Source organism: Schistocerca gregaria, chromosome 5, assembly GCF_023897955.1.
Source record: "Schistocerca gregaria isolate iqSchGreg1 chromosome 5, iqSchGreg1.2, whole genome shotgun sequence".
Classification (NCBI taxonomy): domain Eukaryota; kingdom Metazoa; phylum Arthropoda; class Insecta; order Orthoptera; family Acrididae; genus Schistocerca; species Schistocerca gregaria.
The window spans coordinates 432725639-432869817 of record NC_064924.1 but is presented as its reverse complement, the minus strand read 5'-3'; the positions used below and the strand labels follow the sequence as shown (position 1 = coordinate 432869817).

The window sequence follows — 144179 nt, the reverse complement described above, 5'->3', positions numbered from 1 at the left end:
CACAAGAGTTTTGTGGACCACGACCTTATACCATGAAAGGCTAACCAGCAGCAATGTCATACAGTCGTGAAAGCCTTCATTCTGTCAGGTATATCTTTCTTTGGGAACGTACAGTCCATGAATGGCTACAAATTGTCTCCAAGTAGCCCAGCATGACTATTTCATTTAATGAAAGGTTCGGTTGGACGAGGGGACCCAATCCTTCCCATGTAAACACAGCCCACATCATTACGGAACCGCCACCAGCTTGCAAAGTGCCTTATTGACAGTTTGTGTCCATGGCTTAGTGGAGTCTGCGCCACACTCGAACCCTACCATCAGCTCTTACAAAACTGAAATCGGGACTCATCTCACCAGTCCATGGTTTTCCAGTTGTCTGGTGTCCAACCCATATGGTCACGAACCTAGGAGTGATGGTTCAAATGGCTCTGCGCACTATGGGACTTAACTTCTGAGGTCATCAGTCCTCTAGACTTAGAACTACTTAAACCTAGCTAATCTAAGGACATCACACACATCCATGCCCGAGGCAGGACTCGAACCTGCGACCGTATAAGCAGCGTGGTTCCAGACTGAATCGCCTAGAACCGCTCGGCCACAGAGGCCATCACTAGGAAGACGCTGCACAAAATGTCGCGCTGTCAGCAAAGGCACTAGCTCCGATCGTCTGCTGCCATTGCCCATGAACTCCAAATATCGGTGACTTTCCTAAATGATAGGTTCATCGTGCGTCCCACGCTGATTTCTGCATTTATTTCACGCAGCGTTGCTTGTCTTTTAGCACTGAAAATTCTACGCAAACGCCGCTGTTCTCGGTCGTTGTCCGTGGTGAGAGGTAATGCCTGAAACAACAAAGAACAGTTCATGGCTGAGTGCCCAAGTAAACTCTCCAGAATAAGTTTAAATGAGTGCTTTTAAAACACCAGGATTTGGAGTAACGGCTGAAGGCCTTACTTTAGTAAAATTACATCTTCTCAGCTAAAGGCCGAAATAATATTTCACATCAGCTAAAGAAATTCTTTAAAAGCCAAGCATTTACAAATTCCGACTATAGGCTACATTAAGGAAAATTCAAGTTAATTCTTCAGCTGAAAACCCAATTTTTAAAAAAATTCTTTACATAATAAAAGAGAGACATTAAAGATAAGCCTTTACACAGTACAACAGAAAAACATTTTAAGAAATCTGTAAGTACCTTGTCGGCTGAAGGCCCAAGCAATTACTCAAGAATAATTAAAGACAACATTTACAGAACATGGCTGAAGGCCGTTTCAAGAATTCAAGAGAATTAAAGGGAATTTTAAATGAAACACCGCTGAAGGCCTAATCTTAAAGTTGTTATGAAGTTCGGTTGAACGCCACATACTAAAAACAAAACAGACAATATTAATACACGCCTGAAGGCCTGGCACAGTACCTGCGACCAAATAAAATGACAATCACAAACAACAAACAGTAGTGCTCAGATGTGTTCGAAGGGTCGGCATGGGGAGGAAATTCTAACCTCAGTTTAGGTGAGACAGACAGCCAAGCGTAACACTAAATAATCGGGTGGCAGCACGACCTAGGGACGGCTGGAAAACCAACCAACAACCTAATCAATTCCCCTCTCTCGCAACCGACCGACTGGCTACTCCAGTACGCAGACAGCATTCACCTGCTCAGCAGAAATCACAGAAGCTACAGACATTTCTACGTTAACACTTACACCGAGAACTCTGACAATCCTAAAACCAATCACCGTGGAACAACAAGGAGAAATGTCAAGTCACACACAGGGAGTTTCCATAAACGGTCGGAGACTAAATACACGTCCTCCAATGAGAAGACCGACCGAACAACCAACCAAGGCCGTCCCCACTCAAGTTATGAGTGTCGGCAACGGTCGGGCAAGTCTTGGATGTGCGGAGCTCACTGCAGCTCCAACCCGACTCAACTCCAAGTCCGTTCGGCGACTCGGGCGCACTGGCTCGGACCCAACCATGCAGAGCGAACACCTGCCCATTGACGACGACATTTCTGCACAAGAGAGGAACCGACCCACGTCCGGCAAGGTGACCAATTGACGAGGCCCAGAAACCGTCAAAAGACCAAATACACAGTGAGACGACCAACCGAACGACCAACCGGCGATCGTTCCCGCTCCAATCTCTGTCCGTCGGACAGTTCATGTGTGTGACCAGCTGTCGGCGAGCACTGGCTGTCCGCACCGCACCTGCGCTCCGCCCCAGCTTCACTGCTACTGCGTCCCGACTGTGTTCCCAACTCCTCGGCACACTGTTCTCACAGTGGATCTCGGAATACTGAATTCCCTAACGATTTCTGGAACGGAATGTCCCCTGTCTAGCTACATTACCTTCCCGAGTGAAAAGTCTGTTAATTCCCGTCTGGCCGCCATAATCTCGTCGGAAGCCTTTGCATGTGAATCATCTGAGAACACATGACAATTCCGCCGATGTTCAGCCCTTTTATACCTTGTGTACACATACTATCGCCATCTGTATATTTGCATATCCCTATCCCATGACTTCTGTCACTTCAAATGGTTCAAATGGCTCTGAGCACTATGGGACTTAACATCTATGGTCATCAGTCTCCTAGAACTTAGAACTACTTAAACCTAACTAACCTAAGGACATCACACAACATCTAGCCATCACGAGGCAGAGAAAATCCCTGACCCCGCCGGGAATCGAACCCGGGAACCAGGGCGTGGGAAGCGAGAACCCTACCGCACGACCACGAGATGCGGGCTCTGTCACTTCATTGTATGTCTCATTGAAAGGCGAATCTATATCCACACCATCAGCTCCTGTCAAAAGCTCAGCAAGTTCGTAGTAATTGTAATCTATGTACGGACCAACCAATTCGTTATAGTATTTTCCATTCTGATGCGTTACATATCGCTGCCTTAATACTACGTTAAATAGCTAAGCATCAGAGTTGTTATTACATGTTTAAATACATTTTTGCTATATTCACACAAGTGTTCTTCCGGTGCAACATTTTGCAGAAAACAAAATACCATAAGTAATGTAGGAGAGTGTGATCGATGTGTAAAACTAAACCAGTAACAGTTTAAGAAGGTTTTTGACAGGATTCGATGTATTAGATTCATACAATCCGTTAGATAAGATCATGGTCAGGTTAATCAGTAGAAAAATATGTTTGACAATAAACTAAAACGTATACATATATCACATACTGTCAGAAGAAACTTGACAATTGTTTAATTTATATTAAATGTTAACAAATATACCTGTTCCAAAAACGCTTTTCTTGCTAATGCCACCATGCGGTTTATATCCTCTTCACTTCGGCCATCGCCGCTTCTTTCAATGTCCAAATACTGAGACTTGCCTAATTCTCTCAGGAACGGCAGATTTAATTTCACTACAGTCTATTACCCTTGTTTTACTTTCGTTGATGTTCATCTTATAAAATCGTTTGAAGGCACCATCCATTCCTTTTAACTGCTCTTCCAAGTCCTTTGCCGTCTCTAGCAGAATTTCTGTCATTGGCAAACCTTAAAGTTTTAATTTCTTCTCCGTGAACTTCGATTCCCTTTCCTAATTTCTGAGTAATTTTGTTTTACTGCTTTCCTGTTCGGGCTGAATAAGCTCAAGGATAGTGTACAACCTCGTCTCACTCCTTTGCCATCTGCTTCTTCCCTTTCATATCCTTCGACTCCTGTAGCAGCAGTCTGGTCTATGTAGAAGTGGTAAATAACCTTTCACTTCATGTATTTTTTCTCCATTACCTTCAGAATTTAAAAGAGTGTACTCCAGTCAACGTCGTCAACAGCTCCTCCTAATCTATAAATGATACAAATGGTACAGGCTGCCTGTTTTCTAAGATTAATATCTTTTAAGATTAATCTTAGAGTCAGTATTGACATGAATGTTGCCACAGTTTCCTGAAGTCCCCCCCCCCCCCCCCCAATCCCCTCAGATTTACGAAGACTGATAAAAAATCATCTCAGCAAAAAAGAGAGCATAATATTTTAAGAAATTTAGAAAACACACCAGAAGCAGTAGTTTTTATCCTTGTAAGAAGGCAGTTGGTGGAACGTTGCCCAGTGGCTACGGGCAGTAGATCACGTGACGCTCCGCAATTAGGTCATTCTGTCGCGTCTATCTGTAGCGTATGCTTTGGGGTACGCGTAGAACATATACCGTTGATTTGCAAGTTGGTTGATGTATATTGAACGTACTTACAAAGAACCCTTTGAGTACAAGTTCGCAAAACGCCAGTGATGTTTACGGCATTCGGCACCCCAGATATTTTCTACCATGCAACCACAATGTTGTTGTTGTTGAGGTCTTCAGTATTGAGACTGGTTTGATGCAGCTCTACATGCTTCTCTATCCTGTCCAAGCTTCTTCATCTCCCAGTACCTACTGCAACCTACATCCTTCTGAATCTGCTTAGTGTATTCATCTCTTGGTCTCCCTCTACGATTTTTACCCTCCACGCTGCCCTCCAATACTAAATTGGTGATCCCTTGACGCCTCAGAACATGTCCTACCAACCGATCTCTTCTTCTGGTCAAGTTGTGCCACAAACGTCTCTTCTTCCCAGTCCTATTCAATACTTCCTCATTAGTTATGTGATCTACCCATCTAACCTATTGGCTGCTAATAGCATCGGGGCTGGACTGGAGGTATCCAATGGCCCAATGGTGAGCACAGGAGGAGGTTACGGACTGCAGTTGAACTGCTTAATCGACGAGTAAATCACAACAGTGCTACAGGGCTAGTGCCGTCTCCAGTGAAAAGTAGTGAAGGACAATTATTCTCCAAGGAGCGGGCACTAGACATGATGACGTACATAGAAGATCATCCTCATTTCCAATAAATCCGCAGCAGTATGATCGTGTAGTGCATGAGAAAAACTACAGATATTCAAGGGAGGGCAAGGCGCACTTGTTACAAAAACTGGTGTTTACGTGTTTCCAGGATGCTCGATACAACTAACAGAATGTGCATGATATTGACGTAATACGGTTGTTGTTGTGGTCTTCAGTCCTGAGACTGGTTTGATGCAGCTCTCCATGCTACTCTATCCTGTGCAAGCTTCTTCAACTCCCAGTACTTACTGCAACCTACATCCTTCTGAATCTGCATAGTGTATTCATCTCTTGGTCTCCCTCTACGATTTTTACCCTCCACGCTGCCCTCCAATACTAAATTGGTGATCCCTTGATGCCTCAAAACATGTCCTACCAACCGGTCCCTTCTTTTTGTCAAGTTATGCCACAAACTCCTCTTCTCCCCAATTGCATTCAATACCTCCTCATTAGTTATGTGATCTACCCATCGAATCTTCAGCATTCTTCTGTAGCACCACATTTCGAAAGTTTCTATTCTCTTCTTGTCCAAACTAGTTATCGTCCATGTTTTACTTCCATACATGACTACACTCCATACAAATACTTTCAGAAGCTATACTCGATATTAACAAATTTCTCTTCTTCAGAAACGCTTTCCTTGCCATTGCCAGTCTACATTTTATATCCTCTCTAATTCGACCATCATCAGTTATTTTACTTCCTAAATGGCAAAACTCCTTTACTACTTTAAGTGTCTCATTTCCTAATCTAATTCCCTCAGCATCACCCGATTTAGTTTGACTACATTCCATTATTCTCGTTTTGCTTTTGTTGATGTTCATCTTATATCCTCCTTTCAAGACACTGTCCATTCCGTTAAACTGCTCTTCCAAGTCCTATGCTGTCTCTGACAGCATTACAATGTCATCGGCGAACCTCAAAGTTTTTATTTTTTTCTCCATGAATTTTAATTCCTACTCCAAATTTTTCTTTTCTTTCCTTTACTGCTTGCTCAATATACAAATTGAATAACATTGGGGAGAGGCTATAACCCTGTCTCACTCCCTTCCCAACCACTGCTTCCCTTTCATGTCCGTCGACTCTTATAACTGCCATCTGGTTTTCGTACAAATTGTAAATAGCCTTACGCTCCCTGTATTTTACCCATACCACCTTTAGAATTTGAAAAAGAGTATTCCAGTCAACATTCTCAAAAGCTTTCTCTAAGTCTACAAATGCTAGAAACGTAGGTTTGCCTTTCCTTAATCTTTCTTCTAAGATAAGTCGTAAGGTTAGTATTGCCTCACGTGTTCCAACATTTCTGCGGAATCCAAACTGATCTTCCCCAAGGTCCGCTTCTACCAGTTTTTCCATTCGTCTGTAAGGAATTCGCGTTAGTACACTCCTGGAAATTGAAATACGAACACCGTGAATTCATTGTCCCAGGAAGGGGAAACTTTATTGACACATTCCTGGTGTCAGATACATCACATGATCACACTGACAGAACCACAGGCACATAGACACAGGCAACAGAGCATGCACAATGTCGGCACTAGTACAGCGTATATCCACCTTTCGCAGCAATGCAGGCTGCTATTCCCCCATGGAGGCGATCGTAGAGATGCTGGATGTAGTCCTGTGAAACGGCTTGCCATGCCATTTCCACCTGGCGCCTCAGTTGGACCAGGGTTCGTGCTGGACGTGCAGACCGCGTGAGACGACGCTTCATCCAGTCCCAAATATGATCAATGGGGGACAGATCCGGAGATCTTGCTGGCCAGGGTAGTTGACTTACACCTTCTAGAGCACGTTGGATGGCACGGGATACATGCGGACGTGCATTGTCCTCTTGGAACAGCAAGTTCCCTTGCCGGTCTAGGAATGGTAGAACGATGGGTTCGATGACGGTTTGGATGTACCGTGCACTATTCAGTGTCCCCTCGACGATCACCAGAGGTGTACGGCCAGTGTAGGAGATCGCTCCCCACACCATGATGCCGGGTGTTGGCCCTGTGTGCCTCGGTCGTATGCAGTCCTGATTGTGGCGCTCACCTGCATGGCGCCAAACACGCATACGACCATCATTGGCACCAAGGCAGAAGCGACTCTCATCGCTGAAGACGACACGTCTCCATTCGTCCCTCCATTCACGCCTGTCGCGACACCACTGGAGGCGGGCTGCACGATGTTGGGGCGTGAGCGGAAGACGGCCTAACGGTGTGCGGGACCGTAGCCCAGCTTCATGGAGACGGTTGCGAATGGTCCTCACCGATACCCCAGGAGCAACAGTGTCCCTAATTTGCTGGGAAGTGGCGGTGCGGTCCCCTACGGCACTGAGTAGGATCCTACGGTCTTGGCGTGCATCCGTGCGTCGCTGCGGTCCGGTCCCAGGTCGACGGGCACGTGCACCTTCCGCCGACCACTGGCGACAACATCGATGTACTGTGGAGTCCTCACGCCCCACGTGTTGAGCAATTCGGCGGTACGTCCACCGGCCTCCCGCATGCCCACTATACGCCCTCGCTCAAAGTCCGTCAACTGCACATACGGTTCACGTCCAAGCTGCCGCGGCATGCTACCAGTGTTAAAGACTGCGATGGAGCTCCGTATGCCACGGCAAACTGGCTGACACCGACGGCGGCGGTGCACAAATGCTGCGCAGCTAGCGCCATTCGACGGCCAACACCGCGGTTCCTGGTGTGTCCGCTGTGCCGTGCGTGTGATCATTACTTGTACAGCCCTCTCGAAGTGTCCGGAGCAAGTACGGTGGGTCTGACACACCTGTGTCAATGTGTTCTTTTTTCCATTTCCAGGAGTGTATTTTGCAGCTCTGACGTATTAAACTGATAGTTCGGTAATTTTCACATGTGTCAACACCTGCTTTCTTTGGGATTGGAATTATTATATTCTTCTTGAAGTCTGAGGGTATTTCGCCTGTCTCATACATCTCACCAGATGGAAGAGTTCTGTCATGACTGGCTCACCCAAGGCCGTCAGTAGTTCTAATGGAATGTTGTCTACTCCCGGGGCCTTGTTTCGACAGGTCTTTCAGTGCTCTGTCAAACTCTTCACGCAGTATCGTATCTCCCATTTCATCATCATCTGCATCCTCTTCCATTTCCAGTACATCGCCCTTGAATAGACCTCCTATATACTCCTTCCACCTTTCCGCCTTCCCTTCTTTGCGTAGGACTGGGTTTCCATCTGAGCTCTTGATAGTCATGCAAGTGGCTCTCTTTTCACCAAAGGTCTCTTTAATTTTCCTGTAGGCAGTATCTATCTTACCCCTAGTGAGATAAGCCTCTACATCCTTACATTTGTCCTCTAGCCATCCCTGCTTAGCCATTTTGCACTTCCTGTCGATCTCATTTTTGAGACGTTTGTATTCCTTTTTGCCTGCTTCATTTATTGCATTTTTATATTTTCTTCTTTCATCAATTAAGTCCAATATATCTTCTGTTACCCCCGGATTCCTATTAGCCCTCGTCTTTTTACCTACTTTATCTTCTGCTGCCTTCACTACTTCATCCCTCAGAGCTACTCATTCTTCTTCTACTGTATTTCTTTCCTCCATTCCTGTCAATTGTTCCCTTATGCTCTCCCTGAAACTCTCTACAACCTCTGGTTCTTTCAGTTTATCCAGGTCCCAGCACCTTAAATTAGCACCTTTTTGTAGTTTCTTCAGTTTTAATCTACAGGTCATAACCAATAGATTGTGGTCAGAGTTCACATCTGCCCCTGGAAATGTCTTAAAAATTTAAAACATGATTCCTAAATCTCTGTCTTACCATTATATAATCTATCTGATACCTTTTAGTATCTCCAGGATTCTTCCATGTATACAACCTTCTTTTATGATTCTTGAACCAAGTATTAGCTATGATTGAGTTATGCTCTGTGCAAAATTCTACCAGACGGCTTCCTCTTTCATTTCTTCCCCCCAATCCATATTCACCTACTATGTTTCCTTCTCTCCCTTTTCCTGCTGCCGAATTCCAGTCACCCATGACTATTAAATTTTCGTCTCCCTTCACTACTTGAATAATTTCTTTTATCTCATCATACATTTCCTCAATTTCTTCATCTTCTGCAGAGCTAGTTGGCATATAAACTTGTACTACTGTAGCAGGTGTGGGCTTTGTTTCTATCTTGGCCACAATAATGCGTTCACTATGCTGTTTGTAGTAGCTTACCCGCACTCCTATTTTTTTATTCATTATTAAACCTACTCCTGCATTACTCCTATTTGATTTTGTATTTATAACCCTGTATTCACCTGACCAAAAGTCTTGTTCCTCCTGCCATCGAACTTCACTAATTTCCACTATATCTAACTTTAACCTCTCCATTTCCGTTTTTAAATTTTCTAACCTACCTGCCCGATTAAAAGATCTGACATTCCACGCTCCGATCCGTAGAACGCCAGTTTTCTTTCTCCTGATAACGACGTCCTCTTGAGTAGTCCCCGCCCGGAGATCCGAATGGGGGACTATTTTACCTCCGGAATATTTTACCCAAGAGGACGCCATCATCATTTAATCATACAGTAAAGCTGCATGCCCTCGGGAAAAATTACGGCTGTAGTTTCGCCTTGCTTTCAGCCGTTTGTAGTGCCAGCACAGCAAGGCCGTTTTGGTTAATGTTACAAGGCAAGATCATTCAATCATCCAGACTGTTGCCCCTGCAACTACTGAAAAGGCTGCTTCCCCTCTTCAGGGACCACACGTTTGTCTGGCCTCTCAACAGATACCCCTCCGTTGTGGTTGCACCTACGGTACGGCCACCTGTATCGCTGAGGCACGCAAGCCTCGCCACCAACGGCAAGGTCCATGATTCATGGGGAGGACGTAATACGGTATGCCCATCAAACTGCGTGCTGTATAGACTACGGTTGTTTCAAGGGAAGCAGTGGATGGTTGTATAATTTCAATCAACGCTACGGAACTGGAAGACGTAAGATAAGGAACTGGACGATGCACAGCAAACTGGGGAATCGGTCCGAAAATTTGTGGATTAGATAAACAAAATTATCCGATCCTTCTGTAAGGAATTTGTGTTCAACACCGACCAATCGGGATTTGGGGAGGAAATGCATATGAGAGGAACCCTGTAAATTAGAGGTACCATGAGAGGTGTATCAAGATCAACTAACATCAATCCCTTAACGCATTCACATACAATTTTGCCGAAGGTGCTCTGGATGGTACTTTGGCTGGATACTTATTTATTGTACTGCGAGAAGTTGGACGTGCTCTGCCCCCTACGATTTTTTCTCATGTGCGTGATCTTGCAAGGGCAGTAGAGAATATTTATGTCACGTCCAGCAAGAGCGAGAAAATGGGCGTAAGAGAACTATAACTATGGCATGAGCACTGCGTTTGGCCGATAACTGGTCAAAATAACTTGCTTTTATTTTGTTACTGGTCTGCATGTAAAAATCATACTCCTTTAGAGCAAACTATCCCCCCTGAAAAGTGTGCAACATTGCAGTTCATACCACTTGGAAGCACTTGACAAATCCAGCCTTTGGATGTATGGTTTTTTCCGTGCCTATAAAACATATTGTCACTCTATCTGCATTGTAATTCTGTCAGAGAAAGCAAAGGACTTGGAAGAGCAGCTGAACGGAATGGACAGTGTCTTGAAAGGAGGGTATAAGATGAATATCAACAACAGCAAAACGAGGATAATGGAATGTAGTCGAATTAAGTAGGGTGATGCTGAGGAAATTAGACTAGGAAATAAGACACTTAAAGTAGTAAAGGAGTTTTGCTATTTGGGGAGCAAAATAACTGATGATGGTCGAAGTAGAGAGTATATAAAATGTAGACTGGCAATGGCAAGGAAAGCGTTTCTGAAGAAGAAAAATTTGTTAAACTAGAGTATAGATTTAAATGCCAGGAAGTGAGGAGAAGAGAAGTTTGTGGCACAACTTGACTAGAAGAAAGGATCGGTTGGTAGGACATGTTCTGAGACATCGAGGGATCAGCAATTTAGTATTGGAGAACAGCGTGGAGGGTAAAAATCGTAGAGGGAGACCAAGAGATGAACACACTAAGCAGATTCAGGAGGATGTAGGCTGCAGTAGGTACTGGGAGATGAAGAGGCTTGCACAGGATAGAGTAGCATGGAGAGGTGCATCAAACCAGTCTCAGGACTGAAGACTACAACAACAACAACATCTACAGCTACGCCTTAAAGGAATTCCAGTTTCACTAAAAGCTCCACGACAGACTGTTTCGCATTCGGTTGCATGTCATAACAGTCCATCATTTCTTATTACCCCATTACGCCAATATGATTCTATATGCATCCTTTATGAATGCATACCTTGCTAAACGTCCAGCACAGTTTGTAACTCCCAAGGAGGTCGCCTTCGTTCTCTATGGTGCGAAAATTTGTGGTCACTGTGCAGCGTCATTTTTCATTCGGGGTTCATGGTACAAAGTAATGGTTTGTTTTGAACGTTTCTTGAATGTCGACGATGTTCATTTTGTGAAGTGTAATACATCTCATAGAAAACTGATCTCCACATCTCACGGACATTCCATTTTTGTCGCCTCCTGCTGCACACGGTGAATCGTTGGCAGCTAACGTTTTTCTTGCCATAGTTGTTAACACAATACTTTTAAATGGGCCTTACTAATGACTGAACTTGCCCGCCCGACTAGCCGTGCGGTCTAACGCGCTTCTTCCTGAGCGGGAAGGCGTGCCGGTCCCCAGCACAAATCCTCCCGGCGTTTTAGCGTCGAGGTACGGTGTGGCGGCCAGCCTGTGGATGGTTTTTAAGGCGGTTTTCCATCTGCCTCGGCGAATGCGGGCTGGTTCCCCTTATTCCGCCTCAGTTACACTACGTCGGCGGTTGCTGCACAAAGACTGTCTCCACGTCCGCCTACACCATAATTACTCTACCATGCAAACATTGGGGTTACACTCGTCTGGTCTGAGACGTTCCTGGGAGGGGGTGTCTACTGGGGGCTGAATTTTACAATAACCCTTTGCTCGGTGTGGGGCGGCGTTTAGGTGGGTGGACTGCTGTGGCCTGTTGTGGGGTTGTGAACCACTGAAGGCTACGTCTGACTGAAGCCTCTCCGTCGTTTGTAGGTCCCCGGCTCAATATCCACACGCAAAACTGAACCTGATTTCTTGTTAACCACTCTAGTGTTGCAGGTGGCTTGAAGTTTACACGTCAACCAACCGCAATAGCTTTGCGAGCATATGAATCGTTGTAGGGACAGTCAGAAACAGAAACAAGTGACTAAGTCGAGCTCTTACCAGGTTAGACAACAGTTGGAACTTGAGACGTGGAGCAGAGGCCTGCAGCCCATTTGTTGCGCTACAGAGCATGCTCCGCCTCTGTCCGCGCAGAACTCATCGTGCACCCGCCTTCTCATTTGCACGTAACAGTGGGAAATGTATCTCTTTACCGTGCTGCCAGTTTCGAGCGACAATTTCATCAGGCTACGAAACACCTTGGAGTCTTTATGTTTAGTCTATTATGGTTCGCGAAGTTTTGGGTTCGAAAGAGCATGTATTATCGAGTAGTCAGTGGATCGATTGACTCTAGTGGAGAATTTTAAGAAACGATGTTACGTGGAGGGTTAGTGAATATAAAATATGAAATGATACGTAACCACGAGAAAGTTATGAGTGCGAGTTTCAAGTGTCCCGACAGGCTAAAGTTAACAATGGTGTGTGAATGATAAGAAACAATACTTGTCTTGTGTGTAGTTTCATCCAATGTTTGGAGATTATTATGGAGTAAATTTCAGAAAGACAAGAACCAGGCTCAGAACAATATTGTAAAAGTAATGGCAAGTGCCAGTGCACAGAATGAAGCTGTTTGGAGAAGAAATTATATCTCTGCAGTATAGTGTGCGTCGATTTGGAACTTCCTAGTATATTAAAACTGTGTGCGGGACTGTGACCCAAACTTGGCAACTTTGCCCATCGCGGGTAAACAGTGACTACAATTTCACTGTATTCGTGAACTTCCAGCATGCTGGAATAATTGTAGGTCAACAACTTCTGATAATCAGTACAACGAAAAACCAGCCAGAGTTGCAAATTTCACTATTTTCGGGTCTGAACCCATTTCCAAGTCATCGTCACAGATAGTCAAAACGGTATTTCCCTCAATACAAAAACCGTTATATACGTATTATGAGGTGCAAATGAACAGTTACAGCCCATACAGATTCGTCGGAATTATTGAGGATAGACCATTTCAATTTTGTTACTTGTCCAGATTGAAAATGAATAATAATCATACTTTATTTAAATCGGACATGGGCATTTGATGGGTATTTAGCACACGGCCAAAATTTTTAACTTGTCCTTCTTTACTGGTATGGCAGTTTCTCCGCTCACCAGCTACCCCTCCTCCTCCGCCCCCGAAACGCACATGCACACACACACACAAGAAAAAAAAATCCGATTGCGACTGCTTATGTCCATTGACACGTAGAGAGTGGAAGATTTGCTTATAAATTTCACTGTTTCAAAAGTGATTTGCGTACAAAATTATAGGTGCATCGTAATGTGGACATCATAAAACAGCTTATCTCGAAGAGTCAACAACTGTTCAAATAGTTCTCTACCGTCGACAGTTGTCAGAAACTATCGAAGAACAATGTGTACATGTCGCCTGAGTAATTACTTGGAATGTCTCACTTTCATATCTAATTATCAGTTCCACAGTAATCAATCATTATTACCTTTACATCAAGTTGATGCCAGAACATGTAATGTGGATCACTGTGGCACTGATAGTGCAATTTAAACGTAGTAAGCTCCAAATACGACGCAGGTGACGTGTACACCTTATTGCTCGACAGTGGCATTCCGTGACATTAGAGATATGTTCGAGCTGAAGTTTCCTTTTCAAAATAAGCCGTTTGGTGACATCAGCCATACATATTCAACCTGTGATATTGTTCTTATGTGACATTCAAAACAGAGAAATTTAACAACATATTTGACTTCTTCTAACTTCAAACAGATGGCTCATTTTCGAGGTCACGATGGGCGATACACAGGCACAACGAAAGCGTTGTATCCCCGGACTCGTGCAAGGAGCGCTCATGAGATCCATTTGACTACATTTCTAAATAAAGAACATCCCATTTAGTAGCAGCAGAGCAGGCGACACAAAGATGAAGATATTGAATTCTTGCAGAATCTTCTGATCGAAATTCTACAAGAACGTAGCCGTACCAATACCTAAGAATTATTAACGAAGACTCTCTGACCTCGGCGTCCAAACAAAGTCCTTGAGTAAGAGCTGAGTTTTCAAGACGTTTGCGTTGCTCAGGCTACATTGGAAACAAAGAATGTTCTACCATTCATAATGATGCAGATTAGATTATAAGACTTTGGAGGACCTGGCACGAAACATGCTGAACCTTAATAACATAAATAGCAGAGTCCAGCAATGAAAAGTTGTTTATCACCTTAAATATCCCAGTCTTACTGTCTCTCTCTCTTTCTCACGTGTTTTGTAGTTACTGTTTCATAGTTTACTTACAGGCCTTTAAAAAAGGATGTGCGAAGGCTCTGACGAGACCTGCCCCACGGCCGACGCTGGCTCTCCATGACCCTTGTTGTATACACATATGGTGAGGTTACATTTTGCAGCCTGAGCATAATAAAAATATTCACATAACAACTGATGGTATTCCAGCACGATTTTTCATAAAATAGTTTAGAAATATGGAGCATCGCGTATCAACTATATTTCAAAATCAACAGTATAATCTCGTAGTCTGTGAGCACACTATAATTCGTTGGTAAAGCATTGAGAGCGCCAAACATATTTCAAAATGAACAGTGTAATCGCATATTCTGCGAAAACATCAAAATCCTGTGCGCAGAGCATTGTGGGTTGCTAACCGCTTGTCAATTCGAAGTTTCACTGCGTCACATCGACACAATCATCAGGGGAAGCAAACAAAACCAAAATTACAGGTATTGAATGAGTCTAAGATGTAATGGCAGAAGGTATTTAAAACACAAACTATTTTCCAATTGAATTATTCAAGTCTATGCAGCAACGAGTTCACGTTTATTGAGGTGGCAGAAACGTCTTATAAATAGCATCAGGTCTCACGACAAAATTATGTTGCGGCATTTTAATGGGGAAGACTAAAAAGAAGCGACTCATCAGTGGGAAACATTGGGTACGATAGACTGTAGTGCATTGGGTAAACAAAATAGTATTTTCTGAAAATGAAAATTTACCATTTTTGACATATAAGACATCGTCTTTCATTACGAAAACAATTGAAATGTAGACTGTTTCGCATCGAGGAAATGAGAGATGCTTGCTAGGATTTGAAAGCAGTGACAGAAAAAAAAAGTGATCTAAGTATTAACTGGGGGAAATGGAATAATTTAAGGGAGCCAGTCTGCGGCTGGTGTAGGGCTTCCTAATTAACATCATTTCCGCAACTTGCGCGTCATTGAAGGTTAGATGAAATAAAATAGTTACGACAATGTGAACACCCAGTAACCGAGCAAAGAAAATTTCCGACCCAACCACGCGGTACCCAATGATCTAGAGACAGCAACACTGACCACTAGACCACGAACTGCGGACAGAGCACGAGGTTATGTGTATTTATGATCGGAATGAAAACAGAATGGCAGTGAGCAGGACATGTACAGTACGTCCACATATAACAGGTACGCCTCACGCCCGAGATTCAAGTATTAATGAACTAACTAAAAAATATAATAGTAACGTTAAAAACATGTAGTTACCTGTTTACAAGAGTACCCGCAACACGCCGTAAGTCTTCAAGGGTGGTGTCGATAATTTCTCTAGTAATCTTGTATTGAGAGAGGACTATCAGCACACATTTTGCTTTTTAGAGTGCCCCACAAATAAAAATCATATGATTTTAAGTCCGGGGCCTTGGGGGCAAGAGGTCACTACTGACATTCCTGTCTTCACGGTACACTTTGGTGAAGTGGGCCATAGTTTGGCTGGACGTGTGAGCGGTTGCCCCGTCTTTTTGGAATACTGGATACAGCTTCTCTGCATCTGTTAACTGTGTATGAAAGAATCAGAGATCTCTAGTTATCTTTCACTGTTCAGCGTGTAATTGAAAAACATGGGGCCATTAATGTGCACGCCGGACAATACACCCTAAGTGCCTATCATCTTCGATGGAGCGGTTTTTCATGCAGAATATGTGTGTTGTCCTGAGACCAGAATCTACAATTCTGGGAGTATACATAACCTGTGAAATGAAGCCAGACCTCATCTGACTTGAAGAAAAGCAAAGGGTCCAAATAACCGTTAGTAATTGATGTTAACAGACAGTTAAAATAGTGGACTCTTTTCTCCTGATACGTTTCAACTCGTGCACCAAACTGACACGATAGGCTTTTAATTTCATATCTTTTGGTATACAATGACACGATATACGAGACACACCAACCAACTATGCTAACGTCCTTACCAACTTGCGGGGACTTCTCATAACTTTCATGCGAATTCTGTCTGTTGTTTCAAGGATCCTCATTGTTGGTCGCCTGTTTCTCTGCACAGTCTCAGCGGATCCTATAACCCTCTATTTCTTGTGCAGATATTGAATAGTGCTGGTTGTGGAGAGTTTCCTCCTAGCACACTTCGCAGTCCATTCCTTGTAAACATAGCCCACACCGTTATGGAGTCACCACCATTTTGCACAGTGCCTTCTTGACAACCTGGGTCCATGGCTTCATGCCACACAAGAACCGTACCATTATCTCTTACCAACTGAAATCGGGACTCACCTGACCACATCATGGTTTATCAGTCGTCTAGCGTCCAACCGATATCGTTGCGAACCCAGGATAGTAGCTGCAGGCGATATCCTGCTGTTAGCAAAGACACTAGCGTCGGTCGTCTGCTGCCATAGCCCATTAACTCCAAATGTTGGCGACTTTTCAGAAAGGATAGGTTCGTCGTGCGTCACACGTCGATTTTTGCAGTTACAGCATTTCACGCAGCGTTGCTTGTCTGTTAGCACCGACGACTCTACCCAAAAAATGCTGCTCTCAGTCGGTAAGTGGAGGCCGTGGGACACTGTGTTATCTGTGATAAGAGGTAATGCGTGAAATTTGATATTTTCAGCACACTCTTGACACTGTGGATGGCGGAATACTGAATGCCCTAACTATTTCCGAAATAGAGTGTCCCATCCATCTGGTTCCAACTACCATTCTGCATGCAAAGTCTGTCAAGTCGGCGTGTGATGCCATAATCATGTCGGAAACCTTTTCACATGAATCACCTGATTACAAATGACGGTTTCACCTCCGCACTGCCCTTTTACACCTTCCGCAAGCGATACTACCACCATTTGTATATGTGCATATCGCTATTCCATGACTTTTGCCCTCTCAGGGTAATTAGTACTTTATAGTAGTTACCCACGAAAAGTAATTTTTCCTACTTTGACACGTTAGTATCAATAAGTAAGCGCCATTGCTTTTACTTGTAAATACGAGGGTGAATCAAATGAAAACCTTAAATGTTTTTTTTAATATTATTTATTGTGCAGACGTGGTACAAAACTGTATCACTTTCCAACATAATGTCCTCCACGCTCAATGCAAAGTCTTCCAGCGCTTACAAAGTGCATAAATTCCTTTAGAAGAAAAATCCATTGGTAGTCTGTGCAACCACTCATGCACCATGTGGCGTACCTCTTCATCAGAACGGAACCTCTTTCCTCCCATTGCATCTCTGAGTGGTCCAAACATATGGAAGTTACTTGGGGCAAGGTCTGGTGAGTATGGTGGATGAGGAAGACACTCAAAATGCAGGTCTGTGATTGTTGCAACTGTTGTACGGGCAGTGTGGCGCCTTGCATTGTCGTGTTGCAAAAGGACATCTGCTGACAGCAATCCACGTCGCTTTGATTTGATTGCAGGCTGCAGATGGTTTTTTAGGAGATCTGTGTATGATGCACTGGTGACAGAGGGCCCTCTAGGCATGTAATGCTCCAAAATGACACTTTTTTCGTCCCAAAAAAGAGAGTCAATATAACCTTCCCTGCTGATGCTTCTGTTCGAAACTTCTTTGGCTCTGGTGATGAGGAATGGCGCCATTCTTTGCTCGCTCTCTTCATTTCCGTTTGGTAGAAGTGAACCCAGGTTTCGTCCCGAGTAACGGTTCTTGCAAGGAAGCCATCACCTTCTCGTTCAAAGCGCCGAAGAAGTTCTTCACAAGAATCAACACGTCGTTCTCTCATTTCAGGAGTCAGCTGCCGCGGCACCCATCTTGCAGACACTTTGTGAAACTGGAGCACATCATGCACAATGCGGTGTGCTGACCCATGACTAATCTGTAAACATGCTGCAATGTCATTCAGTGTCACTCGGCGGGTTTCCTTCACTATGGCTTCAATGCTGCAATGTTCTGTGGAGTCACAACTCGTTGTGGCTGACCTGGACGAGGAGCATCTTCCACTGAAGTCACACAATTTGCGAACTTCCTACTCCATTCGTAGACTTCCTGCTGTGACAGACATGCGTCACCGTACTGAACCTTCATTCGTCGATAAATTTGAGCAGGTTTCAGACTTTCACTATGCAAAAAACGAATAACAGTACGCTGTTCTTCCCTGGTGCATGTTGCAAGTGGGGCGGCCATCTTTATACTGATACTGCGACGGAATGTGTGCATCTGCACTATGCTGCCACCTACAGGCCATTCTGCACGCTGTTAGTAGCACGCTTACCAACTTATAGGATGAAGTCGCGAAATTTCGATTTGTTATTACAAATTTAACGTTTTCATTTCACTTACCCTCGTATATGTGTGAAAACAGAGCAAACACATGTAATATTAATTTTACGGCGTCAGCGTAAACTACAAGTAAGACCGTCATTCCAAAGCCAAATACAATTTCGGTTTAGTATTCATTGTTGTTGTTGTTGTTGTTGTTGTGGTGGTCTTCAGTTCTGAGACTGGTTTGATGCAGCCCTCCATGCTACTCTACCCTGTGCAAGCCTCTTCATCTCCCAATACCTACTGCAGCCTACGTCCTTCTTTACCCTCCACCCTGCCCTCCAGTACTAAATTGGTGATCCCTTGACGCCTCAGAACATGTCCTACCAACCGATCCCTTCTTCTAGTCAAGTTGTGCCACAAACTCCTCTTCTCCCCAATTCTGTTCAATATCTCCTCATTAGTTATGTGATATACCCATGTAATCTTCAGCATTCTTCTGTAGCATCAAATTTCGAAATCTTCTATTCTCTTCTTGTCCAAACTATTTATCGTCCATGTTTCACTTCCATACATGGCTACACACCATACAAATACATTCAGAAACGACTTCCTGACACTAAAATCAATACTCGATGTTAACAAATTTATCTTCTTCAGAAACGCTTTCCTTGCCATTGCCAGTCTACATTTTATATCCTCTCTACTTCGACCATCATCAGTTATTTTGCTCCCCAAATAGCAAAACTCCTTTACTGCTTTAAGTGTCTCGTTTCCTAATCTAATTCCCTCAGCATCACCTGACTTAATTCGACAACATTCCATTATCCTCGTTTTGCTTTTGTTGATATCCACCTTATATCCTCCCTTCAAGACACTGTCCATTCCGTTCAACTGCTCTTCCAAGTCCTTTGGAGTGTTTGACAGAATTACAATGTCATCGGCGAACAACAGAGTTTTTATTTCTTCTCCATGGATTTTAATACCTACTCCGAATTTTTCTTTTGTTTCCTTTACTGCTTGCTCAATATACAGAGTGAATAACATTGGGGAGAGGTTACAACCCTGTCTCACTCCCTTCCCAACCACTACTTCCCTTTCATGCCCCTCGACTCTAATAACTGCCATCTGGTTTCTGTACAAATTGTAAATTGGCTTTCGCTCCCTGTATTTTACCCCTGCCACCTTCAGCATCTGAAAGAGAGTAATCCAGTACTCTGTCGATGCCGCTGTGTACCACGACCGTCAGTGGAGGAAGTCGTAATCCGCTGTTGTGGAGAGCGTGCAGTGAAGCCTTGTGGGAGGGTCCGCGCGACGCCCCTTCACGGTCGTGGATGCCCACTGGTCGTGGGAAGCGGCGTCGCAGTGTCGTCTTATCTGGCGCCGCCGGCGCTGCGCTGGGCGCCTGTTCCTAATTTCGCGTCGCCAGCAGACTCGGCGCCAGTCGAGTTAAGCGACTGTCGCCGCTAGACAGGGCGGGCTCTGTGAACGGGGCGGTGCCGGGGGACACAGTGCTAGCCTCAGGCAGGGGTTCTGTGGCGCCAGAGTAAGTCACGCAGATATCTGATAATTAGTCACAGTTCACCGGGCCTGGTCACCCTTGTTGGAATTGCCCTAGAAAAACGAGTAGTAGGAAATCATACTGCCTCGTCTAGAGCAGGGATTCCCAACGTTTTCAGCTGGCGGACCCTTTCTTCAGTTGAAAATCCATGGCGGACCCCTAGCCAGTCAAGAGCACAGTAACATTAAATTTCAGAGCGAAACCCATGGGAACTGAAAGCTTCTTAATGCAAGTTCCATGTTCCCTATGACCCCCCCCCCCCCCCCTCCCGAAGTATCAATAGTCTTTGCTTTAGAGATGAATGAAAACAACTTGAAATTAACGATCCAGTTTGAATTCCCACTGTGTCCACACACTTACTAGTGGGTTTACTCCCTTTGTTCAACACGCTATAGCATGATTAAAATTACTTGGTAATTGAAATTTCACACGATGGAGCTGTCTTCCTCCAAGAGCAATCAACGTCACTTCCAAACTGTTCGCCGTTGACAAGCTGCCGCTTATGGTCTGTTCACTTCCACTATTTAGCTACTGTTGTGTAAGGAGCATGCATATTTCGTAACAGTCGTGTGTGTGTGTGTGTGTGTGTGTGTGTGTGTGTGTGTGTGTGTGTGTGTTTGTGTGTGTGTGTGGTTTTTCGTGAAATCCGAAGAAAAATGTTCAAATGGATGTAAAGTCTTCCTTTGGTCGTCCTCCCTCCTCATTCATTTCAACTGGAAACTTCCCTTGTTGTGAAGGCGATGGAGAAACTGCACCTTTCTTCAATGATCCCGACTTCAGCCACCGATCCATGTTAGAAGTAATAAAATGGTCAAAAATCGACTTACGAGATAGGTAGTGCACTGACATAAAAGTTTAACATTTAATTATGCCTGGGGCGGCATACTTGGCAGCGAGCGCTGTGATTGGTCGACACAGCTCGCTCCGCGCATGCGTAAAAGCTTTCAGCGCATCTAGCGCCGTGAGCCGGCGCACAAACGCCCCCTCCCCCCCATATTGTTGCTAAACCGTCGATCAGAGAAACCGCATTCTCCGGCACTAAATTGTGCATACGTTGTTCTCACTTAGGAACCGCCAAGGCTGCTTGGGGATACGACCTGAAGTAAAAGTACAAATATTTTTTCACACAAAAAAAATAGTGACGAATTTGATATTCACATTTTTATTCAATAATTTTACTCATTATTTCACACGGTTTGGTGAAAGGTGGCCGCGGACCCCCTAGAAAGAGCCGGCGGACCCCTAAGGGGTCCGCGGACCACAGGTTTGGAAGCCCTGGTCTAGAGTAAAGATTCCATCTTAAGTACACTCTAAGACAAAAAAAAATCGCACCTAGAAGGAACTGTCCGAATGCAACGGAAGTCGATACATGTGATGTACATGGACAGACAAACAAATGATTACAATTTTAGAAAAATTAGATTATTATTCAAGAAAAAATGGAAATGAGCGTTTGGCGTCATTGGCCTTGAGGCCCCTAAGGGGCAGGTCCGGCCGCCTTGGTGCAGGCCTTATTACAGACGAAGCCACATTGAGCGACCTGCGCGCCGGATGGGGATGAAATGTTGATGAAAACAACACAACATCCAGTCCCTGAGCGGAGAAAAACCCCGACACAGCTGGGAATAGAACCCGGGCCCCTTAGGACGGCAGTCCGTCATGCAGACTTTTTTTTTTTCTTTGTTAGTGGACCGGTGGGGTCTCGGGGGGGGGGGGGGGGCAAAATGGGCAGGGGTCGAAACCCGAGGCCAGGCCACAGTGTCCCCCTCACTATCATCGAGCCTGTAGTGCTTAGGGAAGTGGGAGACACAGGAATCAACAGTAGTGGAAGGCGTTGTTGTTATTTATTTATTTGCACGTGTTTTTGTAATATTCACTATTATCATGAAATTATGTGATCGGCGAAAGAGGAAAAGAAATATAAATTCTGTTTAAGAAAAAAAAGAAAAAGAAGAGCCAAAAAGAAAAAAATCCGCGCAATCTGCGACGCGCTCGCCCATCCGCGGAGGTCAAAAGTAGAATCGATGGTAGGCGGTTTAAACTCAGACACCGCCGGGGGAGGATGGGTAGGTGCCCTCTGAGCCAGGCACCCCCCAACTCAGTGGAGGTCTAACAAACACCGCTCGAAGATAGCAAATAATGTTCGGTAACTTGGCGTATTTTCGAGAGCTGCATGGGCTGTTCGTAAATAGGTCCAGAAGTCGAGGCGGGATTTAGGTCCCTCATGAAAGATATAAGCGACCGCCCACCCTTTGACCCACGTAATAGCATGACAATCATTCAGCTACCGGGGCGGACATGTATTCAAGAGAAAGGGCTTCACAAATTGGGCAAGTTGTAAGTAGGGTGTTTAGGTTTTCATGTTGGTAACGTCACGTAACGTCTGTATGAAAATCACTGGCTGTGCTGTGTGCAGTCTGTGGCTGGTTGGTATTGTTGAAAAATTCTCTATTGCAGTTGGCTGTTAACAGCACGTAGCGTTGCCAGTTGGAGGTGAGCCACCAGCAGTGGTGGATGTGGGGAGAGAGATGGCGGAGTTTTGAGAGCGAATGATCTGGACGTGTGTCCACCAGAGACAATAAATTTGTAAGACTGGATGTCATGAACTTTATATATTATGCCTTTTGAACACTATGAAGGTAAATACATTGTTTGCTCTCTATCAAAATCTTTCATTTGCTAACTATGCCTGTCAGTAGTTAGTGCTTTCAGTAGTTAGAATCTTTTATTTAGCTGGCAGTATTGGCGCTCGCTGTATTGCAGTAATTCTAATAACGAAGATTTTTGTGAGGTAAGTGATTCATGAAATGTATACGTTATTGTTAGTCAGGGCCATTCTTTTGTAGGGATTATTGAAAGCCAGACTGCGTTGCGCTAAAAAGATTGTGTGTCAATCTAGTGATGATCTGAATAAGTAAAGTGAGAAATGTCTGAGCACGTTCAGTTCTGCTCAGCTGGTTGAAAATCAAATAACGTAAGAGGTTTATCAGCACAGTCATTCATAAATTTTTCTAAGGGGATGTTTCAAGGTCAATAACGTGTTTAACCCGTTGGTCCACGTCTGGACCGTATGCATGCTGTTATTCGCTTGGCATTGGTTGACAGAGTTGTTCGATGTCCTCCTAAGGGAGATCGTGCTTTGATTGATAGAGTAGTTGGACGTCCTACTGGTGATATCGTACCAAATTGTGTCCAACTGGCGCGTTAGACTGTCAATACCCCGTGCTGTTTGGAGGACCCGGCCAATAATGCTCCAAGCATGCTCAGTTGGGAGAGATCGGCAGTCTTGATAGCCAAAGTAAGTTGGTAATACGGGCTCACTGCGTAGCGCTGTTCACCACTGAAGCTAATTTTATCCCAGTTAACGAGATTCCAGACCGAAGATGTGTGTGGTGAAGCCGCGGACTGCACTCATAAGTAAACCTGACTGTCCCTAGCCATACGGCCCGACAACCAGAAGTGATGGTCCAAGTTCAAAAATGGTTCAAATGGCTCTGTGCACTATGGGACTTAGCTTCTGAGGTCATCAGTCCCCTAGAACTTAGAACTACTTAAACCTAAGGACATCACACACATCTTTGCCCGAGGCAGGATTCGAACCTGCGACCGTAACGGTCGCGCGGTTCCAGACTGAAGCGCCTAGAACCGCCTGGCCGGCGATGGTCCAGGGTACCATTTCAGTTCACAGCAGGATCCGTTTGTCTGTCAATCGCGGCACCCTTACAATATAGTGGTACGTCGACGACATTCTATGCCCGTTTTGTTACCATTCATGGCAAGCCAGCTTAGGGGTACATTTCAGTAAGACAATGGCTATCCGCACACGGCGAGAGTTTTCTACTGCTTGTCTTCGTGCTCGCGAAATCCTTCCTTGGCCAGCAAGGTCGCTCGATCTGTCTCCAATTGAGAACGTTTGTAGCATTATGGACAGGGCGCTCCTACCAGCACGGAATTTTGACGATCTAACGCGCCGTTATATCAATCCATCCACTCTATCAAACAATAGAAACCGAAGAACACTTCGCGTATGGGCTAGAGGTATTTGTTTGCACATGCATATCACATTTACCGATTTCTGTTCCGTTCGGATAATTCCTTTGTGGTGCGTCTTTTTTTTCACTGTTCCTATTTTCTGTTGTTATTAACTCTAAAAATCTATCAGTATGGCAATTAAAAAATGGAGGCATTTCATGTATGTAATAGTTTCCATGAGTGCGAAATCTAACCGTGTTCATTTGAAATGGGATCAATAGAGCATCTACTAATCTACTAATAACGTAAACCCTCAGATCCGCAAGTCCCGTAATATGCTCATATTGCGGTCACTGGTTGTCCAGGGCTGCAAGTTCGGGGCGTCACCTTTCGATGTGAGTGCTTTCTAACTTTCTGAAAAAAAAGTCGTTTAATGTTCACATATTATTGTGCAGCATGGAAACAATAATACGAGTGCTATGCACTAAATATCTCGCTGCGTTAGTGTTGTCACGTTTGCACTAGGCAAAAACAATACATCATCATCTTGATAGCCTGTACATCTGTAGCTGTCAAAGACACTGCCAGCTACACCCGTTGACACAGCATCAATTCGAAATTGGAATTATATATTAATACCTTCAGCTGCTGACGGGCGTTGATATATATCAACGAGGACGGGTGAAAATGTGTGCCCCAACCGGGATTCGAACTCGAGATCTCCTGCTTACATGGCAAACGCTATATTCATGTGAGCCACCGAGGGCACAGAGGATAGTGCGACTGCAGGGACTATCTCACTTATGCCTCCCGCGAGACCGACATTCTCACCTTATATGTTCACACACTACATTCCTTTCCCCTAAAATTCTTCCATCTCTCGTCTTTTTGATCGTGATAGAGACCTTTCCATACTTAAAATGTGTGCCAAATCTGAATGGTTGCCTGCCTCTACCTCGGATCTCAAGTGATATAAGTAGGAACAAAACTCATTAGCTTATACATGTACTAGGTATTTCTGCTCCCTGTCAATGCAGTGGCAGCTGGCGACAGCGCGTCTTTGAAAAGCGAGGTTCCCCAATGCCGGCTAGCTGAACATTCACATCAGTTGAGGAAACATATTCTGCCTCTCGCTAGTATAATGGAGAAGTGTCAACATTGTAGAATAGTTTGGCAACTACGTGATTGTCGATTTACTTCCTGGTTTTGTTCAGAATTACCCTGGTAAATTCACTCAATGTTTTCTAGTCATGTGATTAAATATTTTGAATTATTCTGGCTTAAGGGATGACAGTTCGGTAGCAAATTCATGGTTTTGGGACCAGGAAGCTCGTTCCAAAGTAACTGCAGCTTACTTCGCCGCTTAAGCTGCAAATTCTCTGTTTGAGCCATCATTGGGGGGAGGAGGGAGGGCTGTTTGACAACGCTGTATGCTAGCTTAGAGGTAAAGTCAGTAAAGTGATCATCCTTAAAGCAGAAGAATGCGTTAGTTTTCGGTTATAATCTCCCTGGAGGCAAGGTTTTTACTTCTACTATGAAGGAGCCCCTAACAGTCAGACCGACAATAAATAGAGAAATCCTTCGAAAAATTCTCCCCCATAAGTTTTGACGCTACCTTGGGTCTATACCCTGTAGATCTAAAGCTGAAAAATTTGCTGGACTACACATTTATTAGTGCCTGCTTTTCTGCCTCTGTCAATCCTATTGTCATAATTGTGGATCTGAATGATTTGTTAACTGAATTTTCTTCTGTATCTAACCCTGCTTCTATGTTCACATGCTTTCATGGTAGTTCTGTAATGATGCTTCAGTATGATTGTGGGGGACAGACTATTTCTAAACCGACAGTGCGTATTATCCTTGTAATTCGTGACAGTGTGGGGTACTTTGTTTCATTAAAAGTCTCCACATTGTCCAAAACAGTGTGACAGTGTTCGAATAGTTTCTCGACTTCACGTCTGTAGACAATATGTTGATATCACTTCGTCTCCTTGAATGTTATGCTGATTTAACAGACAGTAGAGCTGTGCAGCGTAACAATGAGTAGAGGTGTCTCGCAAAATCCGTCACTGACTGTACATTGCATTAACAAGTACTTACTTCTCGTTTTTCTAGATTAAACTTCTCGAAACCTGCTCGTTCAGTCCTGAAGACGGTTTTTTGATAAAGGATCACCTTGTCTCACACCACTTTCAATTTCCTATTCCTCAATAACTTTATGAATGCTACTGGAAGCTGTAATATTGACAAGTACGGGTGTCAGACGCAAACAGGGAAACGCCGTGAGAACTGCATGTTTGAACATAAATGCAGATGCCAGACAAGTCTTCAGACGGTGCTTTTGCATTTGACCATGAACGGCACTTTCCGCAGCGATCTCAAATCCGCTGCAAGTGCCAGATGCAGTCAGAACAGAGTTCTGCATAGTTGCGAGTGCATTATATCGGAGCTAAGTGAATTCGGGCGTAGGTGCAAATTGTTGATGCTTCCATAATTAAGGTAGCCACAGTGTTTCGTGTTACCTGAGGCATTGTACTGAAGATCTATACCACAATAGGGAAAAAGGAAATACATCTTTCACTAAGACACAACACAAAAGAAAGCGTGCAGTGAGTTAGGATGACAGATGGTCATTGAAGAGGATAGTGATGAAAAATAAGAGGACGACAGCTTCAGAAGTCACTGCAGAACTGAATGTCGCATTCGCAAACCTTGTCAGCACTATAGAAACGCAAAGGGATTTCCATACATAGGGAATTCCAAAACCAATCACCAGTGATGCAAGTGCTATAAAAGGAAAACGTGGTGCCGAAGCAACAAAACCAGGACTATGGAATAATGTACCGACTTGTAAGGCAAGCTGCTGTAACACGACCTTGCTATCCTGGACGCTGGCACTGGGACGGAGTTAACATCCGAACTGGTTCCACACACGTTCTGTCGGAGAGTTCTAGGGATCTTTCTGGCCATGGGAATATCTCAACATCATGCAGACAGATCACAGGCACTCGTGCCACGTGTAGACAAGCACTGACCTGCTGAAAAATGGCACCTTGATATTGTCGCACGAGAGGAAACACTTAAAACTGCAGGATGTCCAAGACATACCGTTGTGCCATTAGAATTTTCTCAATCATTGCTAACCGAGATATGAGCTCATATCCAATGGCTGCCATACCGTGATGTTAAGAATACACCGCTGTGCTGCCCCAACATATCAGAACAGTAGGACTTTTCCCCAGGCTGCAGCCATACTCGCAAAGAATGGTTACATGAAGTAGTGCAGAACTGCAATTCATCACTGAACACAATGCAGCTCCATTCATCAGCAGCCTTCTCTTCCCAGTCAAGTGGTCACTCCAAACACTGCCATTTGTGTTGTGGCGTTAACAGCAGACTGCACATGGAATGGTAATTCCCTGGTCAGTCTACTGATAGTCTCCAACCAATGGTGCGGTAATGTTGCAGGGAGTCCGTTGCTTGTTTCGGGATGGTATGTGCAGATGTAAAAGGGTTATGAAGTGGTTAGTTCAAAATATGGTGATCCTACCTTTTGGTAGTGAGATATGGTCAACTGGAACCTTGATGACGAATTCATATTCAGTGAAATGTCTGGGTAGTCACAGCCAAATGCTTCCCAAATCTTCATACTGCACAATTCGAGCACCTGGCAAAATGAGGAACTACAATAGGGCCCATTTCAAACTCTTTGCGGTGCTGATAATACTGTATCATATGAGTATATGGCATGTGCGTCGTTCACAAGAACTATTCAAAATCTGATTGTTTTAACGCTCCTTACATGGTATACCTGCCTAGTAACCACACTAACACACTCTAGAAGCCGTCACAGAGGCCTACAAGTCCAATAATTTATATACCCACCAGTGGTGTGTAGGTGTACAGAGTGGCACTGATATTCAACCGTGTCTTCTGTGTGCTGTTTTCAACACGTAATGTAGTCGTCTGATAACATTTACTTTTCTGTAATTTATCATGTAAGCAACATTTGTGTTTCTAGAGTTCGTGTGGAGGATCTCAGATACTGTTGTTCAGGGTCAGTTGTCAGTTTACACCACACATCAGAATCTTGTTTGTGTAATTGTATAATTTGTTTTTATCGACTGGTGAGTTCACCACACCGATGAACGACATTATTATCTGCATGTGGGCTGCTCAGAACGTCTCCTAAATCGTTTATATACATTAACAATAGCAGTCAAACTATAGCACCTCCCTGGGTAATTACAGTGTCACAGATATTCAGTATACAGTTCTGAGATTTCATATATTTACATTTTACTTTAAATTTTGTGGTAGCATGTCCTTCTTGTCATCAGGTAATGTATCCCATTTGGTCATAGTTGACATTATTAATAATTTTGATTCATCTCTTGATATGCACAAACACTTACGACATCTAGAATATGGTGTGTATTGAACATGTTTTTGTCTTCTTCATACTATTCTCACGATATTTTTGTGCTTAATTCTTATATTCTCATGGAACAATATCTAAACAGTAGTCTTTTTTAGTTTAGGATATTGTCACATTGCTAACATAAACTGTTTCAAACTCTAGTCTATTTTTAAGATATCTTACACCATTTTCTATTTTTCATTTATCGTTGCCCTTGCAACATCTGCAGTTTGTGGAAGTACCTCACTTCTTTCATTGGTATGTCTACACGACCTTCATTTTCAATATATCTAACTTGTTGATTAATTTTTTATGATATAATTCACTATTATTAAATAAATTCTCATAAAGTGTGCTTTACACTTACTGCTTGATAACTTTTGTTTCCTTCCTAGCTTTCTATTTTCATTTGTACTGTACATAGTACATATTTTATTATAGCTCTCACCAGAGTTCAATATTTTAACACTTGTTGATTAATTTCACAAAAGTCACCCAGAAATACAATTGGATGACTAAACTGATTTGCTTTCTTGATCAATTCTGAATGAAGTCGAAATTGCAGAAGAAAAAATTAGTTGAGCTCTTCCTATCTGCAGTTGTCGTGTAGTATTCAGTAAAATACTTCATACAAAGTCCGAGACGTACTGAAAAAAATTACTTCCTGCTGACTGGTAAATACTATCCCAATTACTCTATTACATGGTGTGTTTTTATCACCAATCTACATTCAGTATTGCTCTATCAGTATCTCATTTACTTCCTTTGTTATATACCACAAACTCTGTTTAATGTGCACTAGCTTAGAAGCCTCGCATTGCCCAGGTATTTATTTATTCCAGTCTTATATTAGTCCATCTCCACCCCCTTCCTCTCTCTGTTCATTTCCACTTGCCCACTGTCTCTGCCCATCTCGTCCTTTCATCTCCCTCTATCCACCTCCTCCTCCCCCTCACCTTATCCACCTCCGCCTCTCTCTCTTTATTTACTTCTCCTCCCTCCTCTATCAAGTCTCCTGCTCTTTATTTACTTCTCCTCCCTCCTCTATCAAGTCTCCTGCTCTATCCATTAGCTCCACTCCTCCCTCTTTCTGTGCACCTTCACCACTCCCCCCCCCCCCCCACCCACCTACTCTGCATCCATCTTCTCCTGCCCCTCTGTGTCAATCTGCTCCTTCTCTCCATCTGTCTCCTCCCCCCACTCTAGTTCCAACTATTCCTCCCTCTCTTTGTCAATCTCCTCTCCCCATTCACCTCCTTCTCTTCCCTCTCTCTGCCCATCTCCTCTGTGTGTGTCTCATCCTTCCCCTCACTGTCTCTCCATTTCCTCAGAAAATAAACCTGTTTTTATTCAATATGACGTGCTCCCACTAATATTTAGCGACCTTTTTACAAGGTGATGATTTTACAAGTGGCATTTAGTGGGAAGCGAATTTTTTTAAAATTTATTTATGGTTAGTTTTGAGTTTAATGTCCTGTAATATCTGTTAACGACATACACTCAATCACTTGAAAATGGCATAAACATCCGAAACCTGGGTCGCAATTTAATAAACAACAACACAGTCAAAAGGCTGTGTGTTCATTTAAAAATTATTGTATGACTGTTGCTCAACAACGTCAACAACTGTTACCTTCCTCTCCATTCTCTCCCCACGTTATCCTTCTCACCCCAAAAAGAGGATGGTTGTTCTTACCCCTACTGCATTTCTATCCAGACTTTATCTAATATGTATACCAAATTAGACTAAAATTATTTCAGGCGTTTCGGAAAATCTCTTCGCCCTTGGATTTGCTTGGATAAGAACATTTCAGATATACAAGGTGCGATCCAAAAGTAACTAGAATTAATTTCGCAGTCTTGATACATCTAATTATCATTTTGTTTATCTTGTTGTCACACATATTCCTGATATATGTTTGGACTTCAGGCGTTTTGAGCATGCAGGTTACTGTTGACAGTCGTAAAAGTTATACATCTTTTCGAGTGGCCGGTGAATTTTGACTTTCGAGGAAGCTGGATCAAAGAATCAGCATTAAACATTGCTTGAAAATGGAATGAAGTGCAGCAGCGCAATCGAAATGTTGTCTGTCTCTTTTGGCCAATATACTACGAGTAAGATAAGACCTTAAGAGTAGTACAAACGTTTCAAAGAGGGTCGAGAAGATATTGAAGTCGACGATCGCCCTAGCACATCAGTTAATAACGACAGTGTGGAAGAAGTAAACAAAATGGAGCTGGAAATTCGCCGAATCACCATCAAAGATGTTGTTGATCATGTCGAAATAGCCTGTGGCTCATGCCAAGCAATTTTTTCACATGTTTTTGGCATGAAACGTATGGCAGAAATTGTTGGATTTCGACCAAAAACGACGTCGGTTAGACATTGCACAGGAATTACTGAATGAAGTCAACAACGATTCACAGCTTTTAAAAATGGCCCCCTGCAGACGGTTTCTGTACCCGAAGTTGGAGAGAACCATCAAAGGACGTCGTTTTGCCAGATATACAAACCGAATCGTTCGGAAGAGATCGACACCTTAATGAAAATTGAATTCCAGCAGTGCATCCAAGATCGGAAAAAGTGCAGACATAGGTCTATTATATCTGAAGGGAATGACTATTAAGGCCACAAAGTAGATGTTGATAAATAAAAATTCTTTAACAAAAACAACAATTCTCGTTATTTTTTTATCACACCTCGTATTTCACACATATTTAAAATATTTCACGAGTATTTGTACACATATTTCGCCTATGTGTCTAGCGAATTTCGCCCTGCAGTTTAAATTTCACGCAGCTTCATATTGTGCATTCAGCGGTATATATATACCGTCTGCAAAATTGTTGCTAGTAATGAAACAATAAATTAAAAAGTCAAGCATGATGCGGCAGTTACGCACGCATTCAGTGTTTATGTCATCACACCTCTTGAACTGCGTGTCATAAAATGATACATTACTGGCCATTAAAATTGCTACACCACGAAGATGACGTGCTACAGAAGCGAAATTTGACCGACAGGAAGAAGATGCAGCGATATGCAAATGATTAGCTTTTCAGAGCATTCACACAAGGTTGGGGCCGGTGGCGACACCTACAACGTGCTGACATGAGGAAAATTTCCAACCGATTTCTCATACACAAACAGCAGTCGCCCGGCGTTGCCTGGTGAAACGATGCTGTGATGCCTCGTGTAGGGAGGAGAAATACGTACCATCATGTTTCCGACTTTGATAAAGGTCAGATTGTGGCCTATCGCGTTGCGGTTTATAGTATCGCGACATTGATGTTCGCGTGGGTCGAGATCCAATGACTGTTAGCAGTATATGGAATCGGTGGGTTCAGGAGGGTAATACGGAACGCCGTACTCGATCCCAACGGCCTCGTATTACCAGCAGTCGAGATGACAGGCATCTTATTCGCATGACTGTAACCGATCGTACAGCCAAGTCTCGATCCCTGAGTCAACTGATGGGGACGTTTGCAAGACAACAACCATCTGCACGAGCAGTTCGACGACGCTTGCAGCAGCATGGACTATCAGCTCAGAGACCATGGCTGCGGTTACCCTTGACACTGCATCACAGACAGGAGCGCCTGGGATGGTGTATTGAACGACGAACCTGGGTGCACGAATGGCAAAAAGTCATTTTTTCGGATGCATACAGGTTGTGTTAACAACATCATGATTGTGGCATCCGTGTTTGGCGACATTACGGTGAACTCACATTGGAAGCGTGCATTCGTCATCGCCATACTGGCGTATCACCTGGCGTGATGGTATGGTGTGCCGTTGGTTACACGTCTCGGTCACCTCTTGTTCGCATTGACGGCACTTTGAACAGTGGACGTTACATTTCAGATGTGTTACGACCTGTGGCTCTACCCTTCATTCGATCCCTACGAAACCCTTAATTTCAGCAGGATAATGCACGACCACATGTTGCAGGTCCTGTATGGGCCTTTCTGGATACATAAAATGTTCGACTGCTGCCTTGACCAGCACATTCTCCAGATCTCTCACCAATTGAAAACGTCTGGTCAATGGTGGCCGAGCAACTCTGTCGTCACAATGCGCCAGTCACTACTCTTGATGAACTGTGGTATCGTGTTAAAGCTGCATGGGCAGCTGTACCTGTACACGCCATCCAAGCTCTGTTTGACTCAATGCCCAGGCTATCAAGGCCGTGATTACGGCCACAAGTGGTTGTTCTGGGTACTGATTTCTCACGATCTATGAACCCAAATTGCGTGAAAATGTAATCACATGTCAGTTCTAGTATAATACATTTGTCCAATGAATACCCGTTTATCATCTGCATTTCTTTTTGGTGTAGCAATTTTAATGGCCAGTAGTGTTTATTTTTTTTAGGTACATTCAGCAGCATATATAGATGCTGTTCGCGCAATGTACTAGGAATATTTAGTAGCAAAGAGCTAAAAATTAAAATGTCATGTATGACGTGGTAGTTCTTCACGCATTCAGTATTTATGGCGTCATACTTCGTGAACTGAGTGTTGTCGACTATGTAACTTTTCTGGTATATTTCATTGTACATAAGAATATTCCACATGTTGGTAACTTAATTGTTTTATGTGAATACCGTCTACACAATACGTCACGAATACAGATAGTATACAAGAAGAAATAAATTAAAATGTCATCCTTCGTGTAGCAGTTTTAATGTGTGAAATGCGAAAATGTAGTAAACGAGAAGTTTCGTAGGGGTTTGAAGTTGCGTGTGAAGTTTGTTTACAAGTCTCTCAATTTCTGAACAAGTAAAGTATGGGTACTCTCGCTTTATGGGCTACACTGGTTTTTCATCCCCACACCTTTGACACATGGGTGGGTTGTTACCCCACAGAGATTCTTTGGAGACAGGAAGTGATGTGCGCACCAAATTTGGTTGAAATCGGTCCAGTGGTTTAGGCCTAACCTATGGATTATAAAAATATCAGATATAAGTGAAAGTGTGTTTGATTGTGTAACAATTACAATGTTAAAATAAGATCCCACGTTCAAATCAGTTAAAATAATCTCTTCTGTGATGATGTGGGTTGATTCCTAAAACCAGACAAATTCATATAATTAACACTAGTTTCTTGGATGCATCTCAAAATCTCGATCTGATAGAGAATGTAATTCTTGTCGTGTATACATGCTTACGGCCACCTAATTTGTTCTGGAAAATACACTCCTGGAAATTGAAATAAGAACACCGTGAATTCATTGTCCCAGGAAGGGGAAACTTTATTGACACATTCCTGGGGTCAGATACATCACATGATCACACTGACAGAACCACAGGCACATAGACACAGGCAACAGAGCATGCACAATGTCGGCACTAGTACAGTGTATATCCACCTTTCGCAGCAATGCAGGCTGCTATTCTCCCATGGAGACGATCGTAGAGATGCTGGATGTAGTCCTGTGGAACGGCTTGCCATGCCATTTCCACCTGGCGCCTCAGTTGGACCAGCGTTCGTGCTGGACGTGCAGACCGCGTGAGACGACGCTTCATCCAGTCCCAAACATGCTCAATGGGGGACAGATCCGGAGATCTTGCTGGCCAGGGTAGTTGACTTACACCTTCTAGAGCACGTTGGATGGCACGGGATACATGCGGAAGTGCATTGTCCTGTTGGAACAGCAAGTTCCCTTGCCGGTCTAGGAATTTTTTCAATTGTTAGTTTACGTAAACCTTTTGTTTCTTAGACGAGTTAGAATGCAATATCAATGCACATCACCTTACAGATTGTTTATGCTTCAAGTTTCATCTGTGTTAATACGAAAGTGAAAATGTAATGCAGTATATGAAGTTATTGATTTGTTATCTCCAACAGACTACATATCTTACATTAAGAACGCTCTTATCGTCTACTCAGCTATTTTATATAAGCGATTTCCTGATGCCTTTTTTTGCCTTCATGAAGTAGTACTTCAGGATACTAGCAATATTTATTCTGTATAAATTCGGAAGTGAATTTAATAACAGAAACACACAGTACCTTGCAGAGACGACTACTACTACTCCAATATTTCCCAGCAGTCAGTAACTGTCCATTAAATGCGAGGATTGACTGAAAAGAATGCCTCCACCTTCGTAAGTCTTCAACAGTTGGCAGCATTGGTAAGTGGCAGGTACTGGCTTGTTACGTAGCCTCTGATTTACAGCTCCAGTTGGCGGGAAGCCTTAGCACTGAATGGTTGTATTGTTACAGTGTAAAGCATTGAACTCTGCGCAGACGGTCGGTCAATGCAATTTAAGCTACGTGCTGTTTGAATTCTTGACAGCAGGAGGCATCACCCCAAATGAGATTCATCAGTGAATGAAAGCAGTTTATGGTGATTGTGTTATGTGACTCGCCCAGAAAAAGAAATCCAAGACGCAGCCCTCAGCTGGAAAAATCATGGCCACAGTGTTCTGGGACGCAGATGGTGTTATCCATGTTGATTTTCTTGATCATGGAACAACAATAATTCAGAGTTATAAGAACGTAGGCTTCCGCGGCCGGTCTCATAGTGATTAAAATTCTCTGGATATTACGCCGCGTCATTGCTAAAAACTAACAACAACAATAATAAACTAAAACCGACGTTTCGGCCGAATTGCAACGGCCTTCCTCAATAATTCAGTGTTAATTCACAACGCTGCTAACTCTGAAACGACGGCTAGCAAGGGTTTGAAAGGAAAAGTGAAATGTTTTCCTGCAGTGTGACAATGCCAAACCACACACTTCACTTGCCATCACAGCAAAACTTCAGAGACTTACGGCATCCTCCATACAGTCCAGATTTAGCACCGTCTGACTTCCATCTGTTCCCGATAATGAAAGGCGATCTGTGGGGACATCATTATGCTTCTGATGAAAACATTAAGAGAGCTTTGAGACTGTGGTTGCGCAAACAATGGCTTCAGAAAACTTGTTCATCGTTGACAGAAATTTATCCAATTGGCTGGTGATTATGTGGAAAAGTGAATATTGGTAATTAAAGATCACATTCTAAGCATTATTTCTGCGTTTGATTTATTAAAATATTCCCATCCAAACCCAATTAATGAAGGTGGAGGCATTACTTTTCATGCAAACCTCTTATACTACTTTCTTTGCAGTGTCAATATTTACCTGGGATGTCTTCTGCATCTATCACTTTCCTATTTGTATCAATGTGTTAAGTCTGGTTAAATGCAGAAATATATGCACACAGTCTCCCAACACATTACTGTCAAGATGATACACGGAGTATAGGATGTGTAACTGTCCCCTTGAGATAAGGAACCAGTGGTTGGAAATAAGTAGTTCAGGTAGCACATCTAGATTGAGCAATATACCTGAGGCTTATGTTTATGAACTTTAATATTTTGTAAATGCCTACAGAACTGAGGCTGTTGGTGCTACCTAGGAAAATAATATGTACTTGTCTGAAATATTCCCACAGTGAAGGTTATCACTGTTGACGACTTACCAGAGGTGAAGCATTCCTCCTCATAAGAAGCCATTTAATGTGTAGTGCGGGCAGATATATAGGTAAACACTTTACTACAGACATCATCCTATATGGATTTATCAACATGGATAGACACATACAAGTCAATCATGACACAAAGAACTGGCAAAGTTCTAAACAATGCATATTTTACTGAGATAGACTGAATGGTGTTTGATCATTTGGGAATTTAGTAGATACTCATTAACTTGCCCATGAAAGACAAAGTGTAGCAGATACACATTTGTCATTAACAAGGCAAGAAATGGGGACAAATACTTTGAAACCAAAGTGCAAGTCTTTCATTAGATTTTCCAGTGCCATAGTGTAGTACCAAGACTTCTACCAACTGCACTCATAAAATGAGAGACCACTTTAACTGTGGTAGTGTTTCCAATTTCTGTAATGGCCATGGTAGTAATGAAGCAAAATCCATATGCTATATTCTAAGGTCAGCAGCAGCAATGACTATTACCTCGCCAGCTAAGTTGTACTGTATCATTTAATAGGACCTTATTTGAAGCCACTTCATTACCATGTTACACCACTCCACTTTCGATATTATTGTCCGTGGCAAATATACTTCTGTATAAAGAATTAAAAGTGGAGATTATTCAAACTTGGCGAGTGAAGTCAGTGGATCTCACTCATGCCACAATACATTTCTGGCTTTAGAAAGTAGCGTGTGTTTGAAATTCCAATGGAAACCAGAGGAACTGGTTGACACCAGATAGGCTGCCTCTTGCTGCACAGGTGTACATATTTGATGAGCACAGAGAATGAACTGTGTTGTATTGTAATGCATATACTGTGACTAGGAGTGATGACTGAACCTAGCTTGTCTTATAAAGTATTAATTGCTAATTTCGACTGAGCTAAATTTCCATATCCAACTATACTGAAATCCCAACATAGCTTACACTCGTCTGACAGGTACAACTTTGGCCTTAAAAGAGACTGCATTTAAAGGAAATTTTATGTATCATAGAAATGCTACACAATGCCGTATAAGTGTGGAATGCAAGTCTGAGAAGTAACATACATTTAGCCTCACCAAGAGCACTGAATTTTACTCATTCTACAGTACCTGTGTACAACTCAAAATCTTTATCAAAAAGCAGTGGTAACTAAGGAGAGCTTCAATCACTGAAGCCACGTAATTGTGTTATTGAATGTTGTATTACCTTTGCCTTTCTCCAGGCTGTTACACATCTTGTTGGTACTATGTTGTAATGGTTATAAAAATATTAATCACTGAACAGAAATTTAGTAAACTGTTCGCAGACACTCTGGCTTAGCCAAACATTTTATTCAACTTATTGATGTGCCTCTTGTTTCAATTTTGTGTTCTTTTTTCCCTGATAATAAGAAACAATTATAACTGCTTAAAACTGGTTCAGAATTCCTCAGTCAATTACTTTCACATGTGGGTTCTGCATGTGATATGCAGCATTTTGATAGTATTATCTATGCCATTTTTCTCATGAGAATATTAGTGACTTTTAATATCATCCCACTTGTGTGAAAAAATTTGATAAGAGCAGCATAAAGCATCCTTGTTTTTCCATTTCTACAAGTAATTATGATATTAACATAACTCAAAGCTGCATATACCTGAAGCACTCATTGATGATGATACAACCAACAGTATATATTTCTGTAAACTGTTTTGCCCATTGTGTTCATTTTTTTCTATAATTGATGTTTGGTTGGCATAGCTAGTAGCTCATGAGGCTATTTAATACAACCTGTCCTACACTTCCTTTCATAACTGCGAAATGAAAATATTCGTTTGAAATTGTATACCTACACAGTTAAAAATACTTTAATTTCTCTCTTGACATGTGGTGCTACCTTCATTGACGCCAGAATGTTGTCTGTGCAGAACAACAACTATTTCAAGTAATATATGCTACTTGAGGTTTTGGTTGGTAATAAAAAGAAGATTTTATAAATGGGATGGTGTGTGTACCATATATTTTTATAAACAATCTACCATACAAAATGTACATGTTATTTCAACTAATATGTATATATGAAGTATGATACATGGGCTGTTTTACAAAAATGCTTTAAGGTAAACTTTTTACACTATTTTATTATATATATGCAAAAATATTGCTAATTTTCTTTTCATAAATTATCTTTCTATGCATAATATATTTCAGTGAGGTTGTACAAAATATTCACATAACAAAAAGCACAGAAGGATCATTTAACAAAGCACTCAAATCATATAAATCAAAATAAACAAACAAACTTGTAATAAATATTTTAATTGTACAAAAAATGACAAAAGCTGTCTTAAATTGTATACAGAACATATATAACTGACTTAGAATTACGAATTGAGGTTCAAGAACCTAAGTTTTACAGCTCGAAAGCCTTAACAGAAAAAGAGTCAATGGAAAAGCAACAGTGCAAGACTGGCATACATCAGGTCAGCAGTAAAATAACTTAACGGTACTTTTGTGCATATCCGCAACTTCTGCCTTTAGTAGATGACCTCACCAAAAACATAAATGGTTTATATATATATATATTTATAAATCACATAACAATAATATAAAAACATAGGATTATAATGTACAAAAGGTGAGCAAAATACTGGGTATGACCCACTTTACAAAGGCTGCGAACTCAAACACAGAAACGTCATCTCATATTACTAATAACGCATTTTCTTCTCTTTCCCTTAAACAATTGTGACAACATTTGCAGGTCAATGCCTAATCGCTCTGCTATCACAAGTAACTCAGCTCATGTTAAGAAACAATTTTCTCCTCTCTTCATTTGGCAAACTCAACATGACAATGAAGCTTTCACTTTTCTACTGACAAGCCAGTTCACTGGACTTGTTTTCTATATGCACACATGTAAAAATGTGTTGAGAGGAACACGCGGTAATATGCAGGCTATATACTCCATCAAGAATTTTTTCATATACAACTAGAGAATTGGAAAGATGTTCCATTTAAAAAGAAATAGCACACATATTAAGATAACAGGTCAACAGGTATATACACCACATATCGTGTGTCATCATTATTAAAATACTTGTTCCACACAAAGATGAGAAAGTTCCATCAATTAAACTTTGTGCTTTTATATCTGCCTAGCTGTCTATCATACAAGTGACTATAGTTATATGTTAAAAACATGATACATAAGCATATAAGAGATTTCCCACATATGTATACCTATGATGGGGAGTTACAAAAATCATATTTGAAAACACAGGAACATTTTTACAACTTCAAAAAATCAAGTACACAGATAACCGAAAGTCCCACCTATTTATTATTCAGATACATAACCGTACTACATACATTCTTCTCTAATTATAGGTTGTTATTTGAAAGAAGAAAATATCAAAACCATGTTAACTTAAACAGTAAATCAAATATATATATATATATATATATATAGAGTCAAGGTGGCTAGTGTATCAGGAACTATCCACCACAAAGCTCTTATATACTATGCAATCTTCCAATATTGAATACACACATTCATACAAGAAAAACCCCTGACTGTGCTTTCTCAATTTTGTACACCCTCTTTTTACCTAGTTAAGTACCAATATTTTCATTTACTGTTCTGCCAATTTCAAATGCAACATGAACACAAACAGTCCATGTATGATAACGATGCTAGACTGATGAACTTATTAACGATAATGACTTATAATGACGTATCATGATATGTGAGTGTAGTTCCTGTGAACACTGAAGGTGTTCATCCGTACGGTGCACTTCCAGTTAGGCCTTATTCTTATCATACATGAGGACGAATTTCCACAAATCGCCTTTTCTTATTAGCATCTGCTTAACCTCTTTCAATTTTCACCAGTCTGAACAACAAGAAGAAAACAGATTGGTCACCCGAGACAGGTTATCACAGCCAGATAGTAGTTTTCCTCAGAGCACGTGTATTTGAGTTTGGCCTTAATATTGCCTGTGGAGCAGGTCTGCAGGCACTAACAAGGAGTAAAGACAGCAGCCAGTACCGGAACTAGACTCGATCGACATGATACACGCTTTCATAGAGATCAATGTGGACTAAGTGAAACGTACACCGAAGGGTGCAGCCGAACACATACATCAAGGTTTAAGCTTTTGTGGATGTACGTACATTACAGACAGACGCCAACACGGCGGCTACGAGGAACTCTCGGCACTCGAATGCGACATACGAAGCTTTACCCTTGAGCAATGTGTTACCGTTTACAGTCATAGTGCATAAAGACATTAAATTTACAACAAATGGGCTAGTTTAGTTCTTCCATTAAAACAGTGGAAATAACAAACAAATCCCACCATCCAGGGTATCCATACGTACGGAGTTCGCGCAGCAAGCTCACGGAGTTCAGCGTACTGTAAGCTCAAGCACAAATGTCGTAAACAGAAAAAACTGATCTATTAGATTACACTTTGTACATTAAGAATGAATACACTCTGTCGTCCAATATTAGAATTCGTATATAAAAGTAATGTTCCTAAACTAAAAAATTAGAGATGTGCCATAACATATGCACAAAGCAGTCTACTAAGAGAAAATAATATCGGTAAAAAAAGCTTAAAACCTGACGTACGTGCAGAGCTTCGCGTTACACGAATACCGTACACGTACGGTACGTAATAAACTGGCGCACAAAATGTAGGCTCGACCTCGACCGGAGAAGGAAACAAATGACAAATGCGGGCCGGCAAAAGGACGTCCCGCGCCCGCGCAACAGGGATGGTCGGTCGCGCCTACATTTTACGCATTACAGAAAGGTCGAGTGAAAGTGAGGACGAGCGTCGGTGGCGTGCCTCTGCATCGTCTAAGTAGTGGCCCACACTCCGGGAGGGCAGTGGCGACGACGGCGGCAGCGAAGGCCGACAGCTCAGCAGTAGCTGTTGTCGACCCACTCGGTGACGCCGAAGTCAGACAGCATGTCCGTCATGTCGGGCGTGCACGAGAACTCGAGGTGCGAGCCCGAGCTGGAGCTGGTCGTGTCGAAGGAATCCAGGTCGTTGGTGAAAACGTTACTAAAAGTGTCCAGGTCGACCCTGAAGTCGGGCGAGATCTGTAAGAGGTCCGTGAGCGAGTCCAGATCGGCGAGGCTCGGGTTCTCGACGGCGCCGTGCTGCTGCAGTTGCTGCTGTTGCTGTTGCTGCTGGTGGTAGTGGTGGTGGTTGTGAGACGAGGGCGCGACGTCGGCCACGTCGGGCACGGCCGGGTCACAGGACACGTCAATGGGCTCCTCCTTGATGGTTATCTCCTCGTACTCCATGGGCTCCATTTTGACGGGAGCCAGCAGGGACTTTATGTCTGGCACGACGGCCGGGGACGGCGCCGCGAGGACCAGAGAGGGCAGGCGCGCCACCGCCACGGGCGTCACGAACTTCGTGTCCAGGACGGCGACGGATGTCGTCGACGACGCCTCGTCGTACAGCGACGCGCTCTCTGGCGAGTCGGGGGTGTCGCAGGAGGGACTGGACGGCACTTTGGCGGCAGCGTTGGGCGGCTGCGGGGCGTATTGCAGCAGTGGTGGTGATGGCGGCTGCTGCTGCTGCTGCTGCTGTTGTTGCCGGGCGGCGCGCACCTCTTTGGCCTTGCGGTCGATGGCCAGCTTCACCTTGAGTGCGCTACTGCCGCTGCTGCGGCTCAGCGGAGGCAGGATCCTCACTCCGCCCCTGGAAGCCGATCCCGTCAGGCCCTCCAGACCGTTGTTGTTGGAATCGTTCCTCTGGGTGGGTACCGATGTCCCAGTCGACGTGACCCCCGCGGCAGCGGCGGCTGCTCCCGTCACCGCCACAGACGTCGCGGCGCACACTGCGGCAGCGCTCTTCTTGCTCTTCTTGGAGGGCGACGCGCTCTTGGGAGGCGGCTTCACGGCCTTCTTGCGCGGCCGGTACTTGTAGTCGGGGTATTCCTTCATGTGCAGCTGGCGCAGCCGTTCTGCCTCGTCGATGAAGGGCTGCCGCTCCTCCTCGGAGAGCATCTTCCAGCGGCGGCCCAGCCGCTTCGAAATCTCCGCGTTGTGCATGTCTGGCTGCTGCTCGCAGATCTTGCGCCGCTCGATCTGTGACCACACCATGAAGGCATTCATGGGTCGCTTGATGTGGTTCGGGTTGTTCTTTTTGGTCTGCAACAAAAAAAATAAGGAACACATAAATAAATGATCCCAACAAGAGGGGCTTGTTTTATTATGTAAATAGATTTCTGCTATTAACACCAGATATATATGGTGTTACAAAAAGGTACAGCCAAACTTTCAGGAAACATTCCTCACACACAAATAAAGAAAAGATGTTATGTGGACATGTGTCCGGAAACGCTTAATTTACATGTTAGAGCTCATTTTAGTTTCCTCAGTATGTTCTGTACTTCCTCGATTCACCGCCAGTTGGCCCAATTGAAGGAAGGTAATGTTGACTTCGGTGCTCGTGTTGACATGCGACTCATTGCTCTACAGTACTAGCATCAAGCACAATAGTATGTAGCATCAACAGGTTAGTGTTCATCAAGAACGTGGTTTTGCAGCCAGTGCAATGTTTACAAATGCGGAGTTGGCAGATGCCCGTTTGATGTATGGATTAGCACGGGGCAATAGCCGTGGCGCGGTACGTTAGTATCGAGACAGATTTCCAGGATGAAGGTGTCCCGACAGGAAGAAGTTCGAAGCAATTGATCGGCGTCTTAGGGAACACGGAACATTCCAGCCTATGACTCGCGACTGGGGTAGACCTAGAACGACGAGGACACCTGCAATGGACGAGGCAATTCTTCGTGCAGTTGACGATAACCTTAATGTCAGCGTCAGAGAAGTTGCTGCTGTACAAGGTAACGTTGACCATGTCACTGTATGGAGAGTGCTACGGGAGAACCAGTTGTTTCCGTACCATGTACGGAAAGCAGCTGATTGGCCTCCACAGGTACACTTCTGCGAATGGTTCATCCAACAATGTGTCAATCCTCATTTCAGTGCAAATGTTCTCTTTACGGATGAGGCTTCATTCCAACGTGACCAAATTGTAAATTTTCATAATCAACATGCGTGGGCTGACGAGAATCCGCACGCTATTCTGCAATCACGTCATCAACAAAGATTTTCTGTGAACGTTTGGGCAGGCATTGTTGGTGCTGTCTTGATTGGGCCCCAAGTTCTTCCACCTACGCTCAATGGAGCACGTTATCATATTTTCATACGGGATACTCCACCTGTGCTGCTAGAACATGTGCCTTTACAAGTATGTGGTTCATGCGCGATGGAGCTCCTGCACATTTCAGTTGAAGTGTTCGTACGCTTCTGAACAACAGATTCTGTGACCGATGGATTGGTAGAGGCGGACCAATTCCATGGCTTCCACGCTCTCCTGACCTCAACCCTCTTGACTTTTATTTATGGTGGCCATGTGAAAGCTCTTGTGTGTGAGGAATGTTTCCTGAAAGTTTGGCCGTACCTTTTTGTAACACTATATATATATATATAATTACAGAAGTTCAAAAATGGCCGACAGATGGTGCTTTATCTGATCAAAATAGCAATAATTAGCATACAAAGCAAAGATGATGTTTTTTGCAGGAAATGCTCAATATGTCCACCATCATTCCTCAACATTAGCTGTAGTCGGAGAATAAAGTTGTGAACAGCACTGTAAAGCATGTCCGGAGTTATGGTGAGACATTGGCGTCGGATGTTGCTTTTCAGCATCCCTAGAGATGTCGATCGATTACGATACACTTGCGACTTAAGGTGACGCCAAAGTCAATAATCGCACGGACTGAGGTCAGGGGACCTGGGAGGCCAAGCATGACGTGAGTGACCGCTGAGCACACGATCACCACCAAACGACGCGCGCAAGAGATCTTTCACTCGTCTAGCTCATCCTGCATTTTGGTTCTAATAAAACCCCATGTCATTCCAAGCATGCGTGTCAGTTTTTACCTCTCTATCTACGTTATTCCGTGGTTTATTAAGTTTTCAGATTTATATTGACTTTTTCACCCGGTATATATATATGTAAAATCATTCGTAAAAAGTGTGCTGTGTGACAGAACTTTGAAGTACTCTAATTGTCCTACGATCCAACGTGGCAATGGTTCCACCGGATAATTCTTTTAAGCGACAGTCAACACCGAAAATGTATTACACAGTGCTATATTGTAAACTTACATATCATAAATTCGTAATTATTCCGACCGCTTTCGTCTTGACCATCATCCATAAGCTATATGAACGCGGTATGAATAAAACATGTAAAAACGCACCAAAGTGACAAAACCATCTTTATTTGGTAATAGCGAAAGAAAAGCTTCATTGTTTATCTTTCGTAAGTACCAAATTACGTATAGTTTATTGCATGTGCTTTTGAGTTCGTACGTTGTTTACGTGTGAGAAGAACTGTCGATACTGGACAACCTGTTTTAAACTAGTTACCTATGAGGTAAATAATCTGCTTCAAAAAACTTAATTATCAGTGTTGACATCTGTTATTATGAAACCAAAGTAAATTATGCTTTGGATCCAGTTAAAGGATATTCATTTAACTTATGTTGCTTTAGCAAATAATTCGAAACAGAACGGTGATTTTCGGTATGATTGTTATCTATGAGGGAAGTGATTCGATTAACAGCTGTCAAAAGTATTTATAACAGCTGCAGAGCACCGTTTGTTATTAAACGTTCATCGAATGAAAAACTGTTTTATTTGGTAAAGTGAAGTTTAATTACATGCTCCACTTTATGCGCAATGGTTGTCTTTGCATGACTTGCGGGATTATTACGTAGTTTTCAGATAAAGAAAATAGTGGTAAATGTTAAAAGAGACATAGATTCAAAAACTTGCACTCCCGTTGCTTTCCCTGCATTGTCTCACGAAAAAAAATTCATGAACGACAGTCACCAGGGAACACTAGTGCAGAAAGACACTAATCTTTCCGGACAAACAGTTTGAGGAAAAATTCTCGTATTACCAGTGGGACTGCGCAACACCCAGTTCACTTCCTTATTCATTACAGACATCCGCTTAAGAGCTGCGGCTACACCAGTGCAAATGGAGCACACGCTCAATATGCATGCGGTGGCGAAACGGTGCGGCCTTCAGAAGTTCCACAGCGACTCCCTCGCCGCCTGAGTATTCAAATGTGCGTACCGCGACCTGTGCTCTTGCTTCATTAGCATCCCATTGCGTAAGACAAAACATGACCTAATTCCATGACCCAATTATTCACAGGCTTATGAAAATGTAATGAGTAGTGTATGCACGTCCTGTCCCATCCCAGCAAGTAATGCGTCTCGCGTACCAGACGTGCCGACCCCCCCCCCCCCCCCCCAAACGCGATACGACTTACGTAAGGAGGTATGGCAGAGTGCAGGACAGGCGTAGTAGCAGCTTGTCACACTTGAGCAGCCGATGGTGGCTTCGCGGGATGGGCAGTAAGAAAACAGTGCCCTGCCAAGAAAATCTCGACAGGCGAAAATCATAACATTCCAATCTAGCTGACAAGTATGAGCCATGCCGTAGGGAAGACGTTGCCTTTCCTTGATATACTCGATACGCTATCAACTGGTGTCCGATTTCCGGTTCTATTCCTGGGGATCGTAGAACACAACCACGCTCAGAACACATGCGTGTACTGGCAAAAAAACTTCTCCAGGCGAAAACGCGAAATTCTGCTACCTGCGATCAACACGTACTGAAGTGTCGTAATACAGCGGAGGTGAAATACGATCAACAGATCGTATGTCAACAACGAAACCACAGCCAATCAACGCATGCACACAGTATAGTAACAATAGACCCGTAATGTATGTAATATTCCGCCTTTTGCTCAGATTTTTTGCTTCCTACTGCATTCCTGACAATGTTCCACACACTCTATTTTTAGAACACGGTATATATATATATTCTTGCTAAATGTCTCCCGTATTGGGGTTAATACTGGAGAACTTCACAAGGAAAACTCTTCTCTAGAATCCTAGTAACACGTTCTCAACTTCTATGATACCCATACGTCTCCCTGTGGTTTGCGACCATCTACTCAAAATGTTCACCTTATGCAATTCACTGCCAGCCTGAGAATGGCAAATCAGAAATTACTTCTGTGACCTTGTAAAATGACCGGCAACATGTTTTCCTTCTGCTGTTCAATTTTTCAGCTTATTTACTACAATTTGAACCAGCAGCCTGTGGTCGACTTCAGGCCGTTAATACCAAGTGGCGGAGCACGTTTCGACAGCGCTCATAGTGCATTTCGCTGACCGCGAACTTGTTTTGCTCTCCCAGATTTATTGCGAGGCGTGTGTCAGTCGCTGAAACCTCGCCGCAGCGCTTAGTCAAGCGCAGGCGAAGGTCGCTCACCAAGCGAGCGGATAGCTATCGAAATTTCGAAAGGCCCAGGCGGGGAGATAATGCGAGATACAGACACGCAGACCGAAGTGTCAATTTCCGACAGTTTTTCCCCACGGAAAATAAACGCACCAATGACTAGCTGCCCGCGTGATCATGCAATTTCAGCTCTCGCAGCAGATTTATGTGTAAACTGATTGCAGTACGTCGGGTCGGCTGACGCTTCGTCAAACAACGAGCGCTACAAAAGTTTTCTCCTCGTATGAGAGATACCCCTCTTTCGTCAGACCACTACAGACGTGACAAAGTGATTAAGAATCAAATAACTAAATGCTAGGGTCATAGGGTCTTCTGCAACAGCCTAGCCCAGTTTCAACACACACACACACACACACACACACACACACACACACACACACACACACACACACACACACACACAATCGCTGCGAAGGCGGAGAGGTGGTTCCAACTCTCACAACGGTTCCTAGAACGACACAGTGACTAAGTAAACACTGCTCGTGACAGTCAAGAGAAGATGCAAGTTCATAGTCACTAACCATCTCCGAAAAGCCTTGATTATTTATACTAATGTACTGCATCTTTTAATACTGCCTCATGGTAGTGGAATAAAAGCAGTACTGCACAACTCTGCAGCATGTAATGACGGAAAGTAACTCACAGCTAAGGGAGATACAAAATTATTAATCTTGCGCGCAAACCGCCAAAGGAATTAATGGCACAACTTGACCAGAGGAAGTGATCGGTTAGTAGGGCTCATCCTGAGGTATCAATTAATTATCAGTTTGGCAATGGAGGGAAGTGTGAGCGTGAGTGTGTGAGCGCGTGTGTGTGTGTGTGGGGGGGGGGGGGGGGGGGGAGTTTTTATTAAGATAAGAAGAGCCATGGACAGGGTAGACCAGCGTGGGGAGCTGTGTTAAATCAGTCTTCGGAATGAAGACCACAACAACCCCAATACCACAAAACAGCTGCCGCACAGGAAATGCAGTGGAAGGGAAAGGATTTCCCTGCAAGACTCCCGTTGAGGTATCATTTTCGATCATTATTTCTCGTAACTAATGCAACTAACTTCCAGATTGATCTTTGCACTCTAGATAGGAGCGTGTGCTATGTTGAAACTACTCGTAAGTTTAAAAGTACCTATCGGTCGGGAGTGGACTTCAGAACCTTACATTACATATGCACTGCTCGTAATATCTCAGCTATTCAAGTACGATCGTAGTTTGTCAAATTTACAACGCCTTCGTGTACATACTTCTAGATGGTAGTCCAAGAAATACGCACGGAGCATCGTTTCGAAAGTGGATAATAGGAAATGGCCGACCTTAAGCTGCGAGGGTGAGTCGAGACTGAATAAGTCAGTCGGTAATGGCACGGCTTGGGAAAGGCCCGGTTCAAGGTTTGAGTTCTGGTCATGTACGACTGTCTTACTCTTCTCCACATTTCTAAAATTATCGCTTTTTTTGTATAGGTCTGACGGTATGGAGGCCAACTGAATACTATCTTCATTCCAGTGCTCTATTCTAAGAAGGAATGAAGGTAAGGGTTTCAACTACGTCGACAAGGTGGTCACTGGTGACGTGGCGCAGGCTCTGATTTGGTAACATCCAGGCATTCGCCTTAAACGATTCTGCGAAATCATGGAAAAACCTACATTTGGATGGCTTAACGGTGGTTTTGAACCGCTAACCTATGTAAGGGCACACAGTAATTTTGCATCTACTGCCAATGCTTCGTAGAGAAGTGACTCGTTACAGAGTACTAGTCTTACTGTGATAGCCTGGGAAAACAACGGATCTCTTGTAATAGATTTGAGATCGAAGAAGCGTCAAGAACCTCGCTCGTCTGCGTCGAACACGACATGCCGATGCTTCTCGCTGAGGTACATTGTCAAGGCCGATAAGACATCACGCCCAGCATTGGTAGAGCAGAACCATGTTGCTACTATTTCGTCCAGTATCTGTTGAGTTGCAACGTGACGCTGAAGGGTACTCAACGCCTCTGCCTTCGGCCTTGCCGAGGCGGCAAGCTGCCAGTGGGTTCGCCGAAAAAACCTCCCGCGCGCCAGCATTTTCTAATTTATCCTCAGTCCGCCGGCCGAGCTCCATCTAAACTGCGATGTGGTGTCAGCTCACAAGGCCAAGCACATTCTGCCTGACAGACGGCAGTGGCGCCTCGGGATAAACTACTCTCCAGAGACCCAGCACCAAAATGGTGGTACGCTTTATTTTCGGCGTATTTTAAATTAACGCGATAGCGTTAACAGCTGGCGTGACGCTGCGGGCTTTCATAAATCTGTGGAGTGGTTAGGCCCTCGCGAAAAACAGGAACACTACTCCGGGTGTGACATCATTATGTTGTAGTATTCTCTGGCAGGTCGGTTAGGTCGCAGTGGTTTATCTCACGAGCGTTGTAGTTAATCCGAATCCTAGTACACCAGCAAGTCACCAGAGTTAACGAACAGTCGAACGCCCGGTAGTCCAGGCAGTACTACTAATAAAATTGCTCTGTGATTTACATTTCACCGAGTCGAGCGGTAAGTGGCCGGCCACCATCCAATCCCAGTTCTCTCTCGAGCGCCATGTGCTGGCTGTGTTGCCTATTTTTAAGGTACGCGCAGCGCCTTGTGAAGCGTGGCTGGCTGCATGCTGTCAACAATTGCGATATATCATACACAAAGTAATTTTAATCGGAGTGTGTAAGCTGACGTCGTCGGGACATGTTCTGCTCTCTTACCAAACATACAACGAAGTATGTGGCATCAGGAAAAGAACGGTAAAAAACTGAGCGCACTGAATTTCATCCAGTGAGTGTCCACTGAAGACCACCTCAACAGAAAAATGCCTGTGGATCAAGGTCACATATAAGATGCCTTATAGTTATTCAGTTGAGGAAACTAGGTAGATATTCTAATGTGATATTGCAGAACCGATTTACACTGATAAGTTAATTCCAATCGTGGCCACCAGGTGCAAATCTGGCGCTGTGAATGCGTGGAAGACTTATAGAAATGACTCCATATGTCGTGTATTAGGTCAAACTGTGAGAAAGGTACAACGTTTATTTCATTATTAGCCACCACGTACACTATTTGTTCAACATCTGCCTGTGTTCGTAGCACTATGTTTCTTAGTATTACAACTATTCGTTCAGTTAAAAGCTCATGCTCTACTGGCAAATACCTCAATAACTGAGCAACTTCAGCAAGCGGCAGTGAAGACAATTTTTACAAGAGACATCCATCACTAAAAATCCAACCTCCACGGAATTAAATTATCTTCTCCTTGATAATAAGCAAAATGCAACGCTTCATCCAAAGGTATTAACAAAATATGGTCGGTCAAACACTTAGCGCAAATTCTAGTTGGATACGAAAGAAAAATTTCCACTGGGGCTGATAACTGGAATGTATACTCTATCTATGCGAATCACTGACAAGCGTGCAATGTATGTGCACGCATCCTTACATAAGTACACTTCTAATATACCACTGAAACGTACGTTCCAAATTTTGTCCACCTGCGGTTGAACCTGCCGTGTTTAAACATAAAAAATGGTTCAAATGGCTCTGAGCACTATGGGACTTCTGAGGTCATCAGTCCCCTAGAACTTAGAACTACTTAAACCTAAGTAACTTAAGCACATCACACACATCCATGCCCGAGGCAGGAATCGAACCTGCGACCGTAGCTGTCGCGGAGTTCCGGACTGAAGCGCCTAGAACCGCTCGGCCACTCTGGCCGGTGTTTAAACATACAATGGGGTTTTAGACATATGCTTCTGACATGGATGTCTGTAACCACTGGACAGGTTTCTGTGCAGAACAGAGCAGTTATTAAAATGTCAAGCACAAATAGTGCTAACATTCGTCGAAATTGCCGAGACAAAGCTACTTCCTTCCCATTTTTCTAATATGGCTGATAGATTTATGCTCGTTGTAATTCTACTACGGATGCACAATTCCTTCTCAAAACCTTGTCCTGCGTGAACGAAGAACAAACAGGGGAAGAGCTTTCATGTTTTCAACAAGGCGGCTGTGTTGAAAAACCGTTTCGTTACGACGAATGTCACCAAAGAAAGAAAAAGCTGTCGTGACGATGCGTTTCGTAAGGGACGAAAACTGCTAGCAGGCGAGAAGGTCGCACAAGCCACTGCAGCATCTGGGAAGGTGGGTTTCGCAGGTGAGCAAGTGACGCGGCTGAAGCGGTCGCCGAAATTTCGTACCGAGACGAGCGTCTGCGACGACCTTGGCCGCGACTTGACCTCAATAGAGGTCCTCAGCAGCGCCACTAGCACCAGACGGACGCCCACGTCTTCCGCTGCTCACGCGAAACGCCCGTCTGCAGAACCGGCCCGTTGCCACCCGCTCCCACGCGCCGAGACTACGACCACCGCACAAGGCAAGCACTAACAACTCCCCAGTTAGCAGAGGAAATCTCCACCAGGCGAAAATTGGTGCCTTCGCAAAAGGCTACAGCCCATTTCTTTCCCCAGCGTTCTCGAATCCGAGTTTGTGCTCCGCCTCTAACGACCCCACCGTCGACGTTACGTGAAGCATTTACCTTCAATAGGGATGGTCTCTCTTCTGAAAGTGGAATCTTCTAAAATGTTATCCCACATCATGCTCCTCTTCGCTTTAGACGCTTCGACCACTCTGCAGTCATCTGCTTCGGGATTTTCTCGTATAAACGGTTAGCTCTATTTACTCCCTTTCCTGGGGTATGTACGCTGGCTCTGAGCACTATGGGACTTCTGAGGCCATCAGTCCCCTAAAACTCAGAACTAGTTAAACCTAACTAACCTAAGGACATCACACACATCCATGCCCGAGGCTGGATTCAAACCTGCGACCGCAGCGGTCGCGCGGTTCCGGACTGTAGCGCTTAGAACCGATCGGCCACTCCGGCCGGCGAGATGTAGGATATCCAGAATAACAAATATGAACGTCCCTTGACTGGACGTAGTTACTCCAACAGCGACCACAAATGATCTGTTCAAGTCACTATCGAGCCGTATACTTAAATAATTTTGAGCACCAAAACCTTGTCCCTTTGACTGCCTTCCAGGTATGCAAGCTTCAAGTTGACACCATTTCGGCGGTGGCGTGTCACTGATCCTGCGTGAAGGTAAAAATAAAGAACCACAGGTCGAGTAATAATTTAATTATTTGTCTAGTTTCGATCATGAGACGCGGCATTCTCCGATAGTGACAGCGTGGCAACACGCTGTAGGTTTAAAGTATAGCTTAGCACCATCGTCGACGCAACCCTAGTTAACTTTGCCGGCCGGCGTGGCCGAGCGGTTCTCGGCGCAACAGTCTGCAAACGCGCGACCGCTACGTCGCAAGTTCGAATCCTGCCTCGGGCATGGACGTGTGTGATGTCCTTAGGTTAGTTAGGTTTAAGTAGTTCTAAGTTCTAGGGGAGACTTGATTACCTCAGAAGTTAAGTCCCAGTAAGTTAAGTGCTCAGAGCCATTTTCGAACCTAGTTAACTTTCAATCATCATATCTTGTCTAATTTACCCTTATTTTCGTTGTTTGAGGCCATTTCATATCTCCTCTCCATCTAGAAGTAAGTTCTTCGCCACAATATGGAATATCCTTTTTTCTTAATGTCCTGCCGAATATCACTATTCCCCAGAGCTGCGCTGGAACTAATATCCTTGGCGCATGTACCGGAGTTACCTATCACTGTTCAAAAATATTTATATCTTTAGCCGGATTTTACTTTTCCTTCCCCCTTGTCAAAATTTTCACTAAGTACTATCCCACACACATATACTCCGCCTTGTCCGGATTTACTGCCAGACCCCATTTGCTGTTAAAGCTTTCTTAGTAAGTATTCCTCATGCTCCTGCAGGCGTTTGTCAAAGTTGGATGTAACGTGTGTGGTGCAAGTGATAGCAATGAGTGCGTGTAGTATATGGTGAAATGTTGTGTTTGTATGGACCTCTCAGTGTCATCTAAGGGGTCGCCGAAAGTAATACGCCCATTCGACGGATGAATCAACAAGGACCTCCTGAATGTAGTAATTTAACGAGCGAGAGAGAGAGAGAGAGAGAGAGAGAGAGAGAGAGATATTTGGAACCGAACGAAGGATACTGATGGAGAATCCTGTAATCAGGAAGTTAAAGACTTTACGATTTCTCTCCTCTAACCTCTGCCGGACAAGTACTGGTGATGAAAACATTCATCTTCCACCAGGAATGGAACAGATACGCGAATCGGGCGCCAGTGCATGTAACTGACCTCCGCTGCGCAGGAGGGCACACACGCGATAAATTAACTGGTAGCTGTTTTACTTATCGGTCCCAAAACAAGCTGATATAGCGAATTTTTACCAGGACGACAGCTATCGCACAAGTGTAAACGAAAAAACCGATGCATACGCAGGCATCGTCACGTTCCAGCCCATCAGGGGGAAAGAGAGAGAAACGCGCATGCTATAGGCACGTGAGCAGCTCCCTCGCTCTCTCTCTCTCTCTCTCTCTCTCTCTCTCTCTCTCTCTCTCTCTCTCTGCCGTGTTTGTGACATCTGCGCGGGCAGCGCCAAAAGCAGCAAGTGATTGCCATCAGCGACGGAGCTGCATTATTATTTCGCCTGATTCGCCACTGGCATCATCTGCTTCTGCGCCTTCACCCCGTATATATCTCTCTGTTCTGCTTTCTGTTTGCCGCGGTAATTCGATAGTTCAGAGTAGCGATCGCAGTCATAATGGTACCCTGTATCACGCACGCTAAAGTTTTCATGAAAACTACACACGAAGCTGGTCTCTAAGTGCATCGCAATCAAACAGGAACATACAGAAACCATGAGTTCGTGTCACAAGGTAGTTTACACGCGGTATGAGCAGTGGGTTCGGTTGTCAACGATCACATTGATGAAAGAACACGACAATCACAAAATCGAAAAGCCGACATCCCGAAACTAAGACAGTGGGAGAAACATCAAGTATAACTTCAGTGTTACGCCTCAGTAGTATCAGCTCTGCCGAAGGCTATTGTTTTCGCCTACAGCAGTTAGTTCTTCTCAGTTTAAAGCTGGCAACAACAGCGCCGTGAGAAAAGGTATTCACTGCAGAAGAGAAATTGGTCCCCGTTTAACGGGATGGGTCAATGGGTGAGTGCATATTTACTCAGTGCTGTTCGACAGGCCGGGGTGCAACTTATCCTTCTTATCATGGATTCGGGACTGAAGTGTGGTCTCGTTTATTAGAACAGAGAGTAATGAAGTGCTGTGGTTTTCAAGCACATCTTCAAGTCTGCAGAGTGCCCCAGCTGAACATACTTTCAAGGGCCTGTTGCTGGTGAATCTGACGGGTTGTAAGGGTGTGGTTGATGAAAATTTTTCGTTTCAAATGTTTCGTACAGAGCTACGCTGGACATCATACGTGCGCTCGGTTCCACCTGGTCTTCCAGACACACTTGCCGAGCCCCAACGGAACCAGGAGCACCTTTGAAGATGTCCACCACAGCTCTGGACGAAACGTTATGAACAAAACAGTTCCATACAACATGACCATACAACTCGAAAGAGTCATCAGCGCTTCACTTAACTTTTAACAAGCGAATCCGTAGATCGTCAGAGACTCTTGGGTTAACTGAAAACCTAGCAGTGACCTACCTAGGGCCGTGATGCGCTGGAGGTGGATGTGTCAATGTGATGTTTGCCCTGCAGAAACGCACCTTATGCCACTTGATCCGTATTCTGCACTGCTGTGGAAGCCACGAGAAAGCCAGTGCACGAGCAGAGCTGCGCTTGCCTCGCGCTGATGGTCGTATTCTGTTATCTCCCCATCTGTTTAACTGCATTACGCCGGCGCGGTTTTTAGGGCCCCTGACTCAACTTTATATAGCAGGAAGTAAAAATTTACAACCGCACCGACGGAGACGGCGTTCTGCAGAAGTCCGCATCGGCTGTTGCAGACTCGAGGGGGTCTCAACAGCGTGTTCCAGAAACGCCGCGATGTCGATCTGCGGGCCGAAACGAGCGAGAAGATACACACGCGCGCGAGCTTTCGATAAACATCGCAGGCAACACCTGCGACTGTGCAAAGTAAAGCGTGACTAGGCGTTTTTCCTTTGGCTATGTCAATGTCGCAAACCTGGCACTGTCACCGTAAAACTTCCCGTGCTCAACAGTAAATTTGAATCTACGCAGTACTGAGACTCAAAACAGTGAGCAACATTCACCTGCTTTAGACTGTTACATCTGACAGGACAGTTTGCAGTTGAGACACCCAAATACACACATCCCTCCGTCCAAAAAGGCCGCGGAAAGGGCGAACGGTACCAACCGACCGCCTTGTCACCCCCAGCCGATGGGAGTCATTGGATGCTGATATAGAAGGGCATGTAGTCAACACACCGCTCTTACAGGCGTTAACAGTTTTCGTGACCGGAGCTCCTGCTTCTCAGACAAGTAGCTCCTCAATTAGCCTCGCAAGAGCTGAGAGCAACCCCCTTGCCAATAACGTTCGGCAAACCCAGCCAAGTGTTAGCAAAGCCCAACAGAGCTTAACTTCGATGATCTGACGGGAACCGGTCTTAATACTGTGGCAAGGCCCTTGGCACCCACATAGAGAGCACAGTACAATCTATTGGCACTATACATGAGGTAACTGTTTCTCAAACAACAAATTCGACGATCTTTAAGATATTCATGTCAGCTTTGCAAATTTTGGTCCCTTCAGGATTCACTTTTCTCATCGTGTATATTCTTCGTGAGAAACAAACCACATCAATATAGCGCAATTTCTGTTATGTTGTGCCAGGACAGGTGAGGAGCTGCATTATGATATACAGAAGTCTTAAAGGAAAAATTTCTGGGAGTCAAAGTGGCTAGATTAGTTACTTCAAGGTGAGAGCCCGTCATGAAGTGATCTGGCATACTGAAATGCACTATCGTTGCATATACCAATCAGGCATACACGATGCGGACAACGCGAATGTACATGAATACAACAGAACACTTTATCATGGCGCCCGGCAAGAAACTCGTACCTCACTGTCTTTGTATCTGGGACGGACAAGGCACCACGAGAGTTTAATATGGAGGTCATTCGCGAAGGGTAAGCCAACTGCCAACTGTCTTTCTGAACGAAACTGTACCGTCGCTCGGCAGAAACACCAAAATCACAACGACGGTGTTGTGACTAATTCCGCACCTTCCGAACGCGGATACCAACACCTTGAACACAGTGGACTTCAAGCGAAGAAGAAATGTAAAGTTTTACGCTTCCGAAATACTACCACCAAACGCCTGAATCTGATTAGCACCTTTGAAACAGCTGAGGAAGAACCTGTGACCTTGGTCGATAGTCCACCCATACTTCCGCCTTAAGAGTAAGCCAGATACAAGAAAGGACTTTTTTCTAGGGCATGAAACCGGCCGTGTTCTCCTAAGAGATACGACGAATGGTATTTGCCGTAAGTGATTTAAGGAAACCACAGAATACTGCATGGCTGGTCAGAGATCGGAAGCGCCTTTCGACCGAATGCTAATCCAGTGTCTTACAACTGCGCCATATCGCTTGTATGGCCACTGGAGGATTTACTCTGGTAAAGACGAAAAAGGTTCTAAAAATAGAAGACAAAATGGCACTACTCTAGTGATCTCACAAAGCACAGCTCGGGCGATTACACTACCCGATGTGGGGATAGAAACAACCCGTACACGGCAGAAAGGCTGTCAAACTATTTTTGAATGCAAGAAACGCGGACAACGAAAAAGCAGCTGGGCAGAAACGGTTGCTTACAGCTACAAGCTATTAAATATGATTGATAGTGCATGCTGCGGTGATGAATTTATGAGGTTTTTATCGCTTCGTATCAACATTTGTTTCCTGGCTATAGTTGGTGGCGTAATGGTCTGCTCGCTGGCCTGAAACACACATGCCGAGGCCTGGGAGAAGTCAGGTTCCAGTCTGATTTATATGAACGCCGTAACGCAGTTCCCCGTGAATTCCGGCGCCAGGCCAGAACACGTGCTTCAGGTGGCCATGGTTGCCGATCCAGACGGACTGAACCTCCCTGCGTTAGACCAACCGTGATGTGATTCTGCGGTGAGGTCCGGAATCACTCACCTGCCAAAGTGAGCGCCAATGGCGTCCCCGAACGCCAAGGCCGCTACGCTTCGTTACGTCACAAAAACGGCCAGCCGGGCTCCTTGTTATAAAGATACACGAATATGGTCGGTGCCTTCTACATGTATCTATATTATGCAAGACACTATTCACTTCTGGGTCTCCTCGATACCATCGAAGAAGTGTGGCGTCAGGCTTAAGAACAGTAAACAGTTGCAGTTGAACGAATGACGGAGACCGAGCTATGCGATGGGCTGGTCATGACACTGCATTGGTAATCTCCAAATCTACGCACGACAGTCCAAATGAATGATTTCCGCATTTCAGCAACATCATTCCAGCCAAAATTGAATCCTCCTGAGCAGGTCACAACCCATTCCTGTCTCATCCTTGTTCAAACCCTGCTTGGATTCCGTCTCTCACACGCAAATCTGACCCTCCTTCCTTCAGACGATGGGAAGGAAAAGCTATAAAATCTGTCATGTAGGTCTGTGTGAGCACGCCGGCCAGTGTGACCGTGCGGTTCTAGGCGCTTCAGTCTGAAACCGCGTGACCGATACGGTCGCAGGTTCGAATCCTGCCTCCGGCATGGATGTGTGTGATGTCCTTAGGTTAGTTAGGTTTAAGTAGTTCTAAGTTCTAGGGGACTGGTGACCACAGATGTTAAGTCCCATAGTGCTCAGAGATATTTTTTTGTCTTGTGCACGATTGTTTAAAATGGACACAGGCGGACTCTCATTACGTGAATATACGGTTATTCGTCAACACCATAGCGGCTGTCTTCAAAACTCCGCCAGCCTGTGCTACTTCACGATCAGTTACACTAGTCGACAACATGTAAAATATTTCGAGACTTTATACCATAAAAATGAATTGCAACCGCCACTGTGAACTTTACACGGAAGCACATGCATATAATTGTTAGCTTCGTATGCTCTGTCTGTGAACGCTGCACTGGGTGTAAAACAGGCACAGTCTACTCATTTCGGACACGGGGAAGAGACGTGTGTTCCGTGGACGACGATTCAGAAGCCACTGCCACAGAACTCTTTACGTTAACAAGGCAAAAACATAGATACAGAACGCTCTGAATTTACCTAAAAAAATTCTCTGATGTAAAAAATGCTCCAAACCGAAAATGCATCAGAATCCCGGATGCGCTGACGTATCTCTGGAAAGCTGCTTATGGTTTAGCAATCAAAGAGATAACACGTATAGAGCAGAGCGTGGCATAAAATACTGAAATGCCAATGGCTGCAGGGGAGGAGGGGAGGGGAAGGAAGGAGAGAGAGAGAGAGAGAGAGAGAGAGAGAGAGAGAGAGAGAGAGAGAGAGAGAGACCAGTGGCTGGATTCGACACAGAGAGCTGAGACGAGAAGAATGGGGACATGCCCGACTGTAAAACATGAGGTGTCGTTCACTTGTCAAAGAGTGATGACACGCGAACTGCTGCCAGTAATTTCCCAATTGCTGCACCGCACGTATCTCTAAAACGTCAAACAGCAATCTGGCTTAAGTGGAGTCGGTCTATCTTCCTCCTCCTCCTCCTCCTCCTCAACCGGCCACCATGCGTCCTGTTTCGTAAAGCTGTCGGCATACGAACTGTGCATTCGAACTTCGAGTTCGTAACGTCATAGCGTGGAAAAAGCAACATTCTGGATGAGTGCCAGTGAGATTGAAGGAAGACACGTACGCCACATGCCGCCTTCTCTCTTCAGTGCAAAGTCGCGAGAAACCATATTGGTGATTATATAACCTTCGCGTTTTCTAATAGGTTCTGATACTTTATTAGTTTTGCAGAAGTATATTATGTAATATTCGAGATGTTATATAAATGCAAAGTCTGAGCAGTGAGTCTGTTCCACTGGGTTAATCAACAAGACAGCTTGCTCTACATGCAGTAAAATAGTTTGCACTTTTTTGTTTTATTTTTCACATCTAGGGATTCTGCTACTGAATAGTAACAGTGATCAAGTAAGAACGACTTTAGGGTTTTACTAAAAAGTGAAACGATGAAATACTTTTTATCTTATGTGGATAACTATTGTAAATCTGTAACGCACTATTTGTAATGGAACTTACTGACTGCACATGATACATTCCTTTTTGCCTTATAACACTTTCATGGATACTGAAATTTTTATTTTGTACACTGAACGCATAACATGGAGAGCATATTTTGGACAAAACAGGATATGAGCGTTGTAACTGAGCTAACGCAGAAATTTTACGCCCGTCCATTTCGTAAATAATGAGATTTGTCAGCCAGATACAGCCGACATCTGCCGCTGGAGTGCGCTGCGATCGCACGTATCACGGCCACGGGACACGAAGCGTATGCGCAAGTTTCATCGTTTCTGAGCGTTCAGCAACACGGCCCGTCTTGACGATGGCTTAAGCCGGCGAGGCCAGTACGTTCAGGACGCTGAGTCCTTGATGAACAGTTGGAACGCCAAACTGATGACCGAGCCCGCAAGATGACGCAGCGGCACCGGCCGCAGCGGCTGTATTAGGAAAGCTGAACAGCGAACTTCCATTTCCGGCAGGCGACGCCCGCTGACTGCCGCCGCGGTCGCTGGCCAACTTTCGGACCCGTGGCAACAGCGAGTTGCCCACTCACTTCGCAAAGCGGATCCATCGCCTAAGCGCCCAGCCTCTGGCCTATTTCGCCTCTTTTTTTCTCTCATTCTCTTGTAGCGGCAAAAACGCAACATACTTAAATGAATTGTCATAAATTTCTGGAGTCTAGCTCCGGTTACCAGCTGCGTCATCAGTTTGCTCGCGACGCTTTGCAAAATAATCTCGATACGTCCGCCAAGGTCAGCGCGGACGTGCAGCCGGCGCTCTGACCGACAACACTCGACGATTTATGGACGCTTATGAAGCACGACATCATCTTGTCAAAGCATTCGCGCTGACGAAATGGGGCCAGCACACTTTTAGCAAGCTACTGAAAGCAGCAGTTTCGTGTGGACATTATCTGCTGTTATCAACACGTCAGAGGATAGCGCAGTCAAAGTGAACGACCGGGGCGTGTAGACACGGCTCGTATTGGACGATACGGCATTCTCGGCAGTTGTCAGTAAGTTGAAAGGCCCAAAGTTTAATCCCTGGTTAGCCCTAGTTTTTTTAAAAATTTATTTTTTTATTTCTTTAGCTTCGCCCCTTACTAAACAGAAAAGTAACTGGCAATAAATGACCTTTTATAAAATATGTGATGCTGACACGCGTCTTAAATTAATAGTGGACTGGTCAAAGACCTTTGACACCATAGTACAGCTCACATCGCCTTTTTCACCTCCAACTAAAAGTAATCATTGTGAGAGACGCCAACAGCCGTCGTGGTTCAGCGACAGCATTTAACTAAAGCCCCTCCCGGAAAATTGGTTGCTTATGTTAAGTCCTAGATAGGGACGGACATATCCTCTCAAAGAACCACGTCTATTTGAGGCGCTGCAGTGTTATAGTGACCCTTGGGGCGAAGGCAGTTTTACTTTTTTATCCCCCCCCCCCCTCCCCCACCGTCACCACCCTATTGCAGTTTGCTCATTTTCTTCCATTTCAATCGACGCCAATGCTGGAGACATTCTTTTACCGAGAGCCTCCTAACTTCAAAGCGTGTATGATAAGAGAACATTCTCCTCCTAACACACTAACAGTAGTACTAAACTAACGAAAGAAGACAAAAATATGCAACTGAAACTGTAAAATATATTTCAGTTACTGGTGATTATCACTGATGCGTAAATCATTATGACGATATTTAGCAAGTCAAGGTGGAGACTGTAGTGCGATGCGTACGACCTGAATTCATCTTTCCATGCCAATCAATCGAGGTAGTTCAGGGCTTCGTCCACTGTATTCGCATTCGGCAGGACGACGGTCAAAACCCGCCTCCGGCCATCAACATTTAGGTTTTCTGTGCTTTACCTAAATCGCTCCACGCAAATGCCGGGACAGTTCCTTTCAAAGTGAACGGCCGACTTACTTCCCCATCCTTCCTAACCCGATGAGACCCCCCCCCCCCCCCCAACCGATCAACCAAACAACCTCCCACGTCATCACGTGAAAGTCATTTATCAACCGATTTTTGCCCTCTCTTTGCGGTCTCATGTGTCTGTCGATACTGTGTGAAGCTGAAGTTGTAGTTTCATGCCCCACCATCGGAATTACTGATTTAAAACATCCAGCTGGAAAGTTTTGTCTATATATGAATGAATCGAACGTATATACGTTAATCGATGTCGGAGATGCCGAAAGTATTGGCGCTTTGGACGACTTATGGCTATAAGAAAAAGGGACTAGGTCCTTCTGGTAACCAGTCTCAGACAAACAAGACCATCTTCAGTGCCATTTGGATAACGCGTGGACCGCAGAGGCTGACGTACGTTTTGCTAACTACAGAATCTCCGATTAGCGGCTCCATGTGTCACCGTGTGATCTGATGAAGGTCATGGTTGATTGAAACAGTTTACCAAAATAAATAAATGTAAGTAACGGTCTACACTGTTTCCGTCACTGCTTAAGAAAATGGTTGTCTTAATGGTTGACTTAAAAAAAATTGTCAGCCTAAGACATTTTACCGCAGTCACGCTTGTTCTGTGCCAACCCAATCTCTCATAGCTTCCTAAACCAATTTGTTACTCAGTCCTATCCAGCCATATAATATTAATGGAACACAATACGCTTATAGCACTGGTTTTGATAGCGCCTAAACGCCGTAGCTATGGTACGGAGGATTTTTCTTCTCCTCCCCCCCCCCCCCCAAGAATACCTCAAGGCTTTATACAATCATTTCTAACGTGTTACGTATCACATCTCTCAACTGTGAAAGTTTGTGTGTGTGTGTGTGTGTGTGTGTGTGTGTGTGTGTGTGTGTGTCCGCCCGCATGTTATTTGGTGTAGTCGTATGTTGTTTTATAATTGTAGGTTTGTGACTTTGATGACTACGACGTTGATGAAGATGATGATGGATGGGAAAGGAAGGCCTTGCTGGCCCAGAGCCAATGGCATTAAGAGGGAGTGGGGCACATCGAGTTAACGACTCCATCCGAAAGATCGATCACCAACAGTTTCACATATCCTCACTCCACTGCAGATCTGAGACCTGAATCTGAGCATTGGCTGAAAGTCTGATGGTAATTATTTTCAAGCACTCTTCGTAGGTCACGTGCTGAGGATGAAAATTTTTTCCCTGCCAGAATTCGAACGGGATACCTACATCTCGTGTGCCGATGCTCTTGGTGCCACAGTTACCTAGGCCGGTTACGCCATCGTCGTCTGTAGTCCAGTGATTGAATTGTCTTTCAACAGCAACTATTTAATGCGGTGATGAGTATCTAACGCACGATGAAACAGGATTCCATTCCGTGCACTATAGAAGTTCAAAAATTTTGATGGGGCAGTAGTATAGAGTCACCTATATCGGAAACAAAATGCGGCAGAATGCGAAGGAAATTACTCCACCACGTGCGGGAGGGGAGTGAGTGAGCCAACTGAGCGAGTATGGCACGGTGAAGCCGCAGCGTGCATCCGCCCAGCCATTACCTCACCCGGATTTCTAGTTTCTTCTGCTGAAGCACGCTTTCACCAACATAACGAAGGCGTGTTCCGCTGCGCGATATGATGTTAACTGCCAAGTCGCGCTAACTGCTTTCGCCCACCGCCCTGGTCTAAGTCAGCAACCCGGACTTGCGATTCAATCCTACGGACTGCGAATTATTGGACAGGTAAGGAAGTGGCTTCCACCGATCTGCGAACGCAGTATCGCAAACTTACAACACACAGGAAAACCTAATGACGACACGCAGCGCTCTTCAGCACAGATTCAGATACTGTGGTGGAGGACGGAGGCTTTCTATCTAGAAAGAATGCTTCTTACACTGTACCAGAATTTCACTTAATTTTCCTTTTTCATTTTCATGTTCTACAGGGTACTGATTATTATTAGATTTTGTGAAAGCTTCTGACAACACAACGCAATTTTGAAGATAAGCGATATGAAACGCTGGGGACAAGAGATTATTTAAAAGAGAGAGAGAGAGAGAGAGAGAGAGAGAGAGAGAGAGAGAGAGAGAGAGAGAGAGAGAGCACCGACCAGAGCTCGGAAACGAACGTGAAGCAGTAGTGGAATAAGGAGTGAGGCAGGGTTGTAGCGTCTATACAGTGTTACAGAATCTATATACTGGGCAAGTCTAAAGATAGACAAGCAGAAATTGGCAAAGGTGAAGTTCAGGGAGTAGAAATCAAAATTTTTGAGGTTCACCGATGACATTTTGTTACAGAGGGCTAGGGACTCGAAACAGAGGTTGAAAGGAATGTATACTGTCTGGGGAAGTGGTTATAAGATGAACATAACAAGAGTAAAAGAAGAGCAATGGAATACAGTCGATTTAAATTAGGAAACGAGACTCTAGAAAGAAGTACGTCACTTTCACTACAGCCGACACATTCGTCTTGTAAGAATTAGCCACTGCATAGTTCTCATTTATTGTTCCGTCTCAGCTGCACATTTTTAATTAAATTACGTGTTTCACTCGGAATGATCTTCAGATCTAAATAGTTGCGTCAGTAACCCTTCTTATCTACTCAGAACCACATATCAGAAACGGGTTTCTGACACAACTACTTAGATCTGAATATAATCCTGAGTGATCGAAACATGAGATCTAATTAAAAATGTGCCACAAAGACTGAACAATAAAAGAGAATTATCTTAGAAGCACATCCATCACTTCTGTTCTTTGGGCAATGAAAAAACTGGTGCCGGGTGAAGTAGTGCGGCTACTTAATAGAAATGCAGTCCGGTGTTTCAGAAATAGAGGAAATTATGAACATTTAATATAATTAGGAAGTCTTATGAAGGAATATGTCGAAAGTCTAGTCTTGACAGAAGTCAAGCGTGAAAGGTAACCAATTACGACAAAAACAGAATAAAGACTTTTGAAATGTGGTGCTATATAAGAATACTGAAGATCACATGGGTAACCAGAGCAACTACGGGCGAGGCTCTGAATCGATTGGGGAAAAGAGTACATTTGTGGCAGGACTAAGAGAAGGGATCGATTTGTAGGGGACAACCTGAGGTGTCAAGAAATATTATTCAATTTGGTAATGGAGGGGTAGTGTGGTGGTAAGAAATGTAACGGGAGGCAGTAAAAAGGTTCCAATGGATGTAGGTTACAGAAGTCATTCAGAGCTGAAGAGACGTGCATAGTACAGGCATAAAAACAGTCTTTGGACTGAAAACCACACCGATTCTCTTCACAATTAATAATTTTTTCATAATGCGGGGCTACAGTCGTAATGTGTTTCTTTTAAGTCATTACCGCAATTAACCCTGTTTATTCACAGTGTTACATTTACACACTCATGATTTCGGCTTCAAAGTGCCACTATCAAGAGTTTTAAGTGTTATACATTGCCTAAGATGGCGCACATTGATAATGGCACTTTGAAGCCGAAATCATGAGTGTGTAAGTGTAAATGTAATACCGTAAATAAACAAGTCTAATGGCGGTACTGACGTTAAAGAAATCTCTTCACAATGATGGCAGTGATGTCAGTCGCAAACAGTAGTAAGTTTCGAGAACAGCACAAGGGAGGCAGGAAGAGTTGTATCGTGGTCCTCTGCAATTTACCTGCGTAACATCTGCAGGGTTATAATAAGACGTGCGTCTTCACATAGAGATTTGGACAGGCATTCCTAGAGAAACTGGTCAGAAAACGAATCGGACAGCCGGGGCGAAATATGGCGGATGTCAGCGGCTCGGGAGGCAGCTGTCTGGCTGGACAGGTGTTGGCACGGACCTCTTGGCGCCCAGGTGGTCCCCTTCGTCCCCCCAGCCCCCCGACGACCTTGGCAGGTACATGCAAGGGCGCGCGTGACGTCGGATGCAACCCGTCAGCCGTGGCGAACAGGCCGGCTAGCAACGGGTAAATTCCAGCTCTTTTTTCCAACTGCTTAACTCCTCACATCTCCCCGCTCACTAGTACCACCAACATATAATTTTGACATGTTTGTTACAGTCGCCATTTTCCGTAACAGAAATAAAAACACACACGAAACAGACTTCATTTCGTGTCCCAGTATCAGTATTTAATATGGCACAATACGTTTCGCGTTTTGTAAGAAATGGATTTTGTGTGGCTGTCCAAATAGTACACAGCTGTCTCAGTACAAATCACCAACCCGGCATTAAAACAGTTATTTGAGTAAAGAATTGCACTTAATGTCTTTCCATGTGATGATTACTGTTTTCTCTCATATGGCACAGATTTTAAAGGCAGATTTCACTTCATTTACGAAAATCTGACACACATTTGCGTAGAAATTATTCAGTTTCAGGGTTCCGCATGTAAGTCGATAAAAAGAGAACCCTTACAGGATCATTTCGTTGCGTCTGTCTGTTAAGATCCTTTTTGCCACGGATGGGCAGATATACTCCTATCAAGCTGAAATTTATGTTAAATACTAATGTCTACGGTCCTTTGCCGGTGTAAAAAAATTAGGCTTCTATGCCAATGCAATCAAAAGGTAAACCTAACAATGTCACATATTTTGACACTCGCAAACTCAACTCATCAAGAGCTATATATACATATATATTGTCGGGAACCAGCAGAGTGCTAGTCCAGTTTTTACACTTTTCCATACCTTGTTTAGCGAGTACTGTGTGGTTAAGTGTTCAGTACTGAAGAAATCAGATTAATAACAAGGTGTGTGGCTTGAGAATGGGCCCTGCAACAGAGTGAGAGGGGCGAAATACGAAAAAAAAAATCATTTAATTCACTCAGTTTCTGTTGTTGCGCTTAAGGCAGTCATGGACCATCATCCGTTTGACGGCGTCCGCTCCCTATAAAGGAAACAAATATATTGGACGTAGGCCGGGTAAAGCAGATGTATCCAAAGCGACAACAGCAGTAAGTGAATTGCTCTCAACGTGTAGCGTCCTCTTCCTTAAAGTGACTCCGATTAAAAATGCAATGACTTCGCTTGACACCCAAAACATCGGAAAACATCCTGACCCGTGCCAGTTCAGAAGTACCGCAAAGTGGTCGGGACTGGGTCCATGGCCCGAACACTTCGAGCGACGCCACAGACGCCGTCCGAACAGGCCTTGGAAGTCGCAACGGTACCGACCGGCCGCCGTGTCATCCTTAGACCTGCAAAGCCTCTATCTGCAACCTACATCCATTTGAACCAGTTTAAAGTGTTCAAGCCATCTTCTCCCTCTCTACAGTGATAAGCCCCCCCCCCCGCCCCAATTCCTTTCTACGCCAAACTGATGACTGCTTGAAGCCTTAGGATGTGAGCTGTCAATAGATCCCTAGTTTTAGTGACCATAAAATCTTAGAAGCTACAGTAACAACTTGTGATGTTCTTTATGTATTTTCTGAATCATTTAAGAGCTCTGTAGAGCTATCTCCAGAAAAAAAAACCTGGTCGTGGCTTCACATTGAAACTGCGCAATAATGAGAACAAAATAAATCGCTACTGACAACCAAGGAAAGGCAGTTCGTGCAGACAAAATTTTTGCCTTTCTACCGTGCACAGTACGTGCAACCACAAACTGCTGCAGGGAGATGGGATAGCAAATGACGCAGCGTCACGTCCGACTTCAATTCTGGCGTCGACAGAGTACAGCTGTTTGTGTATGTGCGGCGTATCAGCTACAGTCGCTCTCTAGAGCGCGCACATATATATATATATATATATATATATATATATATATATATATATATATATATATATATCTCTCTCTCTCTCTCTCTCTCTCGCTCGCTCCGGCAGCCTCTCCGCGGGCTGCGCGCTGAGGCGAGAACTCGCGGAACCAGACCTTGATGTCACAGTGTAATTGCAGCCGGCACAGGCTTTACGTAACGCGGGAGCAACGACTGGTGCGGCGGTTCGTTCGCTCGCCGGCTAGCTCGGTCCGTCCGTCTGTCGGTCGCGGCGCGCCGTGCGGGCCCTTCTGTAATTACGCGCTCGCGCCAGCGGAGCAGCCGCCCGCAGGGCTCGGTGCCCGCCCTTGACGCGCAGCGCCGTGCCCTGCCCGCGAGGCTGGGCTGCGGGTGCCACAGATAACCTGCCCTGCCCGCAGTCACGTAATCCCGCACTGCCCACCACACTGCGCCGCGCCTCGCCTCGCGGTGCTTGCTTTGCCGTCGGGGCCGGCTGAACACAGCTTCTATTATTATCTGCACTCCGTCTTCAGACTGGATTGGCCTACCGGGACCATACGACCGCCGTGTCATCCTCAGTGGAGTATGCGGATAGGAAGGGCGTGGGGTCAGCACACCGCTCTCCCGGTCGTTATGATGGTATTCTTGACCGAAGGCGCTACTATTCGGTCGAGTAGCTCCTCAATTGGCATCATGAGGCTGAGTGCACCCGAAAAATGGCAACCACGCCCGACAGCGCTTAACTTCGGCAATCTCACGGGAACCGGTATATCAACTGCGGCAAGGCCGTTGCTAGAACACAGCTCCTGGAGTATTTTGATTTTTTCAAAGAATTTTCACTTCACAACTTTATAATGTTTCCAAAAACATAGTACACAGCCAGGAAGTTATCTTTCCAAAAAGATTTTGGGTAGAAAAAAGAATTTTACAAACCCAGAAACTTCGCAGGAGAATATAATTGCGTGGGCTTCCGCAGCCAGAGTCAGTCGACATAAAAGTTTTCTGGGTTTGGTACCGCGTCACAATGTAAAAACTACTGCTGCTATAGAAAAACCAACGTTTCGGCCACTATTGCAGCGGCCTCCTTCTGGCCGAAACGTTGATTTTTCTATAGCAGCAGTAGGTTTTACATTATGACGCGGTACCAAACCAAGAAAACTTTTATGTCAGAAGTTCGGATATCAAGTATTTTAACGTGAATGTTCTTGGTAGGACAAATAAAACGAAAATTATATAAAATAGCTTGTCAAGAGCATTGACCGCATTACGTAAAGTTTCGCGTTCGAGTCCCATTCCAGTACAGTTTTGATATAGTGGAAATTTAATTTTCTAATTTGTTTTCGATGGTGTTCCATGTCAACCTAAAACGTCTTTCTCAGTCCGATTATAAACGAGAATAGATATATAACATCCTCAAATTGCTGTAACGCTGTAATGGCAAAGAGGAGGATTATCTCTACAGTAGCGACAAAGTACGGCTGTGGTTCATCGATGGAAAATTTTCTGTACAACAAGGAGAATAATAATGATCAGTTAAATGGTAGCATAGATCAATCTAGTAGCTTTAGACTACTTAAAAACCTGAGAAAAGTTTGACATTTAACCTCTGCCGATTGTATTCCTGCTTAAAAATATGGACTTCAGCTGTCGTTTTATTGGCGACGTATCTTTTCGACAGCACAAATTTGAGACGGTGAGATGTTAGCACTAAATTCACAGCAGACAGCTCCTGTTAACGTTCGTACATGACAGGGTGAATTCGCCAGAATGAGCACGCGAAATAAAATTAAAAACACTTCGCTAAAACACGAGAACATCAACATTTGCATGAAATGTTTACACGCTGTCTATAGAAGGGGACCGTAAAATGGCCGGAGGGTAGGGCAGCGCTGTCTCTCTATACAACCCCCCCGTAATGCGCTTTCATTCAGAGGGCGTTCAGCAGAGCTTCATCTGGTAATAAAAGGAGATAGCGTTTTATTTTCATTAGCCGTGCTTGTTTATCAAAAGCCTCGGTGTGCGCTTCTCCCGCTCTCTCTGTCCTAGGCCAAATCCTGTGTGATCCGCTACAGGCCGGCGCGCGGCTTACATTAAACCCCTCTGGCTACTGTGCGCCAGACCAGAGCGGCGCGAGCTACAGAAGTCGTGGTGGGCAAATGTCCGCGTGTGGGAAGAGCGTGGGGTGGGGTGGGGCGAACTCTGGCCATAAGCTCAGAGTGCCGCCACCAACATCAAATGAAGCCGAGTAATTCATCCCATCCCTGCCAGAGGGCGGCAAACGCTGTAGTATCGAAGACATGCTGCATGTGTGTTTCGCAAATCAAAACGAGAGGTTTCTGCATTGCTATATTCTGTAGCTTCAGGAAAACAGAGAAAATCTGCAGATAATACGTTCAAATCCCACGCTAGGGTGGTACACTTTTCACCGTCTGTTCATCTAACTCTAGCAATTTCGAAAGACGGGAGAGAGAGAGAGAGAGAGAGAGAGAGAGAGAGAGAGAGAGAGAGAGAGAATTTTTTCACTGGCCTTCCGTAGTACCGATTCGTCTGTAAGCTCCGCGAGGGAGCACCACGGGGTACTTTTTTTGTGCCCGCGCAACTGTCCATCGCACGAGTACGTGGCATGACGTGTACAGGCCGCAAATAAGACTTACACGACAGACATCTGTAACTGACAAGGTAATTTTAATCGAAGTACAACATTATATAAAGTGTGCACACACAGGTCCTTATTAAGTCCCGATGTGCTACATGTGCTTTCGATGGTTGTGAAGCTATGCTGGCCTTACTGGTAGACACGAGTTGAGTGGTTTATTTCATGAACGATACAGATCTGAGAGGAGTTACACAGGGAAAATTTAACGAATGCACATGAACGACGGCTACTATGAGGAAGGAAGATTTAATTCTTTTAACATGTCAACTAATATGCATGATATAAGGTACATGTTACTCCAAGCTTTAAACGCCATTCGTCTCCATGGCTTAAAATCACTCTAAACAGGTAAATATGCCGTTCAGCAGAAATGTGAAATAGCGCTGAAATGTACATAGCTGTACTAAAAGTAATAGTTAGTTTCCTCAGTAACTTGGTAACAATAATGCAACGAACGAAATTAAAGTAAAATAAGGACGTAATCTAATGAAGCTCGCAGGATAAAAAAATAGTCACCCGGTTTTGCGCACACATACGAATCGTTAATGCTTCACAGACGGCGCAGCGTTCGAGTCACGTGCTCAAACGCTCAAGGCAGTAGCTATCTGTGAGGCATTTGTGTTTCTCGCGGACACTGTACGTAAACACTAGTAAATCTTTGATGTGGCAAAATGCAACAATCTTATTTGGCTATGCCGACGGCCGTACGATGTAGGAAGCTGCTGGTTTTTTTTGTTGTTTCGGGGCAGACTGTTGAACGTGCTTACAAACGAGCGGTTTAACAGATGTGGCCACGTAACACGGCGTCAGAACTGCGGTCGGAAAAAAAATCCTGACAAACAGGGACACGAGACGCGTTTCACTGCTTGTAAATCACAATCGCTTCCAGGCCCGGCCAATATTGCTGCAGGCTGTGAATGTAGGTTCATCCCAACATGTCAGCAGGAGAAGACTGCTAAGAAACTGCTTGCAAGGTTCATCGACCGTGGGACGTGCTGGGTGTCACTTGCTGTAAATCCTGTACAGGACTGTTTATGAACTAGTGGTAGCGCTGCCATTTCTCGAAGGGCTCTAGTTTTTCTTCAACTTACGACTGCGTGTTTATTTAAGTAGCACTCTTTAGTTACCAACTGTATGTTTCTGCACACAAACTTTTTCAACTGAATTACATATGGTTTTCCGTGTCTTCTTTTTTCATCCCATGAAGACAGTAAGGACACAGTAACATGTTAAAGCTAGAAGGGCACGCCTCGTCAACTGAAGCAAAACTCATAATTTACAAGAAAATGCTGCTGGTAAACCTTCTGTTCCTAATGTTTCGTCCGGAACTGCTATGAACATCTCCACGGGCATTGCTCCTGTGAGCCTTGCCGAAGATGTCCATCGCTGTTCTGGACGAAACATTGGGAACAGACGAGTTTCGTGGAGCACGACCTTATACCCGGAAAGGTTTGCCAGTAGCAATATTACGCTTCCGTGAAAGCCTTCGTTCTATCACTAGAAAGTTACTTTTAATTTAGCAGAAACCAGTTGTGTAGGAAAAAAAAAATAACAACAAAACTGGCAAACGGAGTGTTTACTTTCAGCTAACACCTTACTGCTGAAGATGTCGAAATATAGCACGGTGGAAACGTAGCAAGCGAGTTGGCTGAAAGACAAGGACCGACACAGGAGCAGCAAATGGACGCTGACAGACATTTTAAACGAGTCTATTACAGTAAAGCGACAAGGATGCGTGGGGAATACACGTGTGCTGTTAGCGGCAGGGCGTCGCCCGCGATTGGGCCGTACCTCGCGACCGCCGAGTCGTGCCACCAATAAACACGATTAGCGGCCGTGTGCCGCGGCAAGGTCAACCACCTCGCCTGTCAACAGCGTGCCCGGCTCTGGCGCAGCAAGCTAGCTGCCTGGCCGCGTCCTGCCCCAAATAAACACCGCAGCCGCTTCACACAGTCAGTCGCGGTGACTGAATAATCCACCATTGCTCCGAGACATAAAATACACAAGTCGTAGCTCCCCGAAATCACAAGCAATATCCTTAAGTCTGACCAAGTCACTTACAGACGCGACAAAGTTGAAGGATGTGTGTTTTTACGGCCCCATTGGAGACGAAGCAGAGCAAAAATTAATTTGGCTTTTCGGTCGGAGCAGTAAATGAGCCTGTCCTATTGAAAGGCCTCTCTCAGGCATTAGTTTGAATGCAGGAGGAAAAATCACGTGGCGGATGATCAGACGCGGGATTCCAACCCATGTGCGCCGGGCTGAGTGGCCGAACGGTTCTAGGCGCTAGTCTGGAGCCGCGAGACCGCTACGGTCGCAGGTTCGAATCCTGCCTCGGGCATGGATGTGTTCGATGTTCTTAGGTTAGTTAGATTTAAATAGTTCTAAGTTCTAGGGGACTGATGAGCTCAGCTGTTAAGTCCCATAGTGCTCAGAGCCGTTTGAACCAACCCCTGTGCGCCCTCATGCGGATCGCTCGTCTCGACCATTTCGTCACCTGACGTGAGAGAGGCAATCCGTGATCCCTGAGGTGATGCGAAGGTAATTCAGAAATCCCTGAGTTGACGTGAAATTGAGGAGTTAGGTTCGAACCCCACAGTGATGAATATGGTTTGGCTACGTACTCATACAGGACTCTCACTGGGGGATAACTTAGTTATGGTTTGCCAAATACTAAAGCTTAATGCAAGAGTTGCTCATATAGTTGGTGGAGGACAGTGTTTAACTCCCGTCGACAATGAGGTCATTAGAGACGGGAGCACAAGCTTCGATTAGTGAAGAATGGGGAAGGAAATCGGGCGTATCCTTTCGGAGAAACGATCTAGGGAAATCGCGGAAAATCAATCAGGGCGGCCGTACGCGGGTCTGAACCGTCGTCCTCCCGGTTGCTAGGCTAATGTGCTAACCACTGCGCCACCTCGCTGGGTCATGTAGCTGGGTTCACGAAGCAGTTATCAGCAAACCAGCTATCATAATGAAATCGGAACGTCTGGTATTCGCTCGATGTGTTTCTAATATGCCAAATATTCCGTTAGATATTTCGACAAACTTTATTTTGTATTTTCTTACAACTGTCCAGTTATATTTATGCTTCCGATATTTTCTAACTTTCTACGATCACTGCGTATGATGGGTAGCACGTACTAGGCGTTGCATTTACACGTGCAAGGTACGTATAAACGCAAAACGGTTCATGCACATACTCGTATTATCGCGTACTTTACTCTCTGTACACAGTTTAAAAGCCTCCATCGGTAGTGTAGGTAAAAACTGTTACACGATAGGTACGATGGAGAGGTGCTGTCTTGTTCTTTAGGACAACCGAAGTTTTGTGTATACGCACAGGATTGGTTGAAGCTGCACCATTTCAGCATAATTCCATGCATCGCATGTCACCCCCCCCCCCCCCCCCCCCCACCCGTGACAAGCACCCAACAGATTTTTCGTACGTTCGATAAAAAATAAAGCAACTATTACATTACAATTATAAGCAGGTCATAATGAATGTCAACGTACAAGATACTAAGATATTAGGATGGGCGAAGTATTCAAATTAACACTATTCAGGAAGAAATTTCCGATTGTTAGGCGGTTAAGCTATCCCTTCCTACCTGACATTTTCAGACGCATAAACTAACCGCTTGTTTTCAAAATTTCGCACCCGTTCAACGAGAGATGTACTAACTCTACAATAGCAGTACTAAAGGATAAATACTGCATGATATATCGTAATTTGGTGGGGAGTCTTCCCGCCGATGGAGGAAACAACCCTCTATTCCCCGCAATTTTTTTTTTTTCCTTCACAGTTTTCAAACGCTGTCGAGATCTCTGAAAGTGCACTGTTATGTATCTGCTTATCACATCATAATCTAAACGATCAACGGACAGAATTAGCTTAACACGTCCTGTATCTACCTCGATGAGCGATTTATCGTTGTCGATTCTTTATCTAATCACATCAGATCATTGCTCTTAAGACTCTCCAGAAATTTCACTTCCAATCGCTGATATGACTTTGTATCGCACATCAAACTGCTTCATTACGCGTGAGTCTACAACCTTGTATGCTTTTAAAACAAATATATTATTGTATAACTTCTGCGTACGACATTACCTTGTACGGGGGTGTGCTAAAAAGTAGTGCCTCCAAATTTTTACGTGAAAACCGGAAGCTTCTCAAAACAAATGTTACTGATACGCGCTATCTTTATTCTGCATGTCTATATATTTATTTTTCAATATAGTCATCCTGGCGATGAACGCATTTCTCCCAACGAGCGACCAGTTTGTTGATAGCGTCACTGCGGAATGTTTGACTTTGTTAACGAAGTCACAACCTCACCTCTGTTTACGGCGCTTCACCACTATCAAAGTGAAGTCCTCGAAGGTGTTCATTAAGTTTTGGAAACAGACGAAAATCGGATGAGGCCAAGTCCTGTCTGTATGATGGACGAAAGTGAACCTAAGACATCGGATTTTTGGGGATGTCGCAAGATTTCTGTTTGGTATGGCATTGTCATGCTGAACCAGAGGGTACCACACGTTTGGACGAACTCTCCTAAATCTCAACTCTATTACAACACTGTTTCTCAGGCACCAACATATGTACATTACAAGCTAAAATTTGGAGCACTCTAGCATCAGAGGGCTGCAAATTCGTAGACATGAAAAATAAAGATGTTGAAAACCTCTGTCTAATTTAGAAAGCATTGAGAGTTTTCAAATAGACAATTCGGAGGCATTACTTTTCAATAAGCCCTCGCCTAAACGTTAAGTCCAAATGCGACCGCATATCAGTAATATTTAACACAAAACGGAAAAGTTCGAACTAAACACTGATGAGGAGAAATAATTAATTTCTGGTATACGCTGACGCAGATGTACGATAACCAACGGTATTTTCTCAGTTGGAATCGCAATATCTCGCTTCGGTGACGATAAAAAAATAACCTAACTTCGCGATCAGGGCCATTGCGGGCCTAGGCTAACCGAGGCTGGTATCCCACCCATTCTCGGCTTTCCAGACCTTGGGAGTCGCTACTTATTTATGTATCTCCTTAGTTGGTCTCACTACGCAGCGAGTAGCTCTTTCCGATCATCCCGTCACCGATCCTTTGCAGTACCGGGAATTGAACCTGGATGCTCCGCATGGCAGTCAAGACGAGTTAATAACTCAACTGAGGAGGCATGGCTGGTGGGAGGAGCCGTTCATGGTCAGCATTATTTATAGAGGGAACTGATAAAATAGTGACGAGTACTGAGGTTTCTATTTAAGCCCTTACAAATGTTTGAAGTAGTACACCATTTTCTCCCGATGTCTAGGTCCAGAAAACCTATTCTTGCTACCGGTCTGATTATATTCTAGCAATAATTGATACACTCTGTCGAGGTGCCATCTGAGGTCTGGCAAAGTGACTCTAAAAACTTTTTTTGCTTCACGAGTAGTTCTATGTCTTGCTACCTTACATCATGCAGCCGTTTATGATGCAGTCAATTCGACCGTATATTCACAGTTACAGAAAGATGATTAGCTCATGAGTCACGTGTCGCGCTCGGTAACACCATCACAGCTCGAGGCAAACATTCCAGACTTTTTAACTTGGGGAAGAGGTGTTGCCGCATCATCTGCAGTCTTTGATCTCTGCGTTCAGCCAATTACGCCACGTCGGCAGCACCATTTAGACGGAATTCCTGGTGATATATTTTCGCCCTCGTCTGCAGGCTGACGCAAGTTGAAAGCTGTACATTTAGTACCACCCTGATTTCGTAACTTTCAGAGGAAAGGGTCCACAGCTTCTGTAAGAAGTCTGATTATGAACCACTGTAGTTGCGGGATTATTCCGTTTTCAGTCAATCGATTTTTGCCTCTTCAAAGTGTACCTGAAGTTTCTTAAATGTGATTTTCTTCATAATCTTAGTCGTATGGTATAGCCAGTCTACAAACTGAAGAGCGCACAAGTGATTACCCACAATCTCTACCGAACAACGTCACAAGGAGCAACTACTTATCGCTCCACAAAATTTTAACTGCTGCCTTCCGCTGCACGCATTTTAAACCTGAGGTGCCTCAGGACTTAGATACGCCCTGGAAAGTGTATTCTGCAATTATTGTGGTTACCAATTTACGGAATACAGAAATTAGTAACTAATGGAAAAGACCCGCATTTACAGAACCTAAGTGACATCACCTGCCAGGAAACTGATTCTGTGTCATCTCATATCGCGAGTCAGGCGTTCTTCAGGGCACTGCTGAACAATTCAGCTAGATCAATGTGTACGGAAATCGGCAGTTGAGGAGGATCATTCCATCATTTACGTGAGTTAGGAACATGGCGTCCAGTTTGTGTTTACCCCGCGCTGTGGAAACGGTGCGTCACAAACATCCTCTACAAGGCTGTCAAGTTCTCTTTGTTTGCCCTACGTCATGTTTGAGCCGAAGCTCAAGCATCTATTACATTCACAATCTTGATCATTACTACATAACAGAAGGTTAACAAAATGTACAGTAGGGTGTTACACAGTGCGATGGATAGTGTTCAGTCGGAGCGATTGACGAGGATTTGAACCCAGGTCCTGATGAAAGTGAGTCCAATCCCGTAAACGCTCCGCCCCTTTCACGCAATATGTTCGAAGGCCGTTGTTTCCACGTGAACGCACGAATGCTCAGAACACACACACACACACACACACACACACACACACAAACGGGCGCGCGCGCAGTGCGTGCTGGCAGCCTCAGGACGAGCGCGCTAATTAAAACTCCGCCTACCTGTGGCGACGGCAGCAGCTGTGAGCGAGAGTGAGAGTCTGCGTGGAGGAAGGAGGTGGGAGGAGGAAGAGGAGGTGGGAGGAGGAAGAGGAGGCAGTGGCACGTGCAGCCACTCCACGTGTTGCCGAGGCACACGTGCTGCCGCCGGGATATGGCGCTGCCCGCGCCTGGACGGGCTTTTCTTTTAATACCTCGGCGCCGCAGCACCTGTTGGCCGCATTTGACGGCCACGCCGCGGCCGTTCCGACTACACTGTTACGCAGTGTTTCTCACGTTACCAGGGAGTCTCCTCGGGCCGAGAGCGACAGCAACATACGTACTCTTTAAGCAGCCAGTATACGCTCCTTTCTATCCCTACTTTTGTCAAACAAGCCCGAACACAAAGCTTGCCAATGTAACTTGACGCTGTTCGGGTCGGCGGCTCCTCTGCTGTATGCTGTTGCTGGAAACTCGTTTCAGTTGGCCGTAGCCAATGAGAATCGTTGAATCTAATGACTTGTTTCGGAGGAGATACGAATTGCTTACCTTCGTTTTCGACATGGATAGCGCGAGAATGGCGACAACATATCTGGGGATTACTACAGACTGTAAACTTTGTTACTAGTTTTCATGTGTATTGCTGTTTCTCGGCATACTACAGAACTTTTTGGGATACTGTTTCGTACTCCCAATGTTATAGTTTGACTGTGAGTTGGCAAAGCCAACAAATGTGAGATTAAGGTGGTTTAGTAGCGGACTGATCTGTGGTGTAAACTAAAGAAAAACTGTGTGGGGTATTTTCGAAATGTCCCGACTTCCAGGGTTTTGGCTACACAGGGACATTAGGGAACGGATTAAATTTTGTAGGATATCCATATGACAACATTCTGCGTAACGTACTCCGTTATGGCGCCACATCTCATACCCCACATCATGACGACGTTGATCGAACACAGTGTTGCCGGCCCGGGTGACCGAGCGGTTCTAGGCGCTCCGGTCGCAGGTTCGAATTCCGCGATGGCCATGGATGTGTGTGACGTCCTTAAGTTAGTTAGGTTTCAGTAGTTCTACGTTCTAGGGGACTGATGACCTCAGAAGTTAAGTCCCATAGTGCTCAGAGCCATCTGAAACATTTGAACACAGTTTTCTCACTTGTTCCGCCATCTTCTTTAATCTTGTGACGCACGATTCCTCATTTCACTTCCAATCATTCATCGCGCAAACAGATCGCTCCTTGTACTGCTCTGTACGCTGCATTCGGCCTGTCAGAATAGGCCTAACGCCTAATCCGTGAGTGTTGTTTATTTATTAATTATTATCTTTATTAACAATTTGATTCTGGTACTCCCATGACGTTGTTCTGAAACAAGGAACACTTCGTAAGACATTCCAAAAATCTCGTTAACATACACTTAGCCTGGCGATGGACGTAGCAAGGATGACATAAACGGAACACCACTGGTAAAAAGGTTATTCCTGGCCAAGAGGAGCCTACTATCGTCAAACACAGGCCTTAATCAGAGGAAGCAATTTCTGGTAACTTCCGTTCGGCGCACAGCATTGTATTTGGTAGCGAATCACTACTGTGGGAAAACCGGAAAGGAATAGGGCAGAATCAGCGAGGAAAAAAAAAAAAAAGGGGGGGGGGGTTCAAATGTGTGAAATCTTATGGGACTTAACGGCTAAGGTCATCAGTCCCTAAGCTTACACACTACATAACCTAAATTATCCTAAGGACAAACACACACACCCATGGCCGAGGGAGGACTCGAACCTCCGCCGGGACCAGTCACACAGAGGAAAGGAATAGATGGAAAACACTGACAAGAATAACGGACAGGAGGATAGTACACCTGTTAAGACATCACGGATTAGCTTCCACGGTACTAGAGGGACCTAGAGCGGGTAGAAACTGCAGAGGAAGACAGGGACTGGAACACATTCAGCAAATAATTGATGACGTAGCTTGCAAGTGCGACTCTGACATGAAAAGGTTGGCACAGGAGAGGAATTCATAGCAAGCCCTGCCAAGCCAGTCAAATAGGGAGCTACCTGTGTGTTGTACAGTAATGGCACTCGTAACGATCAAGACTGAATTTAACAGAAGGTCGAGTTTTAACTCAAGCATGACGCAGGTTTTAACACCGAGAATATAAAGCCCTTGTTTCCACAGCGCAAGATAAACACAGCGACACTGGATGCCATGTTCCACACTCGCTGCCCACGTTCGCTACGGCCTACCTCCGCTCGCAAACGGCCATGGCGCGCGCGTCGGAGACCAGATACAGATCTCGGTCCGTAATGGCGCCGCCTTCGACACTAAGGCGGCAGCAGCCTAGGCGCAATTTCCCGCTGACCTTGCCGAATTAGCACTCATTAAGCACAGGTGTGTTCCGGCAGCTGTAAATAAGAGCCGGAATTATATAACAATTTTAAGGACGCGCCAGTGTCGAGAGCGGCGGCGGGTAACGACGACGTCACGTCGGTGGTTACAAATAAATAGCGGCAGCTGCCGCGCAGTACGTTTGGTGACTTGCGACTAATCGTAACTGGCACTGCTCCCCGACCGTTGCGAGCATCTAGTAGCTGGCGGCGGGGCCTCAACCGGCGGGAGAGATATTCGACACCCGGTCGCCGCTCCACCAGATAACCTTGGAAGCCTTTCCAGGCGTTGGTACTGCGGTATGGCCTTCGCGTAGCGGTACACCGATCGGGAGTGGGAAATATCAAATGTTAGCCGCACCGAGGCGCTATATCCCCAGCGAAAAACGGCCGCGCCATCCCGGGGAGAAGTACCCTGAGCGTCCGGGTGGTCTGTTGGGCCACGCAGATAGCGGCTGCTCTTATCTAGGAATAGCGCCCGCGCTTATCTAGGAATAGACCAAAAGTGTTTGGCTTCTGGCGCCGGACCAAGCCGCCGCCGCCCACGCCGTCTCTTCGGCTGCGGCGCAGCGCTGAAGGCAGCTCCTTCGACCAGCAGGCAGGCAATAACTGCGTCCCAAAGCCATCTGTCATTCGGCCGCACCGACGACACGCAACTGGCTGCAAATCTTACCTGTATCAAGACACATGTCACTGATACGTTTAAGAACATAACTCACTTGTCAACTAGCCAATCATTCTACAGAGCAGGCGGAGTATTTAAGGCACTGGACTCTGCATTCCGTCCGGTCAATCAGTTTTGAATTTTCCGAGCTTCCCCAACACTGAATAAAATGGACGCAGAGGTCGTTCCTTTAAGAGGACAAGGCCCACTTCTGCGGACAAAGCACAGTCCGACAGAATTTTTATTTTTGTTTCGTCCGAATTACACCATCTTCTGATCTAAATATTTCTGAGAGATCACTAGCAATGACTGACAATTAGACGACACACGTCGCCATAAATGAGTCCCAAAGCCGAAAATTCCAATACGATGGATCTCAATTGCGCTTTGAACCTAAGATTATAGAACCAAATGGTTCAAATGCTTCTGAGCACTATGGGACCTAACATCCATGACCGAGGCAGGATGCGAACCTAGCATCAGCGCTGCGAGAAGTCTTATTTCGCTACTGAATTGTTTGGATTGTAATTTTTAACTATTACGGAATCTCCAAACATCGAAGAAGAGTTGCGAGTGGCTGGTTCTGTCTCGTTGATTTTACTTATGGTTAAACAGCAATAATTTTAACCGTTTTCCCCTCATTGTTAGATCGGTTATTGACTACTATCTTAGCTTGTACATAACTACTAGTGTTTTAATTCACCAGAAAGCTTACCCATCCAAGAAAAATATTTATTACGGGTCCACAAATTGTAATGACATGTTCTGACCCCAATGCTCTCAAAGATCGTACAGTGTCACTAAGTGGCAGGTTCCTTACAGAACAATGTTCTTACACACCTTTTAACAGTCTTCTTCCGAACCCATCTGTGTGCTGCAATGATTACGCTACACAAACGTATCTCCAACGTTCCAGCAGAGCCTTTTAGTGAGGAGGCACTATTACGCAATTTCTAAGTAATGTGGATAATATATTACGTCGTCGAGACAGATAAGCAAACACAACGCCGATGCCACAATTTAGATACCGCAACAGTGCTCAGATAATGCTGTTACGTATTGGCACTGCCATACAGCGCAAAAAAATGAAAAATATTTTACTGAGCGGCAGAATCTGTGACGAGGTAGAGGATACATATCACACAAAAAGAAATCCAAACATATTACCTTTGAGTCCGTGTTACTGGGTAAAGTAAGGTAACTTGCAAGTACATGTACGGTTTGTGTGTGTGTGTGTGTGTGTGTGTGTGTGTGTGTGTGTCAAAAAGGTGACACTGTACGAGGCACTCTAACCAAGTCTAGCACGATGTGGGTTGAGTGTTTTTAATTTATGCATGCATGCATCTTATTTTCTGCACTGCTACAAATTTATTACTTGCAGTCATTACACACCTAAAAAAACTAGCCAAGTGTAACTCTGGTACTTTGTACCCCAGCATAGTAATGTAATTTTACAACTGTCACGAAAGAATTTTTTTTCTTTCTTTCGATAACATCTGCGAGCTATATAAAAATGAGTTATTTACGTCTTTAGGAAAGAGAGAGAACCGCAAGACATCATATTCATGCGCATGTCTTAGACAGAATAACATTGTTGACTACGTCGCTACTGCAGCTCGCTCGTTACTATTACGAATAACAAAACGAACCTGATTCCGTAACCGTCGCACAGTTACAGCGAGAAGCGTGAAAGGTTAGCCTTTCGCAAGCGCCCAGCAAACCCTTCACCGTGAACTTATGCGGTGAATCACGGGATGGAATCGCGCGTTACCATTACCAGTAGAATATTTCGTGAGGCTGTCAAAAATAAAGGGAGGGAGACCTTCAGGTTAGGGCACAGGTCGTAAACTGCTATCGAGGCCCCAATACCTGTAGTTTAATGGCCCTGCCACTGACCACGCAACATTCGGTAAAGTTGGTCCACGAACGGTTTTTTGTAATTACGCGACTGGTGACTCAAAAACCCTACGACCGAATGAGGACTGGGCTCAAGAATTTGGATTTGTGAGTTGATGCTTGCCCATTGAATCAGTTAAACTGATGGACAATATTGTTAACAAGCCACAAAGAGTCAAACAAAATATCTAGCTGAACAATATTCTGAGAGAGATTGCTAGAGGAATAACTCATGAGCAATAGAAAACATTTGCGTAATGGTTCAAATGGCTCTGAGTACTATGGGACTCAACGTCTGAGGTCATCAGTCCCTTAGAACTTAGAAATACTTAAATCTAACTAACCTAAGGACATCACACACATCCATTCCCGAGACAGAATTCGAACCTCCGACCGTAGCGGTCGCGCGGTTCCAGACTGAAGCGCGTAGAACCGCTCGGCCACATCGGCCGGCATTTGCGTAATATTTTTCAGTGAACACATAGTATGTTGTGGGGCGATCACCCTGTTGTAGAAATAATTGAAAAGCCAAAATCGCTTAAATACTGTTTACTAGATGAGCGGTTTCAAGACGCTAGAGGTGCCATCAAAGGATCTGAATGTAGCTTAACATGTATAAATCATTTGGATCTAACGGATACATGAGGCAGACTAGCTGATATAAAATCATTGTCACAGAGATAAAAATAAAAAAATAAAACAATTGCTCTCATGGTCATTCTATTCCATGAGATATAGAAAACCGAATTCACAAGATAAAACGATTTGACACATGACCACAGCTCGACTAACAATGGTCGGCATCACGCTGTCATTGATACTTCCCTGCCGGCCGATGGGGTCGAGCGGTTCTATGCGCTTCAGTCTGGAAGCGCGTAACCGCTACGGCCGCAGGTTCGAATCCTGCCTCGGGCATGGATGTGTGTGATGTCCTTAGGTCAGTTAGGTTTAAGTAGTTCTTAAGTTCTAGGGGACTGATAACCACAAATGTTCAGTCCCATAGTGCTCAGAGCCATTTGAACCATTTGATACCTCTCTGCAGGAAGACAACGCTACCCAAGCATGAAGTGCTATACCGCTAGAATATTGTACAAGTATGTATTTATGTTAGAAATGCTTATGATGCACCCCCGTACTCTGTTAAAACAATTTGATTTCGTGTGATGTAAAAATAAATAACATAATCAGAAACAGACTGCGACGTATTTTTTTCATTCTTGGCTAAAAGGGTTGTCAGATTGGCTAGTGGCTTCAGAATTGAAACTTTGCACCCTGCCTTACACCATGGACTAATGCCTATACAAAACAAATCACCCATTATAAAAGGCTCGAGCAGTACCACCCATCGGAACAGTCGCGACACTGGTGACCCTGTGGCAGGATATAAGGATATGCTGGTGTGTGTGTGTGTGTGTGTGTGTGTGTGTGTGTGTGTGTGTGTGTGTGTGTGTGTGTGAGTGTTTGGGGGGGGGGGGGGGCTGATAAATGTTGCGTCCCGGCGGTAATGTTATGACAGTGGATGAGCTGGCGGGCAGAACGGCCGGTTCGCCACCGGGTGCGCTATCGGCCAGAGCCGCGTCTATTCTGGGGTCCCACGGGCAGAGTGCGGCCAAGGCGCTGTGCTTAAAGAACACGCGCGCGCAACGGACCGTCAGCTTTAACTCCGGAGGCGAAGCGGCGCAGGCAACCGCGCGCCGAAAACATCGGAAACTGTTGAGCGCGCCGCGCGGGGAATAGCAAACACCCCCGCAATATCCCGCTACACGCAGATCGGCACGCAACTTATTCTTCGCCGTAAACGTCTTACTCGGAAAGGCGGCTGTGTGTCACGCGGAGGATCGGAAAAAGGAGACGGGTGAGGGCGGAAGAGGAGAGGAGGGGGGGGGGGGGGGGAGGGGTTGCGAGAGGGAAAAGCAAGCAAAGGGCGTGGCGACTGTGTGGGAGGAAGAAGACAGGGGCGTCGGAAGTTGTGAGTTTCCTTTGGCGCCTGCCTGTATGCAGTGAGGGTGGGGCGCTCATGAAATGCAATGCGGGTTCGCGAGATTGGTTGGAACGGCAGCCCTAAGGTCTGCTGGTACAACAAGCTGCTTTTTCTTCGCCTTTCCAATGGCCGGCAGGTAACACGCCAAAGGTTCTTCCGTCTGAGAAGCAGCCCTCGGAACTTCCTCAAGTGAGACGCTGGTGGAGCGTTCTTTCTTTCAAACCCCAGACACATCAAACGTGACCCAACGCTCAAACGTGTCTCGACTATGACAATCTCTTTGCCATGCCTATGCACTGCCGGGGGTAGGCAAAGCCTACAACGCGTGGGACTGGCAAATTACCTTGTAACACGGGTGAGAAGCTTTCACAATCAAATAGATCTACTTATATTAATCGGACTTCGAGATCATCGAACAGATGTGGATTACATCATTTTTGTGGATTTTCGGCGTGGTGCGTCCGCATGGTTTGCCGAACATTATTCTGATGTGAGAATAGCGTGTCGACTTACACCATAAACGGAAGAAAGGAGGTCAGTTCAGACAGAGAACAAGCTCGCAGAAGACAAGAATCTTGAAGAACATCATCTGGTCACTGTCATTATGCAATTGAATGAAACCTACATTCGCATCGTTTCAATTCCCTCTCGCGCCTTCTTTTACCCAACCCATGAGAACAGGCCAGGCTCTATAATACAGCCATCATTTCCAGCTTATTCTAAGCGCAGATACTTATTTCCATCCCTAGCCGAAGCAAGGACGGCTGTTCGAGATCATAAACATAGCACAGGCTCGTTCTTTTCAAATCACGGCGCGTTGGGTGAGGGGTTAGGGGTTCTTTCTCTAAAATTCAGGTAACGAGTGTTGTCAACTTCTCTATAACACTATCTTCCAAACAGTACTCGCCACTGGAACCAGTTAAAGCATTGTGAAATCGCAAAAGAAGGAAATTCATCTTCTTTAAAAACCGAGCAGTGAATTTCGTAAACGGTATGTGCGGAAGGGTGTCAAAAGCAAGCAACCGGATACGTTATAAAAATAAAGTGAATTAAACCGATTAGGCACCGATAGAAGTACGAATCGAGTGGGTTTATTCATGGCGTATGATGACTGAGAAATGCATTTGACGATGGAATGGGAGTGATGGGACCAGGAACGAAAAATTGCCAGATGATAAGAATAAAAAGACAAGTCTTCGATGATAGTGCTGATGGTTTGTGGTGCGCTAAACATCGTCGTAATCAGCGCCCGTACAAGTTCCCAATCTTTCCATGTCTAGTATCTCGCAGTGCACGGTCCTAATGGATGTGTCATATGCCATCCTCTTCGGAGACCTGACGAGCAATTCATCCCAAAGGTTTTTAGCGTTTCCAATTGCAGCAGCATGCACTTATTGCACATATAGAACTGATAGAGCAATGGGTGTTTCGCTCATCTTGATTTAGACCATTCAAATGAATGCTGCAACATCCACAACCGAATCTCACACAAAACTGTGCTCGATTTATCGCTACCTACAAATCGCCATCGCCCCACCTGTAACGCGTCTCTCAACATTACGTTAAGTGCCTGAAAAGTTGGGTAGACCAGCTGCAGAGAGAACAGAGGCGGGATCAAGTCGTGACGCGCGAACCGTCGTATCAGCCGCTGCGATGTTGCACAGGAAATTCCCACATATTTCCTGCCGCTGTCCCACTAACATTCCGCGACACCACGGGGTCTCCAGGAAGAGAGCTTTGCTTCTCAGCCGCTGTCCAACACATTTGCGTCCAACGGTCCCTCTCGTGGCAGAGAAGGAAGAGTGTACCTATCACCTATGGGCAAATCATTACAACGTATTTTCTGGCATAGGAAGTCCATTGTCACACTTTGATTTTATTTACTTATTAATCCTCCTCTACGACTGCTTTCGGGATTGCAACCCGATTCTCAAGTGCTGCTAGTATGAAAAACATAACATACAATTTTTTGTAAATTACATAAAACGATTATACTGCCATTAATTTATGTAGTACAGTCAAGACGATCTCTACGAGTCTCGGTTATAATAAACTACAGTGTCCCTTATTACTGAAGTATGTCACCGCACTCCATGGTATATATGTTAAAGTTGTAGGTTACTGACGAAATAGCACGGGAAAATCTTTTGAAGCCAAATGAGAAGCTGCTTGGGGAAGAAGAAGAAGAGGCCAGCGAGTTGGCATCAAATCGATGGGCATGCACCAGACACTTAGAAGGTTCTGTGAAGTACTGCAAAATTTGGATTCGTGACTTGCTGCGTACGATTTCACATTGCCCCGCCGCTGTCCATGACAATATCCCACCGCTGAAACGACGAATTCCGCCCGAAACATCAGAATCGCCATCCAGTCCATCTGCTGCTGGCGTTATTTTCTTATAGAAATGACAAACTGAAATCTCGATTGTGTGAACGCTTAAGGGGTGAACAAGGCACTTAGAAAAGCATAAAACCTAGGAAAAAAGGATATCTTGAAAATTGTATGTACGTTAGTAACGGCAGCTGTGAGGTTACAAGAGAAGGATTATACTCTTTGTGGAATAAGATCATGGTGTCAGCGACGAAACTAGAAACAGAGCCAATGGCGAGTTATTTTCTTACCTGACAGAGGGCTATAGCTCCGTCGGTAATGACCTACATTTCGATGAATTCCCATTCTTGATTTGGTTCGAGGAACGATCATTAGGGTTTACCGCCCTGAAGGCAACAACGTCATTAGAATTAGAGACGGAGCAGAAGGTTTGAAGATGCAAGGAGGGGGTGAGGGGGGGCGGAGGGATTGAGGTCCTGGTACGGATCCCACACTGATGAGCAATAATCAAGTATAGGTGAAAACGAGTGTTTTGTAAGCCACCGCCTTTGTTAACCGACTACATTTTCTAAGGACTTTCTCAATGAATCTCAACCTGGCACCCGCCTTACCAACAATTTTATATGATCATTCCACTTCAAATCGTTCCGCACGCAAACTTCCAGATATTTTACAGAAGTAACTGCTACCAGTGTTTGTTCCGCTATCATATAATCATACAATAACAATGTATTCGCAATACATTACATTTGTAAGTCGCTACAGTAGTTGACAAGCCAACAGCAATTAACTTTCTGCTGTCCTGGAATTTCCTCAACGTCTGGTCGACGAACTGATGACATTCTCGGCGTTATCTGCTAACGGAGACGCCGGCCGCACAGAACAAACACGCGCGCAGGAAACTTTCCCACGGTCGCCTTCTCCGAGTCGTACACCATAAGAGGGAGGAGTTGGCCTGCGCAAGAGGTCGTCAACAAGACACAAATCTGTCAGCGGCCTCGCAGAGAGCAGAGGCGTGGAAATGTTTACGCGTCGAAGCGTGCTCTGCACCAACAAGGGCTGCGGCGGGCCGATGAATACTCATGAGGGGGGAGGAATCTGCAAGGCGAGCGTAGATGCCCGCCCTAGGCCGCCGGCTGCGACCCGCGGAAATGCCTTTCTCAGATCCCACCGCACCGCACCGCACGCCGGGTCCGGTTTCTCGGCGGAGCGCCGTTCACGGACCGGAACAGATAAACGGACCCCGCACTCTGCGAATAAAGGCCGATTCACACTAGACGACATCGGAACGGAACGTCAGACGTCACCGCGAAAATCGTGGAAGGTTCATACGGCGCAGAACGTGAAACAAGACGTCGATTCGCTTTGGCCCATATTACACTATAGAAATTCCTTGACGAATATATTATATATATTCCTTTGTTTCGCTCCTACATAGCGAAGGACGTCAGAAACAATCTTATTTTTGTCTTTCAATGGAGGCGACTTTTTCACTTAATCGGCATTAAACTAGAATTGCTTCATCAGTTTTGATATTTTAATATCCAGTCTCTCTTGTGGAAGAACGTCGCAGTGTAAGAAATATCTGAGTCGTCATGGAACATCTGTGATGCGACACGAAAACAAAGCAACATAATGAAATAAATAAGAGGACGTGAAAGCACGAAATACACTACTTTATCATACGCAAGCGCGGTCAAATAGAGTGACTTCCGATGTTAACGGACGGCACCTTCAACAGGACTCCAACCTCTTTCTTCGAGAGAGACCTCGATCTTGAGGATCTGTGTGAATGTTTTCGTTTGAAATGCACTCATGAATGTTTCGACGTTTCGTTCCGCCCTGTCAAGTATGGATCCATATTGCGCCATTTAGTATGACGAAGATCGTCAGGAGTCACACATACCTTGCCACTTATACGGTGCACGTTTTTCTTACTTCGGCGTGTTTATAAAAACAGCAGCAACCACACGCACTTTAATCTTCGTTTACTTTACGGAGAAAGCACTGTAACCGGTTTCGACTTTCATGTGTTTATCAACAGATACGTTGGTTTTAGGATAAGTATGACTATGATCGTTGCTGCACAAACTAACGTCAGAACGTAACTTATGAAAATGACGTTTGGAATATTTCCTTTCGCTGTAATTCTTGACGGATAGCTTCCACAAGATGTTTACACGACGACTCACAGTGGTTATTATTCGCTTGTTGGGCAACAAAAAAAATCTTCAAACATGTGTGATATCTTATGGGACTTAACTGCTAAGGTCATCAGTCCCTAAGCTTACAAACTACGTAACCTAAATTATCCTAAGGACAAACACACACACCCATGCCCATGCCCGAGGGAGGACTCGAACCTCAGCCGGGATCAGCCGCACAGTCCAGGACTGCAGCGCCTTAGACCGCTAGGCTAATGCCGCGCGGCTTGGGCAACAAAACAAATTACTTAAGGGCACCACAAGTGTTGACGCACCCGAGTTGAAAACAGTGACAAGAGGTGTATGAGGGGAAAATGCGCTTCGATATGGATATACAAGCACAAACACTGCCTTATATGTAAGCACTATCGGATTCCATCGAAATGCACGGGGCGTTTAAATGTGGAACGAATCTGTTAACGAATGGAGAGGTACTGTATCGAACTGGGGAGAAAAGTGGCAGAACGTGACTAATTGCGGTGGAGAATGTGGTGCAGTTGCTACAGTCGTGGATGGCATTGAATCATGAAGTGAATGATCATCTGTGGCCGAATGGTGGGATTTTGGATGGTGGTGTGTGTGACTGGAGAAATAAGGCACAAGAAATCTGTATCTATACAAGATTGGTAGGGTAACTGCAGCCTGCGAACACCTCAGTCTCCCGAGGCATCAAGGAATCTTCAATATGGTAACGCAGCGAGGTGTTCAAACGTATGAACGGCGAAGTAGTTGTACAAAGATGATGAAACTTGCTCAGGACAGACTAGAGTGCATCAACCAGTCTTCAGCATTCAGTCAACAGTATCGATATACAAAACGAATACAACAAGAATCTTTAGTTCTTCGCGACAGTGCGAAAATCAGTCAAGACCATCGTCGGACGCTACATACAGACAGAGGCGATCAGAAATGCTGCGGCTGCGCCACAGACGACTAGGATGAGAACTGGCCAGCGGCCAGCAGGGGAGTGGAGACGCATCGCAGAGCCCCCGTGACGCAGAGTTTGTGTACGGGAGAGCTGGAGTGCGCGCCCGTGTTTATGTGCTCGGCCCGTTATCTGTGGCGCCGCGGGTATCAACTGTTTGCCCGAGTCGGACGGTCCGATGTCAGCGCCAGAAGGCTCCCAGGCGACCACGACACGCAACACTGCGGCCGCGGGGCATTCTGGGAACGCCACTCGTGCCACGGAGGTGGCCAGCCGGCGATGCGAAACTCGAGAAGTTGCGGCATGGACGGCAGCAGTAAGAGTTCTTCCCCGCAGTCCGAGGACGAGTGTGAAGCAGCTGTCCACGATAATGTATCACGTCCTCTCTGGACGAGTACAGTACCTACACTTCCCACCTCTAAGAACTACCGGACCCTGAGAAGTCATACAATTTTAGTTATTACCATGCAAAAACAATGTTAGGTAATTAATATTCTGTTTGAAGGTATACTTGTCTGAAGTCCTCGTACAAATGACATACCCTCGCTACAGTTTTGCGACACGGCGCTCAAGGATCCAAACCAAAATTCCGCGGCCGCGCGGACCGTGATAAGACGCCCTAGACCAGTCGGAGGTTCGAGTCCTCCCTCGGGCATGGGTGTGTGAGTTGTCCTTAGCGTAAATTAGTCAGTTAGCTTGATTGGATTGAGTAGTGCGTAAGCTTAAGGACCGATGACCTCAGCAGTTTGGTCCCATAAGATCTTACCACAAATTTCCAAAATTCAGAAGCACACTTCAACTGCAGCATAGTGCGGTAATTCGTTTCGGGCAAAAGCGAGAATGCTGCAGCTGCAGGGACATGTCGTAGCACTAGATACGAGAATTATGAAGTTATTCGCCGGCCGGTGTGGCCGAGCGGTTCTAGGCGCTTCAGTGTGGAACCGCGCGACCGCTACGGTCGCAGGTTCGAATCCTGCCTCGGGCATGGATGTGTGATGTACTTAGGTCAGTTAGGTTTATGTAGTTCTAAGTTCTAGGGCACTGATGACCTCTGATGATAAGTCCCATAGTGCTCAGAGCCATTTGAACCATTTTTTTGTGAAGTTATTCACAGACAAACAGATTTGGAGACTGCTTCGATTCCACTGGTTGCCTTCCCCCTCCCCTGCCAGCATTAGCGGAGTTAAAGACTTTAGTCAAGTGTAGCAACCTAACAAAATCACTGTTAGTAGTTCGTGTTTCGTTAATAATCGCTATGTCCCTTTACTCATTTATACCAGGACTATTGAGAGCCAGGAATGTAGCGGACTGATACTGGTTTCTGTTCTTCCATAACTTTCTTTTCAGATTCTTTCGGTAAAGATGAAAGGATGGATATTACAGCTGCTGTATATCGATGAACTGTCGGATCGCTAAGTGTATTACTTTCAAATATTGTTCTTTTTGGCAGATCTGAAGTATATTTCTTTCTGAAACAAAGTGAAAAATGGTTTTCCAAACTCGTAGCCCACAGACGTCACATCGTATAACGCCGCCATGTAGCTGTTACCGGGCGCACAGTCAAATTCTCACCGGTCAACGGGGCTTCGCAGGTACCTGCACAGTGCATGGTCATGCCCCATTTTACAAGAGATCCTCGGCCTTCGGGAGCGCACCTCGTTACAGCAGTTCATCATTCACTGCACTGTAAATAAAAGTGGATTTCAAAACCTTTTGGAAGAGGATGAGTCTCTAATTTGACGCCATAGGAGCAACTATAAACTACTGAAAAAATACTTATTGTAACAGATTGACCATCAAACGTACAAACTGTGCAGTTTTTTTGCTGGTGATGTCACCCCCGGTGCACGGCATACAATGATGCCCGCTGTTCGCTTCTGATCAACTGCCGTCACCCGCAGCTCGTGCTGTAGTCAAGTGGGAAGCGTTGCTGCCTCTACATGACGGGATCCCGAGTTCGATTATCCGTCAGATCGGGGACTTCATCCGCTCGGGGACTGGGTGTTATTGCCATCATTTCATCACCATCATCGACGCGCAAGTCGCCGAAGTGGCGTCAAATAAGACGATTTGCACAAGGCGGCCGAAGAACCCAGGAGTGGGTCTCCAGCCAATAATGGCGTACTATCATTCCGTTTCAACTGTTGCCATTGTTGGCCGAAGTCTCAGTTCAATAGTCGCGCCGCTAGGTTCGTCACAAAACAAGCTTTCGTGTTAAAGTGTCTCCCCCAGTTCTCAAAACAAAATGGCTTTGGAATCAACAGGGAATCGAGGATAGAGTTCTGATGAAATCCCACGTATGCTAGTAACAAGGGTCCTACAGTAAATATACTCTTTTGGCAGTGGTGGACTCTGAGAATGGCGGCAGTGTGCCGCCGAAACTAGTTGTGTCATGGAATAAGGACGTTCTCAAAGATACTGCTGTGGTGGTACTCGTTAAGCTTACGAAAATATTTTGTTGTCGCCCTCCAACAGAGCGAGGAACACTATGACAGAATTAGAAATCAAGAGCTCGCACGGAAAGTTTTAGGTGTTCGTATTTCCGAAGTGTTGGTCGAGAGTGGAACGGTAGAAAAATAGTCTGCTTGTAGTTCGATGAATACTCTCTCCCACGCATTGCATACTAAGAAATTTGGAATTCACAACTAAATGGTTATTTCTGTAAGAAATAAGACACTTTACAGCGATTTTCTGTCACCACAGACACGCAAGTGTGCACTGGGGCTGCTGACTGCAAGACAGATTCGAACTACTTTTTATCGGTCTGTGGCGCACACGCACGTTGAACGTAGGCAGTGCCTTCAGAGTTTCGGTGACGTGAATACCAGCCGCAGAACGAGGTGGTAGTGGCGGCGCTGGTGGTGAAATGTGGAGGCGGAAGACGGCAGAGTTGTGGCGGTACCGTGGCACGAGCGTTCCGCAGGATAAGGGGGGAACAATACGACGAGGCAGCGTGGAACGGAACAAGGCAACACAAGCCCGCGGCAGGGGTCTCGTGTGTCGCGGCATCTCGAGGCGTACCGGGGCCTGGCTGGCACAGCGATATATGCAGTCGCACGCGTGTCCTGGTAGCGGGCGCACATCGGAGATCCCTGCGATACGCCGTGTAGTATTCTCGTGTGCCGGCCGCCGGTAGAATGCGCCACGCGATGGCCGAGTCGCTGAGCTGAACTGGCGACCTTGTACGGTAGCTGCATTCGCCACCAGCAACTCGGCTGTACTTGTGTCCGTCCGAAGAACAGACCAACTGGCACTGAAGAAATGGTAGAGGTGTTCACGCCTCTTCTGCGCCTAATGTACACGTACTCCGAATCCCATGCTAAATCCCATGCTGTGTTTTCAGGGGAGGTGTCGTTGAGAAACTGTAGGAAGGAACAAGATGACTTAGACAAAACTTCTAGATGGTCTTATATATGACAGCTTGCTCTAAATGTAGAAAAATGTACAAGACCATAACGTTCGAAAATAGCAGTCGTGTACTGTTTCATACAGTCAAGTCGATTAAAAATGGTTCAAATGGCTCTGAGCACTATGGGACTTACCATCTGAGGTCATCAGTCCCCTAGAACTACTTAAACCTAGCTAACCTAAGGACATCACACACATCCATAACCGAGGTAGGATTCGAACGTGCGACCGTAGCGGTCGTGCGATTCCAGACTGAAGCGCCTAGAACCGATCGGTCACACCGGCCGGCAAAGTCGATTAACTTCTAGGTATACGTATACAGTATATGAAAACTGAAGCAACGAATAAAAATTTGTACCAAGACTGGAATTCGAACCCGGGTCTCAAGCTCATTAAGCAGATGTGCTAACCACTACACACGCTACTGTTCCGCTGTCGCTTTGCACGACTGCAACCACTTCCCTACCACACCTCCATCCTGTGTCCAAATTCCCCTTCACGCGTCTGCCGAAGTGGTATTCCCTCTAAACTTGAAGAGCATAGCAAGTGCAAAGCTGAAAAGCAGTGATGATGAAGTCCCATACTCCGGGACGGAGCGCGGGGCAACGATGCGGGAGAACCGCACCGTCGTACTAGGCAAGGTCCTAGCGGAGGCGGTTTGCCATTGCCTTCCTCCGGCCGTAATGGGGATGGATGATGGTGAAGACGACACAACAACATCCAGTCATCTCGATGCAGAAAAAATCCCTGACCACGCCGGGAATCGAACCCGGGACCCCGTGCTCGGTAAGCGAGAACGCTACGAGACCACGAGCAGTATGAAATGGGCTGAGCACGAACGGTCGATAGTAGCGCAGACGAATGGTGAACATCAGTTTATTGGGAGAATATTAGGAAAGTGTGGGTCATCAGCAAATAAATCGCGTATAGTACGATCCATTCTTGAGTACTGCTCAAGTGTAAGGGATGCCCGCAATGTCGGACTGCACATCACACCAGTTCAGACGCGGGCTGTAAGATTTGTGACCGGTAGGTTCAATCAGCTTGCAAGTATTACGGAGATGTGGGAATCCCTGGAGGGAAGAAGACCAACTTTTTCGAGTAGTACTTCTGAGAAAATTTAAAGCTAGCTGCAGAACCATTCTATTACCACCAACGTACTTTTCGCCTGTGGATTACGAAGATATGAAAAATGCAGGCTCGTACAGTGGCATATAGACAGTTTTGCTCTCGTTTATCTGTGAGCAGATCAGAAAGAAAATGTCTAGTTTAGGTGCTAGGTACCCTGTGCCATGCACCATACGGTGGCTTTCTAAGTATGTACATTTAGACGCACAGCCCATGACCGTTGTATTTAATCTCTGAATAAAATTTCTCACTTCCATATCTCAATATTCAAACAAATTCTCAATACGCTGAGTAATTTCTCTGAAGACAGGAAGATCAGTATACGCAAGTAAACTGGAACGAGTGAATGTATTGTAAGTTATGGTTACGAAAGTAAGGTGCCAGATCGACACTTATTCGAAGATTCTATATGTAACACTAAGTTCCTTTAAAGCTTGTTGTACAACAATGTAAAATAAAGAATAGCAAGTAAAGAACATTAATACGCCGTACTGGGAACGCTTACTACAGGAAGTAGGTTGCATCTCAATAAAAAAAAAAAAAAAAAAAAAAATACTGAAGAAACTAGGGCTCTATGGCTGGACTGGAATATTATCAGAGTTATTCGCTCGGCATAGCGGAAGCAACTTCACAATTACTTCTCCAACATTAGTACCTAAATTTACCTACGGAACATTTAAACAGAAAATATCACCATCCCTCTTGCAAAAATTTTCGTGGATATTCCTGGGATATCCGTTTCTTCTTTTAAGGCTTGCGACAGCAAACTGCAACAGTTTGTAGAACGGGATCAGCCTTTGAACCTATGGGCTCTGAATATATGTCCTGGTTAAGGCTTTCCACCGTCTCGTTCAACCTATAACGACCTCAGTATTCGAAGAAATAATGAAGACCAGTGCTGTACGTCCAAGGTTCAGTAAATCTACTTGTGTTTTTTGTGAATAACTGAAGTGCGTGGCAGTTGGGAACACTACTAAAAGTTTCTTTTAGTCCGTTTCAAGGATGGAGGGTGGGAAGAATAAATGTATGTAAACCGCTATGAGAAGTGAAAAATATTAGTAGTTTCTGAGCTGAAACACTGTTGTCGAAAAGTTTTCTGCAAAAGTTCTCGCACGATGTGTTACTTGGACTGAGTCTCATAAATTAAACAGTACTGCAATATCGGCTGCCAACTGGTAAGCAAGCAATGTCATTTACAAGGAAACTAGAGAAAGATGTGGAAGAAAATTGGTCGCGTTATTTCCAGATGAACCATCGCGGCACACATCATAACGAATTTACGATAATTACGGAATAATTTAATTTAAATAACTGCTCTGGAAATCCAAACCAGTGCCTCCCGAATAAATCTAAAGCGCTTTTAACCAGCACGCCGTTTCTTGCGGTCATTAAACGACTACCACACACAAGATATTTAGGGGACATGCTACATCATTACACGGAGCGAAACTAGGAAACGAAATCACGAAGAGATTACTGGATTATCTGTGTACAAGATGCTGATCGCGAAACAGGAATATTATGTTTCAACGTTATAGTTCCCGCTACGGCTGAGTGATACAGTTCAAGGTGAAGATATAACGTAGGCTCCAGCGTAGGTCTGTGACTCGCGCAAGTATCTTTGGCCAAGTTCGTGGGGGCTACACTAAACTTTCTCTAGTAGTGCGAAACACGCGTGATAACTTGACATACTGCTGCGAATTAGAGAATATTCGTGAGGCACATTCGCAAAGAAGAATTTACAGTTGTAGGAATCAGTCATAATACACTGGAAAGACCAATGAATGATAGATATTAGATGCCACTAGGCACTGATTTGTATCAGTGGGGCAAGTTGAAAATTTGTGCTGGACTGGGATTCGAACTCGAGTCTCTTGCTTGCTAGGCACATGCGCTGACCACAACGCCATCTGGACACAGTGGTCAGCACAACCACACGGACTACCCAAGCACGCCTCCCGCCGTACCCAAAATCTCAGCTTATTACACACGCTACTGATGTAGCGCCCCTTCTCGTTGGCCTCATTACACGCGGGATCTTGCCGATTTCCGTTAAGATTTCGAGCTTTGTCGTTGGTCGTCATTGCCTTTATTACTTTATTATATACGTGGTGTCTCCGCCGTGGTGACCTGCGTGGAAATAGGATCGTTTCGTGTAGAGAGAGAGAGAGAGAGAGAGAGAGAGAGAGAGAGAGAGATGTTTTCTGGTGGTGTTGCCTGCTTTGCTTCTTTGATGGACAGTGCAGTCCCGCAAATACAGTAACAGAAAAATAACATCTGGGACGGCGGGCAGGCGCGAGCTTTCACATCCTTCCTTGAAGAAAGCCGCCATTCGGAGGGAAACAGGACAGGGGTGGGCCCACCATCCGTCAAACGCACCAGACCCTCGCCGCTATTGTCTGGCCAGCGCAGCACCTAACTGTACCGCTTACTTCTGCCTGTAAAGCAAGGAGTGGCAGGGAGCTTAGGTTTCTTCGGGTCAGGCATTGTCAACCCCTAAGGCCCTTTTGGCTATTCAATGGACGGCTGAGGGCTGTTGTCAACTCGAGGCCGTCGGGGGATTTCCATAGCACCAGTCTGGGCATCGCTTTTCTTCAAAAATAGCTTGTTACCACTTCACCCGAATTCCTTTTGAACGTCAACGTCTCACTGTGCCGCCATCTATGGTATTCGAGTACGAGACTGCCCTTTCTCTGACTGTGAGCCTAGTTTATTGGTGTTGCAATGGAAATATTGATTGGAAACTGAAGTCATTTAGACTGCCTGGGCAAATCTGTTGGTATACGGGAATGCGAAGTCTTGGGTCTGTGAGGATAGTAGGCTTCAGGCAGAATTTTGGATGGATTTAATCTGCGAACGGGTAGGATTACGAATTTTCGGGCGATTCAGAAGAAGAAGAAGAAGAAGAAGAAGAAGAAGAAGACGAAGTAGTAGTAGTAGTAGTAGTAGTAGTAGTAGTAGTAGTATTGTTATCGTAAGCCGATAATGCATAAACACATTTTTTTTGCTTTCTGTTAAAACCGACTGCCAGTAATAAATATGAACAGCGAATCGGTGTGTATGCAAATTTTGTTTAAAATTATACTTACAGAGTTAGAATATACAAGGAAGAAACAATTTCTCTAATGTTGCCAGAATCAGATTTTCACTCTGCAGCGGAGTGTACGCTGATATGAAACTTCCTGGCAGAGTAAAACTGTGTGCCGGACCGAGACTCTAACTCGAGATCTCGGGTAGAGCACTTGCCGGCGAAAGGCAAAGGTCCCGAGTTCGAGTCTCGGTCCGGCGCACAGTTTTAATCTGCCAGGAAGTTTCAATTCGTCTAATGGCTTCAATGGCCTGATATCGTCGTTAAAACTGACTTCGAGAAAGAAAAATAACACACGTTCACAGCATAGCTCTTTGTTTTCTAGCAATTGGGTTGGGTTGATTTGGTGAAAGAGACCAAACAACGAGGTCATCGATTTCATCAGATTAGGGAAGCATAGGGAACTACGTCGACCGTGCCCTACCAAAGGAACCATCCCGGCATTCGCCTGAAGCGATTTAGGGAAATTACGGAAAACCTGAATCAGGATGGCCGGACGCGGGATTAAATCGTCGTCCTCCCGAACGTGAGTACAGAGTGCTTGTAGAAGTGTTTCAACAAGAAACGTATAGAGCATAGTTTAAAAACATATATATAGCCTATGTCTGAGTGTTTTTTAGAACACTGTGCAAAATTTGAATTAAATCGATGAAGACCTTTTCGAGATTTTGGCCATCAACGTTTGCATATATATAGTCTATGGCCATCCAAATTTTGTTGGTGTATAGTGTGTGCGGAAATTTGAATCAATAGGCAAAGAACATTGCGAAATTTTTGCTGACAATGTTTCTTCCTTCTATCTTAAATTTACGTCATTTTTATCCTTGCTCAATTTCTGCTCTCTATTCTTGAGCTAACGAACGCGTTTTCTCGGGAAGCAGAAAAGCAATTGCAGACGTTGAGAAATTAAGCAGAGAAACATGCTTTAATTGCGAGTAAGCGAGGAGAGATGCACAAGTTATATCGGACATATACTATGTCATTCACCTAAGTGAGCTGTTAAAATAATAAAAAAAGGGAGAGGAAGGTTAAAACGTGGGAAACGATGAGTAGAATTCTTAGACCTCAGAAACGCTGTCTAAATAGGTAAATAATATGACTATCTCTGCTTGCAGTACCATTGTATTTCTGTTCACCATTCACCAGCGATACGGCAGAAAAAAAGAGAAAGAACGAGAGAGAAACCCGATATCCCACGTAAGCTGCACCAGTGTACCTAAGCGGCGGACTTTTACTATGGCATCGTCAAATTTCAATATACGTTAATGTTTCTCACGATTATTCTAAACAACCACAATTTTATTCATGCCAGCATACCTTCTTCGCAATGTTGCAAAATGAAAATGAACAAAAATAGTTTCAATGTAATTCCCCGGAACTTGTGCACAAAAAGTTGTCCGCAGTTTGAAGGTCGGCTTCAGACAACACCTTCTGCATCCTTGCCTTCCATTGAATCACCCGATCACTTACTGAGGGACTTACAGTTCAATGTTGAAACTGAACAATAACTTGGTTTTTCCACAGCGCACCGTCAGAGATAGCGAGTAATGGTCCGTAGAAAATGATAGCAATTACACGTGTATGACTTACCCACTTGCGCACTGGAACGTATTGAAACTAAATGTACCCATATCACAATAGAACTGGATAAGAGGTCTCAGAAACACCTGATAAGGTGTGTTTTGGCACCATGCTCTGATCTTCAGGCGCGCCGAGCAAAACAAAAAGCTGCCTGCTTTTCGAGAAGTATGTATCTCTCGGCATTGTGTTTCCATTATACGCGCAATGTAACTTTACACACTGTGTGAGGTAAGTTGGACAGTATGTAGTTCCCTCACATTCGCTTCGAGCAGGTCCTGTGCGACGTGTCAGCCTAGTAGTAACACGAAGCTACATATACACACAGAAACGTGGTGATGGTGTTTATTTTCCTTAAATAATTCGTATGCTGCAGCTGAAACGCAGCCTTCCACAATTTCGTGTAATAAATGCGACTACAGCACATACCTGGAAAAGAATATGTCAGAAACTAAGTGTGGTGCGAACACTCCTATTTGGGATCCAGACTGTCAGAAATCATTTCGTCACATGCAATACTGAAGAAAACGCAACAACAGAAATCAACCACATCGAAGGGGAATAAATTGTGCCACTTTTTAAACTTAAATTTGCCCGTGGATGCAATTTGTTGATGTTTTCTTTGGTATTGCGAAGTTTATAAAGTAATACTTCTCAGCTGCAACTTCCTTTTTTTTCGGCTATTAATTGGCACCAAACGTTTCGGCGGCATGCTGTCATCATCAGGTGTATAGAATGATTCGCGATGACTAACTTGACATACTGCGCGGGAGATCCTGGAAGTGGAGGAGTAAGCAGAATCATTTGCAGTCGGCCATCAGCATTTCCTGTACAGTCTGTCAAGTCATAGTGAGCGTATAGCGCAGATTCCCGTGAAGTGTGAATATTTCATGGACCTGACGATGGGAGCACGATGCTGCAACGCGCGGCCCCGGTAAATACAGGAGATTGGACGTGACTCCAGCTGAGAAGGCGGTAAATTACCTGACCCATTTATAAAGTAAGTCCTGAAGTTTCGTATATCAGTGTTGCACGTGGCTCGACACCAAACGGTATGCGGGAAGTGAGAAGCGTTGCACGGTACAGCTGCGCTGTGTGGTGACAGATGGGCGAACAAACGAACAGGCGCGACAATGCGAGCGGCGAGCGGCTCAGCTGGCCGTGGCTGTGTGTGAGTGTGTATGTGTGTGTGTGTGTGTGCCAGCTGAGCTGCACTTTCTTTTTTATGCCGGCCGCGCAGACAGCCGGGCGCCGCAGTCGATTCGCCAAGGGTTTTCGCAACAGAGGCAGCGGCGGCGGCGGTGCCAGTCACGCTGCTACGGTAACGGTGAAGCCGCAGATGCGACGCGATGACGAGCGCACCGATGCCGAGAAGTGGCGGGTGAATGAGCTAGCGGGGAAAACCGACGGGGCCCACAGGGGGTACTGCACGCTTCTCCCAAGGCCGAACTCGGCGCTCCGGTACGTGTGTGTGAACTCGTGCACCGCTAACTTACGTAATCTTCAGAACCACCCAAGGTTCCTGCTAGACTTCTGACTAGATCACTTACTTTATTTATTCACATTATTTCATAACATGTTTCACCTAGACATTATCACTGTGTTTTAATCAAAAGATAAAAAGTGTTGCACCGACAATTAGCAGTTGCAAAAACTCACCCACCAAACATAGAACCTGTGCAGCCAAGTTCTGTGACAACTGAAACAGGCGCCGAAGCGAGACAACTGCCAACTCGGTTCGAAAGATTATGCCAATACAAGCACTCGCAGAGAAGCGACTCTTAATCACGAGCAAAAACAGTGCGAGAGTGTTCAGTTGGGAGTGCCTGAAAACAGAGTACGCTGCCCACACTAGTTATATCTACTTTTTTCATGTTGGTTAATGGACGTAACCGGACAAAAAAGTAAGGAAGTTTTAAGTTTAACGCCTTGTCAACGACGACATCATTTGAGATGAACCATAAGATGGGACTGGGGGAAGAACGATCTTGGCATTGTGTTAAGCAATTTACATGAGCCATAGAAAACCTAAATCCTATTGGATGTCATGTAATTGCAGTTTACGCCGACCTGCAGAGGAAAAACCTATCATCATAATAACGTAAGGGCCGGCCGGTGTGGCCGAGTGGTTCTAGGCGCCTCAGTCTGGAAACGCGCGACCGCTACGGCGCAGATTCGAATCCTGCCTCGGGCATGGACGTGTGTGATGCCCTTATGTTAGTTAGGTTTAAGTAGTTCTAAGTTCCAGGAGACTGATGACCTCAGATTTTGAGCCCCGTAGTGCTCAGAGCCATTTGAACCAAGCCAATAACATAAGGGAAATCAGAGCTTGCACGGAAATATACTTACTTCCGTTTTTCTCCGCGCTGATTAGCGAAATAGCCATGTAGATGCAGGCTGCGAATATGGCGAATCATCAACTGTATAATCAAGTAACTACAGTGAAAATTCTTGCCCAACACGGACTCTAAAGCGGATGTCTCGCGTTACGCGAGCGCTCGCCATAACCACTTTGGCTATCTGTGCACGACCCACAGCTAGACCCAAAATTCAATTTGTCGTCATTTATGCGTCACAAGCAGCACCTGTACACTTACTGTAATTCCCGCACAGTGGGCGACATTACAATAGCGAGACACTGCCTGGTGTCAGCGCTTAAGTACGATATTGCAGTAACTGTCTTGTTTAAGAATTACGATGCATTCCTTCGGAGATGCAAGCATCATTTTTTGCACAACACACCCACTGCAATATGGTATATAAATTTGATTCGCCAGATGGAGATCTCCACCGTTGTCCTCCAGAATTCGACTCCAATGTTTCCCCAATAAGCTACCCAGCTCAGTGACAACACAAGCAGTTTTCTGAGTATCGTAGAACACCCGCAGACACCTCAACCATCTGGTGCAATGTGGGCAAATTTTTTGTTTCACTGAGGTGCTTATGTTCTATTGCAAAACTGTTCATGACTCTTTCACAGCAGCGTCGTTAACATAAAGGTACGACGAAGCTTGTCCTTCACCTGCATTAGTATTTACAGTTGACATTGCACAAAGTGGGGTGGAAAATGGTCGAAAGCCAAATTTGAAGAACTTCAACATAGTCATAGTTCTGATACCCCGAGACGCACATTTGTGTTAGACATCCGATATAGAATGCGCAAAATACAGTCTGTATTCCAGCAGAATCTACTTGGTATGGGCAGCTCATCATAAGTACAGAAGTGAAATTACGTTCAGAATAAGCGAATTACGTATGGTGGGAACATGACTGCGTTTAGAAACGACCTATTAGCGACAACAGTTCTGGAGGTTATAATTTCCTACTTAACTTTTTTACGAAAAAGAAATTGTAATTGTATCAAATACCAATTATTCCTAATTAAACCCCAAATATAGCTAATCAGATCATTTCAATCCAGGCAATTACAGTAACAAAGTGAGGTAGAATATGATGGAACATGGCACAATCTCCGACACTAAACTCCAGAACGGCGGAAGGTCAGTGAGAAACTAACAATATTGAAAACGATATTTAACGTAATCCGGTCTATTACAATTAGGAAAAGATTCGAAAGTAGGAGGTCACACAACGTGGCGGCGATCTGGCCTACGACCATATAGCACACGTGGCAGATGAGACAGAGAACGTAACAACAAAGATATTGCATAAGCACTTTACGGAAATTTTTTACACACGCAGCTGTTATGTTAGTTGCACACTGCGACTGACATGAATAAAGGTTTCCACAAATAACAGTCACAATGATGCTTCACTTTTAATTTGCGGTAGTTGTTGCAAATCGCCTAATGACTCAACATCTGACGTGTCCCTTGGTGATTCGAAACGAGTCATGGTAAACAAAAATTGAAGCTTCACTGAAGGTGGGTGGTTGCAGTTAATTCTGGAATGCGATAGAAAAGAAATTTTGAACACGACAACACATAACCGTAAAGGCGAACCAGTTCACTGCAAGTTGGTATACGGACGAAAATTTTATAAAGTACAGAAGACATAATGAGATGAGGATGCAATTTGTATTATTTGAAGAAAATTCATGATTGTCTAAATGGATGAAGACCAAAGAGCGTCTACATGGTAGTATGCCATCAAACTGGCGTTCACATCAAGTTCATAGATTAAAATGACCTGTCGCTACGGGGAAATTCGGAGAATTACTTGCAAAGAATGGTCTAAGCGTCCGATGGTTTTCGCATTTCAGTGCCCCCTAAGCGGGTATCGAATTTCTAATGCTAGTCCTTGGTACGGCAGGCCACAATCATCGCTGCCTACAGCGTGCCCCTGCTACTTATGCAACCCAACCGCAAGGACACCTTAACACCTTCCAGGCGACTCTCCTCTCCCGTAACAGTGGACTATGCCACTTTAACACAATTTTACTCAATACACGCCAATATCTATTACCACTGATACGTTCTATGAATAATCACTCGGTTTTAAGTTTGTGGCTATCAACCCTCACGCCCGACAATGGAGACTATTTCGATTAACGCTGGTGATCATCTGTAGTTTCATGTTTATTATTTACATCTACTCGATTTCCTTTTTATCACGGGCGAAAGTGCATTTCTGTGCTAATATCAATTCCTGGTTACATCTACAGAGGAAGCCAATTTTCGACGATGATGTGCGTGAAATTGTGCTGAACAATGCGTGTATCGAACAGAATATATCCCGAAGTACTGGCAGTGGAGTTGGAAATACGGTACTAGGCTGAGGCCAATCTCGGCAGCAATGAGCAAAGGTATAAGGCTCCAGAGGTGTGATGTTGTCGACTGCACTGCAAAGATCACTGAGCTCTAAATTTAACGTATATAATGTGGTACATACTTTCAATTACGAATGCGACTCTTTTTATGGACCTCTTTTTACTGACCAGGTTTTAGGTGAGTACATCCACCGAGCGAGGACTGTCAAGCGCAAGACCACCACTGACGCGAGTTCGTATCCCGGTTACATCTACGAAGTTCCTCTTCGTCAAAGTGAGTTGTGACAATGTACGTGTGAGGTAAATACATTCTTCTCTCGCTGTTTCATTTTCGACGGGGTATTAACTATGAACGATGCGTTGCAAGTCGTCCTGATGTGCAGGTCTTCCTGATCGGGACGCACACTTATCTAATTATAAGTCTCTCTAGACGTCGTCTTCGATAGTGATAGCACACACCGTGATCTTATTTTCTTCTTTTGCTTGTGCCTTTGTCCCGCATGGCCACAGGGTCGACACGCTTAAAAGAGAAATTGGCGTGGTTAGTTCAAACCCGGGATCCCATGAACCACAGGCAGCACTAGACCAAGAGCTGCGGACATACGGCATGATATTCATTTCGCTTAGATCGTGATATATGGCCAGTGCGTCGCGTTCAGTGGTTAACGTCCACGTCGTTTCAGGCACCAGATATACTATTTGTTGCAGATATACTTCCACATTTCTGATTACAACGATCCTTACGAATAAAATGAGTCCTAATTACAATAGCTCACGGGTAATGAAATGACGAACGACATTACGTATGTTATTAAACTGTTAAAAAAACTTCGTTGATCTTTTAGGGAAGCCTGTATCCAATGTTAACTTTCTCCAAAGTCTTTCATATATATTTTTTTTGTAATCTTTGACAGGGCGTCACACCTTAATAAAATGTAGTTGCGATGTCCTAGCTTTTGTAAGAGATCTGTCTAAGAAATATCTTCGACAAATGTTCACATGGTTGTTTCTCGTCCCGTCGACGGCGCAGTTGCTGCCCTAAAGCTCCAGTCCTAGCTTCACGACGTCACTGACAAAACGCTTCCCACTGGATATACTGTAGTTTACTGTTAGCACGAGCGGTTATATAATTGTTTGTTCCAGTAACATACTTACAAACAACTAGTGAAAGGTAGTTTTTCGCATACAGCTACACTGTGCATCCTGGTCTGCGGAAAGCGATGAAGATGGTCAAGAGAGACTACATACACCACAGAACCTCGCAATAATAATTGGGCACAACAGATAATACCAAATTAATAGCAAGAGTTTTGCTGAAGCTTGCTCACCAGATACTAAGCACTTCGCGAAGGTTGGAATTAAGATTCGTTGAGCACCATTTGTCTGAAGTAATCAAAGTACGTAATTGACAAGTCCTGATTGTCGGACGCGGATATGAACCAAATCCCTTCTGAATAACAACAGTCCAGTGTCTTTACCTGTCAGCTACCTCGATAGCTGACACCGAGTGTGTGTAGCCTGAAAACCTGTTGGACCTGTCTTCTTTGAACCGTAATGTGCTTCACCCAAGTTCCTTTTAAGGAGCCGATCAGCAGAAACGCTCCATAGTGAGATACGTCAGGAATTTTTCAATTTTTGCCTTGTGCATTTCATACCAAGACTCGCTTGGACAAGACTGTCCGGACAATCAGAGCGCGGCACAGGTACGGACAGCAAATGAGTCATTTTCGGTTGCCAACGGTCGCGCAAAACGGGAAAAAAGTCGTTAACGCAGGCTGCTGCGGGGAGCACTAAGCAGCTCACAGGTCCAATCGTTGGGAAGGCTGTAGAAGCAGATAACGTTCGTTACGTAAATGACACTGTCAAGTTCAGGGTGTGCGGGCTTTTCACTGCTGCACTTCAACGTTATAACTGCAGCAGCGGGCGGATAAATTCTGCACGGGCGAAAACTTATTTGGCAGCACGCGCGGTAGCTCCTGACATAACGTCAAAACGTTATTAGCGCACACATAAACTAATGTAAGAGACGATGCAGTAACATACTCGAGAGATACTCGCCATGCAAGAAATTTTTAGAGTTTATATTGTACGAGGTACTTACGGAGGACCCTATTTGTATGTAATAATGTTACTCCATACTCTACCACTTTAGATCACCTAACGTTGGTATAAATGAGAAAGGAAAGTACATCAGTACCTAAGGTATGAACTCAAATCTTCCAACCGCGTCGTGACTTAAATTTCGGGAACTTTTTACACGGTGCATTTTGATAGTTTTAACAGTGTGTTTTAGCAACTTATGGCTTTGATATCACCTGTAGCTACTACAAACGGTTGCGATTCGTTCTTCGTAGGAACGTGAGAGTTCTAGCGACAGCATACAGCACAACGTGAAGAAAAGAGATAAAACTGCAGACCTCGCTGGACGTAAGACATGATACGTACAAAGGACAGACCTGACCATGACTGGAACTGTAGACCTGCTCTCGTGATTGTTCCGTAAGCGTATCATTACAATTATATATAAATCGATCACACAAAGCTAACAAGTAAAATGTCTGAAACACCTAAGATTCGCTATTATCGCTTCAGAGAGAGATTATATATTCACGTACGAGGAATGCAATCTGTTCAACTTTACTTTAAATTCATAGCTGTTTTTATGGCAGTCTGTACTAGACAGCGGAAATGTGACAAAAGGATGTAGTTTTTCACTAACCATCTAAAATAGTAAATGAACTATCAAAATATAAGATAAACGCCTAGGTTACTGTATATGTCGTTCTTCGGCAGAATAATAACGACTATGATAGCTAGTCAAACCTGCATGGAAGACGAATATATCAGACTTACAATTAACTTTGAAATTGTTTGCCTTTGATCTGTGCTTTCGCTGTGAGAGGTTAACGCTTTTGCAGTCTTCTATAAACGCTTCTTAATCACAGTCGTTCGTTGCGAGTGAACAACCAGAAAAACGTAACAGTGCTTGGGAAGCGCTTTATAAAACAATTCCGCACATGTGCAGTGTCACTATTTTATATGAATTCCTTATCTACTTGTAATTGAAGAATGACACGCAATGTCATCTACGAACAATTTATAGTTAACACCCCTAATGGTCCCGAAAACGTAACGAAAATGATCTGATTTCACAATAAGCGGAAACGATACTACAACTTCACTCTAGAATCTGAGAACCTAAACTCCTACGGAGAACACGACATTTAAATGGCAGGCCAATACGCTAAAACGGCTGATTTCTGCGCCATAGACGCCCGGTGTGGCCGAGCGGTTCTAGGCGGTTCAGTCTGGAACCGCGCGACCGCAACGGTCGCAGTTTCGAATCCTGCCTCGGGCATGGATGTGGGTGAGGTCCTTAAGTTAGATAGGTTTAAGTAGTTCTAAGTTCTAGGGGGCTGATGACCTCAGAAGTAAACTCTCATAGTGCTAAAAGCCACTTGAACAATTTTTTCTGCGGCTTGAAGTTTAGGTCATTTACCAGTGAAGTACGAAGTGTGCTACAAGGATGTGGCTACGAACAATCTATTCCTACATCACAAACGAGCGTTTATAAAATTTCTTTTACTCACGTAACTGAAAACGTTACGATACACCGACTGTGCACTAAACATTTTAGTAACGTGCAGCCGCGCAGAATTGGCCGAGAGGTGTTAAGGCGCTGCAGTCATGCACTGTGCGGCTGGTTCCGGGGGAGGTTCGAGTCCTCCCTCGGGCATGGGTGCGTGTGTGTTTGTCCTTAGGATAATTTAGGTTAAGTAGTGTGTAAGGTTAGGCACTGATGACCTTAGCAGTTCAGTCCCATAAGATTTCACACAAATTTGGAAATTTTTGAACAGTAACGAGCACTATACCTAACGCGTCGAATTTCAGAGTTGTCTGTAACACACCGACGCATCGAAACCGTATTTTCGTTGCATTCATATTTAATCAAGATATCACAACAATGCAACAACGTTATTGGCGCGGATTGTAGCGTGAAAATGATCAAGAACGCGAGATGGGCGAATGGTAACGGCGACATTTAGAACGTAGTCGGCAACGATGTGACTTGCATCGTAATCTCGTGTACCGCTTTTTGTAGCTTTCTTGATTCACGACGGAAACGTGTCGGAAGAAGTTTAGCGAGCGGCAGCGTTACGTTTACCATCGATACTTTTCGGTGTGGTTCAAGAGAGCGATTCTGCGCCTCTTACGACTCTCGACATGACCACACTTAGTTTCTCACGAGCCTAACGATCCTGAGGATGGACAGCGAAGAGGACTCACGCAATAACGAGCCCGTAAATGGAGAAATGCTCTCATGAGGTTTCAACCTAGCGCGAATTCGTCGCTAAGTTTGACCGCCAGAGCTGCGCAAAGCCGCTGGACGAACTATACGCGGCCGTTCGCCAGTAGTTTGCCGCGTCCTCTGCCTCTTTAGGCGCCCTCGTCGGATTATATACGAGACGTGCAAGGTGAGGTCCGGCGCGACTTGGCGCCGAGTCTTTCGGCCTTCAGCGCGGCCCTTCCTCATCAGCGCTCTCTAAATTCGGCGCCCGCGAAAAACCTCACACACACACACACACACACACACACACACTTCTGTAATCTTAACTCTGTCCACGCCTGGCGGATGTGTGCGCGCACTGGGACGCGGAAGTCTTAAGACCCTAAAGTCCTTGGCCGACGTCCGCCAAGGCCCGAGCGAACGCGCGCACAGCCACACAAGCGCGGGACTTTGGCGTGCACTTTCACTACAGCGCGCGAACCGACATTGAAGCAAACGGAGTGGATCAAAATAATATAGAACACATACGATTCTTGTGGCACGGTCGCCACAGGCTTAAGTGCCAGAGTGTGCCTCCCTCACCTTCCATAACGGTCTTTTATAAAAGTTTTGGGGAAAAGTGTCCCCAGTACATCGTCTTTATTTTATGAAACCATAAGAAAAACTGACTTACGATTTTATACAGTATACAACGGGTAAACGCGAAAGTAGCGTCATGTTCGCTTTGGTTATACGAACCAGAACTGCAAAATAAATTCGGATAATCAATGTTGGTAACAAGTCCCAAATGAGTGTTGTACCTGTACATGTAAACACGTACCCGAAAAACGCGTAGGAGCGACACTACGTAACTTCTTCCGTCGCCACGTCTCTCGCGAACAAAGTTCGAACGCTAAACGTAAGAAAAATTTCCTCCTCACCAGGTGAACGACATGCAAATTGGTCCGCGGCATCTGAGAAAAATTGCTCGCCTAATTAACTGGTGAGTTATCAAATAAACCTAACACAGACGACGGACGTATAACGTCTTCGTACGAACTAACGACGAAAAATCTGCACTACGCTAAACCTGGAGTTTGGATGATAAAATGTCACAAGAGATGATAGACGTTTTCGCAGTCCTAAGCCATTTTGCAAGCATTTCTTGTTGTATACTCACGAACCACTCATAATATCAAACGGGAAAACGATGAAAATTCGTCAGCAGAGGAGTGATACACCCACCCGCCTTTGACAACATCAGTGAAAACAGTTCACGAAAGTATTATAGATCAATCAAATAAGATTCGGAACATGTGCTAAACAAATCTGAAGTCCGCACTTTGAAACGAAGACAAAGTTCGCGGTGTATCACTTGTACGAAATGACGCTAAACATGAAAAAATTATAGTCAGATGCACAAGAGATTTAATAATCTATGGGATTTTGCACTGTTAAGCAAAACTTGTCAGCATGATGGAAATGTACAGTGCACACAACGTAACTTTTGAACACGGGCTGAAAGAGGTATTCAATCACTGATCTACCTAGACCAATTTAGAAAGGTGAGGTCGGATGCCCTCCGTTGAAATGTCCAAACCAACTATGATTGTCGAACTACAGATGTTTTGGGTGACAGAAGTGTTTACAGAATCCTATTTCACTCAGTTCATGAGACTGACAAGATACCAAGCTTAAATGAACAAAACATTTCTCTCGTTACTTCTTGAAATCTACGACGTCGGAGCTGTCAGACGACTCACATTTGAACGTTACGTCGCGTCAGCGCTGCGTCAGTTTTTCGCGCGCTGTCTTCGCGGTTCGGCGATGATTCAATGAGTCTGCAACGTCCACGGCAAAAAAGTACGAAGGCGGGGAGAAACTGGCTACATCAGGGACTACAGCAGCTTTCCGAACTTCCTGACAGCTCTAGGACACGCCAGTGACAGACAGTTCCTCACTTCCCAACAAAGCACCGGTGAACTTCTTCAGATTGTAAATAACGTTCCACACAGTTAACGAATTACCACATTACCTTCAGTGGGACTGCTAGTCGACGCGTTATTCAGCGTTCCTATTTTCTTCGGGTGGGAACAACGAATTTTACGCCATAACAGAGAACTTTCGCGAAGAGCAAATGCTTTTACTGTATTCGTAACTAAATCCTACCTTACAGAAATTATGTTCCTTGTTGTCGACGCAACCTGGATCCATCAGACATGTAACCTACCGTCTCACCTCTCGACTTTGACAATTTAAACCACATTCGACGTCGAAGTACTGTCGAATCGTAAAGATAGTTTGCGTGACGAACAACAGGCTATACAGGGATTTTCTCAGAACGTATACACATTTTCAAAAATTAATCCAATCACTTTTCTCCTTCGCGACGTAGCTTTTTAGTTTCCAATCAAGTCTACTATACGCAGATCTCTCCCAAGAGAGAAAGCAAGAACTTAATAAGTGACGAAAATGGTGTCGAACACCGCGAAAATTAAATGCTTCAACTCAACAATGATCGATAATCTTTCAGAAGACCAACACAGGGAGGTTACTGCAAGCACTAAACCGCCAAGACAAAAATCGCCTACGATTAGCGAACCTTCATTGTTGACCACTACTGTAATCGTCTTTGGAAATGTAAATCCAAACCCAGAAAACGCGTTGTATTCCGTTGGCTCGTTACTGTTGTAAACACACCACTACGATCACTGCCGTTTCGAGAAGGAATCACCTCTGTCCCAACAATACGCACCCGCAACAATCGAAAATCTGCCTTAGCAATTAAAATGATGGTGGACCCTGCGGTACATAAAATGTTAAACTTTTGGTGCCATTGACTTAACTCACCTGGGTGGCATCTGTGTACGGTGTGGAAGAGTCCTTGTTGACAAGCTGGGACCCGAACATAGGTAATCCACTCGACGTGGGACTGTTGGAGCGACTGGTATCGCTCTGCTGCTGGGGCACCATGGTGCTCGCAACAGGCAGCCGAAGTGGGCGCCTCTCAACACAAAACACTAGAGGCCAGAAAATGAGGCCTGCTCCTCGCCAGTTCCGAGGAGTCTGAATAATTTCCCCGATGATGGGTTACCTACGTGCTGGCAGTATTCAAACTCAAATTATTAAAAAAAAAAAACCAACAACAACAACTCCGGAGCTCTCGACTTCACGCGACACTTGGACTATGGAGCAATCACGCTAGCGGGGTTCGCCCGTCAAACTCCTGGCCACACGCACTCATCTATACCACCTTCCAACCTCTCCGTAGTCAGTATGCACTGTGACTGGCGCTCCCGCCGCGTGCAATTGTTGATATCTGGCTTGTAGCTTCGAAGCAGCCTGTGACGTAGGCAGCGAGCGCCCACCAATGGGAGCGCGGGAGGTGGAGTCTATCTGGCGCCGCGACGACGCGAGGCAGTAAGAATAAAGCTCCACAATTCGCTTCGCTTGTGGATTCTCCAAGTTTAACCATTAATAGGAGCAAGATATATGCATCCAATTAACACTGAATTTAATAATTTGTAACTCTTTTGGATTTAGTGTAGCCTGACACTCCGTAATTGTCTTTTATATGAATCAAAAGAATTTCTAAACTTGCAATTCCGACGAAAAATGCAGTACTTCGCTTTATAAAGGCGACTAATATCTTAAAATAATCTTGCGCGATAAAAAAAATCCACTCTAAGATGGCGTTAGTCACATCAGTACAAGTTCAGCGCGCTGCGGAGAGATCCTCACTCGGCGACGGCCACAGCCGAACTGCGGCTTTATTCCACACGGCGGCGATACCCGTAGCGGCGCCGAGTCACAGCTGCTCTCTAGCTAGGTGGCAGCACCATACAAGCGTTTGAAGTTCCACTAGAGGCTATGAGCGTGAAAGAGAAGAACTGCAGTACGGGGCGAGCCGCCAGCGAGTGAGGAGTGGCTGCGCTAGCTCGGGGGAAATTTGCTTTCTTCATGTTTCGCGGGAATCTTTCTGCAGTACACAATATTTTTGCTTTACTCATAAACATTTCTGGGACACTGTAAACGTCTGTTTGCGAGGTAGAATGTTTTCAAAGTGTGTTTGTAATGAGTATTGAGCAAAATTGGCTTATTACTCGGTGTTAACTTCTTTGTGAGAGACTGAAGCGGATAATAATGTTATTAACGCGATCTTATAAGAAGAAAAATAAACTGCAGTAGCTCTGCCCTTTTTGTCCAGGAAAATATGCCAGCGTTCTAGTAAACACTCACAAAATAAACCGGTGCCCTAGTAAGAGCGTCTGACAAACGCGATTTAAGATTTTGATCACGCAAGCGACATTACTTCTTGGAGGTAAGAAAATCATTTCTACAGGTCCGCCCCGTTAATAGCATGCGCAGAGTGGCAAATATTAAGTTCAGGCAGCGTGTGAAGATATGCTCTTTGCTTAGGTTTATACGTATACGCTTATTCGTTTTTGCTCTCGTTCTCTCAAAATGTTTCACAATGACATTTCACGTGAACTGCTTCGGTGAAGCTAGGAGTATACAATTTGCTGTAATCCGAACTGTTCACAGGCGCTCTGCTAGTCTAAGATGGCAGCTGACAGTATTATAAGTCCCTACAGGAGCCCAGTAGTAAAAATTGTTACTTCAGTGTGAGAGTACAGACATTTTCTTTTGAACTGTCCAACTAAATAAATACTTATTTCGAAGGCAAAGGCACATTGACCCCGATAAATAACGCCCTATAAAGAAGTGTATTTTTTTGTCAGTTGCGTTGATTACGTAACCAGAGTAAACGATAAGCTACCTTCACTACTCAATTTTATGTCTTGTCCCATGAGTGAAATCTAGGTGGCTCACTCTCGCCACGAATTTCTTACATAGACTTGGAATACACGAGAAAACTCCCAATTACACACTTTCCTTTTAGCCAAGTTAGATACCAATTTTGCTTCAGTTGGAATAAAGTTTATAGATTTTTCATAACAGAGAAAGTTCAGTCAAACTGTCTCCCCAGAAAAGGTTTACGAGTAAGTTTTGCTCCCGAAGGATTTCGAAAAAAATTGACGATGGAATACTTGGCGCAGGAAACGACGATAAGCATTGTGAGAGCTTTTGGGACCGTAGCAAAACACACAATTTCATACCTTTTTACTAACAGCAGATGAACACATTTCATTTTATTAACAACACACAGCTTTACTTGCACAGTGGGATGATAAAAATCACACGCTGTGGATCAAAACGCCCTGTCAGCCTGCGTAAATCCTCTTTTTTTTAAAATTAAACAACAGTAGTGAAAAATTTTGTGAGACCAGTATAAAGTTATTCGCGTGTAACAATATTATGATGTTTTCAAGATTTTGTATCAACGCTATCAGTCAGTTGGATGCACTTCCGCCACCAAGACGTTGATAAATTGTTGTTATTGGTGCCGAGTTTCAAGATAATTTACGTCTGATATTGTACAACGTATGTTTCATACCGAACAGCAATCCAGGAAACAAAAAATCACCAACATTTCTCGGTAGTACATACGAATAGTGAATTACAGAAACTCTGCCGGAAGATTAAAAATACAGTGTTCAAAACGCGTGAAGGGGAAAAAATTATAAAACCTACATGCAGCAGTTTTAGCGTAATATAAAACTATGTTTTCATTCACAGTTAGATTTTCGGAACATGTCCAAAATTTGGATCATGTGCTGAGGTTATTAAACCGTTCTGTATTCTTTCTTCATCATCTCCAACACTTATTCACGCCAATACGTTTTCTTTTAAGTCACTTCAATGCGTCGTTGCATTTCTAACAAACAGATTTATTGTACTGCGCATACCACAACCACTGCTAGACACTAAGCTACCTCATGTGTTACCCTGTAACGTGCTTTTCAAGTGACTTAAAAGAAAACATATTGGCGCACAAGCACTCAGTCTCCTTTTTCAAAATTAATCTGTATTCATAGTTATCCCAGACCACCTGCTTGTGTTAATTATCTTTCATTAGGATTATCATTATTAGTAATTACATTACAAGTGCTTGAAAAAGCTGCTAACAACGTGATTAACGAAGCTGTCTTCCCACTGCAAGGCTGCAAATTCGTGTCCAATCAACAACTGTCTTATTCCCATCCGTGTATCAAAAGGCCTACATCGTTCTCAGCGAAGTTGTGTAACTTTTCATATCCGAAGTTTTTGCGTAACTTCATCCACGATAGCAAACTTCCGCAACAGAACACAATTATATTGCTCCAGCTACGTCAAGCTTATTATAAAACCAAATAAATAATTCTAAGTGAAAACCGTTGCCACTTGTAGCTGCTACAGGATACATTGTTTATCCACTTTTACGTATCATGCATTAGACTGGAGGGATGCAGATATCTGGAAGTCTCCTCCGTGCATTTGGTTCAAACCTAGACGCAGAAATATTCACAGCACTCAGTTTTAGTCTCTTATATAGTTCTTGACTGTTTTCTATCAAAGGACGTAAGCGTCTGCAAGAGAGGGGGAGGGGGGTGGCTTGCCGGGAGGGGGGCAGATGCCACTTCCCCACCTGGAATATGGTGTACAGAGTATTTTGTTCATCACAGAATTCTCACACGCCTCTACAAGTGATTTCCTGTGATTGCTCTAACCCTCTTGTTCAGACAGCTGGAAATAATACGTATTTATATAAAAAAAGGCAATATTAGAGGTTTTGCCTTCCCCGTCTAGCTCCACCTTTGGATAAATTGCTGTGGACGTCCGTGCCGAAGGTGATTTAGTTTAAATTTTATGCAATGTGTAAAGAAAATTGGACTCCTGATTTTATGCAACTTCCAACTCTTAACTCATACATCCCCTCTATGAATTTTTTGAGTTTTACGTTTACAGTACGAAGGAGCTATGACTATGTATCTGTAATTCAAACGTTGAACATTCTGCGTTTGTGCGGAAGATTATTCCGCTACTGAGAATCCTTGCACAGTAGACTACAAGGTAGTGACAAGTGTGTCATACTGAAGGTGTTGGTTTTGCGCTTGTTTCTGTGATAGTTCTTTACATTACATGTTTCTCGTGAGTTGCAAATCATTCCTCACTAACTGCTTGTAATTAGTTCTATATTCCTACAGGGAAACGGCGGGAGACCGTCTCGAGTTTACTCTCTGGATACATGCTGTAGTGTGCCCATTAAGTTTGTGCCTATCTAGAAACGCGGAGGACAACCGGTGATACTCGAAATACATGTAAGCCGAATGACATTATTTCCATATACAGAGTTGCCTGCGCTACAGCTGGAGTGAGCAATGACTTGTATAAAAACAATGTAGTTACTTTCGCACAGACTTTGAAAAGGACTGGTGAGTAATATGTTCTGTGTTGGAGTTATCCGCGCAGTACTGAGCGAAACGTTGATGAAGCTGAGTGTGCTTTATCACCTTAAGTCACGCTCCACTGTACCATGTCGCGTCCTTGTATTGCTTCATTCATTTATATAGTCACACTTGTATATATAACCACAAGCACGAAAAAAGTTCCGTTAGTCTCCACGAAAATTGGTTATCGCCGTGCACGAACCGTAATTTTGTTTACGAAAGACAATTGAAGGAAGCAGAAAGTGGGTAACTAGACACAGAAACACGAAAACGTTCCTTCATTTCTTATATTTGCTGTCGTACCTAAACAATGATAATACATAGTTTCTGCCCGTACGTTGTGTTTCAGAAACATATTCTCTTCTGCAGCTTATCAGCATAAATATCAAGGTACTCTGTCAACAAGCGGCTATCGTAATTCCTAAGAAATAAAACTTATGACGTGTTTCACGTACTTTATCATCTTCTCACTGTGGAATCACGGAACTGTATATCAGTCTAAAGTAATGCACATTTGCATCATATACTTTGCTAGCATTGCGATTAGGATTCCTCTTTATACACCTTCGACACTAAGACTTGACTGTGGAAAAAACAGGAGCAGAAAATAAGGAAATGTATTTGTTTAATTACCTCGAAGATTGATGTCTTTTTTTCCACTAACACCAGAGCCTGCCGAGTAAGTGATTAATTCCTTTGTATTTAACAAGTTAATTACCACTGCAGCAGCTCATTTCACAGATAACAGTAAAATACGTAATTTCGTCACATCGCCTGCCAGCCTAAAGACGGGAGCAGGTATTTTGTTAAGTGTGATCTTCCACAGCTGCCGTTATTGGCGACATATGGACTTAAGAACGGCAACGACCACTACATAGATTGACGCAAAGCGGTCTTCAACCCGAAACATGGTGTGAATACCGCAATGTCGTATTAGTTATGGTACAAGTGGAAGTGCTGTGTCCACCTCTTGCCCTAGCGTTTCTTGAACTGACCAACATAATAAAGAGTGTGCCAAATACCAGACCAGCTTTGTAACTGAAGTGAAGACTTCATAGGAAAAAGGATGTCATTCTTACTGCGGACAAATCTTCGCATATATAAGTTACGTTGGGTGTGAGTCCAAGGGAGACTTATAGTAGTATTACTATATATATGACCAAGTGGGTGAGGCTGTTCGCTGATGATACTGTTGCATACAGAGTTGTAGCGCTAGAAATAGTATCAAAATGCAAAAAGACAGATGGTATTTTCAGTCGACCATCAACAACACAACTGCGAACGATTGCGCATATATAGGCGTAAATATCCACTGTTGTGTGATGACACGATTACAGAACAATCAGTGGAAGCAGCCAAAGTCCGTAAGTATTTGCATGTGGACAGAACAATGCAAATCGGAAGACCTAACAACAACAAAAAAAAAAAATTGTAAGAAAGGCACATGTCAGATTAAGTGGAAGATGCCTCGAAGTGTAATCCATGAAGGAGGTAACTTAGACCGATGCAATTTCTCAACAGGCTGGCAGTTTTTTTTTCTGTGTCATCTGTCTTCTGATTGATTTGATGCAGCGGGCCGCTGATACCTCTCTTGTACCAATCTCTTCTACTTTCTCAATAATTTGTTGAATGTACGAATTTCCGTATTCCGCTACAGTTATTATCCTCTGTGGCTCCCTTTAGATCCACGTAAGTTCTTCCCTGATAGCTTAACACATACCGTATCATCCTGCCCCCTGCTCTTGTCAATGTTTCGCCATACGCCCGTTTCTTCGCCAATTCTGGGTAGAACCTCTTTATTTCATATCTCATCAGTCCAACTGATTTTTCAGCATCCTTCTAAAGCACCAACTCTCAAACCCTTCGATTCTCTTCTTTTCTGATTTATACACACACTATGACTCACTACCATACAATGCTGTGCTCAACGCACTTTCTCATAAGTTTTTTCCTCAAATTACGGCCTATTTTTTAATACTGGTAGACTTCTTTTGGCAAAGAATGCCCTCTTTGGGTGTACTTGTTTACTTATGTGCCCTTCTTGCCTCGTACGTCATGGATTTTGCTTCCAAGACAGTCGAATTCATTAACTTTGTACACTTCCGGAGTGGTCGTGCGGTTCTAGGCGCTACAGTCTGGAGCCGAGCGACCGCTAAGGTCTCATGTTCGAATCTTGCCTCGGGCATGGATGTGTGTGATGTCCTTAAGTTAGTTAGGTTTAATTAGTTCTAAGTTCTAGGCGACTGATGACCTCAGATGTTAAGTCGCAAAGTGCTCAGAGCCATTTTTTTTTAACTTTGTATACTTCGTGGTCACCATTTAAAGACAGGTTTATCGTTAGTTTCCTTCCTATTACTGCAAATTAGTCTTTCGTCGGCGTACTCTCAGCCCTTATTATGCATCGCCACCACGTAGGATTACTGAAGGAAGTGGGGAAGACCTTAAGAAGAGCAACGCGTTTAAACTCAGGTCAGCTTTATTAGCGCTAAAGCGTCACGGACACGCTCATTCATCTCCAGTGGCAGACGCCATAAAAGAGAGAAAAAAAGAGTTCAAATGTGTGTGAAATCTTATGGGACTTAACTGCTAAGGTCGTCAGTCCCTAAGCTTACACACTACTTAACCTAAATTATCCTAAGGACAAACACACACACCCATGCCCGAGGGAGGACTCGAACCTCCGCCGGGACCAGCCGCACAGTCCATGACTGCAGCGCTCAAGACCTCTCGGCTAATCCCGCGCGGCCCCAGAGGAGAGGCTGTATGCATCAAGGCTGGTACTGTTAAAACTCTGAGAGCGTACATTCATAGAAGGGTCACCCAGTATATTCCTTCTACGCATATCCAACGGAAGGGCCTCGAAGGTAAAATGAAAGACAACTGAACTCTTATGGATACTTGCCAACAGTCATTCATTCGTCACCACTGGAACAGGAAAAAAAGGGGGGGGTGACACAAAACATCCTCCACCGCACATCTCAGGTTATTCACATATACCATTACTCACGTGCACGAATCATTTCCAGAGATGAATAAAGCAATAACTGACAGAAAAGGCCAAATATTTACCGAACCCCGGACCTCTGACACTAGTCCACTGAACATTCGGATCAAGACCAGAGCAGTGAATTCCGTAGAAGTCTTCATTCCATGATGTACGCTGAATAACGAATACTACGGACTCTCCTAGCTAGCACTAAGAGCCCCATCTAGAGGAATGAGGAGGACACGTAGTTATTGGCGTCACAAATGCCACAGAAGTCAGCACAACGACTAGAAGCGATTACAAAATTTTCCATGCAGCGCTCTGGTTTCCTAAGACAGTCACTGCCACTGGCAAAACGTGTTGCGTTGTTCGCTGTGTGGCCACTAGGCGGATCCGAGGCGGCGTTCTCAGAAGCGTGCTGTCTCCGTACACGCCATCTGATAGCGACACGTGCTCTGGTAACTTGCACGACGTAACGCTGCCGTTACAGCTTCAGGACCTGCGTAAAGGCAGTTCTCGTCTTGGATGTGTGTGCGATTGTGCGGAGCACTGCCGAAGGCGAAGATACTGCCTGAGCAGCTGGAACAAACACGACGTGGCAGAATCCGCGTCGCCGTATTACTCCGCAAGCCACTGTATACTGCGCGGTAGAGGGTACTTCGCACCAGCATTTTATGTCATATTCCGTATACTATTTGCCCAGGGAGAAACACCTCTGTGCGCACTCTATAGTTACTGTTCTCTTATTCCCTGCACGAAATACAGTACGTAAGCAAGAAAGTTCTCTCAATCTTGCAAACAGGATTCATCCGAGACCTCAAAAGCGCTCTTGCTTTATTCGCAGAGACAGCAGACGCATATAAACACAAATTCTGTCTTCTTCTTTGACATTATGATGGTAAAGAAACAAGTAAATAAGTCATCAAGATTGTTTTTAAGACCCAAGTGCTTTACTAGGTATGATCCTGTTGGATATGGTATGCTACTGTCTTCCCCCGGCCTTGGAACTTACGTACCCAAACAGTTATAGGAGGGTCTATAGTGTTACATTGATACCGAATCACTCTGCATTTTTGTCATCAACCAGGGATGAAAGATGTGATTAGTGACAGATAAATGTCTTAGGTTCGTCTGCGTTTCGAAAACGAAACCTTTGCATTCGTTATTTAGCACTGTACCACCGAGCCACCGAATAGCAGCGATGAAGTAAAGAGAGCGAAAGGTTATCTGTAACGTACACAAAAAACAGACTGAGGATATCTGGTACACTTTCGCGTGGACTAAAATTTTATAGTCGTATTAGCGCGTGTCTGCTAGCCAAACTCTGGAGTAATATTTATGCGCTCTTCCAGCAAATCTGCCTTTCATTCGCCTTATCTCTTAAGTGTTCTAAGTACTTCACATAGCCTGTTAGTATTATCGCTCAGTACTTTCATGATGTGACATTCTCCTGATGTTCGTTACTAGAGGCATACTATAGGAATCTGATATAAGCATTACACTGAGGTGACTGAAGTCAAGGGACAGCGATATGAACATGTGGTGGTGGTGGTGGTGGTGGTGCTTATACAAGGTATAAAAGGGCGGTGAATTGGCGGAGCTGCCATTTGTGCTCAGGTGATTTAAGTGAAAAGTTTCGGTCGTGATTATAGCTGCACGACGGGAATTAAAGACTTTGAACACAGAATGGTGGTTGGAGCTAGACGTTTGGGACATTCCAGTTTGGAAATCGTCAGGGAATGCAATATTCCGATATCCACAGTGTCAAGAGTGTGTCGAAAATACCTAATTCGAGGCATTATCTCTCACCACAGACAACCAAGTGGCTGACAATCTTCACTTTACGACCGAAAGCAGCGGGGTTTTCATAGAGTTGTCAGTGCTAGCAGACAAGCAACACAGGGTGAAGCAACCACAGAAGGGAATTTAGGGTGACACCAGACGACAGACGCGAGTGCCTTCAGTAACAGCACAACATTGCTTGCAACGTCCCTTCTGGGCTCTTGAGCATATAGGTTGTAGCATAGAAGACTGGAAAACCTTGGACTGGTCAGATGAATCCCGATTTCAGTCGGTAAGAGCTGATGGTAGGGTTCGAATCTGGCGCACACCCAGTGAAGCCATGGACAGAAGTGGTTAACAAGGCACTGTGCAGGCTGGTGGTGGCTCCATAATGGTGTGGGGTGTGTTTATATGGAATGGACTGGGTCCTCTGGATGTTGGGCTGTTTAGTGATCATTTGCAGCCATCCATGGATTTCGCGTTCTGAAACTTTTTTTTATGACAGTGCGGCGTGTCGCTGGGTCAAAATTATTCGCGATTGTTTTCAAGAACGTTCTGGACAGTTCGAGCGAATAGTTTGCCTAACCAGGTAGCCCAACATGAATCCCATCGAACATTTGAGAAACATAATCGAGAGATCAGTTCGCGGACGAAATCCTGCAGCAGCAACACCTTCACAGTTATGGAAGCGTATAGACTACATGGCTCAATATTTTTACAGGGAATTTCCAAGAACTTGTTGGGTCCAGGCCATGTCGAGATGCTGCAGTACGCCGGCCAAAAGGAGTTTCGAGACGATATTAGGAGGTGTCCCAAGACTCTTGTCACCTCTGTGTATATTGTCTTCTACGGAAATTTCGCCCAAATCTCTTGCAATGCCCTAGTAGCAACTCACTACGAAACTTTCTTGTAGACAACACCGAAGTCAGTGAAATCGTTTTGCATTTTCGTTTCCACCGAAAAATCGCCATTCAGTATAGCGAAATGGTTTTAGGCTGTCACTCAAAAATTCATTAAGCTATTGGCATATGTATGAAGATATTGTGTATGATACTTATTTAGTTACTAAGCGATTATGTGGTGCAGTGTAGGACGCCTTTTGGAATTCTAAAATTATTGTTCTCCTCCATTTACTTCTTGTATGAATAAATCACGATTTTTTTTCTTACTGTGTCCGTGATGGCAGTAAACAGAACGGAACGCTGTACTTTCCGTTATCATCCAATAGTTTTTCCGATACTAGCGCGGTAGATTGCAGTAAGACTGTGATTTGCGAAAGAGCTGCGAGAACCTACCATGTGTCGCTGTGCATTTTGCTTTCATTATCAGACTCACCGTACAAATCCCAATTTCCGTATTACATCTCGTGTAACAACTACACTTACCACCACACGTCTCACGCGTTTCTTTTTTTATCTTACACTAGAAACCGGATTAAGTTCGTAACAGGTACGTAGAAGTTTTCCTGCGCTCGGAGATGTAGTGGGGTGGTTCGGAATAGAAAAGCAATACAAGGGGACTCAATAAATGTTTTCCAAGTACTAGGGTAACACCGCTGACGCCTAACAGCTTAGTGGCGCTGAACATTGAGGGTGACTAATCTAATTATTTTAATCAAGCAAACTACATTGAGTGTTGGGAACACTTAGATCCAATTAGGCACGATCTTTAACCGATTACTTTGAGTTAACAAACCTATAGTCGGAAATGAAGATTCCTTTTTAATCCATAACGGCCCGAGAACAAGGCAGTTACTTTCGGAAATATCATAGGAAGAAAATTGACAACAGTGACACTAGTTTTTTTATCCTCTGATTTGTTTCACTGAATGTAGTTTCGGCACTAGAGAAAAAATGTGAAATTTGTACGAGAAATCCTCGCTGCCGCCTGACGACGGTCTTAGGCGCTAAATTCATTTGTTTATTATACTTTCCTTTAAAAAAAATAGTGAGGCTGGCTGTAGTTTTATTCCTCGTCAGTAATAGGTTCTTACGAACATAAAATACCAAACCTGTATAGCAAAATGAAGGTTGCCTTGCATTTTGCTACACCACTAAATATCCCTGTTGTCCGTTTTACATTGAGAAAAACCATCTAAAATCCTACGTAACAGTTCACCTTGCGTTTCTGCAAGAGCTGCATGCTCCAACGGCTATTTGTATGTAACTTCGTGGACACGTCACTATTTTTTTTGTGAATAAATCTTCTGACTGGTTTGATGTGGCCCGCCAAGAATTCCTTTCCTGTGCCGGCATGCTCATCTCAGAGTAGCACTTGCAACCTACGTCCTCCATTATCTGCTGGATGTATTCCAATCTCTGTCTTCAGAGTTTTTACCCTCTACAGCTCCCTTTAGATCGTGGAAGTTATTCCCCGAAGCCTTAAATGATGTCCTACCATCTTGTCCCCGCTCCTTGTCGGTGTCGCATTCGGGAGGACGACGGTTCAATCCCGTCTCCGGCCGTCCTGATTTAGGTTTTCCGTGATTTCCCTAAATCGCTTCAGGCAAATGTCGGGATGGTTCCTTTGAAAGGGCACGGCCGATTTCCTTCCCCATCCTTCCCTCACCCGAGCTGGCGCTCCGTCTCTAATGACCTCGTTGTCGACGGGACGTTAAACACTAATGTCCTCCTCCTCCTTGTCGGTGTTTTCCACATATTCCTTTCCTCGTCGATTGTGCGCAGAACCTCCTCATTCACTACTTTATCAGTCCATCTAATTTTCGGTGTTCTTCTGTAGCACCACATCTCAAATGCTTCGATTCTCTTCTGTTCTGATTTTCCCACAGTCCATGTTCCACTTTGTTCCAAACGTACAGTCTTAGAAATTTCTTCCTCAAATTACAACCTATGTTTAAAACTAGGCCAAGATTGCTCTTTTTGCCAGTGCTGGTATCCTTTTATGTCGTCATTGTTCCGTCCTTGATAGGCTGTTTAGTTCCCTAGGTAGCAGAGTTGCTTAACTTCATCTAATTCGTGACCCTAAATCCTGATGTCGAGTTTCTCGCTGTTGTCATTCCTGCTATTTCTGAAAGCTTTCGTCTTCCTCCGTTTCATTCACAATCTATATTCTGTACTATTAGATATCCTGTAATTATTCTTCACTTTCACTGAGAATAGCGATGATTATGCAATATTAATGTGCCATCAGCAGTCTCGATGCTGCTTCTAACGAAGATATCGGTCTCCTGAAGTGCTTCTACGAAGTTTACAATGTGGGAGACATATACTGCCGGCCTCAGTGGGCGAGAGGTTCTAGGCGCTTCAGTCTGGAACCGCGCGACCGCTACGGTCGCAGGTTCGAATCCTGCCTCGGGCATGGATGTGTGTGATGTCCTTAGGATAGGTTTAAGTAGTTCTAAGTTCTAGGAGACTGATGACCTCAGATGTTGTCCCATTGTGTTCAGAGCCATTTGAACCATTTGAAGACAAATACTGCCACAAACAAAGCTGTGAGGGCGGTTCGTGTCTCTTAACTGGAGCTCGTTTGGTAAGGACAACATTGTCCATGAAAGTTCTGCGTTCGACTCATGACTGACACAAAGTTTTAAGGCGATTCACATTTCAATGAACGTTGCGTAACGTCAAAAAGTTCCGCACTGCATTTCAAATGGTGGAATTCGCACAGGCCATCAAAGGGAAGGAGATTCGTGTCATGTCACGTCACGTCACCATCAAGGCTTGTCGGAGAGACAGTTTTGACATGGTAGTGGTGGTGGTGGTGGTGGTGGTGGTGGTGGTGGTGGTGGTGGAGCAAAGTTTGCCGTCGGCTGCTAACATCGGAAGTTGTCCTATTTTCGCAGTACTCACTCAATGTATCCCATCCTTTTGTTTCCTCACTGAGCGTTCTTCCATAAGCAAGGCCAGACGTCTGAATGTGAAAAATTATTGAGGTTTTACAACAACAGAATGAAGCTGACACGTAAACTGTTTATAAATAGGAACATAAATTGATGAAGCAATTTATTAAGTGAAAAAGTCCGCTCTATTGAAGCAGAAAAATGCAGTCGTTTCTGATATTATTTGCTACGTTGTAAAAAAAGAACATGATGGGTACGATGTTCCCTTATAAACACTGTTTGCTGTATTTGTGCTTGTAGCTTTCCACTAGCAAATAAATTTCGATGTTTGGAATGTTTCACCTCTCAGTAATTTACCATACAAAATCCATCACGAATATCAGTTGTAAAGTTTGCTTTGGCTAATAATATACTTCATCATTGTTAGTTCAAGTTCGATACCACGGATGGTATCTCGTAACCTCACATTTACCGCTCGGTGCTGGGCTGACAGAACTGACGTCACGTCCGATGTGAATACACGCCTATGTTGAAGTGACGCGGCGTTCCATTCCGTTGACGTCTAGTGTGAATCGGCCTTTAATCTGCCATGAAACAGCATGCACACTGCTGCAGAAAGAAAGATTAATTCTGGCTACCTTTAGGAGTATACATTTTTATCCAGGGCTCTGAAAAATTTAGGGGGAATAATGAAAGGAATGCTATGTAAAACGGTTTTCTTTCGGTGTTTTCTGTCAGTGTGTTGTGGATGTATTCCACGAAATTACTTTTCGCCAAGCTCTAGTGGTTCCAGTCATGCCTCGAGATTTTATTTGAGTCGAGAGACTTGTTATACAGATCTCAAAAGGGACTTTTTGTCAGTATGATATTCTCGAAATATTCCACGAAATTAGTTTTCGCCAAGCTCTGGTGGTTTCAGTCACGCCTCGAGATTTTATTTTAGTCGACAGAGTTGTTATGCAGTTCTCAAAAGCGACTTTTTCTCGAACTTAATTTCCAATGCGGTTTGTGTACGTTCACAAACGAGCTTGCACATTACACGGAAAGTGCTCCTCAACTTGATTTGCGACCGTAGCTCTTCCCAGCGTAGCTATCGACTGTAACAGCGTTAAACCAGTTAAAAATTACGCGGAAAAACGCTTCGGCTCGGCAATATATAGTGTGGTAACTCTTACTTTTTAGCATTGTGCCGACACTGCAGGTATTTCACTGCGTCTATTAAAACGAATATTTGTACCCTTCTTCATATGTTAGCGATGCTGGTCTCACTGTAATATACATAACACTGAATTGCGAGGGAATCAGCCTGTGGCGCAGATCTTGCAATTCACTGCTTCGTATTCCCTGGCACGTTCACAAAATCGAAAAATACCAAATTCATTCTTGAATGAAGAGCGGCCTCATTTATACATAATTTGAAATATTTCAGAATCTTTAAGAAAACATGAAGGCGAATATATAGAAGTGACAGATCTTCTACATCTATATCTACATGACCACTCTGCAATTCACATTTAAGTGCTTGGCAGAGGGTTCATCGAACCACAATCATACTATCTCTCTACCATTCCACTCCCGAACAGCGCGCGGGAAAAACGAACACCTGAACCTTTCTGTTCGAGCTCTGATTTCTCTTATTTTATTTTGACGATCATTCCTACCTATGTAGGTTGGGCTCAACAAAAAATTTTCGCATTCGGAAGAGAAAGTTGGTGACTGAAATTTAGTAAATAGATCTTGACGCGACGAAAAACGTCTTTGCTTTAATGACTTCCATCCCAACTCGCGTATCATATCTGCCACACTCTCCCCCCTATTACGTGATAATACAAAACGTACTGCCCTTTTTTGCACCCTTTCGATGTCCTCTGTCAATCCCACCTGGTAAGGATCCCATACCGCGCAGTAATATTCTAACAGAGGACGAACGAGTGTAGTTGTAAGCTGTCTCTTTAGTGGACTTGTTGCATCTTCTAAGTGTCCTGCCAATGAAACGCAACTTTTGGCTCGCCTTCCCCACAATATTATCTATGTCGTCTTTCCAACTGAAGTTGTTCGTAATTTTAACACCCAGGTACTTAGTTGAATTGACAGCCTTGAGAATTGTACTATTTATCGAGTAATCGAATTCCAACGGATTTCTTTTGGATCTCATGTGGGTCACCTCACACTTTTCGTTATTTAGCGTTAACTGCCATCTGCCACACAATATAGCAATCTTTTCTAAATCACTCTACAACTGATACTGGTCTTCGGATGACCTTACTAGACGGTAAATTACAGCATCACCTGCGAACAACCTAAGAGAACTGCTCAGATTGTCACCCAGGTCATTTATATAGATCAGGAACAGCAGGGGTCCCAGGACGCTTCCCTGGGGAACACCTGATATCACATCAGTTTTAATCGATGATTTGCCGTCTATTACTACGAACTGCGACCTTACTGACAGGAAATAACGAATCCAGTCGCACAACTGAGACGATACCCCGTAGGCCCGCAGCTTGATTAGAAGTCGCTTGTGAGGAACGGTGTCAAAAGCTTTCCGGAAACCTAGAAATACGGAATCAACTTGAGATCCCCTGTCGATAGCGGCCATTACTTAGTGCGAATAAAGAGCTAGCTGCGTTGCACAAGAACGATGTCTTCTGAAACCATGCTGATTACGTATCAATAGATCGTTCGTTCCCTTCGAGGTGATTTATAATGATTGAATACAGTATATGCTCCAAAACTCTACTGCAAACCGACGTCAATGACATGTCTGTAGTTCGATGGATTACTCCTACTACCCTACTTAAACACTGGTGCGACCTGCGCAATTTTCCAATCTGTAGGTACAGATCTATCGGTGAGCGAGCGGTTGTATATGATTGCTAAGTAGGTAGCTATTGTATCAGCGTAATCTGAAAGGAACCTAATCGGTATACAATCTGGACCTGAAGACTTGCCCGTATCAAGCGATTTGCGTTGCTTCGCAATCCCTAAGGTATCTACTTCTAAGAAACTCATGCTAGCAGCTGTTCGCGTTTCAATTTCTGGAATATTCCATTCATCTTCCATGGTGAAGGAATTTTGGAAAACAGCGTGCAATAACTCCGCTTTAGCGGCACAGTCGTCGGTAACAGTCTCATCAGCACTGATTTAGTCTGTATCTTCGAACTTAACATGTCCATCTTACGACTGCCAGAAGGCTTTTACTATCAATGTCTTTTACCAACATTACATAACAACAATTTGAGCTAAAAAAAGACCGACACTGCTAATTTTCTTGTTTACAGTAAAAACTAAGCCGGTTTTGAAAATCTTCAATGCGCCGGTGTCTTGAAATATCATGCTTTCATACCAAATAAGTTGAAATGCGAAAAGCTTTATCCGCCGATGTCTTTTCCCGCCATTTCAATCTGACAAATCACTCCAAAAACGAAGCGTTTTAGAGAGATCGTCAAAATGCAGGTGCTTTGGAACATCATATATTCGTAGCACGTAATGCCTTTCTCACACGAGATGTAAAAGCTGACGTAAATGTGGAGTTGTAAGAGATTTGTGACGTCAGTTCCTGTTATTTCATGATGAATCACTACGGCTGGTGAAACAAGAAATAAACTCTGCGGTATTTTGGCAACGTGAAACGAAACGTTTGACGAATAAAAAGCAGGGACACGCACTATGTCGCAAGCATAGCTTGGGAGACACCATATCGTATTTCGTCGTTTTGAGTTGAAATCCAAATTTGGTATTTTTTACGTCCTATGAGTATATGGCGTTTCAAGGCACCTGCGCATTGAGAATGTCGAAAACGCATCGTTTCAGGTATCATTAGTTATAATAGTGTAATGGAACACGTCATACTGGTGGTTAAAGGACGTTCGTATTTGTTTATTTTCGTATTACAAATTTAGAACGCTTGCACTTCAAGACAACAGTACATTAAATGTACATCAAAAACAACGTTGTTAACACTTTTTTAATTAATTGTCATTTAATAATCGTAAAATACGTGGTCTTATACTCTTATGTTATACACTTTCCGTGTACTGCAGTGGATAGATGCTCTGAGTTATAAAGTAATGTGTAGCTGACTGGTCTCACGTTCTACCAAAAATTAACGAATAAAAATAAAAGACAAATTATACAACTATGCTTTTTCTAAAACTTTCTGGCACCTACTTATTAATTTAATAGAAGCATGTTCTGTAATATTCAGTTTCGTGTAAATATAAGAGAGCTGTCTCTTAGGAGTGGGTTTGTTCGATTTTGTGAGTATGCCAAGAAATATGGACAATGAATTGGGAAATTGCTTTCTACATCACTGCCCAATCAGAACGCAATTTATTTATTTATTCAAGCACAAAACGTTCCATGTTGTGGAATACATTATTCCTTTAGAAATATTGTGTGCAAGCACACTTACATGAAGTACAGAAAATGTAACAGTAATGTTGCAGCAAATAATTTGTTTCGCTTTATCTAAAAGAGTGTTTGCACTACTTCCAGTAGGATATTTTGTACTTCGTTCTTTCAACTCAAAAATATGTTCTAGAAATTCTGCTACTGACCAGAAGTAGTGTGAAGTATGAACTAGCTTACAGGTCTACTAAAAAGTGAGAATGATTAATTATTTTTTATCTTTTGTGGAAGAATATTGCAAATTTGCATTACACTATTTGAAATGAAATTTTCATAAGCTTATGTTGTTACTGACTGGACATGAAACTTTCCTTTTTGCCTTATAACATGTTCATGGATATTGAAGTTTTTGTTTATGTACGAGGTATATACGAAAAGTAATGAGAGTGACAAAACTGCGAGCGATGTGGCAACACTGTGTTGTTCTGCTTGTGTACACCGGTGTGTTCACCTTTTCCAGATGCTTAGTGCAAGTTTTATTTCCGTACAGCCAGCACGTTATTTTTGTGAGCACCACCGGTGAAGTTGCGTTTCTATTGTGTGTTACGAAAATGGAACAACTGGATTTAGAGTAATGTTATGCAAACAAGTTTTGTGTGAAATATGGGAAATCCGCGAGTGTGACCTTCGAAAAATTGAAACAGGCCTATGGGGAACATTTCGTATCAACAGCGCAAGTTTTTCGCGCCACGACTTTTGGAAGGCCGAGAACACACTTAAGATGAACCTCACTCAGGGAGACTTTCAACTTCATAAACTGACGGAAACGTCGAACCTGTACGTGCTCTTGTGAGATCAGGCCGACGTTTAATAATAGTGATGATGGATGACCTGTTAAACTTTTGCCGTACATCAAAGTTTGAACGAATTTGTGCACATGCGAAAGGTTTGTGACCGAATGGCGTCGTAAAACCTCACAACTGAGCAGGTCAATCGAGGAAACGTGTACGTTGATCTCCTCGTGAGGAATGACCACGAATGAATGGTTCAGTCGTGTGCTCACAGGTTACAAATTCGTATTTCTCAGCACGATCCTGAGACAATGAGGCAAAGTGAGGAGTAGGAAACAGACATCTCCTCGATCGAAAAAACGTCGTATAAGGAGTTATAGATCAAAATAATGCTGGTTTGCTGTTTTGACACTAGGGGTACCGCACATACGGATTATGTTGCTCTGGGACAAACTGTCGAACAAGTGTTTTACAAAGATGTTCTTGAAAGACACAGTAGAAGTGTGAATAGAGTGAGATCGGACACTGCAGCTTGACGAAGCCCCATATCACACGGCCACTTCCATTACGAAATCTTTACCTCAAAAGGTATTCTTCTTGTTCCACCAGTTGAAGCCTTTCAGCGGTGCTACCAAGAATTGGAACAACTCGGCCATTGTATAGAAGCCGAAGGGAACTGCTTTGAAGGGGGCAATATTGTTGTTTGAAGAAAAATAAAGTAAAAACTTTGGTAACAAAAAACCAGTCTCATTACTTTTCTCACACGCCTCGTATGCCACAAACCGAACAACTTCAGTAGCAAATGTTTGCTTTAATACAGCTAACGAGGAATTTTAGGGCTGTTCGTTTTCGTAAAGAAACTGTGTGAATTGCGAGCCAGATAAAGCCGGAACTGCCGCTGGAGAGCGCTGCAGTCGCAGATCACGATGAGGAGCACGTTCCAAGTGATGAACCTGCTTGAATTACAAATTCCACCATATGCAACCTTCAACTGCAAATGATGCAATTAAATACGGCGTCTCCTAAATTCTGCTTGTGACGTAGAAAGCGATCTCTTACCTCACTCACCGTACAAAGCAATCTCTTACCTCACTCTCCACGCTCCTTTCTACAGTGTGAAAACCTTACGTGTCGATAGGCTGACCGTTATGGAACTATATGAAAAAAACGTAAATTAGATACAAATTATACCGTGCACACACTTTTGCAACATGTAAACGCTACTATAGATATTCGGATTTAGGTTACGTGTTCGATATGCCTACCATCATTGGCGATGATGTGGCGCAAAAGAATAGCGTAATTCTGCATGACGCGCTGAAGTGTCGCAAGTCGATGCTGTCGATGACCTGAATGGCTGTTTTCAGCCTAGCAATGGTTTTGGGGTTATTGCTGTACTTGTCTTTAAGACAACCCAATAAAAATAGAGCCGCATGTGTTCAGATCCGGAGAATATGGCGGCCAATAGATGCCCACGTCAGCGGCCCCTGCGAACCCCGGAGCCAGAATGCTGTGCTTATCCAAGATATCAAACGCACTCCCGCTCGATGGGGTCGAGCTCCGTCTTGAATGACGTCTTGTCGAAATCAGGGTTTCTTTGGATGAACCTTCACGTACCGTTCGGTAGTCACCTCGCCATCAAGGAACATCGCACCGATTATTCCATGACTGGAAATTGCGCACCACACATTCACTCGTTGATGGTAAAGAGACTTCTCGATCACGAAACGCGGATTCTCTGTCCCCCCAAATGCATTCACGAACCCATCCAAATGAAAGTTGTCTTCGTGGCTAAACCAAACCATACACACCGTGCTAATTCCCGTCATGCCCCGCGGTCTAAGGTGAAGTTTGTATGTCCCAACGCGAACCGTTCAGAAGTTACGACGACTTTATTTCATATTTATTTAAAGTCAGTCCGTACCGCCATTAGATTGTTGTTTATTTACAGTGTTACATTTACACTTAAACAATCATGAGTTCGGCTTCAAAGTGCCATTATAAAGTGTTTTAAGTGCTATACAGTGCCTAAGATGACATACTGAAATCATGATTGTGTAAGTGTAAATGTAACACTGTAAATGATTTGATCCATTATAAATGGTTCTGAAAGCTTGCGACTGTGAAAACAATAGGTTTGTTTATAAATAACTCATCTGCTACGAGTCACGATTTTCTTTAGTTTATTTTCCGCACGACGGGTTTCGGGAAATGATTCCCATTTTCAAGTGCGTTTTTTTTTACTTTGTTATGTCATTCCTGTGTGATGATGTCGATGTGAGAGATTCTGCTTAATTTTGTTGACTAAGTTTCCTTATGGTCCATTTGTGCAGAGCCTCTCTCTCTCTCTCTCTCTCTCTCTCTCTCTCTCTCTCACACACACACACACACACACACACACACACACACACACACTGAACATCACACACAACTTGTTGTGCACTTTGAAACATCGAAAACATTTTACGTAACAAAACAGTGCACAGATATCCTGTGTCACTGTTTTGTTTATGTAAAATGTTTTCGATGTTACATGGGGAATTAATTAAAAAGAAATAAATGCAATAACTTTAGTAGCCGTGTGTCCGGTTACGAAGTCTCGTAACCGGTTGGCCCTGAGCAGTATTAGCACGCAATCTGACTGCATATAAGAAAAATAAAGAATGACAAGAAATTTCCGTTAACACAATTTATTAATTAAGTCCCTTGCAACTATAAAAGCTACGAAACAACCAAGCACAAGTGTAACTGCTCTGTGTGTGGTAGTGTGACTCAACGTACAGGTATCTGGCACGGTTCTTCCTCAATACGGCAAGATATTTTAAACACAATTTACAATGAACTAATTGAAAAACCAGAAAAACCATAATTGCACATAGAAACCAGAATTACAAGTCTAATACATGAACACGAGCCAGATGCTTTGTTGACTGAACCTGTGACCAAGAGGCATTGTCATTAAAGAGATGTGAAATAATTTTTTTTACTTCAATATATACTGACGAAAAATACCCCGTGATCATTGCAACGTCTTCCATCTATACATTACACCAACCTAACAGCATCTACTTTCTCTCCCAACAGAACAACAACTGCACTCGACATCCTCTCAACAAGTACTGCCCACGGCAACCTCTGAAGTACTACTGCACCAGTGAAGAGGCGGCGGAATAATAATCTTTGGCGCAATCTCTGGCGCTGTGACTCAGTGTAGCCACCTTTCAATCTTTAAAAGTGTAAAACAAGTTGTGTGTGATGTGCAGTGTGTGAGACTCTGCACAAATGGACCATAGGGACAACTTAAAGTCAACAAAATGAAACAGAATCTCTCACATCGACAGCATCACATAGGAATGACGTAACACAAAAAACGCACTTGAAAATGGGAATCATTTCCCGAAACGCGTCGTGCGGAAAATAAAATAAAGAAAACCGTGACTGGTAGCAGATGAGTTATTTATAAACAAACCTAACACTGTAAATAAACAAGTCTAATGGCGGTACTGACTTTAAAGAAATATATTATGACTGTGGCCCCGCATTAGGAAAAAAGTTATTTATTTCATATAGTTCAATAATTGTCACCCTTTACTTTTTTGTCTTTACGTGTGGGAATGCTCCGCGACGTTAAATTCCACGTTGTGACGTCGGGAAAGTTTGTCCACGTTCGCTTTCACGTGTCGTGTGGTAACGGCTTCACAGCCGAGCGGCACAGATCGGTTACACAGCATTGGGCATCGGCTAAAGCGGCTCCCGCGATCGCGTTATCTAGAGGCTGCGGTGGCGGGCGAGGCACTCCCTGCCTCCCAGCTGTACCCCAGTCGACCGTTGAGTCGTAATGAGCGCTGGCTGCGTTTTCCCTCTGCTTCGCCTCCCTTCCCTCCCCTCCGCCGGCTGATCCTCGTGATAAATAACGCGCGCGTCCCTAGCTCGCCTGCTCGCTCCCTCCCCCTTCCTCCCACCCTCCGGGTCACAACCCGGCTCCGGGTTCTCACGCTGTCGCCTCGCAGCTGACATCTGCCGCTCCCGCTATTGCTAGTTCTAATAATACCGCTAGTCCATCACGTCAAGTCACAACTGAAACAGTTACGCAATCAACACAGCACACTACTGTCAAGACGTTGTTACGAACTCGAACGACTATTTCCACGGTTTGTTACGTCCGTTTTACTCCAGAGCGAACGAATATAAGTGAGCGAGCATAAGCTAACGGCTGGCCATGGTGGCCGAGCGGTTCTAGGCACTTCACTCCGGAACCGCGCTGCTGCTGCGGCCGCAGGTTCGAATCCTGCCTCGGGCATGGATGTGTGTGATGTTCTTAGGTTAGTTAGGTTTAATTAGTTCTAAGTCTAGGGGACTGATGAGCAAAGATGTTAAGTCCCATAGTGCTTAGAGCCATTTGAGCCATAACGAGCATTCGCTCTTGTGCAAACGGCGTTAACTCGCGTTCGGTTCACATACGCAGGTGCTCGTTCGTGTTCCGCTGGCTGTCTGTCTTCCAGCGAACAATGAAACGAAGGTGATGTACTCTCCGATTCTGCGATCACTGCATTTATCTGCTGTTTAGCGAGCGAACATCTTTTGTTGTCGTCTTCTTAGAATAGAACATTGCTAACAGGAGAATATAAACGTCATAGGATCAAGTGAACCCGACAATTACAGAGCATGAAATGTGGAAGAAAAATAAATGCGCTTTAAAAACAATGACATTTCTGTCGTACTGGAGACGTCATTGAAATGTTCAAATGCTTGAGCCGAATATAGTTTCCTGCCACATCACACTCACAGTACTTCACTCCAGCCGTTGAGATGAAACATGTCAACCTGTTTCTATAAATTTCTATAATTTTCCCAACTGAAGAGGTTCGTGACGGCCGAAACCTACTATTTCTTTTTGAAATTGTGTGCGACTGTGCCATAAAATAAACGATTTTCCAAACAAAAAATTACGCCTTGTAGAAGATCGTCGAAGCTCTCTAAGGTCCAACAAGGGACGTGACGAAGACGATAAATTCATTATTTGCTTTCAAGACGGGCGAACGATTTGAAGAGGCTCAAGCTTTCCCATGTATTAAAAATGTACAGCCTCTCCTTGAAAGTAACATACGTATTCGCATTATTATGTAGATAAACGTAAAATTAAAAAAAGGATATAAAAAGGCTAACTCTCGAGCCTTTCTTTCCCGTTAACTGAAATTACATCACGGTTGTATCACATACTTATTTTAGAAGCTGATCTATAATATCCGAAACAAATTTATTTATTTTTCACGGATCGCACTGTCCCCTCTTCACTAGTATAACAGATTTTATTAGATACCCTACGTGACATATTACATTCCATTAATCGATCTTTAATGGCGTTATCTCACTTAATGTACTTGAAAAGATCACTGCAGACATTAGGAACTGCCTGACTACAGTAGTTTTTGAAATGCAGAACAAACATTATTTTCTCCAGTTAATAGGAACAAGGCTGTAAATGCGTTCCTCAGGCTATGTCGTTAATAACGGTCTTGCTTTCCCATTTTCTCCTCATCTGCAATGAGAATTCAGCGAAAGGGATCCCATACACGAAGGATTTTAGAGTACTGCCAACGGAGGCAGCAGCTGCAATTCAGCGATAAGTTAACTACCTCCAACAGACACCGTTTTTTAAATATAATTCTCTGGAAGCAACAGTATACAGCTGCGAAATTCTTGAAATAACGCGTTGCAAACCAACAGTTGTACCAACAAAACGTAATTCCTCTACCGGTTTCAGTTCACAAAACTTTCATCACCAGACCATATTTCAAGTTTGTGATCGTGGTGTTCTGACGTAAGTTGCTGCAACGATTATCAAATGTTGTGCGAGCCAAGACAGGGGCAAGTTTACAGAGTGCGAGCCAAGACAGGGGCAAGTTTACAGAGAGGTATCATTGTATTGATATGTATGAGTAAGTCACCTGTGTCCAGCTTTCTCTCCAGTGATGATAGTTTGTTTTGTTAACCGAAATCGGTAGATCAATAAAGTTGAGGTGGGACAGCTGGTAGTTTTCAATGTATTTTATGTAGGCTTTTTTGCCGCGACTCACCTCCAACTGCGCAACGCTACGCGCTGTTAACAGCCAACTGCCCAACACTACAATGGCGAGTATTACAATAATGCCAAGCAGCCACTGACTGCACACAGCACAGCCAGTGATTTTCATACAGAGCGCTACGTGGCGTTACCAAAAAGAAAACCTAAACAACCTACTTACAGTATTATTAAAAAAAATCTTCTACGGCGCTTTGCTGCTGGTTTCCGCGGCTGCTGATAACCATTTATAAAGACCGCAGAACCAGACAGCGGCGGAAATGTTGCCGATGTGTCAGGCCAATTCAGCTGACCTCTGACCTCTGTAACTGTCTCATCACCACTGACGGGTTCTGGTTATTTTACTGTGATCCTGAGACGAAACATCAAAGCAAGCAGTGGAGGCGTGTGGTTTCACTGGAGTCCGAGCAGCACGCTCACCATTCAAAATAATCTGAATATTACAGCTTTGCATCGTAGTTGTAACTAGAGTTACTTCGTGTGAAACATGCGCGCCGATTATTAGAGAGGAGCGAAAAAGAAACTAAGAGTTGGTAGGGTGGGCAGGTGCTACTCGTTCTCTCACACCCAACCTCCAGATGTCAACACTCACATCGGTACCAGGCATTGTATGTCAATAGAGTATCAGCCAGTATTTAGTTCGGGCTGTGTGCTGTAGCCCATTGGAGGTTGCGTAAACGGTAATTAGAATTAACAGCAGAATTACAGAGTATAGGCAAACCGTGAGATTCCAACGTGACTATCTCTCATAGTTGAGTTGGTGGAGCGTCGTATAGTTGTACTTAACGTAACGAGTTCAAAGCCCACTGATGGCGATGTTTCCTAACAGATTAGGCGTGAAATTGTATGGGAGAACACAAAGGGCGTTTCAGAGTTTGTAGCAATGTTCTTTTGGCACTCTGCTTTCGGTTCGTTAGTTTATAGGAGCAAATCTATAGCGTACATTTATATAGATAGGTTTGGTGTTATCTATACATATGTACGCTATAGGTTTGCTGCTTTCAACTAACGAAGCGAAGCGAACTGCCAAAAGAACATTGCTACGAACTCCGAAACGTCCTCTTACATGGCGGAAAAATGTTCCCATATAACAATTTCAAGCGCAAAAAAAAAAAAAAACCCGTAGCACAATCTGACGCTCTACCAACTCACCTACCAGAGAACTTCACATTCACAGCTCAGAGATAAGGTTTGCCTATACTCTGTAGTTTTGGCGTCACTTCTAATTACCGTTTAAGCATCTTTACTGGACGACAACACATAGCACAAACTAAATCGGTGTTTTGGTTGATACTCTATCGATACACGACGTTTGCTACTGACTTAAGTGTCTGTCGTCTGAGGATTTGAGTGCCAGACGCGACTGTCTATAGATACAAGCGAATGTTAGTGAACACCGGTGAATCGTTTGCTTCACTTCCGTTCGCTACTGTGTAAACGAGATGTAGTGGGATCGGACTGTCCTCTACAGCCGTACATTCCCGAGCTGGGAGGAAGGAACAATCGTCGCATCGCTTGACTTGGGGAGAACTGTTATCAGCATTACCGTAATACACAGAGGTTAATGGGACACCGTCGTGCACGTTTACAGACGGCCGCAGTACACAAGGTCTAAAGAGCAGTGCATTGGCTGAGTCGTCATTTGTACTCAAGTGATTCATACGAAGAGATTTCCGAAGATGGCCGCACGGCGGGAATGGAAAGACTTTGAATGCGGAATCTTAGTTGGAGCTAGATGCTTGGGACATTCAGTTTCGGAAATCGTTAGGGAATTTAACATTCCGAAAGACACAGTGTCAAGAGCATCCCGAGAATACCAAATTTCAGGCATTACCTCTCATCATGGACAACACAGTGGCCGATGGCCTTCCCTTTGCGACCGAGAGCAACGGCGTTTGTGTAGAGTTGTCGCTGCTAACAGACAAGCAACATTGCGTGAAGTAACCGCAGAAATCATTGAGGGACGTACGACGAACATAATGTTAGGACAGTGCGGCGAAATTTGGCGTTAATGGGCCATGGCGGCAGACGACCGACGCGAGTGCCTTTGCTAACAGCACGACCTGGCCTGCAGCGCCTCACCTCGTCTCGTCACCCTATCGGTTGGACCCTAGACTCGTGGAAAACCTTGGCCTGGTCAGACGAATCCCGATCTCAGTTGGTGACAGCTGATGGTAGGGTTCGAGTGTGGTGCAGACCGCACGAAGCCGTAGACCCAAGTTGTGAACAGTGTATGGTGCCACCTGTGATGCCTCCATAATGGTGGGCGCTGCGTTTACATGGAGTGGACTGGGTATTCAGGTCCAATTGAACCAATCATTGACTGTACATTTTTAAATTCGACTATTGGTAGATCATTTGCAGCTATCCAGGATTTCACATTCCCAAACAATGACAGAATTTTTATGGATGACAGTGCACTGTGTCATCGGGCCACAGTTGTCTGCGAGTGGGTTGAAGAACATTCTGGTCTATTCGAGCGAATGATTTGACCACCCATATAGCCCCCACATAAATCCCATCGAGCATCCATGGGGCATAATTGAGATGTCAGTTCATGCACAAAACCCTGCTTCAGCAACGTTTTTGCAATTATAGATAAATATAGAGGCAGCACGAATCAAAACGTCTCCAAGGGACTTCCATCGATTTATGGAGTCCATGTCACGCCGAGTTGCTGCATTACGCCGGGCAACAGGTCATCCCACACAATATCTGGAGGACTTTTGTCTCCTTATTTACTACAACAGACTAAATTTAAGGAAGGTATAAGAATTTTTGAGTGTAACCGTTGATATCGAATTTAGTATGACGAAGAAGCAGTGTGCATAATTAAGGACTGTCTCGGTATAGAAATGGATTGTCGAGGATAGAAAAGGAGTATGATGTGATTCACTTATGAGTTAGAGGTTGCCGTCAGAAGTGAACAGGAATCGAGCCGGGTGAATAATAAAACGCAACAGGTGCTACCAGACCACTATGACAAGCACACAAATAAAATGAACACACTTTAAGAGGTGACAGTATGCACAAGGCGGTGGGAAGTCTAGAAAGCTAAAGGTTAATCTGGAACAAGAATTCTTAAAGAGGACGGATTTTGGTGGTTTGGGAGTAAAATAGATAAAGAAAGAAGATGCAAGCAAGACACCGCAGAAAGTACTACACAGGCAAAATTTAACTTGCTATAAAGTGCTAAAATATGAAACTCAAGACCTGAAATGTATAAATTAAGAAGTGAAACATGGACAACGGGGAAGGCATAAATCGGACGACTGGAAACCTATTCATAAGATAAATTACTGGAGTTATGAATGAATACGGTCGCCAATGAGTAAAAAAAAACCGCAATGAATCGAAGAAAAAGAATGTTTGGGCACTTATGAAGACATGAGTAGTTGTTGAATATTAAAGGCTGATGGGGTCATGGAAGGACAGAATCTCCGTGTAAGATTTTTAGCTTATTTTTGGCAATCCGTTAGAGTGACAGTTCTCTTTTTATTCGACGAGTCGCGCTTCATACTTGTACACTGGGTATTTTTCAAAGATAGGTACTCGGTATGTTACGCTACAGAGGTTCTAAGTACAAGCAATGTGATCTTTGGTTTTGCTATCTTTGGTTCTCAGTAGTATTATCATTGCCATTATCATTGCCTGTGTAGCTAACATCCGTGTGTATTAAGTGAGTGTGTATGGCGTCGGTGACGCTCCAGCTCGGTCTGAGAATAACTAGCAGAACACAAGAGATGCAAATGTAGAGAATGTTGTTTTTTGGAAATTCGCTTTTTTTAAGGTGGATGTTAAAAGTGTGAAAATATTCAGGTAATGTTCCCGCTGCATTGCTTGCTCGTGCATAATTTATGGTGAGTTTTCGAAAGGCAAATTTTTAGTACGACATTTCTTTGTTGATTAGAGTCTGTTAGTTTCATTGTCGAAAGGAGATTAAGCAAAATTATCTGCTCATATGGCTTGGACTCAAAGTTACAGATTCACCACTCCTTTACCATTTCAGTAACAAATGACGTGGCACAGTACTATTTCCTTTAGAATTAAATGTTGTAAGGATCGTTATGATGGAAAAAAGTCAGCTTCATATTACAGATTTGAAATGCTAGTCTCTGCTATATCATTCACTGAGTTCAGTTTTTTCTACAGTCCCTTACTGAAGTTTTATTTTATAATTGTGTTAGCGGAGCATTGTTGCACAAAACTTGATGTGTGGTCTGTTTAGCATAGTTGCCTTTCCTTGCATTGCACTTGGGCAAATGTTTCTTTAGCTACTTTGCTGTTGCCTTGCATTTTAACGTTCGCCACTTTCGATCAGTACCAAGTTTATGTTGCTACAGGGTAAATTACGAAAGGGTGTTGTGGGCTAGTTTAACATCACTGTTAGGACACAGTAAGATTAGTTACAATCGAGCACTGCATTCCAAACTGTCATCGGGGTCAGTTCAGTTGAAGTTTAGTTCCGATCTCATTTCTTTGTGAGGCATGCTCATTCTTACACTGCAATTTTATACGTTCGCGTGTGTGTCGTTCACTGTTCAGAGTTTTACTTGGTCAGTTTTGGTACGTAAATTTGAAGCGCGTTTTAACACAGGCATTTGGGGCATTTATTTCTTCAAAGTTCAGTTTGTGATTTCATGCAGAATTTTTACTCTGTTAGTTCTGTGTATTTAAGACACGCAAAGTGACGTCAAGGATTGCAGCCATGTTCAATGCACGGCGCAATATGGAATTTCACGGGATAAATTCTTTAGTAAACAGTTTTTATTTTTCTAATTATTTTTAGCAACAGTTACACAAATTTCCAGTTGAGTCTTGCAGAGAGGATAACACCAACCAGCCACTTTTTATAATGCTGTTTATTTATTTACATGAACAACGGCGTTACCGGTTTCGAACCGACAGATATCATCATCAGACGATTAGTTTACGTTAAGATACATTGGTGTTACTTCACATTTGAATCGCTTACATAAAATTCCACCTGAACCAGTTCAAAATGCAAAAGAAAGTAATATAATTAAAACTTTAGCTAAAAATCCAAAAGCCATGATGCAACAAAGCTGCAGGTAACACAAGATACAGTAGAGAACAGAAGAGAATATGTTGCACGATCTTTCTTAGAGAGCATATCCTACAAAATAAGCAATCTATTTAAAAACACAAATGTTAAGATAAGCTTCCACATGAACAACAAACTTCAGCAGATAGTAATTAGCAACTTAAAGAGTAATAACCTCCCCACATACAAAAAAAAATGAGGTGCATAAAAAATCAGCTACCAAAGCTACCCCACCTACTATGTAGGACAAACTGGGAGAAGCTTTAAGGCTCGCTCAAAGAGCATATAGGTGCCATACGTTTGAACAACATATCGAAATCCATATTTGCAATGCACACAATTCTTAACAGTTAAGGAATAAAGAACAGTGAAGACCATATTCAGGCACTGCGTCGTGTTTAGAAAGCTAGTATTCTGAATTTGCTTAAAGAGATTGAAATATATGCACATAAAAGCAAATCACCACGAATCTTATCAATGAACAAGCCGAGTTAGCGAATGCAGCCTTTCTCCAAAATTTCATTCACTTGCTTCCCACTTTAAAATAAACACTACTCCCTTTGACAACAACATGTAGACACTAACCCAACATGAAACAGTGCATAAAGTATAATAGCTTACTTAGTCACACAGTACCTTCAACTAGTTATCAGAAAATTTTAATATAATGCCCAGTGTTAAAATATTTATTTATGTACATCTGTCCCCTATCATTTACTTTGCTTCCAAAATGTACCGTAATTATTCACGATGATATTGCAGTAACATTATAACAAACTGGTTGAATTATTTGTTTATCTTAATTTTAATCAGTTCTCATTTAATATAAATTATAAGTAATAGTATGTTTGCAGTTTGGAAATTTTTACTGTCACAGCAAATATATCTGAGTGAGAAAGTAATTGGCATTTTAAGGGTTGTGGCATCGCCATCTTTGTATACATTCTTTCATGTGGTACAACTTCTTGGTGTGTGAATGATGCTTTAGACTGCTTTATATAGTCTTCCCTGCTTCATGGACACAAGCAGCTAGCACTAGGACGTAATGACGCGAAATTTTTGACAAAAGTAACCAGAACATTTTCACTTTAATAGTTTGGTTACATCGTTTAAAACCGTTGTTGAGGCACAATTACAGTTAAATAGACATTTCCCCTCATAATTTTTTGGTTGTAGGGCACCACCACCCCAAGCAAATGTCATCATATGGGGGAATTAAAAGTGGAAACTAATTTAAAATAACAAAAATATGTTTTAACATGAACAAGCCGTGTGATGAGGATCCTGTCAGTTCGAAATCGGTAGCCGTTCTAACTGTGTAAACAGGCAGCACTATAAAAAGTGGCAGCTTACTGTTATCTCCTTGGCAGGAATCAGCCCACATTTTGTACACGGCCAGGGTCTCATAATGGCAGCTTTCGGAAAAAAAACAGCAATACACAGTTTCAGATGGATTTAGCAACTCTTTTCATCAGATAGCGTGTATGTTAGCACATCACTTGCATTGTTGAGTTAACAGAACGTTCACAGTACAATACATACACACTCGAAAGTTAAGAATAGGAGATCAGTATACAAAACGAAACAAACAAAACATTTACAACTGACATAGACATCAGTATATAGAAAGGAAAGGCGGTGATTGATGCAGTAGCTGTGCTGAACTCGGGTTGGTAGCTGACTAGAGACAGGGGAGGATAACCACATGAAACCAAACTTAGTTTTTGTGGCATCTAATTGCCTGAACGTGGCTGTATGCTCTTCCTTTGCCCACTGTCTGCGACAGTGTCGATTTCTGAGGGAAAGAGGCTTCCTTCAATCTGGAAATGGACTGGTCTTTCCCTAACCGTGATAATGAGTTGTGGCGGGAGCCTATACGGCTGGCATACGGGGTGAAAAATTTCCCTATGACAGCTGGTGTTACCGACATCCATTGCAGAAATAGTACTTGACTTTCTGTGAGGAGGCAGAACCTTATAGAAGCGTTGTAAGCAGAAGCAGAAAATGACTAACGAAATCGTCTACATTTTGCTCCTGATTCTGAATGGCTGATAGGTCTAAAGGTTAAATAAGTTCGTCCGGTGGTCTGAAGATTGCGAAATTGAGGAATCGATCGGCAGCTCTCGTGAAGTTACATATAAATGTACTTATATTCCTCAACGGACAGTATGGTGTATGGTGGACGGTACGGTTCACCAATTTAACCATTTCCCTCCCGATTCCACTCGCAAATGGAGTGAGGGAATAACGACTTTCAATGTGCCTTTGTACGAGTTCTAATCTCTCTCATCTTCGTGCTCCTTAAGCGAAATATATGTTGGTGGCAGTAGGATCTTTCTACCGTCAGTTGAAAATGACTGTTCTCTAAGTTTTCTTTTTAGTATTTCGCGGAAAGAAAGTCGTCTTATCTCCAGGATTCTCATCTGAGTTCACGAAGCACCTCCGTAAGATTCGTGTGTTGATTGAACGCCTCTGAACTGATTCGGTGTTATGTCAACCTATCTGGTGGGGGACACCAAACACTTAAGCAGTATTCGAGAATATGTCGCACAAATATTCTATACGTCGTCTCCTTTGCAGATGAGCTTCATTTTTCTAAAACTCTCCCTATAAACCGAAGTCTGCCATTCATAATACGTGCTCGTTCTACTTCATATCATTTTGAACGCTACGCCTAGGTATTTAATCGACGTGAATGCGTCAAGCAGCGCAACACGAATACTGTTCTCGAAAAGGCAAGTCGTGGGGCATCTGGGGTAGAGTTTGTGTTTTAAAGTGGTTATCAGTTTCGGAAGTCTGGAGTTACCGATACTTCATGATCAACGTGTTGCCTTTCCGGTACGGTAAAACTATAAAGCATCCGGAAGTGCGCTCCCGTGCTCGGGCGTCGAATTCTGCTTCGGTATTTTCCTGTTCATCTTGAGAGTGTTGCTGACTAGAGAGTGGGCTTTTTCGGTAAAAAGAAGCCTCCGAGCAGAGCTCGCAGCCGTTGAGGTGGCTGGAGCTGGTTTGGATGAATGAGAGATTCGACTACGATTAATAGAAGCCAATAAATTTTATTTGGTTCTGTGAAAATTTGAGTGATGGTTGTTTTTGCGTGACTATTTTTCTATTGAAAATCAGCTGTATTCCTTTTTTGTTATTGCGGTGCTTCCCTGTGAGAGTGGAACCGTGATTAAGTGTTAGCAGTGTACAGGCCTATATTCTATTCTAGTGGTCCGGTGTCGAAATCTTTTCTGAAAGGAGATAGCTACAGCGGTTTTAATTATCGAGTTAGGAGTTGTGAGAGGCGTAAACAAGACTCACGGGCTAAGGTGAGGCAGCCATCTTTATTTAGACCGAATTTTTATGTGTAGCAGCGCAAAGAATTTACCCGGATCTGCCAGTACACGTTTCCAACTAAATCAGCGGAACAGTACGTCACGTGACTGGTGTAGCGCCCCGCGCATCGCCACGAATGCACGGATTCAGACCTTCGGCGGCGATGTGACTTGGCTCGACGCAGCGGTAACTCTGGGACACGGACCAAAGGAACGTTTAACGTTGATGACTGAAGAACAGAAAAAGAAAAATCGGCCGCGTTCTTTTCAATCGATGATTACCGTAAGAGATTTAAGGACAACCAGTCAGCCTAAATCTGGGTCTCCACGCGGAAAACTGAACTCGTGCTCTCTGGAATGCGAGGCCTGTGTTATCCCCGGAAGGAGGCTAGTAACCTTGGTGAGGCCAAGTGAGAAGGTACTTACTCAACATGGCAGACCGAGGTATCAGTCAGTCTGAACTAAAATCCACATGTGCACCACTGTTTGTAAGAACTGGAACACACACAAGCAAGAGAACACGCCACGATAAGAGGACGTGTAGAACAGTGGAACTATAATAACTGATTTAAATGGCAGATAGGTGGCGTGCACTTAGGCCAACAGTTCCCTATTTTGTGTGACTGGAGAGGTCAGTGTTACACAACTATCTGTAGGTGCGGAGCCGTCATACGAAGTGGAAACGTTCAACCAAGTGCTACTGTGCCTCCCCGACATCACAGTGAGGGATATCGGCATGAGTACGTTCATTCATCTTCGGGAGGCGGTTTTGTACATGCAGTGGCTGACCGCACAGCGCACCCAAGCCCGCGGGCTTGGCCCACCGCATTCGGCACGGGCCTGACAGCCCGCGGCTCTGCGCTGTCAAACCCCGCTGCAACCCACTGCACTGGCCGTGTTGCGTCACAGCGCGGTCAACGATAACCAGCCGAGACACCCCACTACAGAGGGGACCCATGCGATTCGCGACACTCCGAACGTTACTGTGGGGCATGCACTTTCCCACTGCAACGGCAGTTCACCCGTGGACTATTCGAGCAAGATAATATATTTTTATAAATACTAAACTTAAACATAAATTGAGGCTGAAATAAAGCTTCCAGTTTTAACCCCGCAACTCAATAATAATTTGGAAATAAACTGAGTTTCATTTCATTTCCAAAATTCAAAACTAAGCTGTGGAACGGTGTAAGTAAACCAAACACACAATATAATGTGCAATAAACAACGAAACCGAAACTTAATGGTTCAAATGGCTCTGAGCACTATGGGACTTCTGGGGTCATCAGTCCCCTAGAACTTAGAACTACTTAAACCTAACTAACCTAAGGACGTCACAAACATCCATGCCCGAGGCAGGATTCGAACCTGCGACCGTAGCGGTCGCGCGGTTCCAGACTGTAGCACCTAGAACCGCTCGGCCACTCCGAGCAGCCCGAAACAATGTCCGAGGAGAGTTTGGACATACTTTTCTTCTTATTTGTCTCGGGTAGTTTTTCTATGAATAAAAAAAAGGAGTATCAACACTGTCCGGGTATAAAGGTGGCCGTCTCACGTTGGAAAGAAAACAGCAGAACTAAAATTTCTTTCAGATGCTTATACACACAGCATTTTTCTGGCGATCTTATCAAGGATGGGAAAATTTTCCGGCTCGTTTTTCCAATACTAATCCTCATTTTCTTCCATTCTTCAATTGAACATTCCTCTTCCATTTTTTTTCTCGTTGGAAAAATACAAAAGCTCTCTAACACACCGCTTAGGAAATGACCTCCCTACTCTGTATATAGAAGACTGTTGAAAATACTGTAAAAGCAAATGCTATGTTGTTGAAGGCGTTCTAACTATTTCATTCAATTTCAGGGCTCCGTCAAGGTCGCTCACAAATCCCATCGAGCGAACTGATAATGTATTCTCGTATTTTGGGCTACTTCTGAAGCTGAGAGGCCTATCTCCTTTTCGACTGAGAGTCGCCAGTCACCTTTGGGATTACCTACAGAGAAGTTGCTATCATAGCAATAAATTGAGTGTACTTCTGTCATGACTTCGTGTCTCTTATCTTAAGGTATCATTTTTAAATGACGAAATGGAGGTCACAGGAAAGTTGCTACTTCATGGCTCTTCTGAAAAATTAACTTCTCCTCTAAGTATAATTTGAGGCGTTGATGTGATAGTCCTGTTTCAGATACGTCTCTGTCTTGGGGCGCCTGATTCAAAAACTGTAAAAGTGCTGTCTTCCAAGGCAGCAGTAGGTTCAGTGTAAGTGATTTGTATGGTTCTAATTCCTTGGACACCACCTACAACGGCTGGAAAAACCATCATGTTTTAAAAACTATAAAATATACGATAACGTATAAGAATAATAACAGGATAACATACATACCGTGACTAGAGAAACCGATTGGTTCAGCAGCGTAATGTCAATTCTATCAAATCGAGCTTTCGCACAAATTCGAATACTGGCTTTCTACCGATTCTAACATTGTCAGCCGCGTATTCCAGCAGTATCGGTGGACAGTTTCAGGGATCTATTACTAATATAAAGCAGGCCACTTTTA

The 144179-nt window shown here is 44.1% G+C and overlaps 1 protein-coding gene across 1 annotated transcript; it reads right to left on the bottom strand.

Moving 5' to 3' along the window:
* Positions 1-37965: 37965 nt before the first annotated feature.
* On the bottom strand, positions 37966-109882 carry LOC126272491 (transcription factor Sox-11-A-like). The gene is made up of 2 exons (XM_049975378.1): positions 108969-109882; positions 37966-42138 (listed from the first exon to the last, which is right to left on the bottom strand). Exons 1-2 carry the CDS (start codon positions 109089-109091, stop codon positions 40894-40896), a joined length of 1368 nt encoding a protein of 455 aa, XP_049831335.1. The 5' UTR covers positions 109092-109882; the 3' UTR covers positions 37966-40893.
* Positions 109883-144179: the final 34297 nt, after the last annotated feature.

Coding starts and splice junctions, on each gene's coding strand:
- LOC126272491 (XM_049975378.1), bottom strand. CDS start 109,091: ATGGTGCCCCAGCAGCAGAGCGATACCAGTCGCTCCAACAGTCCCACG. Junction 42,139..108,968: donor CGTACACAGATGCCACCCAG/GTGAGTTAAGTC, acceptor TTTTTGTTGCAG/ACCAAAAAGAACAACCCGAA.